This window comes from Hirundo rustica, chromosome 6, assembly GCF_015227805.2.
Source record: "Hirundo rustica isolate bHirRus1 chromosome 6, bHirRus1.pri.v3, whole genome shotgun sequence".
NCBI classification, from domain to species: Eukaryota; Metazoa; Chordata; class Aves; order Passeriformes; family Hirundinidae; genus Hirundo; species Hirundo rustica.
In genome coordinates this window covers 55,918,492-56,032,042 of record NC_053455.1, presented here as the reverse complement: position 1 = coordinate 56,032,042, position 113,551 = coordinate 55,918,492, and the positions used below count along the sequence as shown (strand labels likewise).

The window sequence follows — 113,551 nt, the reverse complement described above, 5'->3', positions numbered from 1 at the left end:
CTCAGTCTTGTAAGTAATGAGCCATATAATTTAGGGCTGGGGAAAAAATAGGTGGGTGTCAATGGTAGTAAATTATAGCACTCAAGAGCTGCTCATCACATCTACTGCTTACTAATTTTAGAAATATTAATCAAGCTCCTTAAAAAAATCCTACAGAGCTATTTCTACACATTTTATTAACACATAAATAGACAGTAAATGTTGACAAACATTCTTGTTGATTACTTAACCATACAAACTCTAAAGTGGCTTAACAAAAAAAAAAAAAAAAAAGCACATTAATATGCTGATTCAACCCATACTTCATCTACAAACTTAAACTGGTATATATCACCCCAAATGGTGATCCACTGATGGGTCTCAACATAATTTTTCCAGCTGTTTTTAGGAACTATTTCTAGCAAATTTTGCATGTTTCACCATGCACCTCCTTGTAGTTTGATAACCAAAACAATCCAAATACAGTTGTAAATTTGAATGATACCAATCCTCTACTAACAGGCAAAACTATGAATTCAGTGCTCCACGGATACATATGCACAATTTTAACAAACTTTCAGAAACAGCTTTTAATTTAGATTTAGAAAAGAAGACATGACTTTGGGCTCATTGACCTCTCATCATACTGTTCTCTCACTGGAGTTTTGAGTTGGTCTCGTTTGCTAAATGACAGCATCTCCTGAAACATCCCAGCACTGTCAGTTCTGTCCTCATGTTCCAGTTTTTGCTAATTAGATCAAGCTAGACTTCCACTCACCTTACAACAGGAGTATCACCATTGTGTAATCAAACTCTCAAATCTCTTTGAAACTCCTTCAGTTGCTTTTGCGGAGCTCAGCACCTCTCTGCAGATCCATTATTTGTCCTTATTTCCTTACAAGCTCCCTCAATGAGCTCCCTTCTGTGGGAGCTGTTTCGATTAAAGGTTTCCTCATCCACTGCACATTTCCTCAGCGTTGGGACTGAGGGCTGGCCAGAGCCAGTGCAAGCTGAAGCGATGAGCCTCCTCTGTCAGTGACTCCTAAGGATTACTTCGGCCACAAAATAGTTTTTAAGTGCCCACGAAGCACAGTAAAAGAACATTAGATGTATCAGCGAGCTTTAAACGCTCTGATGACCGTTTCTATCAGAGGTTAAATGTGACTGTGCCTGAGAAGCCCTCACAAGAATTTTTTTTTTTTGCCACCTGGAAAACAGCAAACACTTCCCTGTGTCCTAGTTTTCTCTTGGTAGGTAGGCCATTTGTGCTGGTAGGCAACTGAGGGGTTAATGTGGAAACTCCAGTTACACCTGTAAGTACTGTGGACTCCTGAGACGCTTTGGAGGGGGGTGTTTTGTTTCAAAGTACTTAAGTAACTCGGTGGAAGGGGGCCCTGTGTCATTTAGATTCATTTATAAAGTTCAGCGTTGAAACACACACCTCTGTGGGCTCCTGTTCCTCCTTGTCTCTAAGCCTCTGCAGAGGATAAGCACTAGTTAGGTGTGAGTACTCTGAGTGGGAAAAAAAAAATCCCAGAAGTTAGAAGAAGATATTTCCAACAGATGTAATCTATTATGCAGGGAAAAAAAAAAAAAGAAAAAAAAAAAAAAAAAAAAAAAAAAAAAAAAAACAAAAAACTGAGGACAAACACAAGCTAGCAGGTTTTGGCAGAACACCTACCAATGACATTTTGTGCTATTTTTGTTATCAAAATCCCAAGTGTAGATGCAGGCTGAAAATGCTTTGGCTAGAACAATTTGTTTTACTCGTCGAACTGCTATAAGCTGTATCATCAAAACACTTTTTACAGCCTGTATGAATTGGGTTGTTCATATCAGTGTATGAGTTGCTTGTATCAGCTAGACTCTTAATTTTTGAACAAGCTTGAGTCCTGAATGAGACTGCCATTAGAGCAAAGCCACGAAGATAAGGCAAGACCACGGGGCTGTAATTCCATCCAGAGGCCCGTGCTCAGTCCCTAATAACACAGGTGCAATTGCACAAAACAGCAAGCCACACTCCCAGTGAAAAGAGACAGAACTTACAATTTTGCTGACCAGTTAAATTTCCCCAGTGACAGCTCTCCACTGCTGGCACTGAACATCCCATTTAGCAGATTCAACTCACCCAGCAGAAAAGGCTTTTCTTGGGTCAGGAAAACATTGACTGTCAGAGCTGACACAAAGAGGAAGGCAGAGTTTTTCCTTGTCACCTGGATGGGAGAGCTGTGCAGGCTTCAGCTGAGTTTCTTGGTAGAAATTCTCAAGTCCAAACAACCCAGAAGCTGTTGTTGTGATCACTGCAGGTGTCCTGGCCTTCACAGGCGGAACAAGCAAAGGTTCCACCTAAATTTATCTTTTTTTTTTTTTTTTTTTTTAAAACTTGCAGGCCACAGTCTTTAGTCTTTCCCACAATATTTAATAATTTATTAAGGAGGGAATTAATTAATGGATTCAAATTATAGGATTTGAAATTACAGTATTTACTGTTTTTCACATTGGCTGAAATATTTTATGCTTACAGTACTTATCCTTCCCAAAATTAAGTAATTTTTTCCTTCCTTATCTAAAGCATTTTTTTAACTGATGTTACTGTCACTTACATATGACTTGTATTATGAGAAACAAGCATTTGATATTCTGCATTTGGATCAGAATTTTTCAAGATCGAAATTCCTGTGGAAACATGAAAAGGGATCAGAGTTAAACTGATAAAAAGTGCTCTTTTAAAATATAAAAATTTAAATTTACACTTCCCACTGACTGCCATCATATTCAGATCAACATAGTTCAAAGTTCCCCATCTCCCCTCCCCATAGATATGTTTGCTAGATATATCCAAAATCCAGCCTTGTGTTGCTGGGTGTAAACGGAAAATTACTTTCAAATTTAAAGCAAATATACACTTTGTTCCTTTTGCAACAACTGGAAGGTCAGTTGAGAAGGACTGTGTTTCTTCAAAAACACACAGGTTCCTCTGTGCATTTTACACTGAGTCATTTGCAAAAATAAGAACAAATTTCACCTTGTATTTCCACTTCATTTTTTGCAATATTTAATACAGGACGGGAGAAAAAAAAAAAAAAAAAAAAAAAAAAAAAAAAAAAAAAAAAAAGGAGCAGAGGTGGAAGAAATATATGTTTGTTTTTGTTTATTGTTTGCTGTTTAACTTACAAATTCAACAGCCTGGCTCCTCTGGAAAGATTTAAAAGCTTCTAGGAACAGAAAATACTTTCCATGGGCTCATGGTGGTTTCTGGGGCTTTGTGCCTGCTCGTGCCAATGTTCATTTCATGAAGACACCTCAGGTCCCTGTGCATCTCCCAAGGGGTGCATGAGGAGCAACCAGCTGTGGCTCTTCCAAAGAAGAAAATCAGATTAAAGCATTCTTCAGATTGCCTGTCTTTCTGCCTGTTCCTTCCTCAGCCTTTAAAACCCAGTTCCAAGAAACCTCCTGCACCATTCCTCACATTGCTATTTCAAATTCTGCCAGGTAACTCGTCTGGTATCTAAAGGTAATGACAGGGTGACTAAAATGGTAATTCTTAGAAAATGTGAGAAGGAATCTGAAATCTTTTGGATTATCATGTGGATAAAAGCTGGCTGACTTGAGATGAAATGCACTCCTCATCTGAACTAAAACACTAATCCCCCTAATTTTTCATATCACAGAAAGGCAGAATAACTAGACTACAGAATCATTAAGATTGGCAAAGATCTCCAATATCGCTCTTTAATAGAAGAGTGATATTTATGTACAAGGCAAAAGGAAAAAAAAAAGTAGAAAAATATAATGAATTTATCTTGATATTACATCGATACCTACTACTTCAATTTAGGCTTTACAGAACTTCTCTCTCTCTCTCTCTCTCTCTCTCTCTCTCTCTCTCTCTTTTTTGGGTTTTTTTTATTTGGTTGGGCTTTTTTCTTGAATTGTTTCTTTTCAACCTTATTGTCCTTTTAAGTGCCAAAGTTGTTGAAACAGCTAACTGGGACAACTATAATTTAAAAATATGGCACCCTGCTAATTGTCACAGATGATTTTGCTCAGGGACACTGTGGGAAACTTATTTCTCTGCTTGTGCTCATATTACATCAATAGGTGTAGATTTGACAAATGCTTCATTGCAGTGGTTTAAACTATGCTAAGATCTTGTTCATATTAACATATTTTCTTTAACAAAGAGTTAAAGAAATGCAATATTTTGTGGGATAGTTGAAACATCTTTACTGGATCATGGAAATGCTAAGGTATCGTGGTCATGTATTTTTCAGACTGTATTTTCATTTTCAGTCTGGTTTTCCTCTTTGTTAGAACCATAGAAGTAGATCATTCCCCACTCATGTACCTTAGGAGATCCACAAGGAAAGGATCTGCCTTCAGGAAATGTGTCACAATTCTAGTCTGACACTGTAGATTTTCTTGCAAGAGTCTTTCTAATCAGCTATTTTCATGTAGTCATTAGCATTTGTGGCATCTTTCACATAAGTGTATTTAATAATTACATTTTTATGCTCGCTCTTTCAAGCAGAAAAAGAATTGGAAGTGACTGTTAGGGTTAACGAATGTTAAATGTGTACAAAAATACTTTATGTTTCTATTTTTAAGGTGTTTGGCAAGGACAAATATATTTTACGATATCTGACTACTACATCGTAAAATAGAATCTGATATAAACTGAGAATTATAATATTCAAGGCAATTAAAAAAGAATGAGATCATGCAATTTAATGATATCCAAACATTGGAAAAATACTTTACATAAAAAGTTAAAAAAAAACCCACAAAAACCATTGAAACACTTTTTCTACGGAGGAGAAAAATTACTTTTTTAAATTTTAAAATAAAATGAATATTTAAAACTAAAATTCAAATGGTATTGTGCTAATTTTAAAAATCTTTAATAGCAAATGTTGTCATTTTTTTCCCTGTGGTTTCAAAATAAGCATCAATAAGCACCCTGCATTTTAGAATATCCATAGGGTACTGTCCACTAATACTACAACAATTTCATTTTTACAGGTGAGTAATGACTTTTCTCTTTAGTGACTGATACTTTGCGAGATCAAGGGCTGCAGACAGATGAAGAGCACGACAAACGTTCCAGCTGCCCTCCCTCTCCAAAATGCATCATTCCTTCAAATGAACCTTATTAAACACAAGCGGGCGGTCAAATGACAGAATTAAAACATAATCCTGCATCACTCGAGTGAGTCGGTGCTTAGTAGCAGGTCTACTGACTCCAGGGACACTACTGACATCATGAAAGCTTTCTGGGGCTGTGCTTTTGCAGCATATTCCAAAGCCTTTCAAAGTAAATAGCCTGATGAACTGCCCGCTGCTTCGGGCTGATGTTTTCCTGTGGCAAAGAGAAGTTTTATCTTGATGCAGAATGGATCAGTCTCCCCCACTAGCTGCAGCACACAGGAGGGGAGCCTGCTTTAACTCTGGCAGGCACTGAATCACATCCAAGCCTATTTTAGAATTAAATGGAAGATGACCTCCTTACCTGGGTCTTTCCAACCTCGCTGTGAAAGCACTTGAGGACTGAGCCAGGGCTTTGCTATCAGCAGCTCAAAACAAAACCCAAACTGCACAAAACCCCCTTTTGTTGCGCTGGTGTAAGGCCCTGTCACTAATCTGTCTGTGGCACAAATCCTTCCTGAGAAGCAGTTTTGCCCGAGTCAATGTGCACGTGGCTTGCAAACATCCACGTCCACCCTCCCTTAACAGTTTCATAAATCAGCAACTCGTGTTTTCCTAGCTTTTTCCTACCTTTTAAAAGCAGATATCTTTATTTCTCCCCTCCCCCATGAGACACTGTCAATGAAAAACCAGTTAAAAATATCTTCTAAAGGTTTAAATTACCACATTCGGGACTCTCCTCCTAGAATGAACAAGAGAAAAGGCACATTAATTACATGAGTTATGAAAACAGATCAAACCATTACAAAGAAAAATGCATTTCCTTCTTTAGTAAAGAACACATTTTCCTATAAATGTGTTTATTCAGAGCTGCAAATGTTCTAATAGAGCTCTTACAAAAGGTTACAAAACTTGTGCTTATTTTCTGGTTTTCTGTTCCAAACCAGTACCAGCCCAAATCCGTTCCAAAGGAAAAGGTGATGTTCGGCGGTAGTTTAATGAATTGTTTTGACCCAGTGAAATACACCGTGTCCCCTCCTAGTAATGAGACACTTGGCAGAAAGTATCACATGGCAGGAACGGTGGCAGCAGGCTGTCATTACGGCCACAAAGCCCCATCACCTCTGAGCAATCTCTCTGCAGACAATGCAGGGGAAGATCAGGTAACCCTTCTGCTGAGCTACCTGCATGTGCACTTGGTGTGGTGGCGGTGCTTTGACCTGCAGCATTTTCAGTTTATAAGCCTTCTGACGAGGGTAAAAGCTTTATGAATATTTTTATTTACCTTTTTTAAACACCTCTTTGCTAGCTAGATGCAAAGCTCATGTTGTTTTCTGACTGACAGTTTTGATTAAACAAATTTAATTTTAAAATGTTTTAGTGTAAAATACAGAAAAATATCATGTCTACCTGTGTGGCATTTTAATGTCACATTAGATTTTGTGTGAAGATAGACAGGACATCAGTTGGGGTTTATGGCTTTATCATATTTTGATAAAATTACCACTCTCCACTACTGAAACAGGGAGTACAGCCTTACACATTTATGATCTGATGTTGAGAAGAACATGAGCGAGAAGTGGAAAGGAAAATAGCAAACAGGTATCTATAAATAAAAACACGGTCACGAACATCATGTCATGCTCAACATCAAAATGAGATACAGCACGTGAGAAAATGAAAGGACAGAAACTGCAGAGCACGAAACTCTACCAGTAGCCCAAGAAGACGGAGTCTGGTGAGATCATGGTGAGATTTAACTCAATGTGTATGTGCAAAAACTCTCATGGCATCCCCAGAGTTTGGCAAGAGCACTGCAGTGATTTTGCTGGATTTTCTCTTGGAGAGGATAACAAGGAATGGACAAATTGCCATCAGGACACAGAGGCACAAGAAAAGGCCCAGGGCTTCAGTCTCAGATGCTACTTCAACCAAAGGTCTCAAGAAAACTGGAGATCCTTCTAAAAATAAGTTATTTTTGTCAACACTAGACCTGTGACTTAAAAAACACAGTTTCCACAGTTCTAATATATGCACTGAACCTCCAAATTATTTTCAGATTTATTTTTCTTTTTTAAATACAAGCTGCATATATCAGAATAAGATAATGAACTGGTACATGTTACATAAATAGTATATTTGTCAAGGATTTAAATACTTCCGTTCATACTTCTTGTGCTGTATCTTATGAAGGAAATTATATACAGCTATTCCTGACAAAAACAATTTAATATGTGCAAATTAGTTTATTTTTTTTCTGCCTCAATGACAAAAAGCATTTATATAGACTTCATTATTTTTCTATATGCATGTAATAAAATAATTTAAAAATAAAAAATACAAATGTGCTTTATTAATAAATTTATTATCTAATTACATACATGTGGGACGCTGTAATCAATGGTTCTTATTCTGGATAATCTCCAAAATGTGATAAAAGTGCATCCTGTGAGGAAATGTATCACTTGTCACTCATGTTTCACAAAAATACCAAGAAGCAGCTGAAGGTAGTGGCTAAAAGGGCATTAGGGCACAGACTGAAACACCTCAAAATTAAGGCATGAAAAAGAGCAGGAAAAAGCATTACATAATCAACAGATATGGGCTTTTCAAGCAGCCTGTGTGCAGAGTAGAAGCTACACCATTTATTTCACTGATTGTGTTTTAAGGGGTTTATTTTTGAGCACTGCTTTGTGTACACAACGTGCAGTTTTATCACTCTTTTTATTCACTTGTTTATGACTTGTGCTTAAGCAGACATTACAGGACAGGGAAAGGACGTGCACAGATCTTGGGAAGCCGTGAGTCCCAGACCGTGGAATTGGTGTCATTACTTGGAGAAACTGAAGAAGATATTACTGAATACTCAAGAAGAAAATTTGCACACTGAATATTTTAAGTATTTTCTTATGTATACAGCTCTTAAGATCAATGCTGGAATAATAGTAGAAGTTCCATTTTCATTCAAATATCTCCTGATACTTCGTGTGTTGTAACTACTCCGTCAAAATCAATCAAAATCTCATAATGCTTATATTAAACTACTAATGAACATTTAGGGGAAATACCCAGACTACCACTATTAATTTTAATAGATATAGAGACAGCAATATTAATGAAGTAGGCCAAATTATAGACCAGAATTTCATGGTCAGGAGTCCATAATATAATAAATATAAACCATAAAGATGGCTTCCAAATTAAATCTTCCAGAGCTTGCTATCCAAGTATCAGACAAGAGACGACAGATGGATTCAGAGAGAAAATAGAGGAGTGTACAAGGAAAGAGGAGACAACCTTGGCCAGCACTGTAGGAAGCATCATATCAGTGCACCAGATGCCCACCTGCCTCAGGAGTCCTTATTTCCTGAAGGAAGAAATTTTACCAGTGCCAGTTTTATTCATTATTGTACAACTGCCAACACTTTTTTTTCCTCCTGAAAGACAAAAACGTGTACGTCATGTAAAGCCCAATAAATATAATGCAAGTCCCACTGAAATATTCAAGAAGTACATCAGTAGCATGGGTGGGATCAAGATTTTACTCAGACATTTTCCATTTCTTTAAGTAGTATTTAAACATGTATTCATTCCCCCTCAAAAATGAGCCATTGGAGATGACAACTTAATGAGAAAAGTATTAAAAAAAAATCCCCCCCAAAAAATGGATTGTTAGTGTGGTTCCACTCATCATTACATACCATCATAAAGACATGGAAATCAGCTTTTTATAGCCTGGCATGATGACAGCAATTTGACTCCTGAACTTAAAAGCAGTATAAATATTTTTGGTTTAAACATGAAATGTAACAATCAGACAACAATTCTTTACCATTTAAATGCATTTCTTCAGGAGAAGCAAATTCATGTATTATACCAGAAACTAATAACTATTTCACAGAAGGGTATGAGTAGCTTCATTTTTTATTAACTAGTTGTATCTGTTACATGTGTGAAAGATTGCTTTAGCTGCTTATATGAGGCTTTTAAGGCAGAGTAGCATTCCACTCAGCAGATTATACTGAAAAGCTCTAGTTTAATTCAATAATTAACTTCCTTGTGTTTCATTTCCAAGCACAAAATATTATCTTTAATTAAAAACACAATAGGAAATTGCCTAGTTATCTAGTTCTTTTGCAATGTACTTCTTAATGTAAGGCACTTAAAACTAATTAAATCACTGTCTGTTGCTTTTGCACTAAGTCATACTTAAAAATGAGCTGGTTAACTCATGTCCCTTAAGTTATACCTAAGGTTTATACCTAAGAAAAAAGTTCGTCTCCTGGTTTTATTTCTGATCAGTGGTGGAGTATCTTGATGGCAACCTGGCCATTTATCCTTTTCCCCCTTTCATTTCAGTGAGTCTATCTCATATTTTCCACACTAGCCTCAGAAATGCTTTCTGGTGCAGCAAAGGTTCTTTCATTTTGAATATCATTTGTATTTACACTAATTACAACAACTTCACATTGCCTTTTGTACCTTATTACACTCACTAAGTGACTGTGGATTCAAACTTCCTCATTAAAACCTCTTTGGCAACGTTCCCTTCTGAATCATAATTTTCATTTAGTTTCTATTCAGAGTATAATTTTTAAAGCTTGATGTTTACTAGACAAACAGTAATAAAGTTGTGAGGCCTTCAAAGTGATTTATTGTCGAGACCTCTTTCTAACCTTTTAATTTAAATCTTAATTTGGAATTAGTTTAACATGAGAAAGTGAGATCTATTTTTCACTCTAATCCTAAATCAATATTAGCTCAGAAAATTATTCTTTCTGAGCCAGAGAGCATATATTATACCATTAAAAGTAACCTTTCACTGGGAATATCACTAATGCTGCCTAAAAATAATTCATTTCCAATCAGAATGAGAAATCCATGGGGGTGTTTTTTGGCCAAGACACCTTTAAATAATTTTGTCTTTCCATAACCCTTCTCTGTATACTATTCTTGCTTAATTGGTGCTAACGAGGATGTAAAATAAGGTGGACAGCACATCCCCCAAAATGTTTGCCTTGACAGGTGTAGAAAGGTTCTTCTGCCTAAGACACACCAAGACAGCCCATGGAAGTAATTGAGCTGAAGTACATTGGAAGAAAATCGTGATTTAAAGGCAACAGTTTGATTACATTGCAACATGTTGACATTTTTTATTACAGATATCTACAAAATCATTACACTTTCATGAATTCTTCCAATGGAGTTGAATCAGTCTTTCTTAGTAGAGAGCCAGGTTTAATCAGTATTTCCCAGAAAAGAATGGTTAATACTGCAAAATTGCTGAACTATATCTAGATATTAATCAAAATAAAATTCACTGAATATTTTATTCTTTAAGAAAACCTTACAAATATAATCCCATCCTGGCACTGGGAATAAGTAATTATTGCAAATGGTGCAGTTTGGTTTAAACTTAAGAATAATTTTTTAAAAAAGCTGCTAAGCTGTTTCGTCTTCCACTGATCATCACTCCCTTATTTTTACCTCAGGGTGGCCCAGTGGTGAATCCTCTGCAGGATTTCCTCTCCCTGATGCTGTTTCAGTGCAGAGCTAAACCACCCATGGATGTGTCCACAGTAGCTGTGGTGTCACTTCATGCCCCTGATGGTCCCAGCAACACGGCAGGACAGAAAACCAGCCAAAGAATCAACGAGAAATGGTGGTAACATCAGATTATTCTTCTTGCCATCACAAAGCTTTCCAGGAAATTTGTTTTCCAGCTAAGGGAAATTGTAGTGCTCTGTAGTGGTCTGTGAGGAAGTACAAAATCAGCTGTAATATCAGCAAGATTTCAGTTTTCCTTGAATGAGATGGTAAAATTAACTTTATAAACATTATATAAAATTAACATTATTAAATTTCACTGCATTCAATAATTTTTTTATCCTACATTAAGAACATGCTTCTCCTAGGCTGTATAATTATTTTTCCACTTCCAGAGCCTTCCCTCTTGCACATGCAGAGGTTCAGACCCTTCCCTTTCTCCTTGCATAATTCCAGCTGATTCTGGGAATGGAGGTTTTGTGCCTGTGCCACCAGAGCCTCCAGCACAGAGGTGTGCCAGGGTACACACTGTATTCCATTCCCTGCTGGAATGGCCTCGAGGGGCTTCTCAGACAGGAACAAACTGGAATAGCTCTCATCTTTCACAGACACCAACCCAAAGGTACCACGGAGTCATCTGCATTCCCCGCTTTTCTCTTTCAGCCAGCGTTCTGGTTTGTCTTCTCCTGCAGGTTTTACAAGCAGCTGTGATATTCAGTTGATTTTCTATTAAAGGGCATTGTATTCTCACAGTTAAATTTATTCTATAATTCAGATTTATTTTGGTTTTGTCTGGGGATGTGACAGAGGTTAACCCAATTCATAGATCACATCAGATGAATCATCCATGAAAAGTTTCCCAGGTCATTCAGGGTGAAACAGAATTTCAGATGTAATACCCTCTTACAGAAGAAACAATATTCAGGTGACTTCTGAACAAAGACTTGCAATAAATTCTGACTAACAAGGAGTACTGGAAACAGTGTGTTCTCCCACATCTTGTGCTCCATGCACACAGCAGCCACGAGCCCTGACACGTACAAAGCATTGTCTAACAACGTGAAATCCCAGTGCTGATGAAACTCCGATTACCACCCACTAAAATGCCCAATTCTTCCCATGCCTTTTTGCATATTTCCCCCCACACCCAGCTGGCTGAGCCGTCCTCCTGTAGTCCTGAGTTGTCTGCTTGTTAGTCTCTGTCTCTTGGGCAGTGGGTTAAGGCTTTTTATTTCCAGTAAGGATTTTTATTTCTCATCTATTTTTTTCTTTTCTTATTTCTGAAAAGCAGCACATTCTCTAGTTTAAAAAAAGTTTGATACAGAGTATGAACACTAATTAGTAAAACAACTTCAATGTATGTACTTTATATTTTTTAAGTATATTCTACACATTATCAAAAATCCCACAACCTGGCAGAGATCAAGCAGCGAAGTTTTTCTGTACTGATCGTACTAGAAAAAAACCTTTTACAGAAATAAAATTATGGTTTTGCAATGTCATAAAGAAGAAAAAAATTTAAAGGTCACCCAGAAATATCAAAAACATATGCTTTTGATGAAGAGCATACTGCAGAAACCATCTCATCTCCATGAATTAGCATTTGCTCATCCTTATTAGCAGGCACATATGCCTGCTTGTCCTGTAACTTCACATTGAAGGCCAAATTAAAAAGATGTCATACACCAGTTGTTGAACAGAAATTATCCACATAAAAAGTTCATTATTTAAAAGACTCTTAGGAGGATGCCAGTGTTGATTTGAATTGACTTCAGGCATTTCTCTGCTTATTATTTGGAAGGTTTTAAGTTGCACTCAACAAGGCTGGAAGTGACACTTCATTTTGACACAAAAAGGTATGATCCAAAACTGAAATCAGAGTAATAAACTCTGACAGAAAGAAGACATTAATAGGAGCAACCAATGACAAAATAAACTGTAGATCTAAGCAATGGCTTACCAAACCTAAGAGGATTTGCCTAATTAATCCTGTGTTGCACAGCTATCCAAATGGCTTTTCCGTCCAATCCATATTGTTGCTATTCATTACTTACTCTTGGCTTTCTAGAAACACGAGACATATCACGTAACAAGCTAAACAGTATCACCTATTTTTGAACTGCTTTACCCTACTACCCTGTAAGCAGTTAACTAATGCACTGCAAAAATAGTTCCAAAGCTCCAAACCGTTTGTTTCTTTTTTAAATGACAACCCGAAAGGTAACGGTGAGCATTAACTACTTGGAGAGCAGTATTTGCCTTTAGAAGTGAACATCTTTTTTTGGAATAAATTGTAGGAAAAGGACTTAATGTCCACATGCTTCATGTTTGGGTTTGAGTTCACTGAAGAAAATGTGCAGGCTAACAAGAAGTATATTGTCAGTGAAACCCAAATGGCTACAGTTTAAAGGCTGCACTAATTGATAAATGTAAAATATCTGACAAAGACGCTCCAGAATGTGACAGGTGTGTGTCATGTATAGTTTTACTGTCTAAGTAAAGCAAACACATGAAGAGATTAAAAAAATAGATTAAGTGTTTTATAAGCTACTGCTAGCCTACACTAGCCAGCTGAAGGCTTTAAATAATTTAATCCCTTCAGCAACTGCCAGTCCCAACTGCAATACTGAAACAAGGTCTGAATTCAGTTTAAAGCCCAACAGGTGCAGTCTAATACTGTTTCCTTAATTCAGCTACTGATCTGTGTTTATGCTTGTAGAGGACAGCATATTCTTAAATCCACCATGGCATTAATTAAATTAGTCTAAGTGCCTCTTGTTTTATCCCATCTCCTACTATCAAATTTACCTCAGAGAGTACTGTGTTTCTTTCACCTCCCCTCCAGAAATGCTCTTCATGCCAGATGGAAGACAAAGACTTCTCAAAAAGCTTTTAAAATAGATTTTTCTTTATATATAACTTACAGAAAAACACGAAATGAACCAGGGCAACTAAACAAAAGAAAACATTTAATACTGGGTTTCTAAGCCTGAATTTTAGTATTTGAAAGTGGAGGAAGATAAAGTTATCGGCAAGCAAAGTCTCCAGTGCCATATCACCACTTGTACTCACTCTTTCCTTTGGATAATCCAGACAATTCAAGTTGTACCTGATATGTATAAGCTATTTATCATTCTTATACGCCAATTATTTTTACCAACATTTGCCAGTAGCACAAAATAATGCATATTGACCAAAGCAATAACTCATTAGGAAAACAAAAAAATGAAAAGTCTGAGTAAAAAAAGCAGCAGTACTACAAAGATCCCAGCAACAGTAACAGGGAGGGTCCCCGCCACCTTCCTTATCTTTCAAATCATGGACTCTTTAACAAAACACAGGGAAATGCTTCTTAGTATCCTACTTCGCAGAAAAATTTAGAGGTTAATCTATATTTTTGTACAATCACACAACAAAAGAAGAGGATAATTCCTACCACCTTACTTCTTTCACTTTTCCAGCAGAGCTGGAAGATGGGACAATCCAAGGCACAACTTCCTTTCCCTTCCCTGCAGACTGGGCCACGCTCTCTCTCGGGATGCACACGGAGGGTTTTGTCTCCCAAACAATTATGCAGCACGTTTGGCATATGCAAATGAGAGGACAGCATTACCTTTTAATGCAATCTTCACTCAAAATTTCTGGATGCCTAAGTGGTGAGCCACTGGAGCAGTAAGGCCAGCTCAGACAGCAGATGACAATTCAATGTCATTCAATCAATCAAGACTATAATAAGCCACGCAAGGGACAAGCAGCCTTCTGAAAATGAAAACAAAATGAAAACAAAATGAAAACAGATTCAATGTACATGAAACAAAATGTTTTCTTAAATCCCAAGCTGCCCAAAACAGTAATACCTACCTAAAAAAAATGCAAAGATTGTCATCCACATAAAATGTCTTGTGACTACAACAAGAAGTGAACTCTAGTACACCAGCATGGATTTGAATTCCCAATAATTCTACCAGCACAGGGACAAACATTACCCCTAAGTATATTAAAAGCATCTTGGAAATCTTTGAAGCTTCCACTGTTTTGTATGTATGGAATGGAAATTTTAATTACTAATCAATAACTATTCTTTTGATTATGTGAAGTAACACAGGCACCATTCCTCCTCTATTTCAAAACTGGAAGGATAATGTTGAGGTAACATGATTTTATTAACATTGACAATGTGTTCTCTGATCCCAGTTGTACTTCAAAGCCCTAAATTAATGAAATTTTGGAGCACAGAACAACCCAAAGTGAATTCAAAGCTTCTGAAATGGTTCTACCATTTAGTTTATACAAGCCTGAAATTTAAAATTCAATTTCAAAACCATCTATTTCAGGACTATGACTTTTGAAAGAAGGAAAAGACAGGAGGGGGGAAAATTTACAAAAGACATTGTAGGAAGGCTCAGCAGTGATAATAACTGTATTCTATTAACAAAGCCCAGTTTTAATTCAGAACTCCCTATATGTTAAATAACTTACAATATTTAGGGTATACAATTTTATTAAAAGGGGTTTTTTTATAAAAAGGTTTTCACATTAACAATTTTTTGTTATGTGAATAATCACTGTCTAATAATTCCCCACATAATCTTCTGGGATTAAGTTTGCAGTATCAGACCTTTCTTAAGTATTTAATGAATATGGTGCTCTAAAAAAACCCAACCCCCCCTGGCATTACAATGGTAAAATACTACCATGGTAAAATACTACAGTGGTAAAATACTACCCCATGGAGTTTTGGGGCAAAAGTAGTGCTTTTACAAAGACCTGCACTCCCAGAGATACTTGGTACGATAATGTGTGTGAAAGTGTGATACAGACCTATAAACTAGAATCAGACATTTTAAAGACCTCAAAATAATAATAAATACTGGGTTCATTTAAATTCCAGTCTTTGTGTTTTTAAAGATCACTATTTTGCTTTCTTTTCTAAAACAATTGCTCAAGAAAATCTCAATTAACTGAACTTATTTTTCAAGAACAGCAGGATTTTAAAGAAAAACCAAAACCAAAGCAGCTACACTGAAATGAGGAGAGACTCCTAAGACCTGCCACTTGAACAGAAGGCATTGCAGCTCCTCCTTTCTGTGTCTTATAGAGATTTAAGGTAGAATGAAATCATCTTGTTCCTCTTGGCTGTTCTCTTCCTGGCAACATCCATCCCCAGGTGGACATACCTAGCCAGAGAAATTAATACATTTCTTTCTTGCTTACTTGCTGTGTGAAGGGTACACGATGCTCTTGGTAGCTCTTCTAGCACCTGATGCACAAAATCCAGGCAGAGCCTGCCCTTTCGTTGAAAGCAATGCTCCAAATCTGCTTTATTTTGGTGTTCATTTGTCTGGAGCAGAGTCCTGGTACACGACAGAAAACAATGCTACTTGCTAGAGGCAAGCACGATTCCAAAGACACAGCCTATTTTTTCCTCCAAGTTCTGCCAATGCACAGCATTACTGACTCACAGAGAGGCTGCCAAGCTATCCTGGTACAGTGGGGTGGGTTTATGACCAAAACAGCTCTCATGCAGGCTGCTTTGCCACACTGCACAATAATGTTAATATCCTTCTATTGTATCAGGGTTACTCCATGAAATCCACTGTCTTATCTAATCTGGAACTGGTTAGTGGCAGGATACTTCAGTCTTCACTGCTCCTTCAGCAGCAATTGTTTGTGTTGAGTCTCCACTTGGAAGGCATCACAGCCTGGGAAGAGTCAGAGCAATTTAAGGTCACACTGGAATGCCCTGCCCACTGTTGTGTTCTTTCTCTCCTCCACCCATGTGTCACTAAACATTTCTGTGGGAGCAGGACAGGCCTCTCTAGAGATTCCCGATTTCATGACAGATGTTTCCCACAAACCAAAGGGAGTCTCCAAATTAGCAAATAATGTTTGCCTTTGAATGGGATCTTTTTTTCAAAGCTGGAAAATGATGTTTCAAACACACACTCATGTATTTTAATAGACAGATTTTGGCAGAGAAGCACACTGGAGAGAAATCCAGCCCTGCCCTGCTTGTGCCAATATGAACTTGATCACGCGTTCTTTAAAGTGAATAGTGAAGTCTCAGGTATCCACTGTATCTCTGTAAAAACAGCATTTATTAAACAGGGTAATTAATAGCTTTGTTTTATATGGACACTGGAAATAAGATTAGTAACTCCTTATTCCATCTGTGTTCCATCTCATGCCCAGTCACCTCAGCATGACTGTCTCCATCTAGTCAAGTAAATGGCAGATTTGTGACTGCAGGGTATTTTTCATTTCTTCCAGAGGAGGAAAAGTTGTTGTTAAAATAATACCTCTTGCACGTGCAAGAGAAAAAGTGGTCAGCTTTGTGTCAGTTCTTCATTCCTGTGAGAATTAATTCCAAGAGCATGCAGCAGCCCCTCTGTTGTCAAGTCACTGTAAGTGATATGTGGTAAGTGATACACGGAAGAGGAGCAGTGGGCTACACCCACTGTAGTGTTAGGGCAAGGAAACGTTTCACACCAAAGCTCAGCCTAAACTGCCCAACTCTGCATGTTCACTCTGTACCCCTGGGGCTCTAACCCCTATCCCCACCCACAGAGGCACGATGCAGTACAGCCAGGGCGGACACTTCGTTGCTGGACTTTCTTTGGGAATGATGGACAGTGGTTATATGAGCTAACCCTCCCCACAAAACCCTTAAAGCATCCTCTCACCACGGCCAGCTCACCAGAGATGACTGCACATACAATTTTCAGCAGCTGACTCGTGCAACACCCACTCCTATGAACATGTGTGACCACTGAGTCCCTGCTGAGACCACTTTACACAGCATTGGTGAGAGCAAAGTGTGGCAGAGCAAGGAAAGCTCCAAGTACCAAACGTGTCAATTCATAAGTATCCTGATTATTCTTTGTACTTAGGACTCTTATCTCACCACCACCATCCTTTTCCCTCAAGCTCATTTTCTAATTTCTCTTCACCATTTGTACTCATTTCTATTTCAAGTTGTGTGTGTAGGGTTTTAATTATCTTCTATTTTGGGGCATTAAAAGAGTCTGAATCATCCCACCTTCTGGGAGATTAGTAAATCCAGTGATTATCAACAAAAACGCTGTTGAATGCCTATTATCCATGCTAATTATTCAATTAAAAAATATGCTGGAGCCATCAGCAGGACACTTCCATTTCATGGTTGAATAAAAGAAAAAACATCTTTCAAAATTGCTCTAAAGCAATTATTTTAAAACTTGCTTTTCAGAGCTAATCTTTCCCCAATCCCTCCATGCTGGTACAATAAAACCTGTGCATAGAGATCAATGGTTGTGGCAACCCATGCAGAAAAAAATTCAGGAGATGCAGAGACTTGTCTTGGACACCCCACTAAGATAAGGCCCTAATTTGTACTCTTTTTCCCCTAGGTAGAGTACATTTTGTTTCTGCCTAACCTTTTCAAACACATGGATGCTGCCAACACGTGTCAGTATCCTGATACTCTTCTGGTCTCAGTATTTCAAGCATACATTTAGGATCATGAAAGTAATTTTCAGCCTGATCAATCTTAAGACCATCACTAGTTTAGAGTCTTTAGAGTGATTTCTCCTCTTTCTAGCACTTTCTAGCACTTTCTAGCACTTCACCCCCTCTTCTAAAATAAATGTTAATCATGATTTTGCTATCACAGCACCTATATGCCATCTTATCATCTGGCTACAGTCTGTAATGAATTGCCTGACTAAACTGGCAATGAAACCCAGCAGCAGGTGGAAAAGTAGCCTGGGATGGACCCTTCCCAACACGTATTTACACCAGTCAAAGCATCCACTAAAATATGCTTCCTTCCAGGCCTGTCAAGCCAGTCTTAAATTCAGAGATGCCCTTATACTTCATCACCACAACAAACTGAGCTACTCCAAAACTCCTCTAAATCTTCCCAGCAAAACCCTAGGTGCATTTCAAAGGAGTCTCTCATTTCTGGGATCTGTTTGTGGCACCTGTGGAACAAGAGTTAGGCAACATAGAGCAGCTTGCCAAAACAAGCAGTTTTGAAATTAGCTAACCCAACAAGCACCACTACATGAAGAACTCACATTACCTGTCTGAGATTTTCCTTATCAGGACATTTAGCTATTACAAATAAAGATGCCCTAGAATGCAGGATTTGAGCAGAAAACACATCTGGAGGTACACATGTATTAGGCAACAACTTGCAAGGCTTGTCTGCCTTTTATATTTCGACAAAGATTTCCGAGAGGACGTTCTAAGGGTCACCATAGAACAGTTTCTATCCACATCTGCTCCAGGGGAGGATGGGAATAAATAGGAGTTTTATTCCAAGAGAAGGCACATGCAGGAAGCCTGTCAGTGCCTTGTAATTCCAGTAACAGTCTGTGCTCACCCTAGCAGCAAAAGCAGCATGGATGTTACCGTGCAGAATGGGCTCTGGAGAACAGAGCAGATACGTGGGAGTCAGCTGTGCATGATGCAAATGAGCGGGTCAGGGATTACCATGAAAGGCTCCTGTCAGACATATTTGTACACATATTTTTATACATACTTCTATAAAAATACACACCAGCTTTAAAATATTAAACAAGGATGAATAAATAAATTTCAGACTTGCTATTTTCAGGTGCATTAGCATCTGCTCTACAGACACAAAAGCCAAAAAGATTAGACAAATGACTATATGTAACTTGTGACTTCATATGAGAGAACTGTGTCTGCTGCCTGGCCCTAGGGTCTGTCCTTCCATTTGGGGCGAAGTGGACAGGTTCCTGCTTCCCTTCTATTTCCAGCCAAATGAAAAAGCTATGACTCCACCACAGCACTCCAACCACCACAACAGTGCTTGTTTAGAACAACATGGTTGTATCCTTCACTGGGTCACTCTGCACCTTCCTGTGGCTACAATGGACAAAACACTGGTGGCTCCATGGAGAAAGTTGTCCAGGTGTAATGGAGAAATTACTCTTCCCAGTCCAACCTGCAACGATTCTGCTCAACCTTCAGTATCAGCCTCAACAGAGAAGACAACTGCCATTTGGAATAGCCACCGACCCATCTGTCCCACGAAGATTGGGGTCAGCTAACAAGCAGCACTTCTGTTCTCTCCTAGCAAAGCCAAACACAGAAAAGTAACATAAAACCAAGATATTGAAAAATCCTTCAAGTATTCTGTTTAAATTACTATTTCCATCCCCACTGGCTTTTCTCAGTTGCTTAACTTTAAAAAAAAAAAAAAAAAAAAAAAAAAAAAAAAAAGCAAATGTTAATGCAGAGCCCTGTGTATGTACATGTAGATGCCTGACACGCCCCAGTGACTTGTTTTTATGGGAGTTGCAAAGTAGTCCCTGTGTTGCCTCAGTAACAACTCCTACACTGGGACACTTGAGGAAACCAGGGCACAACTTAATGAGTACCATGGCACGTACTCTGTAGTCCTAAAGCTGTTTCAGCAGTGTCTGGGAGGAGCCTCCTTACCTTCCCATTTTCAAAGAGAATATGAAGTAGACTGTGTCACCCATGACACATGTACAGATCCCAATGCTATGCAGAGTGATGTGACACACTTACTGGCACAAATTATTCCAGAGAAATTACCAAAATATTGGGTTTGGAGTATTTTTTAAAATGTCTTCTATATTTTTTTTTTTTAATCTTGTCTGAATGCAATTTATTAAATCAAATATCCTGTAAGAAAGAAAAGGCAAAAAATTAAATGCAAGGAAAAAGATACCCAAAAACCAGTGTTGGCCCTGGGATGGAACAAGGAAGATCCTGGATCCTGTAAGGAAAGCATTCCAGCTCAGTGCCCACTAGATTAGTAATGTTCTACAGTACCCAAACCCTGTTCTGGATTTTATATGCTGCCTTTGTAGGGGAGCTAACCTATAGCAAAGGAGAACTGATAAGCTGTGAGCACACCACCGGTAGCAGAAACAGCAATGAGAAAAGCAGGACAGATGCTTTCTGAATAGCAGAGCTGGATTCTCAAAAGCTGGTAAGGAAAGTTTAAGATGTGAGCAAATAAACAAGCTAATATGTCTTCTTCTGGGTTTACCTTTTTACTCTTTGCAATTGTAATCTTTCTTATAAAAGCTGTTTACTTTTCCCTTACTCAAACAGCCAAAAGCTACAAGACCAGTCTGGACTGAACACCCCTCTTTTTAATGCCTTTTTAAAATACCTTTTTGCTTTTATGGTCAGGAAAATGGGAGAGAGGAAAGATGGAGACCAGAGAGAAAATTCAACAAAGATTTTGCGGTTTTTTTCAAAGATAGCCAGTTCCAAAAAGGATTTGAAGGGTCAATAGATGTCAAGGAAACTATTTGCTCTGGAACTACAGCACCTCTTTACAATTTTTATAGTAATTGTTGGGGACAAGACATTATTCTTGGAATTAGAGGACAAATGCAACAGTCTACAGGATCTGAGACAGCTGATGTGCAGAAAACAGCATTACACTTGGAAACTAGATGGTCACCTCAAATATAGTGTAACCCCATTTTGAGCTGAAGCTTTGCAAATTCCAGCAAGTGATGATTCCTTAGAATAAGACTGTAAGAACTTTGTGAGCTTTACAACTAACTTCTCTAGGATCAGAATGTAATCCAAAGGCAAGGACAATCTAAAGAGAAGAAATAAAGAAGCAAGATAGCTACATGGAAAGTACAAATTCTTCAGAGGGCATGTTAGGACTTATTCTTCCTCTAGTAATAGTGAATTCAGGTCTGTTTTTTGTTTACTTTTATAGTATTTTTCAAAATGCCCTCCAATATTAAGCATTTACTACTCCTTGGAGATGAAATTGACAGTAAATTTCAGTGCTGATTCAAGGGTGCCTCAGATTTGAAGGAGACAAATCCAAAGGCTTTCGCACACTGAAGATTTTAGCTTTGGATCTTACATTTTTTCATTTACAAAATTGGCTGAAAGCAAAGGGCTACTACACTTCTCTTACTCTATACCCCTCAACCTCTGGGTATCTATTTTAGTCTTTGGCAGGTTTAATTCTTATACATTTTGACACTGCATTCTAAATATTGTTTCAAACATGATCACAAAATAGGAACACAAATGTCTCTCTGAATTTTGTCATTTTACAAGCGCCTAAAGTATTCACTTGCCCTTTTATTCTCAGCTTACAATGGGAAATTATTTATTCAAATTTATTTCATTTAATCCTATATATTCAGATAATCATTAGGAATAATATTCTTTCTGAATTCACAAAAATAAAAGATAAAATAGTTTCTCTCAAGATAGTTGCTTGTTTTTCATTTCTCTTTCTTACATTGCTGGATTTTCTCAGTCATTCCTTGTTCTGTGTCACTGGGATGTTTTACTGAAATAGATGGCAATGCTGCCAGAAAGCTCTGTCAGATGGCTCTCAGACAACACACTCTATCACCCTAAATGTAGCTATTGGCCCACATTTGGTAACAATTCAGTTCGTGTTCTAGAACCCTATGTCAAGCACACAAGATATGAGAAAAATGTGTAAGCAATGCCCTGAGTATATAGAAGCAAGAGCACCGAAAAAATAGCTCCTAAGGCCAGTCTTAGCTAAAATGTATTTTAATAATATGAAATACTTTAAATTGATTTAGAAGAAAAAAAAAAAAAATAGAACTTCCAGATGCAGGACTGAAATTGCCTTTTCACCCAGACACCTTATGTCTGGGGTTTATAAATGCCTTTGTCTATGTTGTTGTCATCGTGTGCTGGGTGTCCTCCTTTTTAAGGGGAGTTAAAGGCAAAACTCAGAACAAATAAAATTCAGCTGAGAAAGAGAAATGGCTTACTCCATTTAATATATGCACGTAGACGGAGGCGTTTTTAAAAGCTGTAGAGACACTTTAAATGTATTTAATCTAAGCAGTTAATTCTTTCAGATAGCAGTGGTTCTGTGTGAGTGCTGGTGACAGCTGCTCCTTTTAAGTACAAAAGAGAGGGATAAAGCAATCATTAACAGTTTTTAAACCACAGTATTCTTCTGAAGCCTTTGAAAATGTGGACAGATACGGCTTTGAAATTTATCAGTTTTAAGGGTCATTTACCACTGTATTTAAAACAGTGGCATTTTTTCTTCATTATTGCTTGGTATTTCTCACATTTCTCACAATGTTATCCCTTTTCTGGTGCATGGAGCAGTGCTTTTCCACACAGACTTGAATTTGTTCAGAAAATAAAAGATATGTCATGATTTAGCACATAGTTTAGGCGTGGTTCTTTAACGCTGGTAACTAGTACCTTCTGTGAGAAAAACGGAGGGAAAAAAGAACCTCGTGAATTCATAAACATGAATTCTCAAAGCAAGCCTGAAAAGAAGAGCAGCGAAAGGAAGGAGCGGGATTCATTACGAAACCCAGCAGATAATTGTAGCAAATGCGTATTATAAAGATGAGTCACACAGCAAAGGCTGAAACAAAAGGCAGTGTGAGGACAGAGATAGGAGAAAAGCACATCGAGCTAGATAACACACACAATGCACTCAGTCCTTTAAGTACTGCATACAACCAGCCCAACCTGCTGTCTTTCAATTTCTAAACACAATGACATCCTTTGATGAGCAAATAACTCACAAGACGCCATCCTTCAGTCTATCACACACGCAGAGTCATCAGTTCACTAATCATACTGCCTTGTCTTCATTATATGACCCAAGGAGTAAATTGCCACTCGCTTTTCACCACCACTCGGCCATCCCTCGGTAATACCACACCGTCGGTGCTGGTTTCCACGCTGCGGCCACGGCCCCGATCTCACCTGCACGCACACAAAGAGCAGCCCGGCTCTGTACTCCAAGAATTCCTGCTCACACAGGACCGCAGCACACGGTTATTTCTTGACTGCACCCTCAAGAAATTAAGGAGCAACTTCTTTATTTATCTCGGGAATCACGAAATAAAGGAACCTCCTGAAAAGAATTTCTTAATAGTAGCTAAGTTATCACATAGAAATTGATCCTGTCCCCCGTAATTAGAGGCCTGTTGCGCTTTAGACACGCAGCATTTCTGCGAGGAGACAGCGACCGGAGTTCCAGACGCTGCACAAAAGCACCAGCAGCAACTTTGTCAGACTGCACTGACACAGTCCATGGACCGCCCTGGTTCTGTCCCGGCAGAGCAGCGATTCTTCCCTGGGCTCCCGCTCGCCCAGGAACAGGAGCGCACTCTGCAGAAAGCACACCTGAGAGTTGGAGCCAGAGTGTGTCCTGAGCTTTCCATATTGCGTACGGCTTGGTGAGAAAGTGCCCTGGTCCTTTCAGCATCCAAACTGCAGCCCAGAGGCTTGCTTCTCCCATTCTGTGAGAATAATTGCTGCTTAATTGTTCCAAATCTCCTGGCAAGATGTTTGTAACTGGGAAAGCTGCAGTTCTTGCAATGGGCGCCTGGATTTACAAGGTAATTAGTGTTGAGAATGTTCCCAAACCTACTGTCATATCTGAGCGGCTGGCACTTCCAAACTGTGCTGGGATAATACACATCCTTCTGTGTTCACGATTTCTAATGAATTACAAGGAAAAAAAATAATAATAAAAAAAGGAAAGTAATGGGATTCATTCCTTTTCTACCAAATTTGCATTGAAAATCTGTTTTTCATAGAATGGATACATATTTCTGATACACAGCAGCTCCAGTTCTTTACTCCAAGGAACAAAACCAAGACAAATGACTGCAACGATAGTGACAACAGAAAGCCTAAACGATGAGAAATAAAGACACATAATTTCTGGTCAAGGAGCAAACAAATATAATAAAAATTCAAGCACCTCATTTTTTTCGTGTTAAATCACTGCAGGATCGTTACACTTTGAGTAATTTCCCCAAGAATTGTTCCCAGCCTTTGGAAAGATGTTACTTGGAACAAGTGCTAACTAATATATAAGCATGACATTCCCTTTTCTGCCTCATTGCCCTCTATACGCTAACAAAATGAAATGGCCATTCCAGAGTAAACACTCACCCATGTATTTTTATTTAAAAACTGTCAAAACAACACAAGGAAAAAAAATAACAAATGCACGAATGTAACATGAAATGAACTGTAATGCAAAATTTAAGTACAATCAATACATAATTAGAGCTGCCTGGAAGAGGCAATACTTTTCAGAGTGTTGACCTGAAGGGTGCTTTTTCTTATATCTAGGCTGAGACATTTCTCTTAAATGAGATTTCAAAATGCAGTGTTATATTATTTCAGAAACACAACAACAAAGTAAATTCTACTATAGCATGTGGTGATTGGGCTAAGGTATCATTCCAGGTTCAAATGCACTATAAGCTTAGATAATAAAGAGAACATAAAAGCACCTCCTTACCTTTGTGTTCCTTATTAATTTACTAAAAAATGGCACACAAGAAAGCTTGGAATCACTGATTTAACTACACAAGACAGCTCTGTTAACATGAATCCCAGCTTCTTAGACAGCTTCTCACAGAGAAGGACCCCAGCATTGCAGTTACGATTAAGCCCAAGTGTATCTGTCTGCTTGTTTGGTATGATCACCATGGTTCTCTGATGCTTTAGAGATAAATATGAAAACAGTCCTTAATTCAAAGTGCATGCAATCTGTCAAGGTAAATTTACACAGGGGTAAACTCTTAGAGGGTTGCGATTTCACGCGCAGCGTGCAGGTCTGTATAAAGTGACATCAGCACCCCTCTGTTTACTCCCCAAGACTCACAGAGGTCAGGAACATCAGTCATTTCTTCAAATTTAGCTTTGATAACAATACTGCCTCACTAGAGACAGAAATGTAGCTTAAGGTGAGACACACAGCACAGTCATCATGGGTTTTGAAGGTGAACTGCAGCAAGGGGTATTTTGTGGATCAAGCTGTACACTGTGAATGCAGGAGAAGGGGGTGGTTACTATTCCATTATACTGGCATTTCCAGGATTTGTAAATCAAGTTTACCTAAAACAAGGAGATTGAAACAATCTCAAACTTTAGTTTCTTTCACATTGCTCCTAGGTTTCTGGCAGCTTGCGATGCACTTGAATCACACAAACAAGCTTTGTTTCAAAATAGAAGGAAACAAACTTAGAAGAAAGAAAGCTTGATTGATTCTTATGTAAACCCTTGTTTCCTGGAGCTGAGCTTTCAAGCAAAACATCAAATACTAAAGTTGCATAGCAACCTCCCCACCCCCATTACAGGTGGACCGGGTGGCCCGTTCCACCTTTCCTGTTTCCCCAGGCTGCACAAACACAGCGCTTGCAAAGGTAGGATTTATGTCAGCAGGGTGAGCTTCCTAGCTGTGGACACCTTGTACTTAAGAAAACAACAGTTCTGCCCAAAACACCCCGAGGTGGAAACCTGTGATGTTCTGCGTTCGTGTTCCCCAGTATATTATGAAAATAAACAGCATGTAATGTCTTATAAACTCACTCTTACACATCATCTTACGATGATTGGATTATACAGCTAAGTAGAAGGCATTTGAGTGCAAGCAACATTATGCTTAGTCAATTATTTATTGTTAATCACTAGCATTTTTTTGGAAGCACTAGGGTATTATATCCACTAATCACAATGAACACTAAATTTTGCATCACTGGCTTTAAGTGAGAAATACCTGCAATCACCACTATGTTTTTTACAAGGCTTTGTCTGTGTATCTGCAACCGGAGTAAGCAAGCATACACTACAAAACACCTGAGGCATACTGGTATGCAAAAGCATAAAACCAATTACGAGTAAGTATGTTCTGCCCCACCTCATTTTGTTCTCCCTTTTATTTGGTGGATGATCTCTATGCTGCCTACTGGCAAGTTCCCTCTTTGATTTCCAATCATCCTTTGATGACTCTATTTTCCTTCCATATGCTCCTACTTTCTGCCCTTCTTATTAACTGTTATAACCCTTACACCCAAAATGTGCGCGACTTTTTCCTGAAATAAGATAGAGTTAAAATATTTTAAAAGTGATTCATCACTGCAAGCTGTGACTCAACAGCAGGATTCACAGAAAGACGCTTGGGATGTTCAACAGCAATGTGGCAGGAAAAAGTCCCGTAATCCAGACATAAACCCCCCTGAGTTGGTGGCGTGCCATTTTCCCTGCTGGGCGGCTGCCAGGTACGTGCAGCTCGTCCCTGGCTCCGCTTCCAGCCGAGCCGCAGCGGTGTTTGTCTGCCACCTCCCGGGTGAGTCACAGCGCCGGGGACACCGAGTGGGCACAGGCCGACAGGGACAAGCCACAAGAACACGCGCGGACATGCTAGCGGTCATTAGGCGCATTGGAACGACTTCAAAAACACCCAGGTCACAAACACTCAAATATTTGAGGACATGGCAATCAGTGAACTGTGTTGCTATTTATATACATTACCTCATCTTTTTCCCTCCAGCTGCAAGGCTTCATTTGTACTTTAATCCAGAATTGCATTTTTCAGTTGGTTTTCTTTTGTTGTTGTTGTTGCTATTGGTTTGGTGTTTTCTTGTTTTGGTTCAGGGTTTTTTGTGTGTTGTGTGTTTGTGTGTTGTTTTGGGTTTTTTTTTTAGCTTGTGTAATTTGAGGTTTTCTAGATTTCCACTCTTCTCCTGCCTACAGATTTTGCCCAGGCAGAGCTGGTGGGTATCAGCCTCTGGGATTTTCAGAGCCTTGGACACTGTTGCAACCTGGCAGCGGACAGGCAGGAATGCCAGAGGAACGGGTGCTGGACATGTGGGACTGACTGGGGAACTGATCTCCACAGAGAATATATACCCCAAGGCATTCCGGACATGTTAGGCCCACTGTATGTACACTATAAATGGTACATCCAGAAATATCCCACCACAAATCTCAAGGGAAAAAACCCAATGTAACCCCGCCTCTGAGGATACCCAGTTGTTGGCTTACACAATTTACTGCACTATGTTCACTGTTTAGTGTTTCATCCTTAAAATATAGCTTTGACCAAAGACAGAGAGATCCAGCTTCCGATGTCATTTCATTATGGTAAATTTTCCAAAGAATCCACAAGGCAGTATAAATAAACATTGATGAATACAAATAATGATCCACAACAGCAAGAAGTGTTACAGAGGCAACAACTACTTGCACTGGGAAAGAATTCTGCATTGAAAACAGAACAAGATTTGGAACAAGCTTGTTTAGTCGACATGAGGATCATTTATACTTTTCTTAGAAAACTGAAGAGCTGCTTACAAAAAATAAATTATGCAATACTGTAATAAATAGCATTAAATTATAGGCAATTCAAGCAAATGAATTGGTGTTGAGGAGGCTAGAATTCAATCCAGAATTTTAACATCTTATTACACTATTAAAATACATTACTGCAACCATGTAGTCTGCTGTAATTATTTTCTACTCAACACCCTGGCTATTCAGTGATCCATTCACCTTTGTTTTCTGCATATATACAAAATTTCTAAACTTATTTCAATCCCACTACTGCCTCCTCCTCCTCACCACCCAAGTCCCTCAGATGCTTTCTTCCCTCTTGACTACAAACCCCAGCAGTAGTGGTGCAGAGGACAAGAAAACAAACTCAGCAAAGCCTGTTTGGGTTTTGCTGCCTCCCTCATGTTTGACATCGAGGCATGTGATTAGTGAGACACAGCTCACTGGATGTCAAATAGGGAGCAAGGCAGAAGTTTGGCAGAAGGATTCGTTTCATTCTTAATTATGATCTATGGGAGTATAAATATAGACAGAATCACAGAACTGCTAGGTTAGAAGAGACCTTCAGGATCATCAAGTCCCACCCAGCCCTAACACCTCAACTAAACCATGGCACCGAGTGCAACATCCCATCCTTCTTTAAACACGTCCAGGGATGGTGTCTCCACCACCTCTCTGCGCAGACCATTCCAGTACTTTATCACTCTTTCTGTAAATAACTTTTTCCTAATATCCAACCTATATTTCCCTTGGGGCAGCTTGAGACTGCGTCCTCTCGTTCTGCCAATTGCTGCCTGGAGAAGGAGACAATCCCCAGCTGTCTACAACCACCCTTCAGGAAGTTTTGGAGAGTGATAAGGTCACCTCCTTTTCTCTGGGCTAGACAACCCCAGCTCCCTCAGCTGTTCTTCACAGGGCTTGTGTTCCAAGCCCCTCATCAGCCTCATTGCCCTCCTCTGGATGCGCTCAAGCACCTCAACGTCCTTCCAAAACCCAGGGGCCCAGGACTGGACACAGCACTCAAGATGAGACCTCAGCAGTGCTGAGTACAGGGGAAGTATGACCTCCCTGCTCCTGCTGGCCACACCATTCCTGATACAGGCCAGGATGCCGTTGGCCTTCTTGGCCACCTGGGCACACTGCTGGCTCATGCTCAGCTGGCTGTTGACCAGCACTCCCAGGTCCCTTTCCTCCTGGGCACTGTCCAGCCACACTGTCCCCAGCCTATAACATTGCAATGGAGTTACTGTGGCAAAAATTGCAGGACTCAGCACATGGGCTTTTTAAACTTCATCCTATTGGACTCTGCCCATCCATCCAGCTGTTCCAGAGCCCTTCTCCCTTCCAATAGATCAACACATGCTCCCAGCTTAGTGTCATCTGCAAATTTACTAATCAAAGACTCGGTACCCTCATCCATGTCATCAATGAAAATATTGAACAGAACAGGCCCCAGCACAGACCCCTGGGGGACACCACTGGTGACTGGCCACCAGCAGCACCATTCACCGCCACTCTCTGGGCCCGGCCATCCAGCCAGTTCCTAACCCAGCCAAGAGTGCTCCTGTCCAAGCCATGGGCTGCCAGCTTTTCCAGGAGTGTGCTGTGGGAGACAGTGTCAAAGGCCTTGCTGAAGTCCAGGCAGACAACACCCACAGCCTTCCCGCATCCACCAGGCAGGTGACCCAGTCATAAAAGGAGATGAGGTTGGTCAAACATGACCCGCCTTTCCTAAACGCGTGCTGGCTGGGCCTGAGACCCTGGCCGTCCTCTAAGTTCTGTGTGATGACACTCAGTATAAACTGTTCCATAGCCTTATCCAGTACTGAGGTCAGGCTGGCTGGCCTGTAAGTACCAGGATCCTCCCTCCCACCCTTTTTGTGAATGGGTGTCACACTGGCCAGCTTCCAGTCATCTGGAACCTCACCAGCGAGCCAGGGCTGTTGGTAAACGATGGAGAGCAGCTTCACAAGCTCATCTGCCATCTCCCTCATCACCCTGGGATGGATCCCTTCTGGGCCCACAGATTTATGAATGCCTAAGCGGCTCAGCAGTTCTCTGACAAGCCCTATGAGGAACGTTTGAAGGAGCTGGGGTTGTTTCACCTGGAGAAGACGAGGCTTAGAGGTGACCTTATTACTCTCTACAACTTCCTGAAGGGAGGTTGTAGACAGGTGGGGGTTGGTCTCTTCCACCGGGCAGCAACTGACAGAACAAGGGGACACAGTCTCAAGCTACGTCAGGGAAGGTACAGGTTAGATATTAGGAAAAAAATTTTCACTGAAAGAATAATAAAACACTGGAATTGTCTTCCCAGGGAGGTGGTGGAGTCACCATCTCTGGATGTGTTTAAAAAAAGACTGGACATGGCACTTAGTGCTATAGTCTAGTTGAGGGGTTAAGGCGTAGGTTGGACTTGATGGTCTTAGAGGTCTCTTCCAACCTCATGATTCTGTGATTCTGTGATTCTGTGATTCTGACTGCCTTCTCTTTTCTAGTTCACAGACTCCCCACGGTGTTGTCAGTTTAGAAATACAAAAGGGGTGATTATGGATTCTCTAGGGGACCCAGGCACTGCAGAAGTCTCAGCTGAGGAAACAGCAGGGCCCACCAAGCCCCTGGCCAAGAGCAAGATGAGGTCTCTCTGTTTTCAGGTCCTTACCTTTACTGTGTCTGAAATCCATCTCAGAGGACGGGTGACAGCCCAAAGCCTCCAACAGCGTGGTAACACTGGTGACACATTGGGGAGGACAATCTTCAGCATCCTCTGCACTCTGGTAGCTTGAGATTCAGCGCTGACACAGAAATTAACAGGGCAGTTCAAATCTAAGGGCCTTAAACTTTCTTTCTAGCACTGAGCAGACATAATTAACATAAATGTCTCTGTGATTGCATCCCTTTAAAAATAAGGTTGAAATCAATGTTTTTAGCAGTTATAGTTGCACAAAAGTTGTGATTTCATAACTAGTGTTAAAAATAAGCTGCTAAAATGTCTTGGGAGACAGGTATGCCAGGTTTGTTTGATAATCACTGCCCCAGGTCTGTGAAAGCAGGTTCCTTTCTGTTACCCTGGTTTTTCTGAGCCTTTTGATTTTCTTAAATTGAGTCAGATCTTCTTAGTTATTGTACAATATTAAGAGCAGTTTTCTACCTTTCCCACAGATGTAACATAAACAAATCCTTTGTTTCTCATTCTCTGTCCTTTGTTTGCATATTTCTAACCTGAAAACAATTGTAACTGACAACTGGTCTGGCCACTGAGGCTGAGGGGTGGAAACCCCAAAAAGCCAATCTTCTGCTAGACCCAGAAATGTATAAAAAGTAAGAAATAAACAAAGGGGCCTCTTCTCTCCGCTCTCTCAGCTGGGAGCTGGATCAGAAGGACCTCTGCGAAAATCTCTTGTCTGCGTGTGACTGCTTTGTGTGTCTCAGTGACACCTTTCAAATTTCCTTTGCTTACAGTTTGCCAAGATCTCGGCCTGGCAGCCTTTAATGGTCAACATCTGTTTAGGTTCTCATTTTCTTCCAGTTACAAGTACCACTGACCTGTAGGTAAAGTAGTCTTCAATTCCTGAGCAGCTTCAGATCTTTGATTTCTGGCACATTCCCTCCCAGAGCGGTAAAATACACACAAGTTTCCTTGTTACTTCATGGCTTGCCATTAAGTTCCACACCAATGACTGAACCAAGTATCAATTACTACAGCACAGCAGGTATTAACAGTGTTAATATGTTTAAATATTAACACTGTTAAAATGCTTGCTCTGCTATCACAAACCATCCAAAAATTGAAGTGCAGCCCTTCCTAGCAGCCAGGCCTGTAATCATGTCCTTGCTGCCACAGTTACCTCGGGCTGGGAGCCCTGACATTCACACCAAATGTAAACCTGAAGAACCAGAAAATAAAAAAAAGTTCAGCCAGGCCAGGGAGGCAGCTGACACTCTGTAGCCCTGGAATAACACAAGTATTGTCTAATTAGAGGTTTCACCAGCATTGTTTCAAGCAATTACTTTGAAGGAATTAGTTCCTATATAGGAACTGGAAAAACATTACAAGAGCGAATTGGAAAATTGCAGGGTTTTTGAAAATAAATTGTATTTATTTCTCAAGCATTTTCAACAAGTTAAGCTCATATCACAAAGTCCCTGTTCTCCAAGGACAGGACAGCTTATCGGCCTAGACATGTTTGTATTTCACTTTTGAGGAATCAAAATCTGAGAAATGTTACTGCACATTTAGCCAAGTAACTCTTCACTCTCTGCTCCCCTTATTTTTCCCAGGGGAAGCTTCAGAAGGTTGCATATCGCATTTTCCTTATGTCCTTTTTCCACACATTTCCCTGGTTTAAGATAGTGACTTTTGGAAGATGACATAGAAAGAAAACCCCAGTACTAACACTGAGTTATTTCATGTATTTCTGTATTATACAATTTTAAGAACACTTACACTGCTGTTGTGAAGGCAGTTAAACCACCTTGGTATCTGCCAAGCCTCCTCCAGATGTTTTTTGTTTGGGCTTTTTTGGGTTTTGTGGGGTTTTTGTTAATATAGCACAGTTTCCCTGCAGTGGCCGATTCGAGGCCCTTTTCTCATGAACAGGCTGGTGAGTATTTTGTAAACGAAATTAAATAGCTTTGGGGGGCGCTGCCTCCTGCGCCCTTGAGGTCTTTTGTGACCGCGATCTCAGCCTGTGTTTTGAACTCGCCTCGATTAGCAAGAGCTCTCGTGAGGTGGAAGGGACGAGTCTGCGGCTGACAGCCACCGCTGGCGCTACCTCAGCGAGGGCAAAGCGCCGGCGAGGAGCCGCTGGAAGTCACCGAACTCGCCCGGATTCCTCCGTCCCTCTCGCGAGTGCCATGAGCGCGCCTACAGCGGCTGCCAGGGGCCACCCTCGGGAACGGGCCGGCCAGGACAGGGGATCGCGGCTTCAATCCTGCCCGTGTGGGGCGGGAGCGGCTCCGGGGAGCCAGCTCTACCCCCTGAATGTGGAAAGGGAAGGGAGGGACACGGAACGGGGAGGAAAAGACGGAGGAAGTGGAGCGGGAAAAGGAAGCGCCTCCCCTGTGCGACCTCTCGCCCTCAGCGCGCCGCCCCGCCCCTTCCGGCCGCCCCCGCGCGCCGCGATGACGCAGTTCCTCCCGCCAGCCCCGCTCCCCCGCCCCCGGGCCGGAGCTGCCGCCGCCATTTTGCCGCTCTCTCGCTGCCGCTCTCCCGGCGCGGCGGCTGCGGCCGGAGGAGGGTTTTTAAGGGGCTTTAACCCGCTCGGGGCTCTGCGCCCCAGCCCGGTTTGAACGCGCCATGTCCGGAGAGGGAACCGCCGGCGACCAGGTGAGCGGGAGCCGGGTGAGCGCAGGCCGCGCCCTGAGGGAGGGCGGGTGGCCGGGCCGAGGGGAGCGCGGCCGTGCCCGGGCCCTGAGCTCGGCTGGGGCTCCCCTGCCCTTCCCTCCGTTGGAAGGAGCTGTGTGTGCCCTCTCGGCGAGCGGGGGAAGCGGGGAGCGGAGCCGGCCCGGCCCAGGCGGTGACGCGCCCGCAGCTCCGGCTCGCTCGGCCCTCGCCTTCCCGGCCCAGGGCGAGGTGGACAGTGGACGCCCCGGCGAGCTCCGCGGTCATGGACTCGTTTGGTCGTGGTCGCCGAGCACAACGCACTCGGAAAGAAAATTGCAACCCGGACAAGCTGTTTACAGGGGCAGTTCGCGGTGTTATGTAAAGTGAGCGTTGGCTGAACTCAGGTGTTTAATGGAGAGGGCCTCTTTAACGAGGCACCATCTGCCTTCGGAAAAAAAAGCACTGTTCAAATACACTTAAACCTTAAACTAGGAACAATAAATATGCGTTTATTTGGTAAAAAGTCGTCTTTGTGGTACAGCGTTCATTCCGTTCAGTAGGGAACTAAACTCAAACACGAGAAGTGCCACCTCAACATGAGGAAAAACTTTACGTTTAGTGTGGCAGAGCACTGGAACGGCTGCCCAGGGAGGGCGTGGAGTCTCCCTCTTTGGACGCATTCCTGTGTAACCTACTCCAGCAGGTGACCTTCCCTGGGCAGAAAGGTTGGACTAGGGACTCTCCAGAGGTCCCTTCCCAACGTAATAGTTCTGGGATTCTGTGAAATAACTGCAGTTTCAGCAGAGCCTGGCTTGGGTTTTTTGTATTTTTTAAAAACAGACTAAAGTATGTATTTATTCTGGCTTCCTAATTTATAGGGAGGTATCACCAGAATGTTATATGTCACCTTTTTAAATCTGGTATTACTGTGAACGATTACCAACTCACTGGCAGAGTTTCTCCAAAATGGCTTTTTTTAGTAGATTTAAAATCGGTATTAATTGGAGGCTTCCCCCATTCATTAATGGGGATGAAAGTTCCTGATTGAGGGAAGAGTTATTGATAACAGTCACCTGTCTTAATGGCCAATGTAGCTTTTAGAAATACTTAAAATCAAGCTGATGCCTTAGTGCTTTTTGAGTGGCTTTTTCTTTGTAGGATGTTAATTTCTTACAAAACAGGTGAATTTCTGTATGTCTGGGCCTGTACCCCTAAAGGGTGATGTGTAAATTTCATGAGATCGCTATTTTGGTGGGTGGGGTAGGTATAGGAAATGTAACATACTCAGTTTCTGCCTCGCTAGGTTAATTTCCCCAAATTCCCTGTGTGCTCCAAGTTAATCAGGCTGGTGAATGTACTTGGAGTGTGTTTGAGCAAGAGGCTCTTCAGAATGGTTCCCTTCATCATGAGATAGATGGCTGCAAAGAAGTAAGAATATGCCACAGCAAAATTTTGTTAATGCTGTTGTTTAGCATGTACCAGCTATCATCTCCCCTCTCCAATATGCTTTCGAGAATATATTGATGTCTCCTAGCTTAATTAATCTGTTTGTTAAAGTAGCATGTGTGTTTCTGTAGCTTGTAAAGTGTTACTGTTTAACTTCAGCCATGCTGACTTTAGGCTTTATTTTGCAAGGGTGAATTTGATAAGTAAAAGGTTGAGTCACTGTCTGTATACTGCATAAAAGTGGCAGGTGTAATACTGTTATGCCATGTCTCAGAGGGGTTTAGCATTCCCAAACCTGTAAATTGTTATTTGCAGCCTATGTCAAAGCACGTGGTCTAACCTGTGACTTGGCCTTTGGGCCATACTAGGTTGGCCTGGTTTTTGCCCATTATTATTACTATGTTCGTGTTGGGTGCACTTCAGATTCAAAAAACCAGCTTTAATAGGTGGGGTTAATTTTTATTTTTTTATTTATACTGCTCCATCCTCTTGATGAAGGCCTCTGGATTCTGATTTCCCGTGGGTCTCTAATTTTGTTATGGTCAATTACCTTCCTTCCATCAGTTTTCTTCACTTTCAATAACAGCTTGTTTCTCACCTAGCAGACTTGTGTTTCTGACTCCTGCTGTTGCCATATCCACATCTCAATGTCTTTAGCAACGCTGCCATGGAGTTTTCAGCACAGAGGCTCCCTCTCATTCCCTTCAGTGAGCCTGACTGTGGTCTCACACGGCTTGGGAGATCTAAAACCAGTGTCCCTGGAGTGAGGAGCACCAGACTGGGGCACCCACATTGCAGCTGCTCTAGACCAGCCTAGTCTGGCTGAAAGGCCTTGAACATTCACAAGCATACATGGTGTTCTGAGGGTTCTAAATGTGCCTTGCTGTAGGAAACTGGAGCTGGGCAGAGGTTGGATTGCAGCTGCCTTTCGTGTTTCAGGTTTCATCTGCTGCTCCCAGCGCTGAGGTTTTGGGTGCTGTTTGCACTGGCAGTCACGGGGATCAGTACGAAACGGGGACTGCGCAGTTAATTTGCATCTGTGCTGTGCATTAGGTGTAAATGTGAGAGTGTGTGATGCAGGTGAGAAATCTTTGACAAGGCAGAGCTCTTAGCTTTGACCCGCTCTCCGGCAGTGCGTTCTGAGTCTTGCTTCCCACATCCCAGCTTTTGGAAGGCACTGCCAAAAAGCAGCCAGGTGAATAATAAATTGCCATGCTGTCTGCAGCAAGTACAGAGCTGTGGTAATGCAGAAAGGAAGAGCAGAGTGGAATGCTGGTTGCAGGAAGAGAGGGAGGGTAAAGGGAATGTAAGGTTTCAGACATGGGCTTTCGGAGGCTTTATTGTACCAGGTGTGGTGCAGTTGAAATGTGGGAATAGGGAATTGCAAAGGACCAAAACTGTCAAAATTACTCCAATTCAAATCCTGAAATTAGGGAAGAAACGTAAATAGAGAAGAAATATTTGAAGAAATGTTATGTAAAAAAAAAAAAAAAAAAAAAAAAAAAAAAAAAAAAAGAATAAAAGTGAATGGGATGACAAGAAGTGCCAGGAAAGGGACTGAAGCTTGCCCAATTAATCCTCATTGAAATCACGAGATTTCATTCCCTTTCAGGAAAGGGAATGAAATCTTGGAATCAGAGAACAAAGTCAAACAAATGCTCTGGAAAGGATATAGGACCAAAAGTAGTGCCATTGAAAAAACAGTTCCCATGTTTCTTTTTCTCTCTTTTTATTTACATTTCTTCCCTGATTTTAGGATTTGAATTGGAGTAATATTGGCAGTTTTGGTCCTTTGCACTGCCCCTGATTTCCTCTCAGCCCATTTGGTTTAATAACTCCATTTCCAAATTTTCTGTGGTTTTTTCCAATGGCACTGTTTTTGGTCATATCTCCTTTCCCGAATGTCTGTTTGACTTTGTTCTCCAATTCCAAGATTTCGTTCCCTTGCCCTTCCCTAACTGCCTTTAGGCCAGGCTTAGCTCCAGGAACTTTGGGGCTGCTTTACTGTGTTGATCAGGAACCTAATCTGTGTTATGTAGGTTGCCTCCTCATTATGTTATTGTAGAACAGACTGGAGCAGGAGGACAAAGAAATACAATGCAGCCACAACTCCTGGAGTATATTTTAAGTTCTTGCTCTATGTTAACTGTGCTGGGCCCGAGTTAGTCCTGAAAAACCACTTGAATCATGTGAGACTTAAAATCTGTCAGGCTTCTGCCAGACTTCTGGCAAGGCCTCCATTATGTTTAACAAACCTGAATTTCCAGGGTCAGTTTCTGGAATACCAAACACTTAGCTCTTCCTGTATCATAGAATTGCACTTTTGTAGACTGAAACTGCATCTGCCACTGTTGGCTACAAAATTCCCTGACAGGCTCTTCCCAGCTTAATGTGTCAGGGTTACACTATGGATGTCTTGACATTTTTGTGGTCCTTAATGTACACATCTAGTTTCATTTCAGTTGTGGTGGTTGTTTCATGTGCTTGCTAACTAAACCTAAATTCCCCACTTTTTTCCCCCCCACTTTATAAATACTAGCCAGGCATCAACTTCATCTGAAGATCCTATAACATTTGCTTTGCCCCTGCATTAGTTGCCTTCTGATCTTTGAAGGTTAGAACATCCATTTCACACTTCCAGTTAGTGTTTCCAAGATACTTATCCCAGTCTGTGATGCATTTTTGTGTTCCATGAATATGGATCTGGTCTAAGACAAAGCTGTGAAAAAAAAGATGTCTGTATTGTCTCTGTGACTGTAGAATATACCTCAAAAGCAGTTTGTTCTGGTTTCTTTATGGTATTTTTGTCCCTTTTGATTCCCTCCTCTCCTTGTCTTGTGTCTGATTGATGCACATCGTGGAAGTTTCTGCATGCTAAAGACCATAGTAAATATTGTAGTTAACTTTAGTTTAGTATTTAAAAAAGAGATGTCACTGAATGCAGTGCTTAAAGATTTTCCTGCAGGGTTGTTTTGGTTTAACGTCACAGGGGGTGCTGTTTTAGAGAAACCTCTTTAAGAGTAGACAGAATGAGTACAAGCATTGGTGAAAGAAAGCTTCTGAGTTCGTAATGTAGTGGTTTAGTGACAATTTTTACACTATTGTAAATAAATTGTAATATAGGTGTAAGTAAGTACCAGGTATACCAGTAAGAAGTTCAAGTGAAAAATGTCAGTCCAACATTTGGGAAATAGTCCTATGAGGAAAGAATGGTAATCATTACTAATCTAACACTTTCAATTTATCTAGAGTTTTGAGCCCAGATTATGTTGGGATGGGGCAGTACTTACAAAAGTACCCTTTTTTGGTCAAGGTGAATATGCTGGGCTATGTTTGCTCATAGTGATCCAATCTTAAAGGACACAAATTTTTCAAGGCTGTTCACAGTTCAAGTGGTTTAGTGTAGAATAGAAGTCAAGGCATTAAAAACATTCAATGTTTTTAAGTTAAGAAAGTGCAAGGATTGATAAGCTGAAACTATTGCTCCCCCAGTGAAGGGATGTGTTACTGAGGAAAGGATTTTAAAACTTGTTCTCTGCATGCACAGCTATAAATAAACTTAAAGGGTAAAAAGGCTTAGACTGAACCAACCTGTAAATTTAGCAAACTGGGCAATGGACAATGCTTGTTAAGTTACACGTTAATATATTTGAAATTTTATTCACTGGGTGTGTTACAGGCCACACAGGCTGTGCTAAAGTGTGCAACACCCAGCCAAAACCACCAAAGAGTGGCTTCTGTCTTAATGTCCAGAAACCTCCTTTTGCATATTGAAGCAACTTGACTAAACTAGCCATTAAAATTCCTGTCTTTTTGTACACAACAGCCTACCTGTCTGGTTTGTAGAAGTTCTTATTTCACAATTAGTGGTAGTTTCTAAAGCATCTTGAGCTGGCCACTCAATGGATATAACAGTTGTTTTAAACACATTTCCTTTTCACTGCAGAGGATCCTGTTATGGAAACAGGAGGATACCTTTTAAACAATTGTATGTATTTAGTCTTGCAAATAATTTAAAGGTGTTTAGATATTTTCTTAGATACTTCGGAGTCTTGAATATTTATTCAAGAGGCCTGAGGAAACTGTTGGTTTTAGGAACGTGGTATAAAGCAAGAATATTTCCTTGGTGGAAGCAAATACTGAAAGTGAACTTTTATTTCCTCTGGTTTTGTTCCCTCAGACATGCTTTATAAATTCAGAATTGGATTTTGTGCAATTGATATCTTTTGCACGAAGGAGCTCCTAGCTTTCTTCCTAGAAAATTTGGGTTTAGGTATCTTCAGGTTTTGGAAAGATCTTTTTATGCTTCTAGTGTCTGTGAAACTTCAAATGTATTGCTATTTGTCAGTGTATAAATAATAAAAGGGCAGTTGTGAACTGGACTAGGTGGTAATAAACTGTAGAAACCCTAACTGCTAAAATAATTCCATGACCTTCAAAGAGTTGTTTATCGGATAGGATCCTGATGATGTCGAGATCTCCTGAACATTGTTAACTAAAGCAGGGGAAAAAAGTGTTTTACAGTCCCTGTGCAATATTTTTTTCAGGTAGTAAACAAAAGTTAAAAAGCCAGTATCTGATTAGGTTCAGTTTGATAGTATTTAAGCTGGCTAAAGTTGGGGCTGTTAGACTACTGATGGCTTTGCATCCTTTTTTTCTGCATCTGATCCTGAAACCTGATTTTTCTGAATCTGATCTGCCAGTAGGTTGAACCATTACAATGTTAATCACTTTTCTAACAGGATTATTTTTCTGCTGATTTAGCTCTCTGAACTGGCTTGTTACAGGGTGAGTTTATCTGAAAATGCTTATCTAGGGGCATGATAATGGCAGTTCACACCCAGGAATTATAAGTTCACAGTTTTAGATGTTGGCTGTTGTGCAAGCAGTACAATGAGAGATACATAATCAAGAGCTGTATGCCCTTGAACTGTGATAACAGGAGCTGTAAGCACAAGATGCAGTTAACATAAAGTTCTCAAAACTAGGTTCACATGTCTTCCTCGCTGTGGTTGGGTTAAGTTAAAAGTCTTGGTTCCATTTTGCTGTGTGCCTGCCATAGGTGTTAGTCCTCACAATGGGTGTTTGCTCACACACCCAGTTCTGGCAAAATGGGCCAGAAAATCCTTGGTGTTGATTCTTCCAGGATATTAGGAGTGATTATTTGTGAAGATGCAGTGAGGCATTATTTTTGCTCAGGTAGAACCTGGACACTGATGTGCCTGCAGTGCGGTGTGTCCCTGGGATGTGAATGGCTTTTACCTGTGCTGGCAGTGGAAAGGGATGGGAGAGGAAGTTCTCACGGACTCCAAGAAGTTTTCTTCTATGTGACCTAAGGCACAAGCAGGTCCAGGCAGTCCAGTTTAAAACTGTGTTCATCGTAGAGCTGTTTTCAGTTCTGCAGGGTGCCTATAATTTGTCTTGAATAACTGAATGGAGAACTTTATCTGCTCCTGCTAAACAATTATTTGCCAACTTAGAAAATCAGTCCTTTTTATTTCCCAGTAAAATAATTGTGCTGCTTGCACAGATTGATTCATGGATCAAACATACAAAATTAATTTAGGATTGCTATGGTTCTGCATCTTATCACCATCATTTTTTTCCGAGCTGTTTCTGCCTTTCTGAATTCATGAGTTTATGACCCAGTATCTGCATAGGTGAAATCAAATTCCTGTAAGCCTTAACTCAGGTGCCACTGCAGTGAAATGCCTATATTTCTGGAAAACTGAAAGATTTGAAGAAATACAACTAAACTACTGCTCTAATAGTTGGAAGGTGCTTCAGTGGCCCATTTTACTTTATCTTGTTTAAAAGTCAGTACTTACCACACAGGACCTTGTGGTTTTGTAGGGTGGGGTCCTTTTTGTTGTAGAAGACATTAATGGTACATCTGCCAGGCATTTCTGTATCCAGAATAATTTATTTGAGACAAGTAGATTTCACTGGGTTGGTTATAGTGAGAAGCAGTGCTTCCCACTGATGTTGATGTTTGGGTTAGTGCTTTATTGAATAAGCAGCATTTCCGCTTTGGGTCACCTGTAGGGGTAGCTTACAGAAATAGATTTAAGCTTCAGAAATTTCAGCTTCAGTGCTGCTTCTGGAAGCTGAATTATGTTTATGTATGTCATTTGGGAAGAAATTAAACCACTAGTTAATTTTATACTGTTTTACATCTTAAGCCTGTATCAGTTGAACTACAGCCTGGTACTACAGAATCAAAATTTTGATGGACTTAGGGATGTAAAACTGTTCATATGGCAGTTTATAAATTTGCTACTTTAGAGCTGACAGCTTTGAGCTACTTTGATTTTTAAATCAAATTAATTTTATAATAGTTTACTGTGGGACTTGGTTTTTGGCTTCCAAGCTACACTGCTTTGCATTAATTAGTGTTAAGAATTGCTTGAAAAGTGAATCAAATGGAATAATGGTTGTTAAACTCTATAAAGCTCAGCCTACTGATTTTTTTTTTTTTCTTTTCCCTTTATTGCACATCTGCCACTACTTGTCTGTTTAATGGTTCTGCAACATTTTGGATCCCTTTTCCATTTTATAAGTAGCTTTATTAAAAAATATCATTAAAGGGATGTGCTTTGAATTATATCCCGCTAATAGAACTGACACAAAAACTGATAATGCGGAAAAATATTCAGAACTAGTGTAGTTACCTTCTACTTCTCATTCTAAAGATTGATGGCACCTTTGAGAGAGAGGAGCGTTGGTTCTCTCTGTGCTGTCTTTTTCAGCCTCAGAAGGATGCACTGACCTGTGCAGCATGCTCTGGGATGGGATGCCTGGGCAGGGAGGTAGTACAGGGTGACCCACTGTGATCCCTTCCAGCCTGCCCCATTCTGGGACCTAGACCCAATAGTAAGAATTAAAATCAATTCCTTGAAATAATCTTTTAGCAAATGACAGGGTGTTGGTTTGTTGTTGTTGTTGTGGGTTTTTGTTGGTGGTGGTGTTTTGTTTTTTTGTTTTGTGTTTTTTGGGGGTTTTTTTTGTTTTGTTTTGTTTTTTAGAATTTAATCTGTCCCACTGCACTATAAATTAGAGATGAATATTCCAGCAGTAATTGTGTAGTGAAACTGTAAAATTTCACCCGCAAGGTCTTTGGTAATGATTTAAGGGTTGTATTGTTACATCTCACAAAGGCAAGAATTGAGTTGGTGTGGTTTTTGTGTTGCTGTTATATACCTGAAAATGAGCCAGGTTTGGAAAGTTAGTGAATAAGTTACTTCCAGTACAGGTCAGAACAATATTTCAGGCTTAGTAATAAACTTTGGGTTGTTTAGGGTTGTAACAAGCATGTATTTTGAGGGTGTCTGTATGTGATCTTCACACTGATTTTTTTATTCTACTTGGTGTTAACAGTGTTAGATCTAGGAAGAAAAAGCCTGAAAATCATAAAGAAAGTTATTTCCAAAAGTGTTTGAAAGAACACTTAAACCTATACTATACTGGTAACTATGTTAACAAGTTTGTATTCAATTTGGTAAAGGTTTTACCCTCAGAAAAAGCTTTTAAAATTCAATAGGAAGGTCATAAGTGTTAAAAAAAAAGAGGTGGTTTTAGTGCCAAAACTACAGGAAGACAACTGTATGATTGAACAAAGAAATTGTGCTCAGATAGTGTGTGTCTGTTTCTTCTAAAGCATCATGTCCTAGTTTTCTTGTTAAACATGTGATACCAAATGCCTACTGTTCTCCATGTGCAGAATGACTCCTGAATTTACTTTTTGCATCTTAAAAGTTCCAGGTTGTTAAAAATGTTTCAAATTCATAGTGCAGTAAATATTCTGGGAAACTCAGATTTGTTTTCATGTTGTAGAGACACTGAATTGGTTTAGTCTAACATCTTGGTTGATGTCCATCACACATAGAACTTGTGCTAAGTGTGCATTATCTTCCTCGGACAACAAGTTTTCAATCTGAATTCCAGTTTAGAAACTCCAAACTGAGCTCTGGAATGTTACAGTGTCAGAATGTTATCTTTAGCTTGACTGTAGGTGGGACAGAACTTTTCAAACACTGCTTGTGATCTCTTATGTCTTCTTTTTAATTTTTCTAGACTGCTGAATATGTCCCAGAAAAAGTGAAGAAAGCTGAAAAGAAACTAGAAGAAAATCCATATGACCTTGACGCTTGGAGCATTCTCATTCGAGAGGCACAGGTTTAGTGATATAGGATTACATTTCCTTATCTATGGTCCACTCACACTATTTGGTTCTGGAGTAAAATCAGCATATTCATTTACATAAATCATAATATTGTAAATGCTGTTTTGATTTTCAATTTTTAGAATCAGCCTATAGACAAAGCACGGAAGACCTATGAACGCCTTGTTGCCCAGTTCCCCAGTTCTGGCAGATTCTGGAAACTGTACATTGAAGCAGAGGTTAATATTTTTACATTTTTTTCTTATATAACATTTCATAGGATTTTAAGTTTCTATTTTTATAAGCATGAATAAGATAGGCACATAATATCTAGGGGAAAGGGGATTTTAAATATGCCTTGCCTTTATTTTGTAAAATAGGTACAAAGGAACGATTAAAATGAATTCTAAAGTATTGGGTCTTTTATGAGTTGATGATTGTTGCATTATGGAATTGCAACAACATTAAAACTGTTTCAATGGTATTGGAGTGCTTTAGCCTTTTATTTGCTTGTCGTGTCAATTTATTGCCTCCCGTGTCATTTACTTAGAGGACTTTTTTTTATTTACACATACAAACTTACTTGAGTGACTTTCTCTGAATATTTGGTTCTTTTGTTTTTTTTTCTTTTTTTGCTTTCTTAGGAAATTGAGTGTTTCTGTGAACAGTGTTTGCAGGGAGGGTGTGGGGATGGAAGCTAATTCTGGAATGAAAATGCATTAGCCCAACTCATTAGCTTTTAAAAATCCCAACAAATTGTGATTGTTTCCATAACTGGGTGAGACTTATCACTAAGTGCAGTGCATTGGTCAGTTGAACTGTCTTTAATGACATGCCATGAAAATCCTGGTATAATCATGGGGTGGTGAGGGTGGTGGTGGTTTTCATTTTGGTTTGATTCCTTTCTGCAGCTGTTATTTAATACTAATACACGTGGTTTCTGTGGGCATCTTCCAGCTGCACATTTTCCTTATTTTCTATATGCTGAACTTCAGGGGTGGGGACCTGTATTCTGTAGATGAAAAATGAGCTCTCTTTCTTCCATTTGATGTGAAATTTCATTGCATAGTTATCATATCTTATTTTACATGAAATGACATATCCAGAAATGTCTAGTGGTAAATTTTGAAGATAAGGAAAATGGTGATCAAGGGAATCTAGCAGAAACTTTTATATTGCAGTTTACAGTTAGATGCTACAGTGCAAAGTAGTGCCATCTAAATTGAATACTACCAAATTAAATATATAGAGTTTTCAGTATCTTGTTTGTAGCCGTTGTTAGAATGTTGGTGGTTATTCACGTTTGGGAGATTGCAAATGGACTAACATACAAATTCATTTTTTTCCTTTGCGGACCCTGCAGCCAAATTCATTAGCCTCTTCTACCCTACTAAATGTTTGCTACAGGTTCTAGTTTTCAGAATATAATCTAATTTCATAATTGCATTAAATTACCTGATTCTGTGCTTTTTAAAAACCTTTATCTTTCTCATGCCTCAAATTTAAGGGTAGTGTCAGGCCATGTCAGAAAGCTGGTACTATACTGTACATCCTTCAGCAGAAAGTCCTGTTACCAGTGTGAAGCTTCCTGCCTTAAACCATGTTCAGAGATGAACTGACAGACATCACCTCCTCTAATTTATAATCTAAGAGTATTTAGAAACCTTAACAGTGGCAAAGCTTGTAGCAGTCAAAGGTAGAATTTTTTACCTGTTCCTTCAAGGAGAGCAGGTCAGCGCCTCAGCAGTTAACGGGTACCAGGGAACAAAACCGAGAGGGAAAGAATTGTCATAATCATCACTAGTTTTTGTGTTTCTGCTTTTTAATACACTTCAAATAATAGAGAAATGGAATATATAGTTCTGTTATTCAAAACAATGGAAAAATAGGACCTGTAGATTTCTGGTAGAGGTTACACCTGAAGAGGGTTATATTTGAAAGAAATGTCAGAGAGTAATTTTCAGAAATCTATATTTTATTGTAACAGCCAATTTTTTAAAATCCCAGTTATGATTTAATTTTCTTGTTACAGTAACATTACAACTGATAAAGTGACCAGATTACGGGCAGAGCAATATGCTTTTCTGGTTTTTTAAGCATATGTGAACATATATGGCTATAAGTTGAAATAACTTTTTTTCCAAATTCCTCTCTAAAAATACACGCTCACACAATTGGGCACTGTTGTCAGTGTTGTTTTCAGTTGCATATTATTTGTACAGTCCATCTGGGTGAATTCAAATCAAAATGCTTTATCAAATGTTCTTTTAACACTGTGGTTAAATTAAGACTTCAGTTAATTTTTGAAGGCTATCTTGAATAGAGGAATTCTGTTCAGGCTTCTTTTATTGCAGCCTTAAGATGTACAAGGATTATAAGGAAAGTATTTTCCAAAAGCTTTTTCCTTGGCAATTTTTGTAGTCTCCTCCTGCTAGAAAGCTTTTCTTGGGCTTTTTCAAAAGTGCAGAACTTTCTAGCCATGTCTTAGTAAAATAAACCTGTGGTAAATCTCCAGCCTTGCTTTCTATTTACTTTTTCTGGTTCATTGAAATCTGAAAATTGCAAAATCTTCAGTCGTCTGTTACCTGCATTTCCTCTGATGTCAAAACAAGTATTTTACTCTTTAACATGAAAACGTTTCCTCCGCATCCCAGAAAGACAGAGGAGGAGGGGAGTGGGGATTCTTTTCTGGCAGATTGTCTTTCACTAGAGAATTTTGCCCTCTGAGAAACATAAATCAGAGCTGGATAATGTTACCCAGTTGTGTATTGGAAGATGAGCCAGGTTGAGGGTTATAAAAATGGCCTTATAAAAAGAAATTGGCCCTTTAACAGCTGTACTCTTGAAGTTGTTAGGGGTCTTTAAATTCCCCTTTGTCTGACTTTAAAAATGGGTTCTCTTTAGTCACTTCCAGTCTTCAGCAGAAATTGTTGATAAACTATCTGAACAAAAACTCCATGTGCCAGTCCCTTTTGTCACATATAATGTCTAAGTGCAGGCCTTACTGCTGCAGTTACCTCTTGGTTTTATGACTGTTTGTTCAGCTCACTGGCTGTTCTGCTTTTTGTGTGTGACTGTGTTCTCTAGTGGAATACATTGGAGAGCAGTGCTCAGCACTTAGTGTATCATCCAGCTCACCACAACTGATATGCAGAGTGTACTGAAGTAACCAAACACTTCACATTTAGCGTTCTGTGTGCCAAGCACTGATATATATGCTCTGCTCTCTGCATTGTGACTGGTTAGGTAGTCAGTAGAACAAGGAGATTAATTAGGAAGAGCATGCTTTGACAGTTTGTTAATGGGAATTACACTATTAAAGTTGAAATTGATGAAAAAATTTGGATTCTTGCACTGGTTCTTATTTCTTCTGACCATCAAAGAAGAATTACAGGACTTAGAAATAATATAAGTGGATGAAACAACTTCCAGTTCACAACTGGTTTTGGGTCATGCTATTTGGACATCTAAGGAGATTTTTGGATTTGATAAGTATTTAAGCAAGTAAAATAGTTAACTTGCTATTCTGCGTCTCTTAAAATGTAGGAAGTGGAACAGTAATACTACTCTTCCCAGACTCTTGTTTTCTCTAGTTACTTAAAGTACATTTCTCTCTTGATACCTTTCTTGTAAAAACCTCCTCTCAGAAAACTTGACTTGATTCACATGGCAGTGCCTCTTTCACAGTTGTATAAAGGAGTGTCTAAGTCTCAGCCCCACATGTGCCATAATGTTAAATTCATAGACCACACTGCCTGGACTCTAGCCTGCTCTGCTGATGTGCTGTGTCTCCTTGGGTAAGTTATTTAACCTGTTTGCCATTATGAAACAGATACCTACCTACCTCACAGGGTTGTTGTGAGGCTGCTTTAGTGATTAAAGTGCTTTTGGCACCTGGCTAAAAGGTGCCATAGAAATGTGAAAATAAATCCAATTTAATACCCTGTGATCCCATAGGCCCAGCTGTCTGCTACTATTTCCTTTGTCACTTTGACTGTTTGAACCATCTTTTAGATACAGGAAGACCTCATAATGCTTTTCATGCTCATGAAAGAACATTTACTTTACCGATGTCGTAAATGCTTCAGTAGTTCTGAAGCAAGTATTTGAAGTTGTAGTTTTTTTCTCTGCTAGTTTCCTTTGAGAAACCACCAGGCTGAAAATCCTCTTAGGCACATTTATTAAACTGTATTCACATATTTGCAACATTTTTTTTATGACCTAAGGAATTTTTAGTTCCAGTTACTGTGAATGGAAACTTTCCTCTGTAATTGTCCCGAATGCTTCAGACCAGTTCACACCACACCTTTTATCTTTTTTACGGGGCCTACAGCATTATATCCTGGTCACTTCAAACCCTTGTTAGTAGGGGTTAAAAGGTTGCCATAATTAAAGACATAAAAATCCTATCCAGAAGACAGTTGTGACAAGTAGCTCAAGTCTAGAAACAATAAATACAAAGCTGGTAACATGCATGTAAAAGGTTTGGCTGTTAATATGTATTTTTTGTCTTTTGAAGTTTTCTAGTAAGACTCCAGTGTTATTACTTGTCCTAAAGAGATGCAACCAGATACCTTTGTTTAGATAACTTCTATTTCATATGGACACTTTGAATTTTAAATGTCTTGGTAACAAACCAGATGCTGTATGAGGATTTAGGGGGTGGGACCACAGCTTAGGGTTGATTGTTTTGCATTTCATCATATGCAATACATCAGTATCTTTAATCCATGTAATTCACACTGGTGTGGATACTAGTCAGAATGTATCATTTAACATACTTGTATATGAAAAATGTAAATAAAACCATTTAGAAAAATTATTGTTTTTGTTTAAAATGTCTGTGTTTCTTCAAAACATTTTCTTCCCCTGTTTTACTTTAGTCTGGTTACAAATTCAGAAAAGAGGATGTTGTATATATCACCCAGATTATTTTGCTTGGGGAAAAATGGGAACTGACTTCTGTCAGGGTGAAGTTTGAGTGATCAGAAGTCAAACTAGAATAGACTTCTTGGCTGAGATTGTGTTTTATTGAAAATATTGTGTCTATCACCAGCGGATCTTAGTGAATTTCTTAATGGAAGGCACCCCCATGGTAATCCATGCCCACCCCACTAGCCAGCCACATTTCTTATGGTAAGCTTCTGCTTTGAGACACTGCTGTACAGGCGCTCTGTACAAATACCCATATTGCACAGTCTTGACTACCTCAGTCTGAGATTTTCAATCTTTTTTACAGCTGTATTATTTATGATCTTTTCTTATTCGTGTGTGGACTTGTTCCATTCCTGTTAATAAATGTTGTACTGTCTGTGTGATTATTGTAGACTTGCACTAGAAAGTGCATGCACCTTCTTTCCTGTCTCTTCTGCTCAAAATGTCAATACAGGTGTGTACATCTTGCATAGTTCCTCTGGTCCCACAAGCTGTGTAATATCAGAAAGTTGCCCACATACTGACATTTGTAGTTTGAGAAGATGTATGCGGTACAACACTAGTGGGTTTCTTCATAAATCTGTTTTCTGCATTTGATCATTAAAAATACTGTGGGGAAGTTTTAGGAAATTTTTGAAGTGGAAGTGATGCCTAATGAAGAGATTACTCTGAAGCCTCTTCTCTAGTGTGTTGCTGTTTACCCTTGAATAAACACAAGCTACTTCCTGTTCTGTTGTATTCTTTCCATGTGGGGTGACAGAAATATATCCCTGTTGGACATGTTAGCTATGTACTCTTGTTCACAACACTTCTGAAGTCTCACTTTCAAATGTAACGAGGACAGTGAAAACATATTCTCATTGTGTGCTTTCTTTTGTTGAAGTCATTTGTTGATTCTTCGTTGATATTTTGAGGGGGGAATCTGTTTGTCAGGTCAGGCACAAAGTTGGGCTTCTTATGTCTGAACCTGAAAGAACCAAAAGTAAAAACAGAGGTTTCTTGTGTACCCTGTATTTGCTATGGATTGGTTCTCTATCTGCTTGGGAGAGGAAAACTGTAATTGTAATTTCTCATTCTTTTCTATATCTCTTCCAGCTGCCAGCTGTTTGAGTTTCCTGATGTTCTTTATTTAGATGTTGAGAGAACACTTGCCATTAAACCTGCTCTGCTAGTGCTACTACATAAAATGATATGTGACTGTTTGCTGCTGAGTGTCTTTACAGACTGTGGGAAGGCTTTGAGTCATGGCTGCGATGAAATCCAGTGAATTTTCTTAGCTGGAAGGTCTGTGGAAGCAAGCCCTTCCTCATGGCCTTCCTGTGTTCTGTTAGTACCAGTGGTCTTCATTTACAAGTGTGTAGTGAGCTCCCACCTCTTTTTTCTTTTGATTTTTCTCACCAGCGCCTTCAGTGTGATGGGTGCTCCATATCCAGTGACAGTTTTGGATTTCTGCAATGACATGTTGTGTACTTAGTATCCTATGACTTTTTTTTTTTTTTTTTCTCCCTTATATCAAACAATTCAAAAGGGAGAAGAAGGGATATGCATTGGTCCCTAACTGTATAGCATTGCACAGGTAGTATTTGCTTTGTGCACATTATGTACATGTAGTTAACTACATGTGAGGAAATCTTAACAGCAGTGTGAATCTGATCTGTATTAGGGTTCAGCTGGTTTGGTATTGACAAATATTCATAATGCAAAAGTATGGGAGCGTTTCCAGGGTTCATTGGAGCATCATAAATGTTCTGTTTTGAGGCTAGGCAGATAAGTAGAAAGGTGTTCTTTTAAAATTGAGTTTGCACACAGTTTTCAGTAATAACTTCTCTAGAGTAGAGGCCTATTGCATCTTCAGGCAAGATTGTTCATTAGACCTCACTGTTAACCTCTGAAGTGAACACCTGGGCTGTCTCTATTCCCTTCAAAGTAGATTGGACAAGCCTTGTGCATTAATTTTATTATGCACCAGTTCCAGTGAGCACACACTGCTGCTCTGTTGGCAGGTGCTGTAAACAGTGCTCTTGTAGATTGCTGGGAACAAGGCTTTGAGAGCTTTCTCCAAAAGGAGAGGGATTAGTACATTGAGGATGTGTGGTGATTCTACTTGTGCTTTCACCCTGGCTCTGAGTTTCAAAAACAGAAACAGCTTGTACATGTGTTTAAATTACATAGTTTTTATCCTTAATTCAAACTATTCCTCTAAATCAGCTAATTTGAAAAGTTTAATATTGTAATGGAGGATCAAGTGTCTTACCTCTAATTCCTGTAATATATCTGGATGAAGCTTAGAGATTCTAATGAGGACAGGATACTCTGTCCAGTTCACCATGGTTTGCATTAGTGCTTGAAATAGACTGAAATAACCAGTGTGAAACTAGAACAAGAAACCACTGTACATTCTTGCTATAAACAATCTGATACTTCTGTATTGGTTTTTGTGAGAATGAATACATTGCTTAAAATACATTTCAGGTCTTGCAGTTTGACTAAAAAAATGCCTAGTTGTTCAATTTATAGTATTTTCTGTGTCCAGATTGCAACAAAGTCAAATTCCTTCAGCTGTTGTTCACCCTCAAAGTACAGGTTTTCAAACACAGTTTTTACTGTTTGAACAAAAAAAAAAAAGAAAAAAATGGGGGGCCAGATGTGTAGTTGCATATATGCTCTCCTGCACATAAAGCAGATACGAAGTTATGTGAGCTAACTTCATTGTGTTCAGTGGAACTGCTTTGAAAATCAAACTATGTTTAAAATGTTCTCTTAATTTAGGATCTTGATTATTTTAATTTTTATAGTTAAATGAAGACTTGCCATCGGTTCTATGCCTGTGGATTCCTCAGGAATCTCTCAGACTGTATATGTGCATCTGTGTTCATTTGTACATATATATGTTTAGAAAAGAAAGTCACACAGCATAAATAATGTTCTTTTAAAATCATAGAGTAGAAGTAGGAGTGGGTGAGCTCGTCAGTGCCAATTGTCTACAGGTAATTTACTCAGGCTATGTAAAAGTTTATAGACACTTAGAAAAATAATGTGTGTAGAATATATTCAGAATGTCATTGAAGAGGACTTTATTATCTGCAGCTTCAGTCTGAGTGCAAAAATATGATTTGGTGCTGTATGTAAAGGAGTGGGAAGATAGAGCTGGATTTCCTCTTAATTTTTGTTGTCTTTAACCGAGTATTGGCCTGCCTTTTCTCCATTCCTACCTGCCCGTGACAGTACTGTTTTGGTGTGTTTTTCTGGGCAGATGCAGGAGTATATTCACTGTAAAGAATTGTGAGCTCTCAGCTATTGCTGGGGGCCGTATGTTTCAGTGTGTGCTTGCAGTTCATCTTTCAGATGATGAGGGGGTCCCAGGAAGCCTTGACAAGAAGCTGTCATTGCACAGCCCAGACATGTTCTTTCAGTGCCATAATTGCACTGACCATTTCAGATGGGGCAGCAAGGAGCCTGGGGGGAGATTCCCTAGTAAAGAAATGTAACTGCTGATTGGATCTAAAAAATAAATCTCAAATTAATCCCATTACAAACTTTTTAACATTGTAATCACTGTAGAAGAAATCTGGTACTCTTGCTATCTCTAAATTATGTTTATGCAGTTGAATAGCTGCTGTTTAGTAATGGAATTGCTTTTGTAAAGTGTGCAAGCATATTTAACAGCCTGTGATGGGCACTATGTTGTAGAAACAGTTCTGAATTAATTACTTTTAAACTTTCCCTGAAATATGATTTAGTTAGTCTCTGTAGGTTACTCTTTCATATTGTATCATGGATACTTAGAAGATTGCATTACAGCATGCAGGAGCTTGAGGTACAAGCAGCGTTGCTATTGATGTTAATACAGCAGGGGCTAGAATGATAGTAATTTCACATATGTAGGCTTGCAGCTACTTAAAGGTGTTAAGCATTTCTAATATACAATTAATACAAGCTGAAGATGAGTGACAGTAAATATGTTTACAAAAAAATTGCTTTTGTAACACATTTGCTCTTGGAAGCTTAGCTTGCAGTTTTCCTTCCACCAGCTATGTCAATTGACTCCTTCCCAAGATTTTCCATTGTGTTGCAGTAATTCATAGTTTTAGTTACAAGCAGTGTGCTTTGGAAGTGTCCCTGCACTACCTGACAGTGCTGACAGGTTCATACATGAAGAAACATTTCCTTTATACCAGATCAGAATAGCAGGCCCTACGCTGAGAGCCTTAGTCTAGCAGGTTTCATTTCACTGGGCGAGTTTTGTCATTCTGCTCCTGGCTGACTGTGGCTTTGGGAATTTTAAATTCTGCTAAATTGCAGGATTATGCTAGATACTCTTACTCCATGTGATGATGGCCGATAGTTGGATAAAATGTGACTAGGAGAAAGTACAGTTCATTTATAATAAAGAATGTTAAGTTCAAAAGGACTGGTTGTAAATAGACAGGTATAAATGTTTAAAAGCACACATAGGAGCCCTGGAAAACCCGACTAGCTATTTAAGTTTTTATTTGTAAAAATGCACTTGTAAAGTAGTCCCAGATGCATGACTTGTTGGTCTAAGTAACCTGAAGAAGTGCAGCCCGTGCAAACTATGGAGCAGGATCCCCATCCCTACTCCACCCACTAAGAAGGAGGTTGCTGCCCTGGTATCTTGCTTGCCCATGACTCTTGTCCACCAGTTACCATTCACCAGGGAAATGGTAACAATAAATTTAGCTGGACTGAAATTCTGCCCAGAAGTATTTGAGCAGGATGGGCAAGCACCCCAGAATATTCCACAGTATTTGCTCTTGGTAAAATATCAGTGCTTGTAAGCCTGAGCAGGAAACAGACTGTACGATTCATTGTTAAGGGATTAAACTAAGTTCTCCCACATAAGACTAAACTTAATTCAGGCCTCACTTTTTTAGAGGGGAATTCAATTTCAGATTGATAAGCAGAAGCACATGCTTTTTCTTATGTGTACAGGATGGGTATAAAAAGGGAAGTCCTGTGGAACTTTAAAATTAGCTGACAAACTTCAGGATTATTTTTCTGACACTGAGCAAATGGAGGTAAGTTTTGTGCCATAGTCTTAGCTGTTAAAAAAAAAAAAAACTATATTAGTAATTATAAAAAATTACTGTATTAGTAATATTAGCTATTTCCCAAAGAAAAAAAGGCACAAAGTTGTATCTAACATATTTATTTGTCATTTTCTTGATGTTCCCAAAGTTTGGATTTATGCCTAGAAAATTTGTGAGTAAGGTGATCTGTGGGTTTTTCAATTTGCCAGTGAGAAAAAAGCTGGTGTTTGCAGATAATTAAATTTAAAAATTCTAGTTGATCTTTTGTCTGAGTCAAATGAAGACCCTGCACTGAGGAAGTGTCATTAGCCTTCCAGCAGTCTGTCATTTCTGCACAGGCTTCACAGTCAAACATTTTTCATTGCTCTTGGTTTGCACCTTTGTGCCTCTAACGCATGGAAACGTTGAGCAATTGCTGAGTTGCTGCAGCTGCTTGAACCCAGGCTGGCCGGGTTGCTATGACTGTCCAGAAAATGCCAATTTTCACCTGTGAGCAGAGATTTCTGCTGCAGTCAGTACTGGAAGTCAGTTCTCAAGTGCTGGCTGACTCAGTCAATCACAGAGGTTTTAGAGTGATGCTTCACCATGTTGCTGAGCCTTCAAAGCGGAGTTTTAAGCCTGCTGCGTCACCATGACGACATGCGCCCAAACCGAGCCAAGCACCATTGCCAAGCACCATTGCCAAGCACCGTTCTCTTCCAAAACTGGGCTAAAGTTTGTCCACACCTTTTCTTGGGAGCCTTGGCTGCCTTGCTGGAAGCTGCACCTTCTCAATTTCGAGGTTTTACATTGTGTTTTGCTAGCAGGTGTCTGTTTTGTACTTAGTGAAATATTTTCTGCCAGTGCTGGAGGTTATCAGTTAAGCTGCTGTGTTAGTTACTTGTCACTTTTACAGAGTGCTTTGGTGTTGTCGTGTGCTTGGTGTTTTTATATCAAACCTGCTCTTGGCATCCTAGGTCAAAGCAGCAAAATAGATGAAAAAAGAGCTATCTTAGGATTTCTGAGATCCCTCATGTGCTTCCATGCAAATTAAATTAGCTGGGAGCCAACATACCGTTTTTAACACTATGCTTGAATTTTCTTTCTGCAGGCATTTGCAGCATTCTGTAATGCAAGTGCTGTCTGAATGTATTCTTTATTTACATAATGATGCAACTAGCCTAGGAGTCAAAGTCAAGTCCTCACTGTCTGAATCAAATAATTGCCTGCTGTCCATCTACTGAAGAGGCTCTTTTCTGCAGAAAGCTTCAGAACACTTTACCATGGGCTTCTGAATGATCAGCTGTAGCAGAAAAGACCAAAATGCTTGGTTAGAGTGGTAGGGGAGAGAAGTATCAAACTGAACAAATGTCTGCTGTCTCAAAACTGCAGTTCCCTATGATGTGTCTCATTTTGCATGGCCAGCACTTGGTGGTGATGGGGTGCAGAAGAAAACACACTTTTCCCTGTGAAAAAGGGAAATGAGATTCTTAGTACCAAACAGGGCTTTACTGCCGAGAGGCTGTAATTGTTGAGAAAGTTCTCTAGCAAGGGGGACAGAACTGCCGGCAGTATTTATTTGTTGTGTACAGGTGTCTGTAAAAGTAGCACATTTCTGGTCAGTAAGCAGGTGTTCTTTCCAGCATGGGGGTCGAGGCTGACCTTTTTTGGCAAGCCTAGGGTTTTACCTGTGCCAGTTTCTTTTCATGACTCCAAAGTCAGACTCTTTAGCTTAAATATGTCACCCCAACTCCTGGTATTTCTTCTCGATATACCAAGAGGGGGATAGGTGGGAGGAAGCTGGGAAGTCAGTTGTGTTCTGTCTCTCTCTTCTTCAGGCTACAAGAGCTGTGGGTTTCTGTACTGCTCTTTTTTTCATCTTCCTCCTAAGAGGTGAAATAAGCTGCAAATGCACCTACTTAGGCTGCATGGGAAATCAATGTTAGCGCATGATTCTTATACTGAAATCTGACATCAGAGCAGCTCTTTTCTCTGCTAACCCAACAGCAGTGAATTTCGGAGACAACATAATGAATTGTCTTTACAGCTCTTGTCTTAGAAGTGCAGATGACTTAAATGGGTTTTAATACTATAATTCTGATAACACAGAATGTATAGAAAAAAAGCCCACAAACGAACAGGAAGCAACCTCACATAAAGTGTTAGTCATTTTGAGCTGACCTCTAAAATTAAAAGACTTCAGTGTAGAGCTAACCCCTCTCACTTTTCAGTGGAAATGTCACCTACATTTCATTTCTAAAGCATGGGAATGTGTGATCTGTGGTTTTATTTTCCAACTTCAGTACATCTCTATGTAGCCAATTATTGAAGTGGGAAGTCACTTATTAAGTTACCTAAGCACTAACATGAACTCATAGATATAAAAGTAGCTATACAAATATTTTTGTCTTGATCCTGTTTTTTGAATAAAGGGACTATTCCCATGGATGGAAGTTGAGCAGGTTTAGCTTTGAGGGCATGAAGTTGAACTTTAGGGAAGAAGAAGAGGAACCCACTTTAAAGACTCTATTTGTACAGTGTTTATGGGAAAAGGCAATACAGTATTTAAATATTCTAGAAATTTGAGGGGTTTGTAAAACAAGCAGTCTCGTTAGCTGGGATAATAATTACACTCAAATTCAACTATTCTGGAAAGAGTATCCAGAGTAGTTATGCAGAACCTATCCATAAAAAGTTTTTGGGTCAAGTTTTTTCTAAAAAGGTTTGCATTGTTTGTGTGGTTTCAGATTAGGTTGTTGGTGATCAGCCCAGATATGGTGACTATATATTGAGGAGATCCTGCAGTTAAACTACTACCTTGAAGGAAACTGTTTTACCACTGACACTATTTTTATTGTCAATTCTGTTTTCTCTTCATGGCCAAAAGACAGAAATCTGGGTGTTTAATTCTGTGATTGACTCTTCAGATACAGTCATTCCTTGTCTAATATTAATTTAATATTATAGATGAGATTTCTTGGTAACTATGATTAAGAATATGCATTCTCAAAAAAGACACGGGGGAATTTCCTTGATTTCTGATAGACCTTTGAAAGATTTTTGATGAGGGCAGCTGCCTATATTAGAAAAATCATTTCCCTGAACTTCAGTAGGAATGCTTCATTAATGTAACCCAAAAGCAGCTCAGTCATAATCTGAGGCAGATTATTGTCCTAGTGTGGTCAATGATTGACATAATCATGTTTCTTAATGATATCATAGGAAATCCATGGCAAAGCCAGGAACTGCATCCCTTCCTTTAAAGATTCTTTTCATAGCACTGCAGTTGAACTGTGCTTGGTTTGGGTTTAGTGGGTTACCTTTGGTAGGGTTTATTTTGTTTATATGCAATATACAACATACAGCGTCTTGTCAGCTGCAGATCGATGCTGGGATGCAGTTGCAGTGAATTACTTGCACCTGAGCATTATTCTGAGCTATTAGCTTTGAGATTCCTGATTTATGGTTTCCTGTGATGAGACAGCTGGCTTGTGTGGTCAGACATGAGAGCCCTTAGGTGCTTGTGGAGGCTGAGGATCAGTCTAATGGGTTTGAGAACCATTCTCTGGGCCATTTCTGCTACAAATTTTTGGAAAATTGCTCTTTATGTTCTAAGAACAGAGGCAAAATACTAACAATTTGTTCTCTGCTAACGAGCCTAGCTGGTCTTGTGCAATTACAAGAGTAAGAAGATTATGCTGTATGATATAATTACATCTTCTAGTACCATTTTTTACTCTCTGAATAACCTGTATTCTTTTTCCTTAGGAAAATTAGCTGGCTTTACTGGGGAGAGCCTTCATTTGAGACCAGTTCCATGCTAGAAAATGTGAGCCATTAATGCATGGCCACTGAATGAATTTGACCCCTTGAAAGGGCAGCAGTTCTTTCTGATCTTAAGATATCTTCATTTAAGCTATCAGCCCTTTTTGCTAAGTCACTGTGGAGGCTGCCTTACAGATGTGTAGCTTTTCCAAATTTTGATATTCAAGGATCTCTTTAAGAAGTAAGATCTCTTTGAAATTGTGAATTGCTCAGGTGTGTGTACTTTTAACATAAGCTTGGTGAATGAACAGAGATTTCTTCCATAAAAATTATTATTATTTGATAGCCGTATTTTACTAAAACAAGTTCTCTGAAATACTGTAATTGACAGTTTGGAAAAACTATGCTTGTCAAACTTATTCTTTTCTGTCCTTTTAAGCAAACTCTTTTCTTCTGAAAAGAATGTGTCAAAACTGTAGGCATGTGATGAGTATAGTGAGAGATTATAAAACTATATAAAACGATAAACCTAATGGGGAACTCAGTGCCCCCTAAAACATCCCATTTTCCCCCAGCTGTAACCTCAAATGACATAGTAAACTTCCACTTTCTTAAAAATTTTGAGGATAGCAAAATGAAAGCAGGAATGATTTGGTTTTAATAGCTGTACATTACTGCAATGGACTCTGATTTCTGATAGACATGAAAAAAACCATGATGATTTCAAATTAAGAGTCTTAATAAATTAAATCTTAGGTCAGAGCCTTGTAAGGTGTGAGATCTGTGTAGTGGAACAATTGGCTTTTTTCCCCCTAAGTGGTGATTCCTCACATACCCTTTATTCTCTGTAGTCTGTTGCAGTGGTCTGATCCCTGCCTTGTTTTTAGGTCTGAGTGTTGCAAGGAATTTGCAGCTCGGATGATGGGGTAGACTGGCACTGGCAGACTGCAGTGGATCTGTGCTCCTCAGATAATAGGCACTGGTGCCTATTATCGTATTAAATCAGCTGAAAAAAGCATTAGAGGAGTGCTTGTGTCCAGTTCCATTGGCCCTGCTGAGGGACTGTTCTCTTCTGAGAAGTACAGTTCAAGTAGACAAATGGTGTAATTTGTCTGATTTTACAAATTAGGGATCTCTAGCCCAATGAGATGGGCCAAATACCTTGGCATTAGGCTTCCCACTTAAATGTAACTTTTCAACTTCAGTGATCTGGCCAACAGATAAGACTGCAAATTTTTATCTCATTGTATTTTGTCGTGTTAGAGATTATCTTGCAATCCATGGGTGCTATATGTGCTTTTGAGTCCTATAATTTGAGAGTTAAATGATAAAAAAATTAATTCTAGGAGGAAAATCACTGCTGCTTTGCATATTTCCTGAGAACTGCAAAGGATCCCAGTAGATCTGTGCTGTGAATGTTAGCTATCCAAAAACATCTTAGAGCATACCACTGCTTCTGTAAAGTACAAAAGACATTGAGAAAGAAATGAGAAGCAGAAGTGGACTAAAGCACATAGGAAAAACCAAAATGCCTAAGCTGGGAAGGAAGCAAGTTTGCAGGGGTTTGAATGTAGTGGGGTGGTATTTTCTGCTGTGGCTTAAAGGGAGTGTGAAATTGAAGAGGAAATTACAAGCCACGGGGCATTTTGAAAATTGACTTTTCATTAAAATGAGATTGAGAATCTGGTTATGAAGGAGAATATGGCTAGAATGTAGTGGGGGCTTAGCATTTGTAAATTACTTCATACAGCTAATATTACATTCCATTTCATAATGGGCAAGTTGCCTAAATAAAAAAGGTAATGGTTTTCCCCGAGTTGGAGAATATATTAAAGACTTGGTAAAAACAAACCAAGGAAAAAAAGCTGGCAGTGCTTATGTGAGTTGTATATCTGGGAGCTTCATTATAGAACAGCCAGTTCAGTAGACTCACAGAAGAAAAAAAAAACAACTTAGACATGGAGCAGTTCTCTTCTTCACCCTCAATTTCTGGGCAGTTTTTAAATGTCAGAGCTGTAGGGTGGTAAAGGAACAGAGAAGTGACGCTGTCACTTCTCTTTTTGTTTTGAAGAGCATAAAATGTGCTTTTCATCATGACTTAAAAGGGCTGCTTTTGCAGCTTCACTACTAATGCATGGGAGATATTTGCTATGATGGGGCTCAGGAGGAATGGCAGTGCAAATAATAACTGGTGGGTTTGGTGTTTAAACATAACTGCAGATTGGGGTGGGGGGTGTGTTTGGGTTTTTTTTTTTAATGAAAGTGTGTTCTGGAAAGAAAGTAAAACTCCAAAGCAAAATGAGAAGCGAGAACTTCACTAGAATGCTGCAGATAGGAAGAAAGAGAAAAGACACGTGAGAAATTGCTTCTTTTTTATAGTCACATTAAGAACAAAAGAGATGTATTTGATGTCCAAAATAAATGATGTAGGGAGTGAATCAGTGATTGCAATTCAGAATCATTCTCCAATCAGTAACATCACTGTAGAGTTTTGTCACCACAGGGGGCTTTTTTTTAAGGCTGTCTATAAATAAATATTTCTCTGTACACCCTCTGTCTGTTTTCTTGAGAGTGGGGCATGAAAACTATGCATTCTTTTCAAAATATTAACACAAAGGAAAGCTCTCCCTGCAGGACCAAGAGGCCAGAATTTCTTGTAAGGGGTAGAGAGACTACTACAGATTTGTCTGTGTAATCAAATTGCACTAAGGTGTAAACCAAAGCACAGTTGCTATTTTTACTCACTCTGTCTCTGAGTTTTTACTTGTTAGTGAAGTGTTTGTTCTTACACTAGAGTAATTATTAGGAAGTAGATGGGCTAAGTAGTTCTTATAGTCCAAACTATATTATTAGTAGCAAAGTTTATTTACTGCAATGCATTAATCCTCCGTCACTTCTAGATCAGTGTTTACTGTAAGAATAGAGAGTTGTCCATATTCTCAGGCCTCGTATTACTGCACTTTTGGAATGCAGTTTGCTTATACCTAAACATTTTCTGTTCAAGTATTTGTATGGATTGATTATTTTCCTGACACATCTGAAAATGAAATGTACTGGGTCTTTCAGTGTAATAGATGAAACAAAATGACATCTTCCAGTTGCAGATTTTTTAAATTGGTAATTATTTGTTTACATAGTTTTTCTAATTAAGCATGACTCTTAACACTGTTTAACTGAGGAATGTTACTCTGCTTGCTGAGGGGGATTTCATGAGTTCTTCTCTTGCACCCTTTTCCAAAGCCACCTGCTCTGAGCTGCTCCCTTGCCACCCTCAGGCTGGTGCAGCTGGGTTCCTTTCTTTCCCAGACTTCTAGATAAATCCAGTTTTATGTTTGCAGTTTCAGAAATAGCCTTTTCAAGCCTTTGGTCTAATTTTTGCAGATAGTGAGGGAGATGTTCAGGCAGAGATTCTCCAGGCTGCTGCCTCTGAGAGGAGAGATGTTTGGTAGGGTATGTTAACTTGATATGCTTTGGTTAATTGTTTCTGAAGGCTGTTGCAGGTTTTATTAAAGGCTTGGTGTGATGAAGCTGTAATGACAGTTTTCAAGGGATTAAGTGAGTGAGGAGCGGTCTTGCCTATTACTGCCCATTCATACAGTGGCTCTCTGTTGCTGCCACTGCCCTGTCTCCGTTTCCTGCTGCCACTTAGCTCCTTTTGAAAATTGCTGCCCTTCATTTCCTAATTATCATTTTTCCTGTAGACATGACCACCGTTTTCTGTTGAAAATGGTAATGTGCCTCAGAATTTTGTTATTAAAAGTCAGTTTTCTCACTATCTGTTCAGTAAGTGCCTGTTCAACTATTTTTTTTTTTTTTTTTTTTTTGGTGCAGGATATTAACTGGTAATTGGATTTACAGAGCTGCAGCTTTGCTGCATTAGCAGAGCCAATATGCTCAGTTACTGTAAAATTTTTTATTCTTAAATACTGTGAGCAAATTGAAAGTGTATCTAACTGTGAATATAGTATGTGACACCTCAGAGATGATGGGGATCGGGAAGCTGGTGGAACACTGGGACAGGCTTCCCAGAGAGCCGGTCAATGCCCAGAGCTTGGTGGGGTTTAAGTGTCGTTTGGACAGTGTCCTTAAGAACATACTTGAGCCTTTTGTCAGCCCTGAAGTGGGACTGGGTGATCAGGGCAGGTTCCTTCCAACTGAAATATTCTATTCTTAGGTTTCCTCAGAAGCAGATTGCAAAATAGTGGGGGTTTTCCCCCCTCTAGGGGAAAAAACAAAAAATAATAATAAAAAAAAATTATAAGAAAAACCCATTATAGCTGGGGTTTTTTGGCAGCTGTGAGTGAATCCCGTTTTTCACGTGATATATGTAGTGGAAACAGATGACTTTTAAATTTTGATGGTTCTGGAAGCTCTAGAAATGGTCCTTGTAAATAGTAGTTGGAGGCATTTAATTTAGAATAATTTTAAGGAACTTTTCAAATCCCATTTTATGGTATTTATAGGTATTTATTAGGGTATTTTATTCCCATTTTGAAATTTAAAAGCATATAACCAGGTGAATGTGAAAAATCACAGTTCTGAATGAAAATATGTAGAATCTCATCTTGCTGCGTTTTGAGAAAATGAGATTTCCCATGGTCAGTGTACTCCATCTCTTCCTTCCAGGCTTTACTAATAGCAGGATAAAAGCTCTGTTTTCACAGGGAATATTAAAACTCTGAATGAAGACAGCAGAAATACCTAATAATTCAAGCCTTGTCTGGTACAAATTGTAGCAAAACAATATATTGCAGAAATTGCATCTGCAATCACATGCTAATGTTTTTAAATAAGGGATTCGGTATATCTGGCACAAATGAAATACATGCTTTGTTCAGCATACATAAAATAAATTTTGCATCCAGTTATTTAGGCAGGGATAGTCCAGCCTCCTTGGGTTAGTGGGCATGGGGAAGTGCAGTGCCAGCCCTGCCTTTTCCCTGCTTTTCATGTGCTTGAGCAGAGCTGGGGTTGCTGTTTGCAAAGGCCATTGCTGTTCCCTGACATGTGGGAAAACGAGTTTGTCATGTGAAGTGCTCACACAATTAGTCACTGACTGCGAGCCTCAGCAAACAGCAAAAGGCTGAACGTGCTGAAGAGAGAACAAGAGATTGAGCATCTCCATCCTGTCAGAGATGCCCTTCATTTGAGGTGGTCTGAACAGTTTGAACTGCTGTGGTCCTTAGCCTGTGCTTTGGAAACAGAGAAGTGTGAATGTGTTTTGTTACACCCACAGTTCTATACTGCTAGAATTGCACCCCACTGCATTTGACTGTGGGGAGTTGCTTTTTTCACCCTAACCGTCAAGATGGGGGGAAAAAAAAGAAAAATAATAATAAAAAAAAGGCAAATGGTCAACACAAATGGATTGAGTGATGATAAATTTTATGTAGTCTGATTTAATTTTTAAAATGTTAATTTTGTTTATCTAATACCCAGTCATGTAACTGTCAATAAATACAGGTCTTTCACAATGAGTTCCCTTCAGGTAACAAACAAAAGCAGTATTTCTAAATGCATATATTTAGACTCTGGTTGTAATTACGTACTGTGAAACAGATGTGTTGTGTTGTGTATCCATTAAAAAAAAGAAAAAAGCCCAAACATTAAGGATGATGCATGCCTTTTAGTGTTTGTAACAAAACCAGATTTTAGGAGAATCCTCAAAAAGGTAACACTCATGTAGCTGTGGTGTTTCTTTCTCTCCCAGTTTGTCCCTCATCAGCTGCTACAGTCTCAGGGGTGTAGTGTTTCTCTTCAGGGCCAAAAAAAGTCTAGAAAACCTTGGAGAGTAGTGCAGGGGCAGTGGGGGCAGTAAAGAGAGCAAGGGGATCTACCTCACCGAGGTAAGAGATGGAGGCAGTGAGTAAGGGAACATCAGATTTTCTGCTGGAGAATTTTTTTTTTTTTTTTTCCCCTGGAAAATAACGATTGATAGAAAATTGTTTTGGGATATAGAAATAAATCAAACCATGCTAGTTCTTAATTATCACATACCAACTATGCTTCCTGAGGAGCTTGATGGAAAGCTGAAAAGGTTAAAGTAAAACAGGGACGCTTTAGGCTTGTGTTGCATGGAGGTTGCCAGACAACTAGAACTAGTATTAAGTCTCTAGATTAGTAAAATCACTTGCCTTGCATAATCATAAATGATTCATGTGTCTTGTAAAAATCTGTTTAAAAGGGTGAAGTGCTGTGTAATTTATGGATTAAGTTTTGCCCTTCAATGTTTGTGAAGCTCGTTACAGGGAATTAAGTTGTGTGTTCTGGGAAGAAATTTGACTCATATTGCAAATTCATCTTCTGCAAAGATAATACAGTATTGACTTAAGTTTCTTATTGGAGTGTTGAATTTAAAGTTACTCTTCCAGCAAAGCAGGTGGTATTTCTCCTTGTCAGGGGCAGAGGAAGGCAGGTTCAGGTGTGTTTTGCTACAGGAATGTCCAAGCGTAGCTGGTCAGACTGGGTGGTCTTTGTGTAGTCTTCAAGGGTGGAGGGGGGACACTCATTACATGGATTTTACTTTGGAATGAGGATATCCCTCAGCTCCTTTGAGTAGGAGGAGGATTTGTGGTGGAGTCACTCCTGTGTGTCAGCCTGTGAGGGTTAGACCTGCCCCTTGAATCAAAGCAGAATAGGAATCTTGGCAGCCTTAGGAATTGGAGGATAAGCTGCTGTAAATATCTTTATAGTTGACGTTACGTTTGTCTTTTAAGGACAAAATTATGGTATTAATGTCAGTTCTTTAATGCTTTCCCACATCTCATCACTGCCTGTTGCAGTGTCTGTCATAGGAAAACCAAGAAATGTGTGATGGTGGGTCCTGGAGGCAGCACCTGCCCTCGCTGGGGTGGACTTTTTCCCCGAGCCAGGGCTGCCCATGGTGTTTTCTTGGGAGTGGTGAGCCAAGAAATGTGAACAGATTCCTGCAGGAGAGATGCTTTTCCATTGAGAGACCCAGTAGGCTTTGGACAATATTGCTTTGCTTTTCTTTCTAAACAAATCCTTCTGCTTGCCAGCCTCCTAACTTCACTATTGCCAAGATTTCTGAATTTTTCGATGCCAAACCACTTGTGTGGATTCAACAAATATGGAACGCTGACTTGTAGTCCAGATGCATTCAGCAGCTTTTCATATATATTATAATCACATAGAAAATATTTTCCTTTGAGTCATAACACATGCAAATAAACTATATACCTTCTTTTCTTAGCAAACTAGTTTTCTTTTCAAGGTCTCCGGTTCTGGGAAGTGCATGCAGTCTAATTGATACATATTCCTTGTGCTCCATCCTTTGATGTTGCCTGGTGACAGTGCTGCCAGGAGCTACTAAACTTGCTGACACTGTTTACCTGGCTGCACCTGGCAGGCAAACTCATGTTTTGCCCTGTCTGCTTACAGCTTTTTGTTCTGAGCTCTTAAAAATTATTTTTCATCTTGTTACTGAATAACTAGAGGGTGATGCCTTTCATCAGTGGCAAGGCCATGAATTAATTATTTGATTTTAATAAAAGAATTCATACTATTTCCTAGCTCACTCTGGTTAAAAAAGAAAATTAATCCTCCATATCTTGTTGGAGGTTTTACTTAATTCAAAGTACAAGGGAAAGAAGGTGCAGGCAGCAATCCTGTGTGCCTAGACATAGAAACCAAGATTCATTTATTCTTTTTCGCTCAGCCAGTGATAGCAGGAGATTTCAGGGAGTGGGGGGCATAGACTGAGAGCTCTGTCTCTTCAGTGAATCCTTTTCATATTGTAAGAGATGCTGGGGGACATGAAAAATTACATTCAAAAAAGGGTGAAGTAGAAATGTCTGGGGGTTTTTTTTGGACTCTTTGCAAGACACAATTAGGTTTACATTCCTGCCGTCCTGGTTTGTGTGGAATTCTTTCAGCCTGGGTGGGATACTGCTCCAGTTCAAGTATGGTACAGACACAAGGGTCCAGTCTGCCTTGTGTGCCAATAAAGTGAGGGTTTTTTTCAATATTATTTCAGTTCTCTCATTTTTAGCTGATCTTTTTTGGGAGTGAGAGAAATGGGGATGGCTCTTTGAAGCCTCTCAGGCTCGGGGTGTTGCAGAAGTAGAGACACTCAGGAAGCAGGAGGCGGGGTGTACTTATTTTAGATTATCCTGCACTCCATGTCTCCTGATGCATCCATTAAAAACTCTGCTGTGCTTTAGAGTGGGAATGATCTAAAATGAAATAATGAATCCCTGATGCAAAGGGTGCTGTTTGCTCCCTACACCATGCTCCTCGGGGAAATGGAGGGGTGCTTGTGTTTCACACCACAATAAAGGCTGGGAATCCTCTAAGTAAACAAAGAGCGATGAGATTTAAAAGGGGAGTTTGATGCTTTACAAAAAAGCAACACAGCGTAACAAACCCTTATTTCATTAAAGGTGCTTTATTTCAAGGCGTCTCTTAAGGGCAGTGTTGATTTTCCTTGTGTCATCAGGGCGCGTCTGTAGAGATTGCTTAGCACGCTACCGTAGCTGGAGCTAACAAATACCTGCAGGATGCCACTCTGCCCTCCTCATGTGCTTTCCTTTGTCCTGTCTGAAAGGCAGCCTGTTAGCTGGGGTCTGAGCTTCACCCCCTGCCCTTGTGGTGTGTGTGTGTGAATGAATGAAACTGCTGCTGACATGGGAGTGTGCTTTGGTACCTCCTCCGAGGGAGCACCAGGGCTGGGGCAGCTGCGGAAAAGCAGATTCTCCGTGGTTATTATTCCCTTATTCAGCATCAGCAGATCGGAGCAAAGTGCACTTTGAGAAATGACTATTCGAGTATAATCCATTTATTAGCCTAGTAGTTTTGTAAATACAGTATTTTACCCTTAATTTACTAAATTTTGGTGTAGAAGCTCTGGTACCTAAATCTGTAATCTGTGCTGAAAGCAACAGGTTCCTTGAAATAAAAGGCTAAATCTGGGTGTTCAAACCAGAAAGCAAATTTGGAATTGTAGAATTAAAAATAAAAATAAAAAAGCTGCTAATTTTGCAACAAAGTACATGACTTTTGTATGTTTAATTATATTTTCACAATAAATGTGGTTACATTATGTGGTGTTTCTGTGTAATCAGTTTAGGCAGACAAAGTACAAGTGCTGTAGTACTGTATGAAGAATATATTCCTACTATTCTAAAATAGTTTCTTAAGTGATTTTTTTTTCTGCTTCCCTGTAGATTAAAGCAAAAAATTATGACAAAGTGGAAAAGGTGAGTCATATTAAATATATGTAATATATCTCTATAACAAGAATCAGTACCTTGTGATTGGGCTAAATCAGATTGAAAAAACGCTGTAGCTCTCACTGAATGTGAAACACAGATAAAAAGTATCACTAAAGTTAACTTCCTGTTGCTATCAAGCTCTAATCAGTGAAGCATGCAGGGGGATTTCTCTGCTTAATTTTCTCCAGTTCCCTTGCTTTTAAAGCATCTCCCATGGAGATGCTTTAAACAAAAGAACGAGTCGTTTAACTTACTCTTTCTTGCAAATCTCAGTCGAAATTACAAGGGTTATTTAAATTCATTTTGTATAGCTTTAAAAGTAGAAACCTAATTTCTGTATCTGGAATCCTGATCACGTCTTCTTGATGTATTAAACAGTTATTTCAGCGCTGCCTTATGAAGGTTTTACACATTGATTTATGGAAATGTTACCTTTCCTATGTACGAGAAACCAAGGGGAAGCTACCTAGTTACAAGTAAGTTCCCAAAGTTGCTCTGAATTATTCTAGTTTTATGGTGAATCTCTTCTTGATTTTTGACCAGGGGATGGGGAGGAACCTGGGTGACAAATCTGTCTGGGGATTTTCTGTCAGAGCGTTAATACATAATCAGCATTTAGAAGACATTAAAGCTTCTTTAATTGAGTTGGCTGGGTAAAATTGGTTCCTTAGTCTGGATTCGTCTAACAGGATGGGATAAGAGCAGCAGAGGAGCTGGTGTATCAACTGCTGGCTGCAGTTCCCTGCAGATGGGATTGCTGCTTGAGCCAGCCTGAAACACATTTCCTCCTCGTTGTCCTTGCCCTCAGTGTCCTGTTTAGTCTCCACAAAATTTGGCACTGGTTCCAGCTGAGACCAGTAGCGGTAAAGAGTTCAGGAATTGGAGGAAGTTTTGGAATATGTAAAAAAGTCATTAAATTTAGGGTGTCAGAATCTGGGGATACGTTAATCTTCATCTCTTTTCAGTTATTACATTTTGCTTGTTTATATTCCTGTGGGTTGAGTTTCAAAAAATACCAGTGACTTCCAGCATATATGAACTGTTTCTTCCCCAGCCCACCATAATTTCTTTAATTGGTAAAATGAGTAATGCATTAACAGAGAAAATAAGCAAGGGGTTTTCATTTATTTTTACAAGACTGTTTTGAAACCATTTTAGAAGTGTCAGTTTATTCAGTTTGCCCTTCCTCTGTTTCCCCTGTTAATGTGGTCAGGGAGGTCAGAAGGTACTGAAGTGTGTTTGAGTAAAGGAAACTAGGAGAAAAGTTGGGGAGAGGAAAAACAGCTTTCACTGAAATTTAACCAAGGAAATTCTGTAAACATTTTAAATTTGAGGGAAAATACTTTGAATTTGGGGGAAATAAGCAATCATGTGAAGTATTCTGGGCAGTTTCCACACAAGGGAGCTACTCCTAATTGTCCCAGGCTTTTGGGGTTCCTGGAGAATTATAAAAAGATTTGGGGAACTCTGAGGGGACAAAATAAGAAACCATGGGTGCATCTGTCAGCTAAGATGTGGAGAGCAATTGGTTTCTTCTCAACTTCATGTAGTATTCGTGGATTTCCACTGACTTGGGGTGGGCCAGGAACTGTTAAAGTGCTGGATTGCCACCAGTGGATTTAAATAATTCTTGAATAAAGCAAACAGCCAAAACCTCAACAGAATCTAAATACAGAATTTAAAGCTATCTGAACACCAATTTTTGCTCTCAGCTGTTGAATGATATTTCTCATTCCTTGATGTTCGGTTAGAACTTGCTGCCCAAAAGAATACTCTTAAATAAAGAATTTTTAAAATACTAAACACTTGCTTTATGGTCTTTGTGGTTCTTCTCCTCAGAGAAAAAATGGCACAGGCATATGATTTTGCTCTGGATAAGATTGGCATGGAAATCATGTCATACCAGGTATGTTTTCTTAATCGAAGCACATTTTATTTCTAATTTTATGACAAGTACAGCTAACCGTTGGTTTCACTATATGTAATATTTTTTTCTCACCTAGATCTGGGTGGATTACATCAATTTTTTGAAAGGCGTGTAAGTACCTCAAAATCACTTTTTTTAAGCTCAGTTAATGCAATGCTGATGTTCCTGCCCGTTGTGACCTGTCGTAGCTGACGTTGCTCTCTCTCCCCACTGTTTAGAGAAGCGGTAGGATCTTATGCAGAAAACCAGAGGATCACAGCTGTCCGTAGGGTTTACCAGCGTGGTTGTGTGAACCCCATGATAAACATAGAGCAGCTCTGGAGAGATTATAACAAATACGAAGAGGTAACCAACAACGGGATTCTTTGTGACATTCAGAAGGAAAGAGTTATCATGTAACCAAATATGGTGCCCAAGCTATATCCACTAAACAAGTATGTATAAAAGAGATGACGAGCAGTATAAACACATTTTTTGTGTGCAGTATGTACCAACTCCTGTGGCAAAGCTCCACGAGTACCTGAGTGATACTTTAATTTCTTTCAAAGACTCTCCATGAGATACACTTGACTGTCCCATTTCCCATCTGGCCCGGTGGAATTGCTGGTGAGTGAGTGAGTGAGCCATCATTGTCCTCAGTGATGGAGCTGGAGCAGCTCAGCTGGCAGTGAGGCCTTGTGTCCCCAAGGAGGCACTCCCCTCCTTTCGCTTAGAGTCAAACGGGGTCAAATGGCGTTCAGCTGGGATGGTTTGGACTTCCTCCACGGTGTTAAGTTACATGGTCTCAGTGCTTAAAAACGCTCCTCACCATCCTTCACCTGAAGCCATTCCAGCACCCCTCCAGGTGAGTCTGCTCCCACACTGTCTTTAGCCAGCCTAAGCTCAGCTCACTGCCCTTTCAGGCCAGTTTGTAGCTGCACCTTTAGAGTGTATTTTTAAACACAGCTGGTGAGCAAGCAGCCCCAGTCAGCAGCAGTGTGAATGCCAAGCTGATGTAGATGCCCTGGTGCTCAGCACTGCCAAGCAGGGATGCCCATACAGCACTGGTTGTGCACAGGCATGGTCACTGTGGGTCACTGTGCCCTGAGCAGGAAAGAAGGGCCTATTTCTCTTTCCTTGTTGCTAATTATGCAAGTTGTGAGCTTGGTGCCCTCTCTTGTTAATAAGGCCCTGGTGCTTAGCTGGTGGGAGAACCTCTGGGTGAGATAACTCAAGGTGGGAGTACTCTGGGTGGGAAAAGCTCTGGGTGGGAGAACTCCAGGCATCCCCAGCCACAAGCATGTACCATGACAGCTCACTGCCCCACAGGTGTTTGGAGACACCGTAGATAGTCTGCTGTCACCAGGGAGGATACCCAGGACACACCTTCTCCAGTGTAGGAAAATCCCCAGCACAGCTTCCCCATAAACCACCCCTTCCCGTCCCACACAGCAAGCAAAGGCTGTCGCTGCTGGTTCCTCCTGCTTTCATTACACGTGGAGAGGCTGCCAGAGCAGTGGCTCAGACCTGTCCAGTTTCCAGCTGAGGCAGCTCTGGCTGACACCTGGTGCTCCAGGCAGTCCCTAGGGCTGTTCCCTGGAAGCTGAGGGCCGGCGCTCTGCTGGGACGTGGGGATCTGCCTGTCCTCTTCTGGCTACACTGACCTCCAGGGAAGGGGCTGCTGCTCATGGTGTCCTGGCACAGGGAAATGCTCCTCAGCAGAAGGGCTCTTTGAGGGGGAGGTGATTCCCCGTGCTGGCTGGTCTCAGTATGGAAAGTTAATGGTCATTTGCTGTTAATTCAAGCTTTCCTTGAGCTCGGCTGTAGCCACCAGGTAACAATACCAGCCTGTCAGTCTTTAATTAACTAAGTGGTCAAAAGTGGTAGAGCTCTTAGGGAGACGTGTTTCAATGGCAGAGAGACAATCTGGCTCACAAACCTGCATGGCTGCTGAGCTGGGAGTGCATCCCAGGAGAGTCCTGCTGCATCCTCAGCCTGGTCCTGGGTTATCTGGGTCATTACTGGGTTTGTGTGCCACACGGCCCAGTTTGCTGTCCCAGACAGTGCCTTTGCTTCTGTAGTGAAGGCAAAGCTTCCTTTGCTTCCCAGCTCAGGTGCCTCTTTGGACTCAGGCTGAAAGCTGTGCACATCTTCTGCAAAGTCTTGGCAACCACGCCAGCAAAATCCACCCAGACACAGGCATCAGCCGAAGGGTGGCAGCTTTTCCGGCCTAAGAGCAGTTCTTGGAGGTTTTGTTCCTGCCAGGACCCTGTGCCCAGGGCCTGGTCACCCCCAGCCCCTGCTGCTCTTGCCCAGCAGCACGGCAGAGCCCTCTGCACACGTGTGCAGTCCTGGAGGGCTCTCACACAGCGCTGACACATCTCAGGCCCCGGCTGACAAAGGCACGCCTGCGGCAGGGTGTGTGTCACATAGAACCTCTTCTAATAGCTGTCAGGTACTTCAGGAACAGAGGAGCTGTGAGCCTGGAGGTCAGTCTCTGGTACTCCTTGTACAAGAAAATCAAATTACTCATGTGCTCTGTCACTGACCGTCATTTAGGAGCAAAATTGTAAATCGCAAATACGTTGTTCCCACTTTTACCCACAGCAGTTCATTGTATTTCTGAAAGTGGTTGAAAATAAGCTGAGGTGCTTCAGGTCACTTGAATTTTAGTAGCGAGCTTATCTTCTGATACAAGTCCTTGCCCATATATTTATTAGGTGAAATAAATATTTTGAGATTGGTATTTTAAAATAACTTACTCCTTGCTCACTTTTGCATCCCCTTTCAAGCTCTTTCCTGTATAAAATAAGATTCAGTATGTCCAGAGTGAAACTGTGCATTCCCAGTTCCTTTTTTCACCCTTCTCCAGGGCATCAATATTCACTTAGCCAAGAAGATGATCGAGGACAGGAGTAGAGATTATATGAATGCACGACGTGTGGCAAAGGTACAACCTTCTGTTGACTTCTCTTTGTTCTATTTAATCCTACAAACCAGCATAAAACTTGGTTCTTACTTCAAATAAAAGTGCATCAGCCTAATAAGGTTGATACGCTGAAATATTTCCATTTGTTTTGGAAAGCATAACCTAAAGCAAGCATTCAGTGTGTATGAATCTGTTCTTCAAAGCACTGCTTCTGTTTCAGGAGTACGAGACAGTGATGAAGGGCCTGGACCGCAACGCTCCCTCCGTGCCCCCACAAAACACCCCCCAAGAGGCTCAGCAGGTGGACATGTGGAAAAAGTACATCCAGTGGGAAAAGAGCAACCCTCTAAGAACAGAAGATCAAACTCTCATAACAAAAAGAGGTAACTGGATGTCGTGCTAGGGCACAGAGGATCGTGTTTCTCAGCTCCAGCATAAGTAAGGGCGTGATTTGGTGTTCAGGGATCGTGCTGGAGTAGAAGATGATCGAGTTTCTTGAATTGTGTCTGTGTTTCTGTATTAAAAAAACAATCTAGATTTCTCTAAAGCCAAGCTGAAAGTAATAAATGGATTTTGGGAGACAGTGCTATCATTGTGTGCCACTGAACCTCCAGTGCAAGTCAGGAAGGAGTAGATTGTGGCCTGATTTTATTGCTGATTTTTGAGTGAGCTGTGCTTGTTCCTTCCTCTGTGGACAAGGCAGGTTTTAGCTGCTGGTTATGGTTCATAAAGTTCCTGGCAATATAAAAGAACTGCAGCAGTGATCATTGTATGTGAAGCCAATTATTGTTGATGTTGTCTGATTTATTTGATGAATTTTGTGTTCCGTACTTGGGTTGTACAGTGGTGGTACCGTTTCCAAGGAGTGTTTCTCGCATGTTTTGCCCACAGTGATGTTTGCCTATGAGCAGTGTCTCCTGGTGCTGGGCCATCACCCAGACATCTGGTATGAAGCAGCTCAGTACCTCGAGCAGTCCAGCAAGCTGCTGGCTGAGAAAGGGGTAAGCAGCTTGCCACTGGCTTTCTCTTATTTCCTTGCTCTGACATGGTGTACTGTCAGTTTTTCCTCCCAATCAAGGAGGAGGGTGTGAAAAATAGCTGTAGCATGTTCAGAATTTTCAAATGGGGAAATTAAAGATTATAAGAAATGATAATGTTTGCATTTTAGATAAGAATTGGGGAAAATTGTTTCCATCTTGGCTGAGGGATTTTTTTTTGGGCCTGATTTTGTGATTCCTTAAGTACTGGGGAGGTTATAATCTCTTTGTTGGAGCACTGAATGGAAATTTAGTGGGGCTTGTCACACACAGAAGATACTCCATAAATTGGCCTTCATTGTCAGAGATGCTGAACAATTATATTATTATACTTATTTTATAACAGGACATGAACAATGCTAAGCTTTTCAGTGATGAGGCTGCTAATATTTATGAAAGAGCGATCAGCACTTTATTAAAGAAGAATATGCTTCTTTATTTTGCATATGCAGATTATGAAGAGGTGAGCAAAAATAGTCATGTACTGACATTAAAATCCAAATATATCTCCCATTAATAATGTCGTTTATTTGGAACATACTGAGTACACAAAATTCCGTAGAATTAATTTACTGATTCTTCTAGCCTTATTCTCATTCAGTGTTTCTGAGATGGGGTTGACAAAATGGAGAGGAAAAGCCCAGAGCATGAGCTACAAAAGTCTTGAAAATCTACTGTCTTCCCATTTCAATATTGCCTGTATTTCTGGAAGTATCATAAGGGTGAAATTACAAATTTACAATTTCCCAGAGCATCAGCTTCTTTACTTTTAAAATGGGCATAAAGGGCACCTTTCCTGTCTGATTCTTGGGGAGCTGAGGTTTGTGTTGGCACGGCTGTGACAGGAGATGGGAGCCACCTTTGCTGCAGCTCTCTGGAGAAATCTCTTTCCCCAGGTCACCACCTTGCTGTGCAGCCTCCACAAGCAGCAGTGCCCCAGTGGTGTTTATTCCACCAGGAATTCATTCCCAGTGGTCAGATGAGGACCGTGGAGTTCTCTGTGGGGTATAGTTTGCCCACTTATTTTATCGTGACAGAATCTTTGCAGGGAGACCTTCAGGACAACAGTGGGGAGAAAAGCCTTTGCCTTTAAAAGAAAGATCCTTCCTTGGTTTTCAGTGCAGCCTCCTGTGTGCTGTGTCCTGGTTTTCCAGGCTTCACAATACAGCCTGGAGGGCAGGGAACAGAATGGACTATTGGAGATGTGTAGGTTGGAGAGTTAAGAAGGTGGTTTTCCTACCTATCTGCACATTACTTTTAGACAGAGGTAAAGGATACAGTCTTTTTATGTCAAACACCTCCAGTGGCAGTTCCGCTGCAGTATTACTACATCAGGAAAAGACTGGAGAGACTCTTAAAAGCATGTAGGTAACCGCTAGTGGGAAATTAATGTGGGAAGTGAAAAATGTCTGCACGAGACAGAATATGTATCTCAGTAAAGGGACTGACATACCCAGTGTTCAGCCAGGGAAAAACAGAAACAGGAAGATTCTAGTTTTGTCTTCAGCTTGAGTTTTGCATTCTGGGAGATGACCTGGAAGGGAGTTACTGAGCACTCTCTGTTTGCTTTCACTCAGAGCCGGATGAAGTATGAGAAAGTGCACAGCATCTACAACCGGCTCCTGGCCATCGAGGACATCGATCCCACGCTGGTAAGATCATCCTTACTGTCTCCACATTCCTCTGGATTGCACCCAGTGCATGCACAGAATGGAGAAGTGCTTACAGGAGTTCCTTGGGGCACAGGGATCATGGAGCAGGTGGAGTCCTGAGATGGCAGAATTAGTCTTTAATCCGTTGAAATGTGCTAAGTCATGTGCACTTTCCTCCTCTGTCTCTTTTACACAGTCTTTTACCACAAGTAATGAAGATAAAAGATATAAAATATTTCATAACCGTCCTGTGGCCATGTAGCTTGCAAATAAATCTGTAATGCACCGTCAAGGTATCAGAGTGTTGCTGTACCTCAGCTGAAGTGACACAGTAAACGCTGTCCATGTGCCAGCTGTGGTAATGCTGAACAAGTGGTGTCAGAGGTAACCTGCCCTCAAAAAGTTACTTAATTTACTATGAACATAGAGAACAAAGCATGAGGAGGCAGGAGAAGGTGTGAAGTCTAACACTAAACAACAGGTCAGTGTCAGAGGAGGGGTATCCATTTACTGACACTTGCCATTCTTTAGAGACACATCCTGCTGCTTCCCAAAGGCACCTTTTGTGGGAAACTGTGTACCAGTTCCTGCTGCTTGAGGAATGCTGCTATTTGTTATCTAATTCAGAGTGAAGGAAAGTTGAATTCCAAAGAAATGCAAATCACAAATTGGCTGCTGAATTAAGTAGCGCATTCATTATTTCCTTGATCAGGTATAAATACTTGCAGGCAGGATGATTTGTGTCTTGTATAATGTTCAGTAAAATGCTTCATCAGGCCTTTTGGCTGTTCTTTGGCTTTATGGGGATCTGAACTTTATTGGAAAGTTACCATTTTTACAACAAGCCTTAAGTTCTCTGAAGGCACCACCTTATGTAAATTACATTTGTCTCCTTACCTCCCCTTCCTTGAAAGATCTGTGTGTTAACTACTGTCTTTTTTATGGGATCAGTCTTAGGTGTATTCCATTCTTTTATTAAAAAAAAAAAAAAATCTATTAAAAAGTTTGCCTCGGTATTTAAAGCAAAATGACACAGAGGCACAAGACAGCCTTGTTTCTATTACAACTCATTTGCTGTATTTTGTGAGTCAAGTTTATTTCAGACCTAGTAAAAAACTTAATGATATCCTGGTGTTCTTTGTTAGCACTGATGCTATTTAAATATTAATGTGCACCTTAGGTTTATATCCAGTACATGAAATTTGCAAGGCGAGCAGAAGGCATTAAATCCGGAAGGACGATATTTAAGAAAGCGAGAGAGGATGCCCGGACCCGCCACCATGTCTATGTTACTGCAGCTTTAATGGAGTATTATTGTAGTAAGGTAATCACAGGTGCTCACCCTGATCCTAAACAAGTGTCAGGAGGGTGCACAGCTCACTGAAGCTAATAACTATTTTTTTTTTCCCCCCGATGTTTGCAGGATAAGTCTGTGGCCTTTAAGATTTTTGAGCTAGGGCTGAAAAAATATGGGGACATTCCAGAATATGTACTGGCATATATCGACTACCTTTCCCACCTTAATGGTAAGCTTTAAGCTTTGAGAGGTCTAATGAAGCATCACTCTGTGAGTTTAGGTCCAGGCCAAGTTCTTGGTATTGAAATTCTTCTTGAAGAGCAATGAAACCTCTTCATGAAGCTCAGTAGTTAATCTGAACACAAAACCTGCTGGTTTGTCCATACTGGAGCTCCAGAAGTACAGTGACATTAAATCTTGATTCTGCTGAAGGGAGGACAGTGGACTTTCCAAATTGTTAACTCACTGGCAGTGCAGGAGTTTTACAGCATCTGCTGTGAGCAGCGGGAAGTACACTGAGACATCTAAATTGTGAGGAAAAAGATCCAAAGGAGTTTACAGTCAGCATGAGAGGAGTGAGGGATTAGCTGCTCCTGACTAGAATGAATTTAAACTCGTTCTCCCCAAGGAGATGAGATGAGATGAACAAGAAATAAAATCAATATTGGGCATATCAGTCATGCTTGGAAGGTGCTGGGGAGCTGCAATGGAAAGAGCAGGGCACAGGGGCTGGGCAGACCCGGGCAGGAGGTGAAGATGGTGGTGGAAGGGCTCTGGGTGGGATTCCCTGAGGAAGGGGCTGAAAGGAAAGATGAAAGGCTTAAAAAGGAAACCCAAGCTGCTGTGTGGATTCTGCAGCACCAGGCACCATTCATCTCCTGTCAGACTACAGTACTTGAGTTTTTCAGGCACTGGGAGTTTAAAGATTTTGACTGATTTTCTCCTGTGAGCTGTAAACGCATAGATTTTATCCAAGTTGAAGTATATTTAATTTTGCACTAAGTTATTGTGGGTCTACATGAATATTAACAACGCCTTTCTGTAGGTTGCCATGAGAAAAAAAATTATCTTAAAACTCCCTAGTGTATTGCTCTATTTTACCCAGCAGAACTCCCAAAACCCAGGAGAACTGATCTCTGAACTGTGAGAGTAAGAGGTGGTGCCATTCACAGGGCAGGAGTTGGCAGCTTTAGGAACAAACCCACCAACCCCTCCATGCCCCCAGCAGGCCACGTGCAAACACTGACTGCTTGCTGGGAACCAGGTCTAGTAATCTGGGGAGAACTTCTGAGGACTATACAAGCGTATTGATATTGCCCTGATTTAAAAGGGAAATAATGAATCAAAAGGCCAAATTTAAATTTGCCATCATATGCTATTGAGATAATGAAAGAAAATGGATAAAATCCCCAGAAATCCTGAAGAGATGCCAAGCAATAGCTGTGCTGTTATAAAAGAACCTGTATTAGGATCAGTTTGTCACTATCAATAGAAAGACTTCCAAAGAACAAATTCACATTGGAATTTAACATCAGTAAAGTATTATGTGGGCACTCAGATCTCTTTTTATACTTACTGAAATTCAAATCCATGAAAGTCAGCCTTATGCTTAATTCAATGTACTCATCTCTTTGAATGGACATATTTAACTTGCCTTTAATATATTTTACTCAGTGTGATTTTTTATTTTTCTTTCTATTTTTAAAGAGGACAACAATACGAGAGTTTTGTTTGAACGTGTTTTAACTTCAGGGAGCCTTCCACCTGAGAAATCTGGGTATGTCTGCAAAAGCAGTTTCACTCCACTGGAAAAGATACATAACCCCTTTCAACCATAAATATCCCAAAGAAATTAGAAACATGAACAGCAGGAGAAAATTAGGTGCAGATGTTCTTTCCCTCTTCGTGCTGTCCAAAACAGCACCAACTGTGACAGATTTGGGAAAGTCCCTATCCCACTTCTAGTGAAATCCATTAATTTATTGACTTCAAAACCTCATTGATGCAGGATTGTTGAGGATAGAGTGCAAAATCCTCCTGTACAGTAAGGATTCAGTGGTCTGAGCTGAGAAGGTAAGTCAGGAATTTGTCGAGGAGGGTGCTGAGCATCTCCCAGCCATGAAAATAAAATAGGGAAAGAACCAGAAAGGACTTGGATTAACTACTCACTGCCATATTTTCATTGCTACTTTTTAAGTTTCTTTCTCAAAAAAAAAAAAAAATGCTCACCAAAGCCTTGCAGTCTGAGGGTTCACTTCACCATTATTATTCTGGTAGACAAAAGCATCAAAACTAAGGAATCAAATATGACACTGCTGTGCACATTCATTCTTCACTTTAGTTCTGATCTTTTGTGAGAAATACTTTAATGCCCAGTTTAAAAGTGAGAAAATACAAGAACTTAAAGCTGAACCTTCTTCAAAGGTGAACTCCAAAATTAAAACGAAAGTTGAATCAAGTCCAGAACTCTGGTCAGATGTTACTTAAGTTATATGTGAGATTTTCCATGGAGAAATCAGCAGTAGCTATATATGTTTTGGGCTGCATAAAATTCTGAAGCGCTGCCTGTTGTGTTCTTGCCAGCTAGAATATGCTGGTCTGTGCAGAGGAACTGGATCATAATGCGTGGTAAAAAGTCCTTCCCACATCAGCATCAGAGTGAAGCTCTGTGTACAGGATGAGCAGAGTGTTTGATAAAAGCTCACCTCAAATGCTGAAGTCCTTGGCTTACAGAAATCCTTTCCTTTCTGTAACAAATTCCGTTGCAGTCCACCAGACTGAAAGCTCTTACAGAAATACAGAAGGCACAGGGAGGGTAATGCCTGTTTTAGATGCACTTAAAGTAAATAACAGAAATGGCCATGCACTCCCAGATGGTCTCCTTTGGGTCTGTCCTCTTGCATGGTTTTAATTGGCTTGTGCTCAGTAATCCTTCCTCCTTCAGTAACTCTCAGTGTCCCTGTTCTGTTCCAGGGAAATCTGGGCTCGGTTTTTAGCCTTTGAAAGTAACATTGGGGATCTGGCCAGCATCCTGAAAGTGGAAAAACGGAGATTTACAGCGTTCAAGGAAGAGTATGAGGGCAAAGAAACAGCTCTGCTGGTGGACAGGTACAAGTTCATGGATCTGTACCCTTGCTCTGCCAGTGAGCTGAAGGCCCTTGGTTATAAGGTAAGTGGGTAAGAACACTTCAGTTCACTGTTGTTCTTTTCAGTCCTGGGAATCTGGAGCAATTCCTTGTTTAGGACTTGCCTTACAGTCCTTCCCCTTGCTAGAAAAGCAGGTAAAACAGGCCTCCTCCTCCTCCTGGTCTCGTTGGGCAGCAAAGTGCCAGGGGCCAAGGGCAGAAAGGAGCAAGGACCATCAGTAATAGCTGCAACTTTGGGTATTTCTGGGTACCTCTCATCTTCCCATGGAAAGGTCAATGTGTTAATGCCATCACCATGCAGCTACAGGACTCCACACCTGTGGTCCTTCAAAAACCAGAGTTCTCTGGGAAATTTGTAGGATCGGGTCATCTGTATGTAATATGGCTGGCTGTCCTTCTGCTCTGAGGTGGCAAAGCTCCCCTGACTTCGCTGGGAACCACATCAAAGCCCTCATCCTGCAGTCCCAAAGTTTGCTGTGAATGGCTGAGGAAAGCTCTTGACAAGGATCAGTGGCTGCCTCTTTTTTCAGTTGTTTCTTAGGGCTAGAGTGCTTTGGCACTGCCACGTGGACCTCAAAATCTAGGCCAGACCCCTGGATCTGGTGGACTCCTGTTTTTTTCCTAACCACATGCAGTTTTACTGTTTCTGTCATTTAACACTTTGGGGAATCGTTAGAACAGAACAGGATGTTGGTTTACTTTTTTTTAAGGCTGCCAGAGAAGCAGAAACAGCTGATTGCCATTTGCATGGGCAGGAAGAGATCCCTCAATCCATGCCTCTAAAACAGTGCCTCAGCTTCTGCTTACGTCTTACACAGAAAAATCATTTATGAAAAATACAGATGCCATCAAAGTTAACAAGGCAGCTGAATTGTTCACCATCACAGAGGTGTAAAATAATCTGATAGGTGGAAATCAGATTCCCATCGAGCCACTGAATATTTTTCTTTGAATGCAGTGGGGGCAAAGTTATTTTGAAGTTAGATGTGAGCTTACAAACAAGTATATTTTGCTAAGTGCGTGCAGGGCAGCGCGTACCTAAGATGGTGCAGCCCTGGGGCTGATTCCTGCCGCTTGGAACATGCCAGAACACAGTCCTGTTTGAACTGATGCTTTGCGTGCCTGCTGACTGCCTTATGCTTTACTTCTTTTCCAGCTAAAGCAATCTAGGGAATGAAATGAGGGAGAAATGATAGTTGTGAAGGCCTAGTGGTCTGCACCTGTTCACCTAAATCCTCAACCTAAAAAAGGAGCCACTCGAAAATGACAAACACGGTCCCATTCAGTAGCAGAAATGAGTGTTTCCATTCCCAGCTGGGCCGCTGCAGGATTAAAATGTTTAATGAAACCGTGCAAGTTTTGCCCAGATGGTCTTGTAAGAGGACATCTGAAATGATAATGAAGACAAAGTGAGAATAAGCGACTGGTGCAGTGAGGTTTTGTTCTGTAATTGAAGCAAGCAATGTGATCCTGCCAAGTTCAGCGCTCTCTAATTGGCTTTCACAGGATGTCTCCCGTGCCAAGCTAGCAGCAATAATTCCAGACCCTGTGGTTGCACCTTCCATCGTGCCTGTCCTCAAGGATGAAGTCGACAGGAAACCTGAATATCCCAAACCAGACACTCAGCAGATGATTCCATTTCAGCCAAGGCACTTAGCACGTAAGTCAGGCTTTGGGAAGTGGTTGTGTTTCACCTGTGGCGAGTTAGGAAGCTGGGTGTTCAGCCAGCCTAATCAGAGGCTTTCCTACTCCTCAGTCATCTAAACCTGTACTTAACTCTTAGGCTGTCATTTCGCTGGGTTGCTGAAGGGATGTGTGTTTTAATTAATGCCAAGGTCACATGGAAATAAGTACAAGGAGTTTGGGGTCTGGTAAATGGTAATAAGCTGTTACACACACTGCTCACAGAGCAATCACTGTGTGAACAATATGGAATTAGTAGAGGCAAAGGGGACAGGGTACTAATTACTTGTATCAAATAACAATGCAGCGCAAAAGCAGCTCTGGCCCAGCTGTCTTGCACTGGCTTCACCCAGCTTTTCTCCCCACAGCTCCAGGTTTACATCCTGTCCCAGGCGGGGTATTTCCTGTTCCACCAGCAGCTGTAGTTCTCATGAAGCTCCTGCCACCTCCTATTTGTTTTCAGGTTTGTTTCAAAGAACTCCCAACATTTCAGAAAGCTGTGGAAGCCATTCTGTCATGACAGAACCACAGTGTGTATCACTCTATTGAAAATAACCTTCTAAACTTTTTTTTTTCCCTTTGGTAACAAATCAGGGTCCCTTTGTTCAAGTGGATGAGCTCATGGAGATATTCAGAAGATGCAAACTGCCAGACAGTAAGTTACTTGTCCTCTCTGGAGGCTGTGCTAGTGCTGCATAAGACTTGGGTTTACATATGGATATTGCTGTCTAAAACCCAGACCTCATTTACAGATTGTAATTAGTGTTTAAGAGCAGAGGAGATAGGGCTGGAATCTGCATAGAGATGTTTGCACATTTACCTAGAGGGAGTTAACAAAAAGTCAAAAAACTGCAAATCACCAGCTGCTCTTTTAATATGTCGGTGGTATCAATTGAAAGAAAGAAATGAAGGTTTTGAGAATACCCTTTAAAGGCAGCATTTCCAGCAGCATTGCAGCTGTAACATGAAATTACAAATTTGCAGCACGGTGAGGGCATTGGTGGGGATAACTCTGAGTGCACGTTGTTGCAGTGCCTGGGCACAGCTCCTTTCTGAGCTCCTGCAAAGAGGGGAAGGAGAGTTCTGGAATAGAGAAATAGCACAAATCCTACAGCCGATGATAATATGCCAGTCTTCACCTCCCTTGTTAGTTTAAGCAAAAAAATGATCATAGAGAAAGAAATGTAGGGTTTCATTTCTTTGAGTGAAAATAAAATATCTATTTAAATTAGACAGGGTATTTTTGAGGCTTCCTCTGTTGAGAAGCAGAAACTGACTTGCTCTGCAGCCTTTCTGGGGAATCATGAACTAGTTACCCTGATTCCCAAAAGGCCTTCCTGTTTTATTGCAGCTGGCAAATGACCTCAATTCCTGTGTAAAGGGAGGGCTCGAGCTGGAGCAGCAGCATTTCCTTTATAATTGGTGTTCACCACAGCTGAGAGTTTCACACAGCTGAGGTTTAATATTTGTAGGCCAGGGCAGGGAAAGTGTCTTGTGTTGCAGAAGTGTCCCTGAGGTGTCTCTGGGTGTCCGTGCTGGGGAGCTGATTGCTGCTGAGGGCTCGGAGTTTCACACCCTGAGCGGCTCTGTGTCTCTTTGTGAAGCTGTTGACGAAGCCGTGCGGATAATCACGGGCGGCCTGCCTGAAATCGCTGTGGAAGGCAATGGACCTGTGGAAAACAACACCATTCTCAACAAGGCTGTGAAGAGAGCGCATGAGGATTCCGATGACGATGAGGAGAAAGGATCTGTAGTTCCCCCTGTACATGACATTTACAGAGCACGACAGCAAAAGAGAATCCGGTGAAACGAGTTTGGAGTTCTGCTGTGACAGACAAAGACTTGCATTGAATCAGTCTCTTAAAAGTCAAGCGTTTAAAAGGGACGGCTGCAAACAAAAAACTCCTTGAAAATGGTTTTGTTACTGTGGTGCCTCTTCTCCCATATGGTTCTTGATCTGAAAACAGCCCGAACAACCTTAGAATGTGCTCTGAACAAAACTTGGTTTTCAAAACCAAAAGTGCAAAATGTCAAAACTGTATTTTGTTCTTCGAGGGTGTACACATCTACCACTTGAACTCTTGTGGGTTTTCAACAGTTTTATTTTAAAAACTGGATGGCTTATACTTGTGAAGCATTTTTAATTCACATTTTCTGGAAAACAGTTGTTCTCAGTTTGTTCATGTAGTGTCCTGCCTTATTGTTCATTTTTATTTATGGCAGAATGTAAGGAATCTGTTTTGTAGTTGAAAAAATAAAAAACAACAACAACAACAACAACAAAAAACATTCCTTTAAAATAAAAGGATATCCATAACATCATGCCTCATTCTGGTTTTATTCAAACACAAGAAAGTACTTCTTAAATATTATTCAGCCACTTCAAAAGCAACGCTAATTATACCGTCACAGGAAACTGATCAGAGCATACATATTAGAATGAGCTTGGTTTCCATTTTCTAGAGGATACAGCACACTTTGGCTTGTAATTCCAGAACTATTTGAAGAAGACGGCGTCCGTGAGACTATTTCAGTTCAGTGTGGGTAATCCAGGAGCACTGGCTCGCAGAGCCTGGTCCCGGATACCCGCACCGGTCTTCCAGGTAATGTACAAAGCTAAATGTTAATAATCAGCTACATCGTTGCACTTGTTATCTTCAAACAAGCTAAAAAAAACACCGTGTGAGCTTTCCAAGCAGTTTCTATGCGTACTTCAGCTTTTAACTTGGAGTTGGGCTGTTTGGTATTGCGCTCTGATAAGATCCTAAGAACCCCTTGTACTATGGGACAGTCAGGGCCTGGGGCAAATGAAAGACATTCCCAGCCTGGAATTCCCAGCACCTCTCCGCCAGGGCAAGGGGCAAAGCAGCCCCTGCGCAGGGAGATGGGGGCTGGCCTTAGCCATCCTGGAATGTCCTTGCTTTGCCACTCAATTGCATCTCCCCTATTTCTTTTAAAGAGAACACTTTTTAAACACTTCTTACAAAGTGTTTGTCGAACACTCTCCTTAAAAAGAACAACCTGGGAGAATCATTACCATGCTTTGTGGGCATTTTTTTGCACTCCCTTTCGATCTTTCCTGTTGAAAGACCCCCAGCAGGAGCGTTTGTTCCCTCTGTGTGGGCCTTGGAGGTGAGAGTGCAGCCACAGGTGAGTACTGCACTCTGTTCCCTACCTCTAGGATTTTTCTGCTACATGAAGAATCAAAGCCCTTTTGTGAGGAGAGATGGGATTCCCTGTGTGGACCCTAGTGGCTGCTGCCACATCAGAAGCAGGCCCTCATGGGCCCTGAACCCTGAATGCCAGTCCTGGGAGAAGCCAACTCCTCAATTAGGATTTTATCCATTGCTAAAGCAGTGCCCTTCACTGTGCCTTCAGTCACACACCTTTCCAGGGCTTTTCTAGGTACCTGTCTCGCCATGACCTTCCTCCCCACACCCTCAAGATCGTCCTGTGCCTCTCTAACTCAGTGTAGTCAGCGTAATTACCTCTAAAGACAGCTCCTAGGCTGTACTGAAAGTTAAAACAGCAGCAGCAATTTCTAACTTGTGCCGCTCTCATTTAACAGAACTGGAAACAGCTGTGCCTTGCTTCTCTCTCTTGTTGCCATCTCCAGCAGAGATGGCTCTGGCAGCTCATTCAGCACAGGCTCGGGGAGTTTTGCAGCTGCAGAGCTTTAGGCTGGGTTGTGAGGCAGAGCCTGCTCTAATAGCAAAGCCCAGCAAGCTGAGGAAGCAGCCTTGAAGACTCTGCAGAACCCTTTGCTGATCCAAACAATGAAATAGATCCTACTCAGAACCCTCCTTTTCTGGCTAACCAACCTCATTTTTGAGTTCTCAAAGACGGATTCAAAGACACATTCATTTTGCTAGATGAGTACATTTGGCCAAGAGAAAAATCACTTGTCTGAGCTGATGAATTCTCACAGGGCTTTGCTGGGGTTTTCCCTTGGGGAAGGGGGTTTGTAATGAATGAGATAAGATTTGGTTTAGAGTTGCATAGGCTAATATAGAAAAAAAAGGTATTATTTCTTCCATCCCCCTCCAAACACAAAGTTGGTGCAGCTTTATCCCCACTGACATTTAAAGGAAACGAAAGGGAAGCATCAAGCAGTGGATCATAATCAAGTGCTTCTACAAGTTCTGTTTCTTTGGCTGATTCCTAAATTAACCTGCCTGTTGGCAATACAAGGGCCCCTTTATATATTTATTCCACATACCTTGCTGGTTGTTTTTTTAAAGACAGCACGTTCCGGTTTGGGGACGACCTCATACTTGGGCCACTTACTGTGTGTAACAACAAACTTTGCTTTCATAAAACCATCAAATATTGATTACTGTAATACACTGTTGTGCTCAAGCAGAGGAAAATTTCACTTACCTCCCGGCTGAGCCTGAGACTGCAATGTAAGATCACTGGGCTCTTCTCCTCTGTACAACCTGTAGCTCATTAAATTCAAGACCTACAAACATTCTAAGTTTCAAGAACACCTCTACAAAATGAAAAAAAATCTACTCAAATATTCCCTGTATATTCAAACTAATATCAAACCATTCACCTTGCACAGTACATTAAGATCACTTATACTGCCCACAGTGCTCTGCACTTCCCAGATAATTTTTGAAGACATGATTGAATCCTGTTGTAGTTTTTTTAAAAAAAAAAACAAATTTTCAACCTGAACTTTCACACACTTAAAATTCACCTTCTGCAAAAGACAATTTACTTTAAAATTAGTATTTCACCTAAAAAGGATTAAATTACTAGCAAAAAAAAAAAAAGGTAAGAAATGCCACTTTTATCAAAACATTTTAGCTCTGCCCTTTCTGAAATCTTTACAAGATATAAATACAGCTGCAATCTATAAGATTGCCACTTCTGGGAGTACTGTACATTGCAGAAGACAGTTACCAAATAACCAGAAAATTTGCTACAAAAATATATCATGTTTCGTAACATCTGCAAGTAAACAGCAAAAAAATGTTATTAAAAATGCAGTAAAATACAGAAAAAACTAGTAAGCCTACCATACTCACCATAATGTTACAGTAAAGTGCTGCTTGGCTTGGTGTTCTGTCTGGTCAAGCTCTTTAGAATTTTAGCTTTATTAATTCTTTAAAGATTTTTTTAAAAAACCAAATCACCCCTTCTGGGAAGAACCATTGCTAATCAGCTCTGGATAAATTAAACTAATTTCACTGTAAATTAAGAGTTAAATGCCCTGAAATGAGCCACTTAAATACAAAGTTTGGTTGTTAAACTTGCCCTACCTATCATCAGCTCAAAAATCTAAAAACTGCAGCCAGGAAATTCCCATGATACCCCCCAAGGTTGCATAAGGATTTTAGAAATGCATCCCTCATCTTTTACCTCAGAACCCTTTTAGCATCTCCTGTGTTTCCCTCAGCAGTCACCACTCATGGGTTAAAAGGAACCAGTATTTACACGGAAAGCTGTTTTCCTAGACAAATATTGGTACAAGTTTTATTTAATAGCTGACAATACTGTATTGGTAGCACACAGACTGGTTTTATGATTCTTCTGACTTCCCTACAATTTGGGATTCCTCCTTAGTCAGTATTTTGCCAAGGACTGCATCATAGTAAGGGCTGAAGACCATTCTGTTGTAGTTGACAAGGCGAATGTACTTGGCAGCAATCTCCTCCAGCTCCCTCTGAATAGGGCCTAATCCTCCAGGAATGGCAGGCAATGATTTCTGGTGACTGGATGCAAGATAATTCTCCAGAAACTTTTGAATTCGAGAATCTGGAAAGAAATAGGTTTGGGATGTTTTCAAAAGAGACAGTGAATTAGAAACAGCATAACCTCAAGTAAAATGCAACAAGCCTGAACATGGTCAGCGAGTTGGAAAGACAACGTGGAAACAAGGTGGAAACAAGGTGGGAAGAGGAGCCCTGCACAGCCCCAGCCCCAGTACCACAGACAGGCGGTGCGGAGTGCTCTCCAGACCTACCTATGAGCTTGCAGATGGAGTTATCCGGGCTGGCCACCGCCTGGATCTGTCCCTTCAGCACAGCCTCTCTCTCAGCTGAGAACGGGGTAAAGCCATGCTGGCAAAGGCAGCTGTTCACTTCAGCACACACCTTCTCACCCACGGTGGCCAGGGATTCCTTCAGGTTAAAGGAGCTAGAAAACATGAGGTACAGCAGAACTGTAGTAGTACTCACTGTTTTCCCACTTTTTAAAAATGAACCATTCAATTAGAGTCGCCTTATTTATCAAATGTAGCGGGAAAAGCGTAATGCAGATAAAGCCAATTATGAAGATTAATACAATTATATACACATGAAAAATAAAGCTGAGATCTAAAGCGAGGAAGAAAGAGAACATTCAATACTTCAGCCTGAACAATCCATATACGTAAGAGCTGACTTTCTGCCTGAGGACAGCTCTGACTGAAGCAAAACGTGTAGGCGCAGAGTAATCACTAAATCAGCAGGCAGCTCACTGTGCCACACTCAGGTTTTTGGGAAGCCTGGCCCAAACTCCGAGCAGGGGCAGCTGCCGGCACTCTCCTGTGCCAGCCCGGCACCATGAAAAACACGCTCTGAAAAAAGCAGCTTGTACAAATCACGAAAGAGCAGAGCAAGAAAAGACAGCTCTGTGCGAGTAAGCTGAAGAAAAACTGTCAGCCTGGGCTCCTAGAAAGCCCTCACCACCTCCTCTGCATTTCCTGCAGTCCCCAGCCAGAACGAGGCTTCACCTGATCACTTCCCAGGGCGGCGAGAGAGCTCCACCTGCCCCTGAGACCGCGCCATACTCACGGGAGATGCATTCCCGTCAGCAGCACCTTGACGATGCTTTTGATTTTCTCAGCGAATCCAGGCACATCGATGAGCGCCGGGCCTGCCGCGCTGAATGTCACCAGCAGCACTGTCCCCACCACGAGCAGCTGCTCCAGCTCCAGCTGGATCTCCAGGAAGCGCGTCTGGTCCATGAGCACCGTCTGCAAGGAGGGAGGGAGCCAGCACAGAATGGAGTCAGTTTGCAGGGCTGGGAAGGGACACCGGGATGCGAAGGCACAGGGAACAGCAGGCCAGCACCAGGGAACAGCAGGCCAGCACCAGGAGCACAATGAAAAGCATTGACTCCTTTTTTCCAGCTAAGCAGGTTTCAGCGCTGAAAGACGAGCACCTGTTAGAGCTGCCAGACCTCCCAATCACAGATCAATGGTTTAGTACTGGACGTGTTGCAAGGCTACAAATCCAAAAAGCTTCTGCCATGTCCTGGGAATAGAGGAGTGGAACAAGCACAGAACCAATTTTTCTGCTAAATACCTACTTCTGGAAAAGGCCTGTTCATGTGATCCCACTTCAGGAGCTTCAGATAGGCCCGATTTTGTACAGCAGTGAAGCACAAGGCAGAAGCTCCACCAGCGGCACCATCACTAGAGTGGGGAGGCGACATTTCATGTCCCAGCTTTGCAAGATCATCTGCTGCTTCTCGCAACCACTTTGTGACAAGGTCTAAAGAATCTGGAAGAGCAGGGGAAAAAAATCTTGTTAAGAAAATTCCTTTACGAAGTTAGGTTTTTCCACCAACAATTTCCAAACAACCCCATTAGTTACTATGACTAATGCCCATGATATCAGGTATGACATGCATTTCATCTATTGCATCAAGCAGAACGTCTAAAACAAAACCACACAGCTACAGGAAATCAGAGGTGAGATGATGCTGGAAAATCATGCCCTACACTGTATTGAAATCAAACCAAATGTACCAAGGGCAGAACTATTGTTCTGGCAGATTTTTTCTAACCATAATATTGGGGCACAAGCTGTCATTTACCATATGAATTCTAGAATTTATAAAAATATCTAAGTTCTTTTCACGATCTACAAGCAAAGACACGCACTTTACTGGGAGGTCAGAGGGGAAGAAAGAAAGGAACAAAGTCATACTTGGCTGTTTCTCAAGAAACTCCTGAAACTTCTTTCTTTCATATTCAGCAGACTGCTGCATTAATTTTGGCCTAATACTACTGACAGCGAAGTTTGCCATATCCATTTTCATTAGGTCTAATACAGAGAAAATTGCTCTAAACAAACAAACAGAAAAAGTTATTCAAGGCTGCAGATGTTTCAGAGGTGCTGTTTACAAGATTTATTACAGATTGTCTAAGGAAAGAGCAAAAACATGCATGGGAAACAGTAACAGCTTAACAACTTCGGAGCATGAGACAGAGAAAGCCGGAGCAAGCTTGTACATGCATGCATGTGCCTCTTCCAAGTGGGAAACAAATCTTGCTCCCCTGTAAAAAAGCCTCCATGGAATTAACTTCACTAGCTCCATAGATTTTATCTCCCAGGATGTGCAATATTGTGTTTGAAAAGACATCTGGGTTTCCAAACTTGCATGCCATGGCTGTTGGCAGCCTGGAGAGCCAACCTCAGTGGGAAGTGAATAATCCGACCCAAGGGGGAAAAAAAGAAAAAAAAACAAACACCAAAGCAAAACACCTTAATTTCAAAGCAACCTAATTCCTGCTGGCAATATTTCTGCCAAGTCAATCCTGAACTTCTGGAAGCTTTTCACATTAGAAAACAGCCACGTAAATGAAGCTTCTCCCAACAGTTGAGAGCTTGAGCTGTTCCAGTGAGAACACAGTGGCAAAGCAGAAGCCTGGATGCTCCCAGATGTGGAACACACACTCCCTTTAGAACTGATAAGGAATTACACAGGGAGTGGGGTAAAGAAAGCTCAAACTTCGAGGAAAGGACAAACTGGTTGGAAACCAGTAATGCTTTTCCCCTAAGCTCCTGTGTGCTTTTCTCACCTGCTGCTGCTGACATTCAATTCTGATACAAGCTGACTATTCATCTGCTACCTTAAAGCTTATTTGCATTTGACATTTAAGCAAATGTCCTTCAGTGACATGCAGGAGCCAGACAAATGCTCCAACTCACCAGATCAGAGATGGTCCTTGTTAAAGACCCCTGGAGTATCTCTCCCCTTCACACCCACAGCCATATCCCTTTTCCCTATCACTCCTTTCTAGGAGTTGCAAGTTGCCCCCCAGCCCTCTAAAATTATTTAAGGGACTCTGAACATGACTAATAAACACATTTCAGTACCTGAAAAGAGGAACTATTTCATGAATATCTTTCAGTTTCTTGATGTCTTCATCTCGAGCTGGAGCACAGAGAGTCCCCATCATCCCAATAACAAATTTGACCAACTTAGAAATGTCAAGGGCCCCATTCTCTGCCTCCTGTTTTATCAAATCCAGGTCAAGAACTTCTGTAATCTGGCTTCTCAGTCTAGTATGACCAGGCAGCAAGAAAGACAGAAGACTCTGAAATGGAAAGATTTTAACAGTGCATTAGTTCTACATATCGAAGATTACAAGGACCAAAGCAGTTACTGAACCACCTCTTACAGAATTAAAGAATCACAGAATGGTTTGGGTCAGGAGAGACCTTAAAGAACACCTAGTTCCAAACCCCTGCCATGGGCAGGGTCACCCCCCATTAAACCGGTTTGCTTAATGCCCCATTCAACCTGGCCTTGAACACTACCAGGGATTCTTATCTAAGCAATTAAATCATTGAATTAATTTTTTATTTTTTTTTTTTAATTACCAACCACTCACCAGTTCCAAATGTTTCACCTCAAGCTGTGTGATACTGAAGTTAATAAGTGGTAAGTCCTCTGTGGCACAGATCATACTTCCTACTTCTTGTGCTTGGTTTTATCAGCCCAGTGTTGGAGTACCTCACTGATTCCATAACTAATACCAGTGCCATAACATGAAGGAAGCTTGGAATTATGGAACTGGTATTGCTTACCTGTTAATCACCTTACAGGGTTTTGCATTTGGTTTTATATTCAAATTTCTCCTCTAGAATTATACAGCTTGTATATGTTCATGATAGAGTAATGAAAAAGAACAAGGGGATTTTTTATGAAAAGCCAAATTCCAACCACTTTTGCTCATTAATTTCAGTGGAGCTACTCAAAATCAATTATTCCCCTTCATATCACATCATCTTACCTCTTTAATTTCTCCCAATAGCTTAATTGCATGATCATATGTCGGGGGGTCTTCCTTTAGCTGAGCTTCCAGACAATCCCAGAAGGCTTTATGCACAATATCTCTGACTTTCTTCTCTAAGCTGAGAAAAAACGTGTTTTAAAGAATGATACTGGTCTCTGCACTGCCTTGCAAAGATAAACTGCAGCTCCTGAAGCACGGCATGTCATAATATGAATAGAATGTAATAATAACTATATGATGATTAACAGAGATCCGTCATTTAAAGTTCCTCAGAAAAGCAAGAAAAACAGGACACAGATTTGGAATGGCTTATGTCCTAATACAGGGCTACACACGAGCAAAGGTGGCCACAAATTAAAATCCTTCAAAGTATTTATCACATGCTGCATCTAGATAACTGGAAGAGAACAAACATGGCAAAAATTACATTTTGTCTTCAAAAGACCAGAATTCATGTTCCTTTTAAAGGCTCCACTAAGTAAAATCAATTCCACTACATAAAATTCATCAGTAAACCTAACAAATTAAGTAACTTCCCTGACACAAAATCCTCTGTTTCACTTTGTAAGTACTGCACCTACTCTGAGAAAAGGGCCCAGATAAGTTTGTACTAAAAAAAAAAAAAAAAGAATTCCACTGCTCCAGTACCAATTCCTAATTCAAAATACTGACAGTTCCTGTTCACACCTGTGTAACTTCAACACTGACCCCAATGGGGACCAAGTTCCTTCCATGAAATATGCACCCCCTTCCCCAAACCAAACTGTCAGCCACACCTCACTGTGTGTGAGAGAGAGGAACAGAAGATGAAGCTTCCTCTGTTCTTCCTCTCCCCTCTCAGCAGGGCACACAATTACTGCAGACTCACACAGAGAAACAGAGGCTTCAAACTTGAAAGGAGCAAGGACTAACCTAATAAAACACAGAAATCTCCTCCCAAAATATCCCTGAAGAAACAGAGAGGAAAAGCTAAAATAATCAGTTTCATCTTACTCCCACAGGCAGTGAAAGCTTAAAAAATGCCAAAAGCACTACCTACATTCTGCAGCCAGACTGGGGTACTGAGAAGGCTGCAGCCCCAGAGTCCTGGGACAAGGGGACCAACAGAAACCACAGCACTCTGGGATTTGCACCACACATGTCCAGTTAATCCAAGAGGTTCACCTTTCACACACACACATATCTGGGGAAGCAGAACCGCACAGTTACCACCTCCTTCTTACATTCTTTCCGGCCTCCTCCCAGGCACTGTCAGACGAGACACCAGCCCGAGCCTTTATGTGATCCCCCAGAACTGTTCTGCAGTTCTACAAACAATTTTATTTAGGTACCTGTTGGGTACCAACCTTACCTGTGTTCTGGCAATTCAGCTGGTTTTATCTGGAAGTCTCCATTCACCACAATTTCGTGTGCCAGTGCCATGTTGGTGACTCCCTTTGCTGTCTCCATGAGCTCTTCTATTGACACAGGCCGAGAGGGACTGGCTGTAACATCAATTACACTGTCAGACAGTGCTCAACAAAAGCCTGTAGAGAGTCTTTTGGACCCTTTCCACCTATTGACAGTACACAGGGTCAAAAGACAGCATTGGCTGAAATTCTTCTCCTTTCCTCCCCTTCCTTTCCCATTCTGGTGGATGACACAGGTTTGGAGTAATTTCAAAAAACCAAGGAGTGGATCCTAGTTGATATTCTGGGCTCGGTCTGTCAATTGCTTCTATCAAGCTCTTTTAAAAACCATCTCTAAACAACCCCCCCACACACAAACCAATACTTCTTTAGGATGGCTTAACAGCATCTTGGCATCTTTCTCCATGCTGTAGGAAGAAATAATTACAAATAGCAGCATTTTCACCATACTACTTCCATGAGTATTGTGCAGACATTGCCACTTCGGTTTCACATTTTTCAAGGAAGTGATTTCATCATTAAAGCAGTCAACAAAGTCACCATCTCTGTTAAGCAGCAGCACATCAGTAGCTAATTATTCTCCCTACTTCCAGTGCAAATGGCACTCCTCCAGACTCTGTTTTTCCCCCAGAGGCCATCACCCAAACAAGAGAGGACAGCAGCAGCAGCAGCATGGCAGCACCAGTGCTTAAGAGCTCTTCCCCTGGCAGGCATTTGGGACTGACCAGGATGGGCCAGCAGCCTCAAACTGGGCCCTGGGTTAGTGAAAGCGTTGGTGCCCTGATGCATCCATTCCATTCTGCAGCTCATTCGTTTCAGCTACCGTCCAGGCATAGGAGCAACATACTAATCCCAAAGTGAAAGAAGCCAAGCAGGGATCTTCATAGGCTGGGCTCCCTGAGAAAAGTTCCAGGCAAACTATTACGACCATCTCATTTGGCAATCCATGTTGATTGGACTTAAGTAATGACATAGAAAAGGTCTTTCAAAAGTAAGTGTCCATCACTTGTCTGCCAAACAGAGCTCTTCCGAGTTCCCACAGCTGGGTTCCAGTGTGCTCCTTTTTCATTAATACCTTGCACTTTTCGTGCAGCCCTCCTAAACCCTTATTTCCTTCTGCCTGGAGCTTAACCTTGCACAGTGACTCTGGGAGCACAGCAAGGACTGATATTCTGAGTAGAACCAGCAGACAGCAAAGTTCACAGTGCTCTTGACCCCTCGGCATCCGAGTGCCAAATGACTTCACTCCAGCAGTGGGGGCACTAAGAGCTAAGATTCTTTCACTGGCCAAAGACTGCTCCTAAATCACATCACTTCATTCTCATACCTGCTCCCTTACACGAGGGAAGGGCTTGAGACCAAGCCACCTCTTTGTGGTACAGCACAGAGCCAGACTGTGCCATGCTTTTTATTTCCACGTGTTCAGAGCCTCTCTCCATACAAACATCCCATTTCCTACCAGGCAACCAGCAAGGCACAGGAACAGAAACTCCCTCAGAAGATCTCCTCTGAGTTACACCGCACTAAACACAACCAAACACAACCCTAAACCTCAAGTCATAACACAATTAAAAAAAAAAAAAATGCAACAAACAAAATGTTACTGTTGAGCCGCTCCCTACAGAAATTAAGAACCCTGAGCACTTCTGCTTCTTTGAATTGAATCCCTGGAGTCAGACAACTTCCCCTTGGTTTTATCTACAGCTTTCCGAGAAATATCGGCTCCCACGTTGCATCCAGACCTTCACATTAAAAGCAGAATGGCAAAGAATAACATGCCTTAGGAAAAATACACAGTCCTGCTTACATGGAAGTAGTATTAGGATTAAATATACAACTTTCCATCTGTCTTGTGAGGGGGCTGACAGGACATCCCTTGGTTGATAACAACCTTTTCTGCCCTGCAGTAGGAACAGGGGCTGCAGCAACGCAGAAGGTTCAGCTGATAAGGCAAACAGCAGAGACAGTTTAGCTGGAACACACTGGGGTGGTGTTTGTACATTCCAAGAGCACAAACACACCAGGATATTTAGGATATATGTGGCTCAGGGCAACGTGGCCACTGTGTACAATTAAGAAAATGTACACGCTGTGTGTACCACTAGGACAATAAATATAAAACGAGGAGAAAGGTGTTACAGTTTCAAGGCATATCATCAAGAGTCACCCTGTATTTAACTGCAAGACAGTCAAACTTGCACAGAATGCTATAAAACACTAGGATTGCCTCCAACAACAATTACAGAATTGACTATTTTTTTACTGTATATCATAAAGCAGTTTTGCTTACACTTTGGTGTATCATCTCTGTGTGACCCTGGAGCACTCTGTCGTATTCTCTTTTGGACAGACTGATCCAAGTTGTCCAAGTTCTCTTCCTGATCATCCTCCAAACCACTCAGCTTTTCTTCACTCGAATTTAGCTTGTCAGGGTTCTGAGACATTTTCAGCTGGTTCTTTACAAAAAGAAAAAACATGGAAAAGGGAATGAATAAGCATTTTCTGACAGAGCTGAGTGGGTAAACATCACCAGGAATCCTCTCGATTAAGAAAAAAAATTAGGAATGAAAGAATTCTTATGAGGAGTGATATGACGTCATCCTCATAAATGGCAGGGGACCTGGACTCAGTGACTCACTTCCCATCTTCCACAAAACGGGATGCTTTCAACACAGCTACCAATTATTTAATCTGCAGTCCTAGTCAGTTCTCAAAAATCTCAAACTGTTCCCTGGCCATAATGGTACAGATGAGAGAAAAAGATACTGTTTTCTCTCCTAGCACTGCTTTTAAGAGAATGATGAAAAACACCTTCAGAACAATACTCCAAACATGTTTTACAAAAGATTATGAGACAACATTTCCTTACTACACAGCAATAAATCTTCCTGAACATAACGTATTCCTGAACTATGGTCTGCCCCAACTGCTCACAGCTTAAAAACTTCCGTCTGAGCCATCCAAAAGCATTAAGAAGCAGCAAAATAACTAGAGAGAAATGAATAAAAAATTTGATTCCCATATTTTCATTACATTCAAGAGTCCTGATATATGCATAAAATATCACAGTTGTTTGGGTTTTTTAATTAAGACAGTAAAGAACAGCAACAGCAATTAAAATCCTGGTTTATTAGACATTACATATTACAGGATATTTATATCACATTGCAGAAACTTGCAGTGTACACAAAGTTACACTGAAAAAATTGCCACTAGAAAACCAAGTCTCACTGCTCCTTATCTTCACGGATTTCATTCTCAGATTTCCCCATAAAGAATGTAATTTCTACATGCACCATTGAAAACTATCACGCAGGAAGCTGCTGCTCAGGCTTTAATTTCACAGAAATCTCTTTGAGAGCATATGATGTCTCTAAATTAAATAACTTAGATGTTCTGTGAAGTGGGAGTCCGGAAGAGTCTGCTTTCAGAATAAAACAGTGCTCCTGGAAAAACAACTACTTCCTTTTTCCCCTAGTATCCTACCATCCTCACTTTCACATTTTAAAATAAAACCAAGTTCTCAGCAAGAGAGACACTCTCCAGAGGTATCTCACAGCTGCTGAGAGAAAATACAGCATCAGAAACTACACTGAAGAGGATGCAGCAGAAGCAAGCAACGGTGTAGAAATATAAAATGCAGCACTGAGATTTATTTTCATTCAACAGCTGTAATAACTAACCCTGCTCCACCAGTGCTTAAATTGATTGCACAATGTGATTCCTCAGGACAGCTGGAAAGCTCAGAGGGTGTAAGGAACAGTTTTGCTCTACAGCAATGACTCAGGATCATCATCTTGCTTGATGCATGAGAGACAACAGCATGCAACACTTGCCCACAGCACAGTGTCATTTCTATTTTAGAAGAGAAAACAGCATGAAAGTCTTGGGATAAATGACACAGAAGACACCCTTGGCACACAGGCATCAGTACAGGTACTGTTAGACTCACTTCACCTCTAGATGGAGGATGAGGAGCTCTGTTCTCAGAGAAGAGCACAGCAACCATTGCAATATAAAACATAACACAGGACTGGTTAAAGAGAGAGAGAGAAACCTGTTGTTGAATTTGCCTGGGATAAAAGCATTAGCATAAAGGCTCCCACATTCATTCCAGACTAGACGGTCGTTCTTCCCATCCATTCTCTTCACAAAGCATCCTCCTGAAGTCAAAGCTGAACCACTAAGATGACTCAACCATGCCCCACTTAAGTCCTTAATGAACACAACACTTCCTAGTGCCTTGCAACCTCTCACTGCACTTTATCCTCACTACCCTGAGAAAAGCAGAGAAATAATAAACCTCACTTACAGAGGGGAAACTGAGGTTTCAGTTCAGCTGCTTGAGGACTCACAGAAGAAAAATGACAGGGACCAGATCATCGGTCTGATGGTTCCTACCCCCAGCTTTGCCCAGCGAGCCACCATTCCTACCACACAGACTACACCCTAATGTGTTGCCTTCCAGAAAATGGCAGCTCAAGAGCTACAGCTTCAAACCCAGCCCAGGTTTCATTTTAATTACCATTCGTTTTAGAAAAATCTTGTTTCAGCTATGGAGGGCAGGTATTAGAACTCCTGGGCCATTCCACCAAATGACTGTTCAGCAGATGAGGTAAACAGGCACACTTGTTGGTTTAGTTGTTTGGTTTTCAATAGCCTGCTCTTTTCTGACGGATTACTGCTATTATTGCCACAACACATCTAGAACATATCCTCTTTCCACTGGGTAAATAAGCTTGACAATACCTCTTCCAGAAGCATGATCATCAACCCTCCTTTCACAGAAACAATTCTGACTCTTAACAGAGCAAAGTCTACTTCTAGGCACTTTCCCTACATTCATTTTTAATGAAAACAGAAACGCGCGAGAAAAAAAAAAACGCAACAAATTAAAATTTAAACAAAACATTTTCCACAGCTTCTTTTCATTACAGGTCCTCAAATCACATGATGTGCACCAGCACTAAATAAACTTCACTGTGCTCCCCTGGAGCACACACAAGGACCGAGTAGCTGCTCCTCGCTCCCAGCGCTGTTCCACTGTGTGAGGCCGCGCCTGACAGCTGCCCTGACCTCCGGCCCCAACTCCAGGCTGCCTTTCCTCCAGCGCTGACCTCTTCCTCTTCCCTCCCTTCACCTGCCACATCATCACCTACTTTCCCTTGCAACCCGCTAGCAAGCACGCCGCAGCCTGGCCCCCGCCCCTCTTCCAAATCAAAAGGGATGCTGTGAAATTCCGCCGCCCGTTCCGTGTGAGGCCCTGCCGGCTCCATCCCCACCGGGAGCGCACAGGGCGCCGTCCCCATCCCCGCCGGCCCGGCAGCAGCGCCGCCGCTCCGGCCACACTTTCCCCTCGCAAGGCCCGGCAGCTCCAGGGACTCATCAGTGAGCTAAGGGGGAGAACGAGCCCGCGGGGCTGCGGGTTGCTGGCCCGAACGGGGAGCTGGGGGGATGCGGCTCTGAGCCCGCCCGGGCCCGGAGCCGCCGCGGCGCCCGCTCGGCGCTGCCGGGCCCTGCCCTGCCCTGCCCTGCCCGCCGCCCCCGGCCCCGCCGCCGCCCTCCGCCGCGGGCCGCCCCCGGCCGGGCCGCCCCGCCTTACCGCCCTCGGAGCAGCCCGCCGCGGCCGCCGGCTCGGACGGGCCCGGCCCCTCCTGCGGCCGCGGAGCGGGGCTGGGCCGGCGCCGCAGCCCCGGCGCAGGGCGGGCCGCGGAGGCTCCGGGGCGGAGCTCGGCCCAGCCGGCCCCAGCTCGGCCCGAGGCCGAGCGGCTGAGGCGCCGCCGGCCCCGCACCCGGGGGCGCGAACGGCTCGGGGCAGCGCGGGCCCGCCCCCAGGGAGAGAGGCCGCGGCCCGACGTCGATGCATAGGTGGGGGTCTGCCCCATCACACAGCGCTGATTCCGATTAATCCCCCCTGGCAGCCGGGGAACGCAGTCCTGGCTTGTCCTTGCCGTCCTCAGGCACCGTATACAGGCCACGGTGTGGCCGCCTGTTCCTTCGAAGAGGAATCTGAGGTACTCTGAGAGGAGCTGGATCATCCTAAAAAGAGGAAGGAGCCTGCTGACCCTGCCTTGTGCCCACCTTTGAGTGCCCCAGGCTGCTTTTCCGTCGCCCGGACGCAAACTTGGCACCAGAGCCAGCCCAGTGACTCACAGGGCAGGGGATCGGTGGTTCGGGACTCTCACTGCAGCAGGCGATGCCCACAGGCAGCAGTTCATTTCCAAGATAGGAATCTCAGCCTCTAAACCGTGATGCTACAGCAGGCAGGAGGTAGAAAGGGAAAATACTTCTGCTGAAGAGCCAACCAATCCGACACCCATCACCACCTTAGGATTTCTGCCCCCACATTTCAAAGTATGAGCTAAGCCAGGTTTCCTGAGCAAGTGCATTTATAATAAAAACCTTTCAGCTAAAACTAAGAACTATAACGACTATAAAGGCTTATAGTTCCCTGCTAGTTTTCAGGAACTGATTATTTTTAGAAGTCCTTTCTAATTAACTAGAAGAAGCTTTTTACATGTTTTGTCTTCCACCCCCCATCAGGACACAGTAAAACATTGTCCTGTTACACACTGAGTCCTTCAGCTCCATTTCAGAGAAACACTCTGGCCCCCAGCAGCAGACAGCAGTAATCACTGAAGAGTTAGTTAGTGAGACATGAGAGTCTGACACAGGATTGTGTTTTTTTAAGAACAGCTCACCACATGTGACCATAACAGTTATTACTACTTTGTTGTCATAATCAAATTAGCTTTTGCTCCTAAATAAAAAGACAGAGCTCAACACTTTAAATGGAACAAGAGTTAGTTGTTTTGGTTTTTTCAACAGCAACTGTAATGAAGTTTTGGTGGTATCATTCCAAAGATAACTCCACGAGAGTTAAAATTAGATGTCTGATCATGTTATATATAATGATTAGTTGCCTGTGTTGCAAATCTTGGGATTTCCACTGTAGACCAGACGTGGATAAGAAATGCCACAAGAAAAGCCAAAGGCCCTTCATTCACTCCAGCACTTATTCTAATTACAGTTGGTGCCATCACTAAGAGCTACAGACAGAGCAAAACCCTGGAGGGACAAAGATAACCAGCTACAAACAGTACATCCTGTGGCAACCAAAGCCAGACTGACTTAGAAGTCCAGACTGACTTTACCACCCCAGGAGAGCCAATTCCTCAATATGGTGCCATCTGAGCTTAAAACGGCACAGTAATTTGTCACACACATAGGTTAGTTAGCTGGCAAGCCTGAAGAAAAGTTGTTGCAAGAATCAAGCAGAACATGTTTTTCAGCCCTCTCCAGCACACAGCAAGTCAAAGATCAATGTTATGTGATAGACACATGATCCAAGGCAAATTAGAGGAAAAAAAGTGTTCAGTGTAAACTTTGGTGCTAGGGCAAAAGGTGGCAGAGAGATTTCATTCGTGGTGTCTTTCATCTCAGTGATTTTGATACGAGTCATCAAACTCGGCTTTTGGGGAAGAAAAGAAAGGATTATTTTGGTCCTATAGCAATTAAGAATGAGAAAAGCTAAACTATAAATACAGATTAAACTCAGGTACTGCTGGCTTTGGTAATAATTGCATAAATTCCATCCATTTCCACAAAATAATTTTATTAGGCAGATACATGAATATAAAAGATTTACAAATATATTAGTGTTTTCACTGCTGGGGCATACAAAGTAATCAATATTTAAAGTCTCACACACACATATTAGTAACTCTGTCTCCGAAATACTGCATAAAAATACTTGGATTACTACTATGAAACTGTTCTAGCAGCCTCTTTCTCTCTTTGTCAGAGAGCTTTGAATCTTCATCAATAGCTTTCAATAGCGATAATAGCTCATCCTTTGTGGTCTTCTCTGTGTTGGAGCGATACTCTCTTTCATCAAGCTTTTGGCAGAAGGTATAACCTGAAAGGAAACGTGAGACATTCAGAGCATTATCACCACACTCCACTCCCCCTCGAGCCTACAGACCCACCCTCTTTTAGATCAAATAAGTTATTGTCACGGCGAACTTTTTTTGCATCACCCATCTCTCATTTGAGGGCATGGCAAGATTACACAGCTCAGTGTGAAGTGTTACCTGTTATCTTGCTGGGATCCTGGCCTTTCTGCAGAGCCAGCAGTTTATTGCTGACCATTTTGTGCAGTGCCCCTGGGATCTGGAACAGAAAGAGAGGACAATGCAGAAGTAGCTTAGAGAAGGCAGTTCTCCACAAGCACAGCAGATAAACAAAACCTGTCCATTTTCTAGCTCTTACCTTTAACACATCTCTCTGGTTGTCCACAAGGAACAAGATCAGGAGGTCAGTTTTCCCTCTGGATAAGTTTTTATTGTTGATAATAGCTTTAGAGAATGTCCTTTTCACAACCATCCTGTTGTCACTCTAAAGAACAAAGGGAAATTAATGACCTGAAGAGAAAAGCCAGTCTCTCCCATTAAGAAGGGCAATGCCTTTGTTCTTCTGAGACATTGCTTTTCCTGTAGTCACAAATTTAAACTACAAAGGTGTTTTCTGACCAGTACCTGGGACCTCTGGATTTCAGAAAGAGTAAAGAAACTGTTAAGAATGCAGATTTACCTCCTTCTGGAGCTTGAGCTCAGAATGATGTGCTGCAACAGCCATGAAGTACAGCAGTCTCCTGAACTCCTCCCTGACTTGGCTGTCTAGGAGCTTCAAATAGAGCTGAACAGCTTCTAAAGATTGCTCCATCTTCCCATTCACTGGGGAGAGAGAAAGATATCTATTGCCATATTCATTTAAATAAATGTTACCATAAAACACCTAAATGAGCCACTGAAGAGATGCCCATCTCTCTAAACAGAACTGGCCAAACACAGCAATTCATTCTCACAAAAATTTCTCCCAGGCTGAGGAGAGCTGCTTGCAGACTCTCTGACATCCCACACACAGGTGTTCAGCCTGGCATTAAAGCTCCCTTGTAATTAAGTTCAATTACAGCTCAGCCATCTTAAGGGGGATGTGAAATACTGAAAAAGAAAAATGGTCCTATTAAAAAAAAAATTAATGACTTCTGCTTGTGGTAATAAAGATCTCACAAAAACTGAGGAGTATGTCTGAGATACATGGGGTAGTTTGATTAATTAATTGCAAATTACTTTATAGAACTTTTCTAAGTTTTAATTTGCCTTACTATGCAGAATAGCCATTTTAGGTTTGTGAATTGTTTAAATGAAGTAGGTTGGACTAATATCCTTTATCTTGTGAATTGTTTAAATGAAGTAGGTTGGACTAATATCCTTTATCATGTAGAGAGGAAGAATGGGATATAAATGCAAGAATTCCAGTTAACATGGAGCAAGAAGAATAATCAAGGCAGAGAACTTATGAAAAATAAGGACATCTGGGGTAAAACGTTGAGCAGTAAAATAATCAAAAGCTTTTAAAATGCTGTCCAAACAAAATTTAAGAAACATTTCTGTGTAAAAAAGTAAAAGTTGTCAATGGGGTACCAAGCATCCACACACACAGATTTCAGTTTAGCTCTTACAGCCTAAGTATTTACTATTAAGCTATAGTACCAGCTAGTACCAAGTCATAGCACTCTGGTTTCACACCCATTCTACACAGACCCGAACAACAATTACAGAACTGCCTACAGTAAGAACCAAAATGTCAAAGAACAGTCTTTATGACTCAAAATTAGTAAAAACCCAACCACACATAAAACCCTCAAACAAACAAAACAGAGAACCAACAAAAAAAGAAACCACTTGCAGAAGTCAGCTTTTAGTCTTGGCTCCTGAGGTAAATGCTCAGTTTCTTAGTACATATCTCACATAAGCACTGGAACACAGTTCTCTGTTTTACTTACCTAATAGTTCTGCAATTCCTAAATGAATTTCAGATGCGTGGCTTAAGAGTGGCTCCTTTTTTTGGCTGTAATATCTACCAATGTTTTCAAACAGCAGCAGTTTCCAGGCATCTGCTTTGTCTGGCTGATCGGGCAGGTTCCTGCTAATATACACCACCATATGATCGGGCAGATATTCCAAGCAATCAATTGCTGCCGAGAGCCACTCGTCTGTCCTGGAAGACAGAGGGGTTTGGGTTTGTAGCTTTAATTGTGGATGCCCTTCAGAGCTGGCTGCAATGCTTCCCACAGAGAGCAGGTAAGCTGGTTCCTTTATCGCAGCGAAAACTGCGTGTGTAGGCACTTAAACCCATAGAAATTCACACACAAGACACTTCATCTGACACACTCGGGTAGATCACAGTCATAAGCCTCTTTGTTATGTATTTAATCAAGATGAAAAATTAGTAACCCACAAGTAAACAGTCACAAGCAGTAAAACCCAAAGTCAATCATGTCCTCTGCTGTTAGATAAGGACACAATTATCGCTAGATAAACAGAAACATGAACCCTGATCTGATTCAGACTGGTACAAGTTTTTCAGAGAATGTTTTTAACTCTATGCACAGTTTCAAGCTCAGCATTCTTAGCTCTTTTAATACAGCAGGAAGAACTAAAGTAGTTCCTCACAAGTGATGTCTCTAGGAAAAACTTTCATTATGATTATAAAGTGTCTCGGTTCTTCCCTCAATGCAGCAAAGAATTTCCCCTCTGAATCCCATCAACTACTGCCATTGCGTTCAGAAACCATCCCAGTGTTCAGACATTCTCACTAAACAATTGTTATTTATCAGTTATTCCAGTGAAGTCCAACAAGGAGAATGTGCCTGCTCACATCCTTCCTGCTGGGCTGCGACATTTCTACCCAAAGATGAACTGTGCTATACATTCCCCTGAAAGCAGAAAGATTTCCAGAGCTGTAGAGGACAGCAATGGTTACTCACTGCGAGTCACTGAAAGCCTTGAGGATCTCCCTGTCCAGGTAGTTACTGGTGATGACATATCCAGCTGCCTTGCTGGGCTGTGGGAGCTGAGGTCTGATCTCCTGGTGCTCAAGCAGAGACTCCAGGAGAGGGAGGTCGACCAGCTGCAGCAGGCGAGCAATTGTTTGTTCTTGCCACACTTCATTAATAACTGGGAAGGGTGGGTACACGAAGCACAGGGAGACTCAGCACGTGTAAAAAAAAACTCTGATCACAAGGAAGATAACTCCCCTTCCTCCCATCAGACCTAACCTAACAGATTGGTTTTACCAAAACAAGAGACTTGCAGTAGCAAAGCACGTGGCTCTTATCAGCTTGAAGTGTCTTTTATCACCACAAAAGGCAAAAACTACCCATTTGTTTAGTTAACTACAAGCGTGGGAGAGCGGCTTTTCGGATAACTCTGAAGTGCCTTACACTCTTTGTGCTCTAATTTGCAAACAATCTTTGTTCTAGATAAGGGATGCAAAAAAAAAAAAAAACCAAACAAAAAAAAGTACAACAGTGACAGTCTCCTTATCACAGCTTCCTTGAATATTTCCTATGATGAAACCACAGCTTCTAGGATGCATTAGCACTTTTAACCAAAGGAAAAAACACTTTAGATCATAGTTTGGTCTGAAAGACAAGCCATGATTTTGTGAAGAAGAGTTTCACACAGGACTGAAGGAGTGCTGGATGTGCAGATACACATTTCACTTCCAGAGAAATGCAGACTATTTGCCCTAACTAAAACAAGCACACAAGTAGTGCAGGTAACTGAATATTATGAATATTGCTAACTCAAATCAAGCTCTGCACTTTGGGTATTCTTCTCCACAGAAGTCAACGCTGATTTATTTCAATCAAGAGATAATGCCTCTTATCTGATGAAATAAAAAGGCAAAAGGCAAACCTGCAACAAATATAATTTGCCTTTTCCTCACCTGGTGTTCAAACCAAAATACTGTGTCGGTTTGCCTCCCTGTCCAAGCTGAGGGGCTCAAGTCTTCCCAGTGCTACAGATGTACCCTCCTTCTCCCCCAGACAAATGACTGTGACGTTATTTGGCTTACCTCGACGGGACAAGCTATCCGAGATGTTTACTTGAGGGCTGCTTGCAGGCTTTAGACTTAGGTTGTCCCAAAGATCCTCCAAGCTTTCTGGTTTGAATGGAGAAGGGTGGAACAACGTGCTCTTCTCATATCTGAGATTAAAACCAGTTTTAATATATAATCTATAACCATATATATGGATAACCAAACATATAATGCAACAAACAGATAGGGGTAACTGTTCCAAGATCAAAAATTTTCTCCTGTATAGATGCTTACATCATCCTCCCCCTCATCTCCCCTGCCTGACACTTCCTCTGTCCAAGTCACCCAGGAGAACGTACAATACCTTCAAAATTGATTTGCATGTAACAGAACCACTCCAGCCACAAAATCACTGTTCCTCCGAGCATAGCTGTATGATTTCAATTCCCACAGCTTCTTTGTCTCAGGGCATTGCAAAATCCTTGACGGCCACTAACTTTGACATGGATGAGACAATTTGCATGTGTCGCTAGATCTGTTCCTTTCACTAAAGGAAGAAATGTAACCTGATGGATCTGTGCCCTGCCCAGAAGAAAAACGCCTTCATTCTACACTAATAAAATAGGAATAATCCTCTTTAATGACTGTTTGTTCAATATATTCTAAGTCTTACTTTAACAGCTCTTGGGATGAAAATATTTTTCAACACCACATATAATTAAAGTGGCTTTAATTTCTCATGAATTCTCTTTTAAATAAAGACTTGGGACAGTTCGCTTTAGGACAGAACAGGAGCTAGTGGGAGAAAGGGGAGAAGCAGGACATAAGAAGTATTTTTAATCACTGTTCCTCTACTTTTTTCATCAGACTTGATGCACTCAAGTTCATACTTGCTACTTACATGAATATGTCAATCAAATAAGGCATTTCCATTTTGGGTCAGCACTATTTACAATTTTCAAAAGTGCACTTTGCTAAAACTACCCCATTAAATACATCCACGTAGTTTCTTGTAAGAGTATATCAGAGTAGGTGAAGAGATGAACCCTTAACAGAAACTGTTTAAGGGAAGTTATTTAGCAAAGTGGCACCTACACATTCTGCTTTGTGCAAGTTTAGTTAGTACCAGGGTTTTTCTTGCCCACTCCTAAAAGGACAGGGAAACAAAACCTCACCATTGCACTTCCCTCTGGTTCTAGGATGGAGTGCAATAGCATAACAGCAGAAGAGCCTGCTACCCTGCCTGAGAACAAGCCATATATGCATAAAGAAACTGCTGAAAAAAGCTAAATTGGAAGCGTAGTGAAGCAAAGACGATGAAAGGAAAAAACAATTTTTCCTTAGAAGTTGCACGGATTACTGGTTTATGCCAGAGCTAGATGTGCAGTGACTAAAGAGTGCCCTGTTTCATCAGCCTGTTTGATGCACCTGAATTCCAGCTGGTTATATTGATTTAGATCAGCATGCAAATGCACTTAATTTCTACCCTCTCACCTCCCTCCCCCCCAAGGCGACGTGATAACAGCCAGAGAAAACCAGTAACCATGTAGGCTGAGTGATTTACTCTCTTCAAATTGCTCTTTCCTACCTGTCTTCCACCCACAAACAACTATGCAGTGTCTATTTTTACCCTGTAAATGCACAAGTTTTCTTTTCTCTCCCCCAGAATACACAATACTTTCCCCTTGTAAAAATTTTCTTCTCTTCACCTCCACGTACTAACCTCTGTGGGGTACACTGCAGGTAATCTTTCTCAAGCTCCGGCTGGTTTGAGGCATTTGTGAATCTGTAGAGGCTGCTGCTGCTGTCTTCAAACGCGGAGCGCTTGTCTTTCCCAAAGACCCTCGTGGAGACAGCCTCAAACACTTTGCAATCCATCAGCGCTTGGCACACGCGCACCACCTTCGCCCGGGAAATATCCACGTCCCCAAAATACTTGTTCTGCAGAAGATGGGCAAAGACAACGTCCACCGCGTCCGAACCAATGAAACAGTCATGGTGACACTTCAGGTTCTGGCGGCGCTTCTTCACTTCCACTTGAGTTTGGAGAGCGCTGATAATGCTGCTCCAGACGAACGTCGCTCCAAACGGCTTCTGCGCCAAGCTAAAGCCTGACAACACAGACAAAGACCGAATTCATGCTGCGCTCACAGAGAACAGCCCCTCTGCTGGCTTCTAGCTTTCATGAAGCTTGTAAGGATTTAAAAATCTTTGAGACTTCCACTTTGGCTTGGCTTGCTCCGGCATTAACACTTGGTTACTTCCTCAGCAAGTCTGTCTGCTCTGCGCCACTGTCTCCCTCTCTCTCTCTGGTGCTTCCTCTCGCCACACCAGCCTAAAGCTTTGCAACCGGGAGTTCCTGTTTTTTTCAGCCTCTCACTTTGTCCTTTTGTGTGTCCCTTGGTCAGCGAATGGTTACCCTTGGCAGAACCACTGCTAAGAACAGAGGTCCCACAGCCACAGACCAGCTGTTAACACCCCACAAACCAGCTGTTAACACTAACAGAGCAACACAGCTGGGCAAGGAAGAGGGAAGCAGGGATGAGGAGACACATCAGAACCCTGTCTGCACGGAACTGTGCAAACACAGCAGCTACCTAACAGCACTGCTTAGCACACCACTAACAAGTCCACGGGTTCTCTGGAGACATCTCTCACTCCACACTTAGGCCACCAGACAGCCCTTTGCCACCTCAGCTCTGTTCACCCAATGCCACTTCCGTGAGCCAATCCACCTTCCCTCCCCCAGTGAAACCAGTGAACTATTACTCATTTACCAGTCTGATTAGACTAAAATGCCAGCAGCCAACAGTTTGACCTGAGGTGACGCTCAGCCTCCACAAGGACTTAAAAACACGCCAAGTTTGCAGGTGGCACCTAGCTGGGGAGAGCTGCAGCCACCAGAGAGGCTAGAATTAGATTATGTTTTTCGGTAAGTCAGATGAATAATTCACTAAGAGTGAAAGCAGAGGAAGAAGAGAGAAATCAAAAGCTGAAGGGCAAAATATGGAAGGAGTTGGCAGCAATCCTACAGAAAGCCAGCTGGGATTGTGACAGACCTCAAACCAAATGAATTAACAGTGCGATGCAGTGTTTGAAAAAAACAACAACATGCAACTCCTTCTGGAACATATTACCATGAGCGTTTTCCACAGAGATGCAGGAGGTGGTTTTTTCCTGCTCTTTAGTCTGAAGTGGCTTTAGTTAGAGTTGTATTCCAATTTGGGGCACCAGTTTTCAGCTGATCCCCAGCTACAAGAAAGCCCAGAAATCGGCAAATAAGCAAGGGGAAAAGGAATGGTAGAGGAGCACTGACAACTGGGAAGAGGGAGAGAAAGCAAGGAGCCACAATACCATTTGAACACACAAACATTTCAGAAAGACAGCAATAGTTATCTTTCTGAAAAGATTCATGTCAGGAAAACAAAACCAAACAAGAAAAACAAAGCAGCTCTTTAATACACAGCACTGAACCAGCCAAGGTAGAAATCTCCCAGCACCTCGTTTCCAAACCTTTAAAAGTTCAAGTCAGACGAGGTACATAATTGCCGATCCTTTAACCTGACGACACCTTCAGGAAGGCAGAACACAGCATTGACTTTCAGCCCTACATTCCAATAGCCAGCTATGCTCTTTGGGAGGAAAGAACCCCCGAACCCAACACCACTAAACATACAACAACGTTGGTTTCTGTCGCTAGAATAAACACCAACACGTACAACCTGCAATTAGCTCTAGCTACTACTACTCACGGCTTTAGCACGCACAGAGCCTTCCTTACACGCACAGATCCTCCGGATCTTTTCTGAGGGAAGCGGTATTAAATATGGCACTAAGGCAAGTTTCTACAAAGTTAAGGCGCTCAAGGTGGGGAAAGAAAAAAGGCAAAACCATTTCTCGGGGAGCGCCCTTACGCCGCTTACGGTGCGCTACCGAGGCACCTGCTCTTAACCCGCGCTGGGGACACGGAGCTGCCCAAGGCTCCCTGGCACCCACGGCGCCCGCAGCTCCGCGGGCAGGGCAGAGCAAGGCGGGGCACAGCAGGGCAGAGCCCCGCGGACCCCCGGCGCTGCCGCCCGGCCCGAAGCTGCCGCTCCCGCCGGCGCAGCGAGCGCGCAGCCGGGACGGGAACCCCGGGCGGAAGCGGCCGCCGGAGCGCGGCCAACTTTTGAACCTCCCGGAGCCGGGAAAGGCGCCGAGCGCAGCTGCCGCCGGCGGGGACCCGCACCCCACAGCGGGAAGAGCCCCGCCATCCGTCCCGCCGATCCCGGGCTGCGGGCAGCGCGCTCCTCCCCTCGCATTCCCATTCCCATTCCCCGTCCCGCAGCCCGCCGCCCCCGGTGCCGGTGCCCGGCCGTACCCGGCGGCCTGGCGGCGGGGCTGCAGACCGCGCTGAGGCTCAGAGCCGCCGCCTTCTCTCGCACCGTGGCCATGGCGAGCGCCGGCTCCGCGCATCTGCCGCGCCGGGCGCGCCCGCGGCGCTTGGAGCCCGCGGGGGCGGAGCCGCCGCTCCCCGGGGCGGGGCCGCGCACGAAGGGCAGCGACCGCCCGGGCACGGCCCCGGCAGCAGCCGCGGAGTCCTCGCCGGGGATACAAGGGACCTCGGGAGAGCGTCCGGTCTCATCCCCCTGCAGAGGTCACCCGGAGCAGGTGACACAGGAACGCCTTCGGGTGGGTTTGGAACGTCTGCTCCAGTGCGCTGCCGTCTTCAATGGAAAGAAGCCCTTCTTCGTATCGAGGTGGAACTTCTGCTGGTTTAGTTTATGGCCAGTGCTCCTCATCCTGTCGCTTGGACACCACCGGAAAGGGTCTTGTCACCTGTCTTTGAGGTGTTTATATGCATCGATGAGATCCCCTCTCAGTCTTCTCTTCTCCAGACTAAACAGGCCCAGCTCCTGCAATCTCTCCTCTTAAGAGAGATGCTCTCATCATCTTTGTGACCTTCCACTGGGCCCTCTCTGGTAGTTCCATGTCTTTTTTGTACCGAGGAGCCCAGAACCGGACGCAGTATTCCAGATAAGACAGGCAGTACCCACAGGAAAGTGGCTGCAGTGGGAAGGGTGGGAATGCTGTACGGAACGGGTGCTACTCGAGGTCCTGGTGTGAGAGCACCACTGGTCCTGGCTGGGGAACTGCGCTCTGACACGCAGGCAAGAGCAGCCCTGACGCTTCCTGCAGCACTGCCAGCGCAACCTGCATTCCTGGCAGCAGGACACGTGGCCCTGGTAACATAAAATGCTGGATTTCACAGAATCCCAGGTGGGTCAGGCTGGAAGGGCCCACAGTGGGACACCTGGTCCAGCCTCCCTGCCCAAGCAGGGCCATGACAGAGCACATGGCACAGGATTGTCCAGATGGGTCTGGAATATCTCAGTGAGGGAGACTCCACAGCCTCTCTGGGCAGTCTCTTCCAGTGTGTAATCACTGCACAGTGAAGTTCTTCCCCAGGTTTAGGTGGAACTTCCCATGGATCAGTTTCTGCCCATTCTTGTCCCATTGCTTGGCACCACTGAGAGGTGCCTGGCTCCATCCTCTTGGCTTTAGATGTTTACACGCATGGATGAGACTCTCTCTGTTCTCTTCTCCAGGCTGAACAGACCCAGCTCCCTCTGCCTTTCCTTGTAATCCAGATTCCCCAGTCCCTCAATCATCCTCATTTATCTCAGCTGGACCCACTCCAGGAGCTTCAAGTCTCTCTTAAACAATTCTCTTTATTTCCCTCCTCATTTACTACGTCATTTAAAACCCCAGAACGGTCAGATCTATTTCTGTGGGTTAACCTGAGCACGGGCCTCATACATGGCCATGGCTGAACACTTGAACACTGTCCTTGGCTGTTCCTGTGGGACAAACAGCTTGAACAACACATGTGGTTGAAGTTCTCTTGAAGTTCTCTTGTGATCTCTTCTATGAGTTGTTCATTGTAGCAGCTGGCATTTCTCATTGCAATGAAATGAAATAATAAATTCATTTTTAGAGTAGTAAGTGTTTTTTCTACTGCCTGCAGCAAACTGCTGAGAGATCCAACATAATTTTCTACTGTGTATAAAGTATAATTTTCTACTAAGAATTGAGTATTTTGATGCTGTTACTCAATGGAAGTGTATTACAACAACATAAAATTATTCATGTTTTTTGACTGATTTCCATAGGAACAACAAACTGATCTCCAACTTTGGCCTGTTCTGTGTCAAATTCTGTGCTAGCAAGTGTAAATGCAGGATCTTTGGTATCCACTGAAACTCGGGGCAGCCTTCTTTTATCCTCATTTGTCACACTTACAGGGAGGGCACTGCAAGTTTCTTCATTGTATGCAAACAGACAATGCACTTCATTGGCAGCTGTGAAAAATTACTACAGGCAGCTAGGTACCATAGACTTGTGGCAGACAAATATATCTTCGTGTTTCCTCGCCTGAGCAGGACAGTGTTTGATAAAGGGAATTCTAAAAGTGGAAGTTTTTGCGGAGTTTTTCAGATAAGGAAGTCTTAAGTCTCTGGGCACAGAGAAAGGAATCTATTCAAGCTGTAGCAAAATGCCAGCCTACAAAAATGAAAGTTCTTCTTGTTTCCTGAACAATGACAAGTGGCTAACAGAGATTTATTTGTTGGGGAAAGAAGGGAAGATGTTTTTTTTTTTTAAAAAAAAAAGTAGTCCTGATTCACAGGTGCCAATAAGAACCCAATAAAATAAACATATAGTGCACAAGGTCAGTGGGGATTTCCATGATGCACTGTTTTATTATTCCTGGCTTTTGTAGCAGTTTGCTGCTAGAATTTTTGATGCATTGCCAAAATATAACTGCGAAACAGTAAATGCTGGAATTAATTTTAATTTTAAAAATTATTTATTTTTGCACAGTTCTTTAAATAAAGTGATGCAGTCAATCATCCTACAGTGGTTCACCTACTCTTGAGAGAATTTAAACCCTCAAACATTTTCAAGTAGGAGGTGCACCAATCAGAACATTGCACCTTACATTGGAGAATGATTTGTCAAACACTGCTTGCAGGGATCAGAGCAAGCCACAGCCAATGCACTGTGGGATGCTCATGGAGAAGTTTGTAAGGTTTTTATTCTTGTATTTTATTACCAGGGGATCAGCAGCCTACCCTGTATTTCTGCCTTTGGCTTCATGTTTTCTGCCAGTGACCACAGCCCTGACACCCCAGTTTTGACAGGGGCAGATAGCAGATACTGGCTGGTTAGACAGGTGTGGTCAAACAGTATCTGAGAAATATTATTTTTGGTATTTCTTAATATAACTTAATTGTAAAATGCTTTCCTAAAGCACAGATTGTCACTGAGACACACAAAGAAATCACACGCAGACAAGAGATTTTCGCAGAGGTTCTTCCGATCCAGCTCCCAGCTGAAAGAGCAGAGAGAAGAGACCCCTTTGTTTATTCTTTTACTTTTTATACATTTGCGGGTCTAGCAGAAGATTGGCCTTTTGGGGTTTCCACCCCTCAGCCTCAGTGGCCAGACGAATTGTCAGTTACAATTGTTTTCAGGTTAGAAATATGCAAACAAAGGACAGAGAATGAAAAACAAAGGATTTGTTTATATTACTTCTGTGGGAAAGGTAGAAAAACTGCTCCTAATATTCTACAGTAACTAAAAGATCTGACTCCATTTATGAAAATCAAAAGGCTAATAAAGAAACTCAGAAAAACCAAGGTAACAACAGATAGTTAGACTTTTATCTAATTATTAATATATACACAATTGTTGGCAATATCTTAATTTGTTTATACTTTTATACAGTCACTTTAAATAGTGCAACCTCATGCAGCCAGGATGGTCTTGGCTGGGGGAATTCCTCAGACCATGGTGGAAAGATCTCAGGATAGCACATCGATAACACACTCAGGATAACACAGTGCAGTTACTCTGTACTGTAATCAGTACAATTCACTGTCTCTGATTTTCCCTTCCACAGCATGTTCCCCTAATTAACCTCCATAAAGTTGAATACAAGATGCACAAGAGAATGCCAATTACAAAGACAAAATTAACATAATCTATTCATAAAATCATTTGAGACCAAAGTATTTTTAACAGAAGTCCTAGTTCGTACAGTTGTGTCAGATTCTTTGCAACTGTTACAAAGGACTTTTATAGCAAGAAAGAGTAAAATAATAATCTATTTTCATTTATTTCCAGGTCATCTAAAAATATTCCTACCAGCCTACAAAAGCATCAAGAGAGTGGTTATGTTTTGAAGAACTTAAAAACTTCAGTTTTCAAGAATTTATGAGTCTCATGTAAGACCTGTAGGGTTTAATTAGAAGAATAAAGCAGAAACAGGGTATTAAAATTCAACAGCCACAATTTCAGGCACATCTGCTGATTAACTTCCTTACGTCAATTAAGTGTTTGCTCAAGGATAAAGATGATGATGAAGGATAAAGACCCACGTTCGGGTCTTGTCTGATCACGGAGGGAGAGAAGGCAAAATGGAAACTTGCAGCTCACAATGTGAGGAATGATGCACACCTGCATGCAAAATGCTGTCTAGCTTTTCCCATAATGAACCTGGAATCTGGGCAGCCAACCAGGATGTGGAAGTAGAACACCTGTAATTTCCAGACACTCTGGGCACAAATGAAGGAGATATATTTGGATGTAAGACCTTGCAAAATAAAAACATGAGTGTGTGATTAAGTTTCAAGATCACTTTCAAAAAGAGAAAAGTTGGAGGTTGTGTTGTCCAAAAGAGATGGAGGCATATTAATAGAAAATATGGGGTGCTGCTGTTTTATCTACAGCAGATCAGTGCTTGGTTAAGTGAGTGGGAAATGTGTTCTTGAAAAGAACACAGGAAAAAGTTTTAATTTCTTAAGTTTTTTAAAAACTGGAAGGACACCAAAGCTGGAACATAAGCTGTTCTAAACGCCAGAATTGTTCAGTGTTCCAATTATTATTCAAAATTTAAATGCCAAAATTGAATAATAATAGTCACTGAAAATTGACTAGAAAATAAAGAGGGATTTTTGCAGAACAGTACCATCCAATTTCTTATTTTCAAATTAATTTAGATCCCACTTTTTCGAATGGTTAACATAGAACTTTGTATTTCAAGTGCCTCTCTTACATCTCAAACACGTCAGAAGGCTCTCTCTTCTATACCAAACTTTATTCTTAAGATTTCGAATGTCTTCCCATAACAATGAAGCTTTAAAGATAAAGTGTATGTCAACACAACTTAAATGTATACATACATAATTTTTTTTCCCATTATCGTCAGGATCTGTTGAACCCTATCTTTAGGTCCGTCTCTGAAGAAGCATAGCAATTAATAATTACCATAAAAATTCAGAAAAATATTCCAGTTATTTAGAACAGTTACACTTCTGTATTTTCCCCACAACAATGCCTGTATTCACTACAGTGGTGAAGTTGATGAAAGGAGAACATTATAAAGAGTAACCCTTAAAATGTTGCTCCATTCCATTCACAAATGTCGAGACAAATTAAAGTTCAGCATACGGTTCACTGTCGCACAGAGATCCTCATGGAAGGGAAAATCAACAGCTTCTGTTACAGAAATTGCTACAATTATCACGGCATTATCAAATCTGTTCTACTTTCAATGCCTGAAGATACAGAGGCCAGTGCAAAATGTCTTCAGTAATGAAATGGACCTATAAAATTGGAAATCTCTCTTCTCTGGTAACCTCAAATTTGAGAACACGAACAGCTATTCACACAGTATCAGATTGCAAAGGGCTGTTTGACAAGCTGGACGGATCTGAAGGCAGATTACAGAGCTGCCACAGGGAGCCTCCTTTTTTACTGACTAACAGGTTCTGCCATTTGTAGCTCAGAGCACGAGGACTGCTCGGGGCAGAGCTCCACGGGCTGGAGAGGACAGACACCCTCCCTTAGGATGCAGAGCAGGTTATTCACAAATTCACTCTGCTTAGTCCCATTTCCCATCTACGTTTGAATTCAAAAACGGGATGACACAGGTTCCGTGGGATACAGTGAAGCCATAGCATCCACAGCACCTGCCCCACCATGGAGAGGCTGCTCCAGAGCGCACCCGGCCTGGGCGAGAGCACCATTTACTCCTGAAAGGCAGCTCTGGAATTTTACGGTGAAGCGAAACCCTTAAGGATTCCACCCTGGCATTTCTGAAGAGCCTGGAACAATAAACAAGCTCCCAGGGCAGAAGCTTTTGGGTGCCGGACGTTTGGGAGCGGACAAAGGGCGCATTGTCGGGAGCGCCATCCGTCCGTGGCCGGGCTGGCCAAGCGAAGTGTGTGCGGAGCAGGGCGGGCAGGGCCGGGAGGAGAGGGGCTGAGCTGCGCTGGAATGCGCTCCAGGAGCAGCCTCTCCATGGTGGGGCAGGTGCTGTGGATGCTATGGCTTCACTGTATCCCACGGAACCTGCGTCATCCCGTTTTTGAATTCCAGCATCCCGCTGGAATGCGCTCCAGGAGCAGCCACGGCAGCGCCACGCACCCGGCCTCCAGGCGGCTCAGGGCAAGGAAGCGGGAGCGGAGCAACCTCCCCACAAACACAGCTTGTGATGTCACAAGCCTCCGTTTCTCAGCCTCAATAAAGATAAAAGGATTTTGCCTTAAGTGGATTTTTCAGCTTTCCCCTCTAGCGGAGGTTTCCTGGGGCTTCAAGCACGATCACAGGCTGTAACCAGAGACTGATCCACGGCCCCTCAATGAGTCCTGGCACAGGCGTTCAGGCACCTGGATCAGGACCCCTCTCAGGACAGTGAAGGCTCAGTGTCCTCCGCACGCCAGAAACCTGCTCAGCCAGAATGAGCCAGTGCAATCGGACACTTTGAATAATTCAGGCGGCAGAAGTCACTCTCTGCCCAGCTGGGAGGTGCCATTTCTCCGCAAAGCTGCAGTTACTGACCGAATGTTAACTCCACTCTTCA

At 41.6% G+C, this 113,551-nt stretch overlaps 3 protein-coding genes and 1 long non-coding RNA gene across 5 annotated transcripts; 1 reads left to right on the top strand and 3 right to left on the bottom strand.

Moving 5' to 3' along the window:
- Window positions 1–10,739: 10,739 nt before the first annotated feature.
- Window positions 10,740–30,561, bottom strand: LOC131378579 (uncharacterized). Its single transcript, XR_009208010.1, has 3 exons — window positions 30,443–30,561; window positions 14,285–14,430; window positions 10,740–10,877 (listed from the first exon to the last, which is right to left on the bottom strand). It is a non-coding gene; the product is annotated as an uncharacterized LOC131378579 (long non-coding RNA).
- Window positions 30,562–32,932: 2,371 nt separating this feature from the next.
- Window positions 32,933–81,645, top strand: CSTF3 (cleavage stimulation factor subunit 3). Its single transcript, XM_040068640.2, has 21 exons — window positions 32,933–33,109; window positions 42,626–42,727; window positions 42,857–42,952; window positions 65,629–65,661; window positions 66,055–66,152; window positions 67,516–67,582; window positions 67,680–67,714; window positions 67,822–67,948; window positions 70,455–70,532; window positions 70,732–70,894; window positions 71,403–71,512; window positions 71,895–72,011; window positions 73,126–73,200; window positions 74,381–74,524; window positions 74,624–74,726; window positions 76,205–76,274; window positions 77,471–77,666; window positions 79,150–79,303; window positions 79,695–79,789; window positions 79,921–79,981; window positions 80,931–81,645. Exons 1-21 carry the CDS (start codon window positions 33,080–33,082, stop codon window positions 81,131–81,133), a joined length of 2,157 nt encoding a protein of 718 aa, XP_039924574.1. The 5' UTR covers window positions 32,933–33,079; the 3' UTR covers window positions 81,134–81,645.
- TCP11L1 (t-complex 11 like 1) lies at window positions 81,646–96,411 on the bottom strand. Of its 2 annotated transcripts, none has more exons than XM_040068641.2 (10): window positions 96,359–96,411; window positions 93,047–93,212; window positions 90,699–90,831; window positions 89,345–89,465; window positions 88,425–88,645; window positions 87,252–87,388; window positions 86,629–86,822; window positions 86,112–86,293; window positions 85,301–85,473; window positions 81,646–85,092 (listed from the first exon to the last, which is right to left on the bottom strand). In XM_040068641.2, exons 2-10 carry the CDS (start codon window positions 93,198–93,200, stop codon window positions 84,857–84,859), a joined length of 1,551 nt encoding a protein of 516 aa, XP_039924575.1. In that variant the 5' UTR covers window positions 93,201–93,212; window positions 96,359–96,411; the 3' UTR covers window positions 81,646–84,856. The 2 variants fall into 2 exon arrangements, with proteins under 2 accessions (XP_039924575.1, XP_039924576.1); XM_040068642.2 differs by lacking the exon at window positions 96,359–96,411 and adding an exon at window positions 95,069–95,886 and having other exon boundaries at window positions 84,783–85,092.
- Window positions 96,412–98,354: 1,943 nt separating this feature from the next.
- DEPDC7 (DEP domain containing 7) lies at window positions 98,355–107,096 on the bottom strand. The gene is made up of 9 exons (XM_040067528.1): window positions 107,006–107,096; window positions 104,369–104,756; window positions 102,682–102,812; window positions 101,588–101,777; window positions 100,604–100,818; window positions 99,349–99,491; window positions 99,028–99,153; window positions 98,850–98,928; window positions 98,355–98,674 (listed from the first exon to the last, which is right to left on the bottom strand). The coding sequence occupies exons 1-9, from the start codon at window positions 107,076–107,078 to the stop codon at window positions 98,460–98,462; spliced, it is 1,560 nt and encodes a 519-aa protein (XP_039923462.1). The 5' UTR covers window positions 107,079–107,096; the 3' UTR covers window positions 98,355–98,459.
- Window positions 107,097–113,551: the final 6,455 nt, after the last annotated feature.

Bases quoted from the DNA above. Each gene is read 5' to 3' on its own strand.
- TCP11L1 (XM_040068641.2), bottom strand. From the start codon at position 93,200: ATGTCTCAGAACCCTGACAAGCTAAATTCGAGTGAAGAAAAGCTGAGT. The intron at 89,466-90,698 runs GTAAGGTTGGTA...GTTTTTTCTCAG, and splicing joins GCTGAATTGCCAGAACACAG to CTTAGAGAAGAAAGTCAGAG. The intron at 85,093-85,300 runs GTAGGTCTGGAG...ATTTCTTTCCAG, and splicing joins CTCCATCTGCAAGCTCATAG to ATTCTCGAATTCAAAAGTTT.
- DEPDC7 (XM_040067528.1), bottom strand. From the start codon at position 107,078: ATGGCCACGGTGCGAGAGAAGGCGGCGGCTCTGAGCCTCAGCGCGGTC. The intron at 101,778-102,681 runs GTAAGCCAAATA...CACCCTTCCCAG, and splicing joins GGATAGCTTGTCCCGTCGAG to TTATTAATGAAGTGTGGCAA. The intron at 99,154-99,348 runs GTAAATCTGCAT...TTTGTTCTTTAG, and splicing joins AGCTCAAGCTCCAGAAGGAG to AGTGACAACAGGATGGTTGT.
- CSTF3 (XM_040068640.2), top strand. From the start codon at position 33,080: ATGTCCGGAGAGGGAACCGCCGGCGACCAG. The intron at 67,949-70,454 runs GTAACCAACAAC...ACCCTTCTCCAG, and splicing joins ATTATAACAAATACGAAGAG to GGCATCAATATTCACTTAGC. The intron at 73,201-74,380 runs GTAAGATCATCC...TGTGCACCTTAG, and splicing joins AGGACATCGATCCCACGCTG to GTTTATATCCAGTACATGAA.